This window comes from Cynocephalus volans, chromosome 8, assembly GCF_027409185.1.
Source record: "Cynocephalus volans isolate mCynVol1 chromosome 8, mCynVol1.pri, whole genome shotgun sequence".
In the NCBI taxonomy this organism is placed as follows: Eukaryota; Metazoa; Chordata; class Mammalia; order Dermoptera; family Cynocephalidae; genus Cynocephalus; species Cynocephalus volans.
This window is the reverse complement of record NC_084467.1, coordinates 25358446-25480341: the sequence shown is the minus strand read 5'-3', so window position 1 is coordinate 25480341 and position 121896 is coordinate 25358446. Positions and strand designations below refer to the sequence as shown.

The window sequence follows — 121896 nt, the reverse complement described above, 5'->3', positions numbered from 1 at the left end:
TAGACTTTTCTGTTACAAAAAGCCAATTTATGTTTGATATCTAACAACTGCAACTGAAATAATCTGAAACAATATACACTTCTATCCCAGTATCTACCAGAAACATCTAGGGTTTTGGTCATTTCACATCTACAAGATCCCTGGAGAAAATAAGATTGCAGGATGTTGGTGAGACTCTTGTCCTTCAGACCTGTAGCTACACTCCTCTGCTGATTTGTAACCTTGAAGCCCTCACTTCCCCTCTCAGGGTCTTCATTTCCTGATTAACTTGCTCTCTATTCATTCTTCCAGGAATTTTTTTTTTTTTTTTTAAAGATGACCTGTACGGGGATCTTAACCCTTGACTTGGCGTTGTCAGCACCACGCCCTCCCAAGTGAGCTAACAGGCCATCCCTATATAGGGATCCGAACCTGTGGCCTTAGTGTTATCACCACCACACTCTCCCAAGTGAGCCCCAGGCCGGCCCCAGGAAGGCAGTATTTTCAAAATTAAAATGCAGTTATTGAGAGCACCTTCCCTGGAGCCAGACTTATATGAAATCAAATCCCACCTCTACCACTTACTGGCCACATGACCATGGGAAGTTACTCAACCTCTCTGTGTCAGTTTTTTTTTTTTTTTTAAAAGATGAACGGTAAGGGTATCTTAACCCTTGTCTTGGTGTTGTCAGCACCACGCTCAGCCAGTGAGCGAACCGGCCATCCCTATATGGGATCCGAACCCGTGGCCTTGGTGTTACCAGCACCGCACTCTCCCGAGTGAGCCACGGGCCGGCCCCTCTCTGTGTCAGTTCTAAGTGCAAAGTGGGGATGCCTTAAAGGTTTATGGTGAAGGTCAAATTAGTCTGTGTGAAGAACTTAGAACAGTGCCTGGCGCATAGTGCTATTTAAGTATTAGCTATTATTTTAAAAATATGGATATATTATAAAGTGCAAAGTAAACTAATATGAATTTAAGATCAAGGGCTTTGAAGAAATGTCACCTATAGCTCTATCCCACCTGCCCCCCAGATTTGCTTTCTCATGCCAGCAAATATACTTACATCTGATTTTCACTACAAGGCAATCCAGGTGTCTTCATGTTCTTTTAATTTCCTGGGCCATTCTCACTCTATGTATACATTAGTCTCCCCACGCAGCTTTCCACCTCTCAGGGCCACCCACCCACCTGTTCTCATTGACATTTGTCTTCCCACACCTCATGTTTATTAGGTAATATATGCAAACTATAGAAAGACTGGAAAATACTGTATTTGTTAGTTTAAAAAATTGAATAGGATTTTGATAGGTAATGTACTTGGGGAGTGGGGGCAATGAAAATAGAGGGAACAGCATGAGCAAAGGTCCAGAGGTAGGCTTTGTTCCAGAAGACTGAGTCCATTTTGGCTTGAGAGTAACTGAAGATGAAATTGGAAAAATAGGATCAGTACATGATCACTTGATGGTCCTGAATGTTATACATAGTAAAGATGATGGACTTGACTTCACCTCTCTAAGCCTGTTTCATATGTAAAATTAGGGCAATTCTTGTCATTGTTGTAAGGATTAATGGAGAGAAGCAGATGGGAAAAGAGCCTATATGTGAAATGGAGTGAATGTTGTTAGGAGTTGGAGACAGATTCTTCTCCTTGGTGTAGAGCACACCATCTACCTCAGGGTGGCCTGAAATGTCTCATTTGATCTCTTCCTCTCCTGCAATGCACATCTCAACCACCAGAGGGAGCCTTATACAAAGGAAACAGAGCTCCCTGTGCAACAGGGGCACTGAGTTAGGTATAGTTGGGCAGAGGGAGGATGTGGACTCCTAGACACAATACAGAACTTCTCAATGGTAGGGGTGGGCATGAATCCAGGTGACCCCTCTTTAGTCTTCTTTTCCTTCTTAGATCCATCCCAAGGAGAGAGGCTGGGTCGAGCTACAGCAAACTCGAGTTTAGCAGCTAGCCAGATGTAAAGGGGGTAGGGGAATGACAGCCAGATCTAGATCTGGTATCTCAAGCAAAAAAAGACTTCAACTCTGCTCATAAACCACTAGGCTCAACTCCTGAGGATATTCTGTGCCAGGCCAGGTAACTAGACCTGGGAACCTTAGAAAAATGACCTGGGTCTGCAGCATGAGGAAGGTGGAAGAAAGGAGGGTGTGCCATACCTGAGTCAGAAGGCCGCATCCACATGACATCAGGACTCCAGCCTTTAGGCTTATCGGAAGATACAATGGAGCCAAGATTCTCTAATAATAACTTACTAGTCTAGTGTTTCACAGGATTTTTTTTTTTTTTTTTGTCTTTTTCGTGACCGGTACTCAGCCAGTGCGTGCACCAGCCATTCTATATAGGATCCGAACCCGTGGCGGGAGCGTCGCCGCGCTCCCAGCGCTGCATTCTCCCGAGTGTGCCACGGGGCTCGGCCCATTTCACAGGATTTTTGCCAACACTTCCTTTACCTTCTCTGTATTCTCCAATTACCTGCACTGAATTAGGCAAGAATTTTTCTGATGTCAAAATAAAGGCCCAGAGATGCTTAACAATTTACCTAAAATCAAACAGCACTCATGGGCAGAGCTGGACCTGGATGCAATAGGAGCTTCACAAGGGGTCAGGAAAGGGAAGGCAGGCAGAGCAACAGCCTTCAAGAGCCTCAGCATTGGCTCCTGGCTAGGCTGCCAGCCCCACCTCCACACTTCCACCCGTCCCCTGAGAGCCCATCACCCTGGCAACAGCCTGAGAAAGGCCCAGCTAAAATATTTATGGCTCAAAACAGTCCAGAGGTTTGGGATGGGAGAAGAGGGAAGGCTGATGTCATCCCTTCTCAGCTTGCAGGGGAGATGACTGACACACAGGGCAGCTGGGTGGGTGGGCCAAGCCCACTAGGTCAGGGCTCTCCAAGGAAGATCTCTATGGCCATAAGTGGTAATGGAAGGACAGAGGCTGTGTGTGACAGATGTGACAGGTGACAGGACTGGGTAAGATCCATAAGCCTGGAAAAAAGCAGGAAGGTAACTTAAAGGGTTGAGCACTATTATGTCTAGACCCTATGCTAGGCATTTCAAATGCATTTCATTTGCTTTTCAGATCCCATTCAGCTGGTAGAAACTATTATCCTCCTTTGATGGAGTACAGGCCCTGAAAAATACCCAAGTGATGAGCTGGGATTCAAATCCAGATCTGTTTGGCTTAGCCCTGTGACCTTTCCTGTAAAATTCCATGGCTCTCAAGTAGATATTCTACACCGGGGGCAGGGTGGGTGGTGGTGGGGGGGGTGTAGAGGGTATGTTCACCTAGGAACCTAACACTGGTTCCTCAGACAGGACCCAGGTTCTGTGCCTCCATTTATCTATGATCAGGATGCCATCTGATTCCCTAATTCCCCACCTCAAACTCAGTCTGGTCAACTCAGGCAGGTCCTCAAATGTTTTAGGAACCCTGGTCACAAAGTGAGGCCTAGCAGACCAAGAAGCCAAGGAAAGTGCAACCTCAGTGGCCAGCCCAGGACTGAGAGCCTTCAATGCAAACACAGGGTGACAAACTCATGTAGGTTTCCCTGAGATGTTTTAGTTTTAGTACTGTAAGTCACACATCTCAAAAACTCCGTCTTGGTAAACCTGGATGGTTTATCACCCTAGCCAAACCCCTCACACAAACACAATGCTTTACTATTTAAAAGCACTTGTGGCTGTAAGAGGTACAAAGAGGTCAAAAGCATCAGCTATGAAGTCTAATACCACCTGTTTTCTAATCTTAGGCAAGTTACTTATCCTCCTTGAGCCTTAGTTTCCTCATCTGTAAAATGAGTATAACAGATTAAAGGATTAAGTAAAACTGCACATAAATGCTTGACATAGTGACTAGAACATACTAAGCAATCAATAATTAGCTATTACTTATAGTAACCAACAGTAAAGACAAAAACAAGGCTCAGATGTTGAATAGCTTGCTCAACGTAAATCAACTTTTTTTTTTTTTTTTAAAGATGACCGGTAAGGGGATCTTAACCTTTGACTTGGTGTTGTCAGCAACACGCTCTCCCAAGTGAGCTAACCGGCTATCCCTATATGGGATCCGAACCCGTGGCATTTGTGTTTTCAGCCCCACACTCTCCCGAGTGAGCCATGGGGCAGCCCGAAATCAACTGATTTTAATATCCCTTTCCATTATACTTCTGTTCCTACTAGAGATGAATCTAAGCTCATCAGAATGCCCCAGGTACAGTTAAAATGCATACAGCCTCTTCCCTTGTTCCTTTGTGAGAATAAATAACCAGAAAGCATTAAGGAAGAATGCAGTATTACAGGTCCCTAGTCTCAAAGGAAGCTCAGTATAAATCGGACTAGTCATAGGCCACAGGAAATCAGAAGTTTACCAAAGGCTGACTTCCCAATCCTTCAAGAGAAAATGTTAGGAAAAATAGCTGGCCCAGTTATAGCTGGAAGGAAAGCTGGAGCTAGATAGGGAGGCTTTGGCTCTCTCCCAAAGCTGATAGAAGCTACCAGAGTGGGACCACTCATAAACTTGACCAAACCTTTATTGAGCTCCTCAAGGGCAGATACTTGTTGGGGAAGGAATATAGAACAGAGGTGAACAGGAAAAGCCCTACCCTTCAGGAGCTTTTTGGACTAGGTAATTAATCAACAGTTGAAGGAGAAAACAGGCACAGAGGTTAAATAACCTACCCAATGTAACTGAATCTTCTCACTTGGCTTTTTTTTTTAGCCTGTCACAGAGGGGTGACAACACCTTCTCTCTGGGAGCCCTCTGGAAGTGTTCAAGGGCTCACAGGCTGACACCCACAACACAGTGAAACAGGTGGTGGTGGTAGGGTGTTCCAGCCAGATCTGTGGGGAGGCTAAGGGGAAGCAGGCAGACTAGAAATGGCACAGTAGGAGTGGCTGGTTTATTGCAATGTAGGAGGCTAGGGATACTGTTAGTCCCATTCAACTCCTTAAAGGCTTGAGCAGGTTTAACTGTTAGCATCACTGTCCCCTGAAGCCCTGACTCCATTCTGGGTCTAAGGACTCGTAGGGATCCTGGCTGGCTTTCTGTGGGTAAATCAGATAGCTCAAGAGGTGGAGTAAAACAAAACTGTTGATCTCCTCTCCTGGGTTTCTCTGTGCTCAGCAAATGCCCTCAGGCCAGGCCAGCCTCTTTACACAGCAGGTAGCTCTCCTGGTTTCTGGAATCCTCTGATGGCTGCAAAGACACAAGACGGAAAATTGAGAAACATGAAGCTGCCATATCAGGGGGCTTCCCAGCCTCCCATCTGGCCAGGCTGCCTCCCTTATAATCTCCCCATCCAACAGCACAGCTCTGATTGCTTCATTCAGTACACAGTTCTAGGTACAAAGATGAGTAGAAAACAGAAGTCCACAACCTATGAGCTCTCTTTTTGTTGTCAGTCAGTTAATGAAAATGGAATCTCACACTCCATACCTCCCATCCTTGGCCATGCCTGAACTACATGATCCAGGGAAGAATCAACTAAACCTTTGGTGCTTCAGCTATACAAGCTTTTGGGCCTCCGGTTATACAAAGGGGAAAATGCTTTTGCTCTCCCAGAGATGTGGAAAAGATAACAAAGAGCTTTAAAACCTTTGGAAGGAAGAAAATAAATAAATAAAAACTCTTGGAAGAAAGGGAATGGGGAAATAGGCATCTTCTCATCACTAATATTAGTAACACGATTCTAGGCTTAGGGGTCCATCCCTTCTGGCCTTATGAGGGGTTCATCCCAGCTCCAAACACTCAAAGTTGCCTGCAAGAGAAACACAAGCCTGCAGCAAAGGGCAGGGGATGATCTCATGCTAAAGCCTGTAGCAGAGCTTCCCACATTTTAAATGGCACTATCATCCCCCTAGTTGTTCTAGGCAGCAACCTGGAACCTTAATACATCCCTCTTCTCCCACATCTAATCAATCACCAAATTATGTTCATTCTATCTCCTCAAAGTTCTTGAATCCATTTGCTTTTCTACATTTTCAATGATATTACCTTACTATATATAGCCTTTCCCATTTCTTGTCTGGGCTAACAACATTTCCTAACAGGTTCACATAAACACTCTCCACTCTCAGCAAGTGAAGTTCTAAAATCTTAAAATCAGAAATCTAATAATGTAATCTCCATCCCCACAACCTTCAGTGGTCTTCAAGTGAAGCCCTCAGAATTAGGTCCAGATTCCTACACCTGACCTTGAAACTGCTTCAGTCCTATTGTCTGCCTAGAATATGTTCCATGTCCTTGTCTTCCTTTAGAAGCTTGCACATCATTTCCTCAAGAAAAATCCCAGAGTTAGGTTGTATGCCCTCATAGCACCCCATTCTTTTCTTTTATAGAACTTATCACAATGAAATTACTTATGTTATTTATGAGATTATCTGTTTAGTGTCTGTCTCCCCAAATATACTGTAAGCTCCACAAAGCCAGGGACCATTTCATCTTGTTCACTCATCACTGAAATCTCCAGTGTCTAGCATATACTATGGCATTCCAATTTATAATATAAGAGTACCTCAGAAAGCTCACAGAAAGATTCATATTATCTTTTAGATTTCTCCATGAACTTTTTTTTTTTTTTTAAAGATGACTGGTAAGGGGATCTTAACCCTTGACTTGGTGTTGTCAGCACCACGCTCACCCAGTGAGCCAACCGGCCATCCTTATATGGGATCCAAACCCATGGCCTTGGTGTTATCAGCATCACACTCTCCCAAGTAAGCCATGGGCCAGCCCTTCCATGAACTTTTTGAAGTGCCCTCATAGTGAATGTATAAAAAAAATAAAAGGAATCATTTGTACCAATTTCTGGAGAGAAGCTTATGAAAAATCATATCAGAGCAGAAGGTATTTCTCTTTCTCAAAGGCAGACGCAGAGTTTATTTCCTACATTTCAAGCCCAGAGAGCCTGAGAGATGGGGAACACCCATCTTATACCTAAAACTGGGCCATAAATAGGAAGCACGAAGACTGATGGAGTCAGAAGACCCCAGAGAAGAATTAGCCCTGTATCTGAACCTAAATTCTCCTATCTCAAGTTCTCTCACACACCATGTTGCCTGGAGAAAAGAGACTGGCTACCCTGAGGGTGGGCCAAGGCAGGTTCCAGAGGTTGACAGCTAATTGAGACATCTTAACACAGTATTAAGATCAGAAATAGTACCCAAGTTTCTGGCTATATGGCTATATATTCTATTTAGCTGATTAATTTGGGCTGACAGCCTGACTGTGCCTCACGTTCTGCCTAGAATCATCTCAAGTGAGCTGTCTTTCTTCAGGAATCCCACAACCTCCCAAATTTGCTCTGGAAATGACAAGGTCTCTCCTTGAAGCCAGAAGCTTCCTAGGTCTAGGTGGGAGGAAGCACGGAGCTAGCTCATGTACCTGTCTGAGAACGCTGACCTGCCCACTGCCTGCCTGAGATGCAGCCAGAGACAGTCACCACAGCACAGGTTAGGAATGAGAAGTACACTCACTGCTGAGAGGCTGCCGCACCTATAGTCAAGGAATGCCATGAAGCTAAAGCCTAGCAGCACAGCTATGAAATGCAAGTCCCTTCCAGATACAAGCCTACTTCTTTTTAGGAAAGAAACATGCAATTGGCAGAACACTAGATGAAAATGCATATTCAGCCCCAGGGCCAGAACAGACAATAGAGTAGACCTCCAGCCTGGGGTTGGAAAATTGACTCTAGATGTGAACACTTCTGCTCCCCATTACCTACCAAAAGGGTTTAGTTTGCTTCCTGAGTGCAGCTTCCTTGGGAGCCCAGGGCACCAATCAGGCCACAATAGGACTAGGATATAGTGCCCACCATAGGCCTTTGCTCCCAAGGGGCCTAGAAGGGCCAGGACTATTTTCTAGGCCAGGAAACAAAAGAATAAGTAGTGTAGTACACTTCTTCCCCTCCCCCCAACAGCTGCTGTCTCAGACAGCTGTCTCCAGCCTGTCTCCTCAACTCTTATTAAATATTCATCAGATGCTTGCTAGCTTTAAACATGCAACGACTATTAATCTGGAGAGCAAGAGGTACATGTGGGTCCAGAGACAAGAGAGGGCTCATAAGGATCTAAGTCTTTTAACTTCATAAGTCTGGAAACCAAGCTGAGGCACCAGTTGTATACACTAAAGACAAGAACTACTTTCAATGTAAGGTGATCTGTGGCCACTCTAGGTATAAAAGAGAGGCCAGAAGGCAGCTGAGGAGGAACACAAAGACTTGGTTCTAAACTCCAGCTCTGAAACCCTGTGGTTGTCCTAACCTCTACACATCAGTTTCCTATTCTGTGTACCAGGGATAATCCTTGCTTCACAGGGTTGTGAGAATTGAATGGGATGCTGTATATGACACTTCCAGCAGAATGAACACAGAATTAAGAGCTTAAAACGGAGGCAGAGACTTCATCCATCAGGAGCATTGCTTAACAATCCCTTAAGAACAAAGTCTCTATCAGTGGAGACTCAACAGAGCTTGTCTCCAATTCATAAGATGGGTGAAAGGGACAAGATATGAGCCTCCCTTAACATATATGGCAAACATCCGATCCTCAAATAGCCCAAATACCTGACAGGAGAGATGTTTCTCCTTTCTGGAAAAGGTAGGAACCAAAAGGCCTTCAGGCAAGAGGGAGGGCAGGAAGAAGACAAGGTGAGGTGAGAATATCCCCTGCCTTCCCTGGAAGGAGTGGCGTCACTTTACATAAGGCTTTCCACTTTACATAAGGCTTTCCTCTTTCGCTTCCCTTATTTTCCCTACCTCACCAGCACTATGGCCAACAGGAGTGGTTCAAGTCACTCTCATGCTTAAGGCCTTAAATAGTTCCCTAAATTTTAGAATAAAGTACAAATTTCTTGCCTAATATTTAGCTTTTCAAAATCAGCACTAACTTACTCTTCCAGCCTCTACTTATAGCTAATATTTATTGAGTTCTTACTGCATGTCATGTTGAATGCTTTATACGCATTAGCCCGTTCAATCTTTACAACATTGTGAAGTAAATAATATCACCCCCACTTTACGATGATAAAACTGAGACTGGAAGAGGATAACTCACCTGAGGTTCCAAAGCTAGTTAAACTAGCTTCGGAGGAGGCAGAATTCGAAATTAGTCTGTTTAAAGACATAACAAAATGTTATGCTAAGCTATTTATTTGTCTGCCTAGTAAATTCTTAGTTATCATTTAAGACTTAAATGTCACCCCCTTTCTCTGGTGCTACTACGCCTTTCTCAGACAGCTTCTCCAGGCTCCTTGGTATTCAGAGTTCAGCAATGGAACACAATCACAGACTACTATAACGGTTCAAGACTTACTCTCTCCCATTAGGCTAACTTTGAGGGCAGGGACTATAATTGATACAGACCTGAGACCCAGCACAGCCAGCATAAGGACCTAAGTGGCCTCAGCAAATGTTAGCTATAATAATGATATTCCTCCAGAGGAAGGCTTCCTCCAGGAGACAGAATGGCTGTAAAGGCTCCCTGGGATGGTTTGGGCTAACAGGTAAAAACTTCTAAATTACACTATTCAGTTGAGATTGGTCACAGACTCTGAAGTCAGACTGTCTGAGCTTGAATCCCAGGCTCTGTTATTTAAAAGCTGTGTGATCTTGGATAAGTAATTTAATTTTTCTGGGTCTCAGTTTCATCATGTGTAAATGGGATGATAATTTCTACTCCACTGGTGGAGAAAACAGTGGATGGCAGAGTAAATACTCGAATGTTAGAATTGACAAAATACAGTAGTAACAAAGACATTTTTTTCGGGATGCATCTTACATTTGAGGTGAAAAGAAACAATTGCGTCAATTTAATTGGCAGCATGTTTTCTTTCCTTGCAGTACTTAATGATATGACTTACGATAAATGGTCTATTAGAAGTCAATGAAATATGGTATTATCTTATAGAAGCAGCATGTTTTCAGCATAGCAAATGGACTGATGTGCACCTCCACCCCAACTTGCTATACAACCGTGGAAAATTGCTTCACCCCCCCTAGTATCAGTTGCCTCATTCATGAAAATAGGGATGTATGGCAGGCATTCAAATTAAGTTCTCTTCTCCCTCAGCCAGGCAAAGCTGCCTATCTTCCCTATCTCACTTTCCCATTCTTTTAAATGCAGTCAAGATCAGTGAATGGGGTAGACTGAGAAGTAATAAAATGAGGGGGAAAAATTAAAATGACTATTTACTAGTAGACTGCCAGCAACACCAGCCTCTGTATGCCCATGCAAAGCATAAGAACCTATCAAGAGAGAGGAAGCCCAATTGCTGCCTAATGCATTCTAACTCAGAACTGACCTTTGAGCAAAGCCTCGGGGGGCAGAGAACTTCAAGGATAGAGGCCAGGGAGGCAAGTAATGAAGTTTTAAAAACCTGAGCAAAATATCCACCACCACCTCTATCTCCCTTGTTCACTTGGTTGAGGAGCACACTGCATAAATATAGGCAAGAAGCCTCCCGGGTTCCAACTCACAACCTGCTGCTCCTAAAACAAAAAACAATCTGACTCTGTTTCATCCCTGGTGGCTAGAAAGCCCTAGTAGCTGCTGACACATCTCTAACTTCATTCTGAGCCTGGGGAGGGGATGAGAATCCTTAGGAGAGCACAAAAGCGACAAATCCTAAGCCTATATATCCCTAGGTAAGGAAGGGTGAGAGTGTTCTCTCAGCAATAAGTGTCATAGAAAAGAGTCTCCTGGAGGCTCCAGGAGGGAGGTCGGGGGCTTGATGGTGGGATGATGGAGCTCAGCTTCTAAGTCTCTGAAGAACTACATATGGCCAGGCATGGCAGCTAGAACAGCCTCATTCCCACTTCTGCAGCCTGCAGTATAATGCACAAGATAAAAGACACGCTTTGTAGTCACCTACATCTGGGATCAAACCTCAGCACCACCACTTACAAGTTCTCAGTGATGCCAAAATAATATAATCAGCTACTATATGCCAGAAATCTTCATTAACCACTCTAATACCTACTTCAAAAGGCAGTAGACCTTCATATATCTATGGTCAATTGATTTTTGACAAGGGTGCCAAGAACATTCAATGCGGAAAGAATAGTCTTTTCAACAAATGGTGCTGGGACAGCTGGATATCCACGTGCAAAAGAATGAATTTGCAGCTAAGTCGATAAGAGTTCAGTGTTATAACACCAAGGTAAAAGTTCAGATCCCCATACTGGCCAGCTGCCAAAAAAAAAAAAAAAAAAAAAAAAAAACAATTTGAACCTCTATCTCCCACTTAAATGTTAGTATTAAAACTAAAAAACTCTAGGGCCGAGCCCATGGCGCACTCAGGAGAGTGCGGCGCTGGGAGCGCAGTGACGCTCCCGCCACGGGTTTGGATCCTATATAGGAATGGCTGGTGCACTCACTGGCTGAGTACCGGTCACGAAAAAGACAAAAACAAAACAAACAAACAAAAAAACCTAAAAAACTCTAAGGTGTAAATCTTCCTGACTTGAATGAGACAATGGTTTTCTTACCTATGACACCAAATGTACAAGCAACAAAAGAAAACAACAGATACACTGGACTTCATCAAAATGAAAAACTTTTCTACTTCAAAGAAAGTAAATAGACAACCCACTGAATGAGAGAAAATATTTGCAAATCATATACCTAAAAAGGGTCTAGCACCTAGAACATATAAAGAACTTACAACTCAATAATAAAAGGACAAATAACCTGATTTAAAAGTAGGCAAAAGATTTAAATAGACATTTTTCCAAAGAAGATATATAATTGGCCAACAAGTACATAAGAAAAGATGTTCAACATTAGTCATTAGCAAGAATGTAAATCAAAACCACGAGATACCACTTCACACCCACTTAGATAGCTATATAATAAATTGGAAAATAACAAGTGTTGGTGACAATGTGAAGAAATTGGAACCCTCATACTTTGCTGGTGAGAACAGTACAGCCTCTGTGGAAAACAGTTTGGCAGTTTCTAAAAATGTTAAACAGAGTTACCATATGATCCAGCAATTCCTCTCCTAGGTATATACCTAAGAAACTGAAAACATGTCTACAAAAACTTGTTCATGAATGTTCAAACAAGTATTATTCATAATAACCAACAAGCAGAAACAACTCAAATGTCCATCAATGGATGAATGAATAAATAAAATGTGGTATGTGCATATAATGAAATAGGATGACAGTAAAAAGAAACAAAGTACTGATGTATGCTACAACATGGATGAACCTTGAAAATGTTATGCTAAATGAAACCCAGTCACAAAAGACCACATATTGCATGATTCCATTTATATAAAATGTTCAGAATAGGCAAGTCTATAGAGACAGAAAGTAGATTAGTGGTTCCCTAGGGCTGGAGGGGATAAGCAGATTGAGGAGAGACAAACACAGGGCATGGGGCTTCTTTTTGAGGTGACAAAGATATTCTAAAGTTGTGGTAATCACTGTACAACTCTGTATATATACTAAAAACCACTAAATTGTACACTTTAAATGGGTGAATAGTATGGTACATGAATCATATCTCAGTAAAGCTGTTACCAAAAAACACTCCCAAAACCCCAGACTTCTTTGCTACTAGGACAGTTAAAGTCCACCCAAAGAGACAAGGATCACTTAAAAAGCCTAACATGCTCTTCAATTCGTATTAATAAAGGCTAACCAGGGGCCGGCCTGTGGCTCACTCGGGAGAGTGCGGTGCTGATAACACCAAGGCCCCGGGTTTGGATCCCATATAGGGATGGCCGGTTAGCTCACTGGACAACAGCAAGCCAAGGGTTAAGATCCCCTTACTGGTCATCTTTAAAAAAAAAAAAAAGGCTAACCAGAAGTTGCAAGCCAGTAAGCCAAGGGCCACATTTTGCTTACAGCAGACACAAGTATGTGGGACTAATAAATATTTTTAAACATCTGAGCAAACATTAAATGATTGTATATAAAATCCAAATTTCTAGTTTCTCTTGAAAATCAGATTTTACAAATCTAACAAAAAAAATTTTAGAGCTGGGAAAGCAAGAGGAATGAAAATAATCTTCAAATACTTGAAAGGATATTGTTTGAGGTGACCAAAGCAGAAACAGTGTTAAATTACTGGGGTGTAAGTTTCATTCAAAACGAGAGAAAAGTTCTAATACTTGGAGTTGTCTCAAATGAAACTGGCTGCTTCTACAAGTAATATGTTTCCTATCACTAGCATGAAGTACTGATATATGCTATAGCATGGATGAACATTAAAAACATTAAGCAAAGTGAAAGAAGACAATCACAAAATGCACAGATTATACGATTCCATTTATATGAAATGTCCAGAGTAGGCAAATCCAAGGAAACAGAAAGATTAGTGCTGACAGGGGCTGGGGAGTGGGGGGAGTGACTACTAACAGGTATAGTATCTCTTTTTGGGGTAATGGAAATGGTCTGGAATTAAATATTGGCAATGGTTGCGCAGCGCTGTGGATATACTAAAAACCACTAACTGTACACTTGAAAATGGGGGGTGGGGGGCATGTAAAATGGTAAATTTTATGCTATGTGAATTTTATTTCAATTAAAAAAGAAAAAGTTAAAGAGGGACAAAAGGATAACCTTCATTAACCGCTTAGGATATTGTGATGCACACAGTGATAAATGTTAGCTACTATCAACTTCATATGATGATAAAGAAATGAGGCATGGAGAGGGGTTAAGGATTTTGTTTTTGTCTAAGGTGACAAAGGCTAATAAGATGAGGCAGAGCCAGGACACGTATTCAACCCTGCCAGAATCTAAAGCTTACAGAACTGTAGTAAAAGTTCACAGGTAGCGAATGATAGAAAGCCACAGAAAACATTTGGAACAACTGACTAAACTACACACCCAGAATAGGCAGACCCCCAGCAGGCCCTGGGTCTGTGAACAATGCAACTTGCCTTTCCTTGCACAAATCACAGTCCAAATGATAAAAGAAAATTCCCCAAACTTCTAATCCATTTCTGCCCTGAAGACTACCCTAGGAAGAGTTAAGACTAAATTCTCTGCATTCAGGGATCTCCCCCTAAATTTCCTAGCCATTCATGTGACCAATATCAAATGCAGAACTTCCTGGGTGTCCAGAACCATGTTCAGTACACATGGCCCTCCTTAAAAAGCCTCCAGATCACAGAGAATCCTGTCTGAGAGGCAGGTTTGGAAAAACTGAGCACCAAGAAACCAAATTTCATTGTCAAAAGCTATACAAGTACACGCTTTTGGCTTACCTAGTTAGAGTCTCTCTCCTTGGTGCCATCTTAACCCTAGCAGCTCACTCAGGGGCAGAGGGAGAAATCAGCTAGTTAGTTCCTGGATATGTTCAAGCAACAGGAAGGCTCACTGTTGTCAGAGCCTCTAACTATGCAAACCAGGGAGATAAAGCTTTAGGAAAAGTGTTCTTAGGAAAGAACACTAATATTACTATGTATACATAGTTGGTTGGCCTTATCTATATTAGAAATCCCTTCAATTTACCAGCCATGAGGTATGTGTTATCACCATCTTCCTTCTTCGGATATGGAAATAAGTGATGTTTTAGGTCACTAAATAAAAGGTAGCTCATAGATTCAACTCTAGGTTTGTCAGGTTCCATGTCCTTTCTACTATACCAAAATATTCCTATGAAGGGTTTCCTAAGTGTGAGAAATACCCCTTCCCTAGATTAAAGAAGTATATATAAGGTTAAAATGATGGGTTCTGACAACACATAAACTTGGGCTTGGTTACTAGCCATACTAATTATGTGACCCTGAGAAGTTATTAACCTCATTAAGTCTCAGTTACTTCTGTAAAGTACAGATATTACTGAACAATTGTTTTTTGGCTGCCCAGCATCCATTTCTCTTTCCTAATAACAACTCAACTAACTTTTGAGGAACTAGTTCTTTCTTATTGAATATTGGTAAAGTAAGGGCATGTAATTCAAGCTAATCCACTGATACTCCCTCCCTAGAACTTGAATCCTGAGTAGAGGGAGAAAGAAACCAAACATAGCTAGAGTTTACTTGTTCCAATAAGAGTGCCCAAGCAACCAGTCCCTGCTTCAAGACCATTTCTGTGGTCTATCACTGCTGTCCCAGTTCTCTGCAGCCACTATGGTTCCTAGGCCAGATTTTCTAACCTTCACACTAAATCTGTGAGCCCCTAACATCTTTCTAATAAATTCCCTTCTACTTACACCAGCCACTTTGTTGCTTGCAACCAATGAACTCTAAATGAAACACCACCATATCAAGTTATTAACAGGATAAACAGAGTGAGACTGAACACTATCTGGTCTTATCAATCATTAGAAGTAAATTCAATATGCACTATAAACCAACATATAATCCTGGTCATGTCGTAAAATACAGTACAAATGATTGCAGGAAAGATTAGCCAACTGACCACCTTCTACCAACTGTTTTACAGTTATGATAGAAGGCCCACTGTCCTTAATAGAAAGCCACCTTAACATACCTGACATGGGTCTTCACTACCCATTCTATTCCAGGAAATGCCTTAGGAGTTTTCAAACACCTGAAAGTGGAGAAATAAGAGGTCAGTCTTTTGAAGAGGAAGTTTTAAAGACATACAAAATAAAAGATAAAGAGATCCTGCATGCAGTTTACACATTACAGGAGAGAAACATGCAACTTTAAGAAGTTTTAAGTAACATTTCATTATGAATATCAATATGGGGACCTATAGGGGCTCATCCTCGTATATTTTAAAACAGCTGAGCAGAAAGCTTTACTTTGGGGTGCAGCAGGTCTAATCTACAGTCATTGGTATTTTACAATGTGTCATTTAAGATGTCAGACTTTGTGCCCAGGTTACATTACACTTCATTTGTGATGGGCAGGATTATTAAGAGTTATGGCTAATTTATGTGGCAGCATATGGTTTTTCTTTTTACAGCTATTTTTATTAAACAAGTTTTTCAAAGTTTTAACATTAAAATTAACAGCTAAAGAATTGTTTATGCAAGCTGCTGTCACAGTTTATGTAAAAGAGAAATATGTGCTATTAAAATCAGACATTTAGGTTACCTTTGGTTTTTTGCGATGCATGTTAGCTTTACACATCCTGATTCTCTTGCGATAATTTTCCTTTAAAAAGGGGGGTATAGAGTGATCTCTTTTCATCAAAACAAGACATAATGCCCTGAAAGCTGACTTCAAACCATGGTTGAAAATTCAGTTATTTACACTTTATCACAATCTACAAATACATATTTTTGTTGGTGTGTTTTAAAAAGAAAAAAATGTCCATCATGCACTGCTGCAGGCAGCTCGGCACTTCATACAAGAGAATTTTTCACCCCCGAGCAGTTTAGGTGCCTCTCTTAGGGAAGGCATGAGAACCCTGAAAATTAACATAGAGAAGCAGAAACAGAGCCAACCAATTCCATCATTTTCCCTCTTGGACTCTTAGGAGGGAGTTCAGAGCCAGCCTATCATGCCCCAGCCCAGCTGAGTTATTAACAGCACTTCTGGGATTGGAAGGAAAACCCTTATTAAGGGAACCCAAGGTTTGCTGAATTGTCATGTCCAAAGGCAGGTGCTATCCCTTTCAGAGCACAGAGATTATTTGATGCCACTTGTTAGCGCCACCTAGGAGCTCTACAGAAGGTGCAAACGAAGGTGGCTGGCACTTTAAATACTGAGATGTATGTATGGAATCCAATCCAAGTTTTGGCTCAGTTGGGCTTTTCTCTCCAGAAATTACTTATTTATTTTTTTAGGTGCCAGTACAAGGAATCAAATCCTTGAATTTGGTGTTATGAGGCTACACTCTAACCAACTGAGCTAACTTGCTAGCTCTCAGAAATTAGAACTTTTGATAGGATTAGATAAAACTGCTTTTAACAACTTCCAGGGGGTGAAAAAGCTTTGGTTATTTTTAAACTAAAACTTAGCAACTCAATATTTTTTGGTAAACTTAAAATAAAACCCCCCCCACCACTTTTAAGAATGTCTCCAACTTTTAACAAGCCCATTAACTTTAGAATTAATTTAAGTTTATTTGAAAGAGAAAACTATTTTATTGTCCACCCAAAAAAATGACAATTCATCACATTTACTTTGATTAAAAAAGGACTAAACTTTATTGACAAACTGCTGCAGACATTTTGACATAAGTTTAAGCTACCTATTTAGGCAGACTTACACATGTAGCATTTAATCTTCCAAGAACAAAATGGGAGGACGGTACAAATCCAATTAGGACTTTAACTTATGTACAAAGTGGATTTTGATTCCTTTTTCATTCAGCTGCAGTGTCCCTTTTTATATCATGCTAGTGTTGAGACATACTTGACTAACTACCTTGGGAACAGTTCAATTGACAACCGTCAACTTAAAGAAAATCATTAGCTTTTGGCCCCAGTGTCCAAGTGAGCTTTTCATGGAGTGCAGAACCTCAGATGGACAAAATACTCTGTCTTTTTAAATACTGAAATTTTAATTACTACTACTATTACTGAAAAATTGAGGCTAAAAAGCTCTGCATCAAATTCAATTCAGGTGGCCAGCCCCTCTCCCCCAATCAACCTCTTCAGAACTTACTCCCCCCACTAAGTATCTCTCAACACTGTATGTCTGGGGCTAGATTTCAAAACCCACATGATGAAAAAGTCAGTTTTACAAAGCTAATTTTGTTGTTTTTTAAAGTCAATTAACACTAAAAATTGCATCAACTATTTAACTCATGAGGATCTTTCATATTAAAATTTAACCTTAAGATTCAACCGCCATGTGCTTTTAAAGGAAACATTTTAGAGACGTCTGAGCTCACTTTTACATGGTGGCACTTATTGCCGTTAAAGTTTGTGATTTTAAATCTTAAATAGCCCTGAATTTTGAAATGTAGCCTAGTTTGGGATTCTGCAACTACAACTTTACGGGATGCCTCGAATCAAACCTAAGAGAAAGTTAACAAGCTTTTACTTCAGAACCTTTAAGCAAGCAATGTCACTTTTGAAACTAACAGGCTTGTGGTTTTTTTTTTTTTTTTACTCAACTTCTTTTTATTATAAAAGGTACACTTCTGTTTATATTTAAACAACAAAGAAAAAAAGCATCTACACACTTAAAAAATTAATTCGATATTCCTAAATCTATTTTAACTCATTTAAAAATACTACATACAGAAGCCAGAATGCAGAGTTAAGAATGGAGTAAGGTGGGGAGAAGAAGGGGACCACGAAGAAAAACACTTAGACAATTACTTGTCTGTTGTGGGTAAAGCAACAGGAATCCTGGGAGATACAAGAAATCAGTAATAACTTTGCTCATAACTGATATTTTCCCCTCATGTTTGTTTTTAATAACGTCCATATGGGTGCTCTCTGTATGCTCCTTTCACTGGCCTAGCTGGAGGGGCCTTCAGCGACGGCCTGGTCCCATTCCAGTCGTCTTGGCCTGTGGGGAAAGCAAAGAGTTCATAAACCATGTGCCAATGGCATTCTGGGCAGGGGTAGGTCACGTGGTAAAGATTGCCAAAAACATTGCTTTTCTTCATTGTCTTGATCTTGGTCCCTGGTGGTTGGTTCTTGCTCTGCACTCTGTTTGGCCCTCCTGAACAGTCTGGGCAATCTTTCCAGTTTTGAGTGAAGGATGGAAGGAAAGGCTGGCATTTGCTCTGGAGTAATCTCCAGCAGTGAGGTTCTCCACAGGCAACATGATCTATACTCCAGTCCCCAAACTTGGATAAACCCAACACCCTCCAGTGAGAGTGTCTAATCTCAGTGGGTCTCCAATGGCCTTTCCTTTTCCCAAAGCAATGTGGCAGGCAGCCTCAGGTAAGGTAACAATACTTCTGAAAGTCTCTCAGATTGAAAGCAGGTCACCCCTTTCCCGTGCAATAGGCAAGTCAGATCTCCCTGTGGAGAAGTGTCCTCTGGCTCTCTGATACTCAACTGCTCTGGGGGAGGGAAATATAATCAAATGTTCCATTTACAATACTGTTTAGGAGAATTCCTTAGCTCCTTTCTTATGTTGACAAACCAGAGAAGCCACACAACATGGGTTTCCACAAATGATTTTCCTCTATGACAGGGAATTGCCTGAGCGAGATGATCACTTACCCACAAAGCTGACCTCTTATGAAAATTAGCTGTATTTAAGCTTATTCTTCCCACTCATTCCCATACCTCACCCATGCCAGTTCACTCCTGAAGTATTTCTCCAGCTGCCTGCACTCAAAAATACCTACCCTCATGACTATAGGTGTCTTAAACTCCTGAATCAATCTAAAGTCACATACAACCTTATTTACATCCCTAGTATAATATACATGTCCATCACTTTCCAAGTGGCTTCTGAGTACCAACAAGACAGTTTATTCTTCTAATTCTGCTTATAAAAGGCAGAGATCAGAACAGATTAACCATGGCAACATCATACCAGGAGCACAAGCAGCAGCTTGCCTTTCCGTTCAGTCTTCTATCCGGCAAAACAGAAATGCAATTTAGGCACATAAAGAGGCCCTGTTGTACTGCCTCAATGATGGAGGGAAATGCCCAGGTACACTCATACTGCTCTTCTAAATAGTGACATATGAGCAGAACAGTGCAGTGTTACTGCAACTGTCCAGTGCTATTTAGCTAAACTGGTAAAAACTGTTTCCCTGAGCAAGCAGCTGATTGGCTATTTCATACTGTGCTGAAGAGTTGAGCTCAGCTTGTCCGTCTGTGAGAGGCCCTAAGAGGCCCCTCTTCACCAGCTAGGAGTAAGGGGAGACTGCCAACCAGTGTCTTAAGATGAACTGTCATCTGCTGAGCCCCTTGCCAATGACTCTCTGGTAGTCCCTCAGATATGTTGAAAATATCTCACAAAGGCAACCCTCTCGGCATCCACAGCACTCCTTCTGGGGCCCATTAACATGGGGCCATAATTGGCTAGAGGACATACTTGAGCAATGTGTTTTTAACCAAACCCCAGGGAAGGCAGTTTGGTCCTGCTGCCGTTCTAGTTTCTATAGCTCTCTTGGGATCAAAGACTGTGTTGAGATGTCTCTAAGCTAGTAAGGAGCATGATGCCAGTTCTGCCCTGAATTGGCTCCGGCCCCTACAACCTCTGATTCTTACAGGCACTGTTCTTGCCCCCTAACCTGCTCTGGCTAGCTGCTTGCCACCGAGGTCCCTTTCAGCTGGCATTTCCTCTATATTGAGATTCTTTTCAATGAGATCCAAAAAAAATTTTTTTAAACGAGATGAGGCAGAAGCATAGAATTGGACACGATTAAGTTCTTGTTATCTACCAATGTGGCCTAGCTATCAGCATAAAAGGCCCAGAAATACAACCCAGGTCTAGCTGTCTACCTGCCTAAAATAGAAAATAAGAACATCAGCTTAAAAGTCTGATGCTCCAACCAGGCGAAGTTGGACCTGAGCTCTAGTTTAAGACATGTACTTTAGCCTTCCAAGAGTAATAGTACCCCCAATCTCACTTTAGTAGTCCCTCTTTCTACCACACACCACAAAACTTAAATAAGAGAAGGACTCTTACTGTCACATCTACCAACACCTTGACCGTCTAAAGGCTTCTCCTTAGATGTATGACTGTCTTACTCCCAATAATTCAGCCACCAGCATCCTCCCATGCACTTTACTTGTACATTCTGCCCCACCACAGAAATAAGGACATACCATAAGCTTCATAAGAATCTTGAACCTCCCCATGTCCATAGTCATAATATTCTGAGTCCCTGAAAGTCAAAGACAACGTATTAGTAAGCTATAGAGTAATTATATTTCACCTTTTTCTCAAATTCTTCCATATCTCACTCATTTTATTATGTGTACAATACAGGAAAATACTCATTCTGCACCAGACCTAAACCTCAAAATATTTCCAAAACATGTATACACTATGCACTCATAAAAACATTATAACAACTACAGCAAAGGAAAATGTATACTGCACAATTTAAAGCAAAAAACCACAATCCTAAATTGACCCTCTTAATCACAGTGTACATATACATGTATTTTAGGGCTCACTGGAAGAGAATAAACAAACAGGATAAGAACTGTTCTGGGCTAGCGGGTTAACTCAGCTGGTTACAGCATGCCACTGATTACACCACGGTCTAAGGTTCCATCCCTGTACCAGCCAGTTGTCAGGAAAAAAAAAAAAAAAAAAAAGGAACTGTTCCTTGGGCAGAATTCTGACTTTTTCTATCAATTACAGGTAAGATACATATACACTACACAGACACAAAAAGGTTTTTAAGAGAAATGCAGAAAATAACCTAAGTTATGGAAGTGAAATTCTAGCTTCCTTTAAAACTTTTATGCAACTTTAATGTGGCTGTGATATTTTTAAATAATAAACCAAAATAATTTAAAGGCATTTGCTCTTTGTTTCCAGGTAGTTACTGCTCAGGAATTTCACCTGCTATTCCCAGATTCTAAATCATAATTTAAAATTCACAGATATCCAAATTTGCAGGTTTAAGTGTATGCCTCATCAAAGAAGATATCCTCAGAAGGTGAGCCATTCTGTTCCTCAGGTGCTGCCTAAAACTCTCAGTTCCTCCAATTCCTTCATCCAACCCTAGGATGTAAAATGGCACTTCTGTTGCCTGACTCACCCTTGGCTCTGGCTGTAATAACCTTCGTAGCCTTCATAACTCTGTTCTGCATATGTATCATCATATCCCTAGAATGAATAAAATGAAATAGAAAGTCAGAATAACAAGAGTAGGGAAGGTAATTATATCCAATGGGGGTATGGCAGGCTTCTGCATTAAAAGGACATGAAATTCCCCTCCAAAATGCTAACATCCACTGTGCAGTAGTCTAGAGAGAAACTGTTACTAAACCAACCAACCCCAAACAAACATGATTTGCCACAGGACAAGTATGGGCAGAAAATAAAGTACTTTAGTATTTATCAGGACTTCAGTATTATCAGGAGTAAGAGTGAGAGATCCCTTAGAGTAAAACACTGTACCTTAAGACAGTTTATTTCCTGTTTAATCTACACACATATAGTAAACCATGCCTAAAATGGAAAAATCTCTTCATAGTTAAACATTCACTGCAAGAGAAGACCGTAGATTCCAAATCTTATAGGCAATCCCTGCCATGTGCATAAAGAGCCAAGGCCCTGACATTCAATTTCCTTTGGCAACCTTCCAGATACTGGGAAATGGAACACTATTCAAATTTCTTACATATTCTTCATATGTTTCTGGTGCAGGGGGTGGAGGCAAAGGTATTCTCTGGATGCCTGCTGTCCGTGCTCTTGGTGTTGGAGCGCCCCTCACAGTAGGTGGGGGTGGCACTCCTCGAGTCACAGTGGCACCTCTGGTGATGGCTCCTCTCACTGGTGTACCACGCACCAAAGCCCCCCGAGGTGGTCCAACACCACGGCCCCTACAAAAAGAAAGTTTATTTTAAACGGAGCTTTTTACGTTCAGACTTGTTTGCAAATTCTGGAGCTAGATAGATTTGATGATGCCTTAACTAAACTATTATTAAAGCACAGTGGAATATGATGGTAAGTAAAGGACCCACACTGGAAAACTCCCCAGGTCCCATAGTGGACCAATGTCCACTGCCTTGGGCAGGTCTGGAGAGTCTTAACATTCCAGAAAGATCAGTTGCCAAAGGTAAAATTCTAAAGTCAGGGCTGGCCCGTGGCTCACTTGGGAGAGTGTGGTGCTGATAACACCAAGGCCACAGGTTTGAATCCTATATAGGGATGGCCGGTTGGCTCACTGGCTGAGCGTGGTGCTGACAACACCAAGCCAAAGGTTGAGATCCCCTTACCGGTCATCTTTAAAAATAAATAAATAAATAAATAAAATAAAATTCTAAAGTCAAACTATTAAAAACTGCTAGGACTGTCCAAAATTAAAAGACCAAAAGTTTCAGCAGGACTGAAGCACTTGCCTATAGTCAAAGTGCCCAAGATCTAGAATTCCATTCTTGATACAACACACAAATCCTGACACCCCTCCTAAGCTGGAGATAAGAGCACTACTAAAAGAGAGAAGGTACTAGTAGTCAAATTTACATCCTACTTCTGGCTGCCTCCATTATTTTTACCTGGGAACAGGTGGAGGCGGAGGTGCAGCTCCCCGGCCTCTCACTGGCACCCCACGTCCACGAGAGGGCTCAGGTACTCCATTCAAGTAGGACAGCTCTAGAAATTGCTCCTGGCAGATATCATCCATCATATCCTGGGAATGAAAAATACAAGGAGTACTGAACAACATCACCTTGTACTGAGAAGTCATTTGGCCCACATGAGCCTTGCATGCTAAGAACAGCTTTGACAGCCCCAATGAAGTCTCAAGTTATTCATTCTCTGAAGTCAATGGCACCCTGCCCATCACATCTTTGATGAAAGTCTTGATGGCAGACCCCTTATTATTCAGATGGAGCTCTTCATAATGTGGTCCCTGCCTAGCTCTCCAAATCACTTCCATCCTCTCTCCAAATATAACCTCCTCTCCAGCCAAGCTGAACAACTTATAGTTCAGAGCCTGGCATATTCTCACATATCCATTCTTTGAAAATAGTTTCCTTCTCCTGGAATAATAAAAGCCACTACCATTAATGGAGCTCTATGCACTAGGCACTAGATAAGCTTTTTATAGACTTCTCAATTTAATTTTCAAAATGACCCTGAAGTAAATATGCAGATCTCTTCATTTTACAGATTCAGGGAGTATAAATCAATCAGCCTAAAGACATAGAATTAATAAGAGGCACGTTCAGCGTGAATTCAGAACTACCTGTCTCCAAAGTCTAGGCTTTGGATCAAAAGGCTATACTGTCTTTTTCATTCACTTGAGGGACTCTAACTCACCCTTACAAGACTTCTCTAATACAGAACTTCTTTTGAAAAACTTTCTCTTAATACTGCCCCCACACCTCCCCTTTTCCCAAAGCACCATTTACCATATAATTTTAGAACTGTTTGTCTTTCTCACTAGACTGTGAGCTCTTCTTGGGCCATTATTACACTTTGGAGCCATTTTTTAAATTTCAGACCCAAGCATAGTATTAGGCATCTACCAAATATTTAACAAATGTCTGGAATGAATAAGAAACCTGAGGCTCAGAAAAGTGAAATAACTTGTCCAAGATGATGCACATAGAGCTCCCAGTCCAGTGTTCTTCCTACTGTACCATGAAGCCTCCCTGGTACAGTTAATGGTTCTAAGGGGAAAACTGGGGACTCTGGTCATAGATGCAATAGGCTCACTTTTTTTCTCTTCGGAAGAGGGAAGAATTAAGTCAAATGCCATTTGCAAATCTTTTGACATGTTTCCTGTTGAGAGCTATTCAGTACTAACACTTCACACATTTTTATATGTCCCAGGTGGATACAGTTTCAAGAAAATAAGATTCTAGTCACTACAGAGATATCCTCTCAACTCTGGACCTCCCCCTACCTTACACATCACTGCTGCTCGAGACTCACATTGGAAAATCAAGTAACCAATTCTAGCCCATTGTGCAGATTCTTCCAATGGCCGCACAAATACTGAGGACACCCAGGTCTCCATGGCAGGCAGCTTTTTCAAAGATCACTTACATGGAAGCCTAATAAATCTAACCCTTCTGAAAAATATGCTCAAGACTAAAGATAAAGAGCAGACAGGTAGTCCTCCAGAAACTGGGTAGCCCAAGATGCTTCAACAGAACCCATCAAAAAGAAGAGTATGGGCCGGGCCTGTGGCTCACTCGGGAGAGTGCGGCACTGGTAGCGCCGAGGCCATGGGTTCGGATCCTATACAGGGATGGCCAGTGAGCTCACTGGCTGAGTGTGGTGCAACCCACACCGTGCTGAGGGTTGCGATCCCCTTACCGGTCACAAAAAAAAAAAAAAAAAGAGTAAAAAGAACTTCCTCAAGGAAAACTTATCCAGCTGTGAGTTTTTCTCTAGGATATTTTATTATTATTATTTTTTGTAAAGTAAGCAACGTTTTATTAAAAGAGGAAACAGACTTATGCATAAGGGGGGCAGCGACAGTAAACAGACCCTGAGGGGAACTGTTCAGGGTCTTTTATAGGGAAAGGAGTTAAGGGGTACAGGCCAGTGTCACTGTAGGTGGTCCATTCTGTTCTTCCTGGTTGCGACATGGGTGCATGCTCAGTAGGTCCAAAATGGCAGTGGTGTTCATCATTGTCATCCCAGGAGGGTCACTGTAGCAGTCACCGTGATGCTTTGTGCACAGGGGGAAATTCCTAAAGGGGTCTTAAGGTTAATCTGTAACTTTTACAATTATAGTAAACAAGCCTTATTGGGGGGGGGTTTGCAACTCAGTAAATATGTTTCCTCTCTTATCTCAGTGTATTTTATCAGGGTGGCCATTGGGTGTAATCATTTGCCCTGAGGGTCTTATGACTGAAGAGTGGAAAAGTAACAAAGTGTCCTCTGTAGGGAAAATGGAGTCAGTTTGGCTCACAGACGTAGCTTTACTCTGTTTCATAGTAGCCTAACCTAGTGCAAGAGATCAAGGCAATGAGCTGTTGAATGCTGGCTCCCTAAAAATGCCACCCAGGTAACCTGTGGATAAGGCTTGTCAGGTCAGGGAGGTCATATCATAACGGAGTCTTAGCCGCTTCTTGGAAGAGGAGGGATATTTATGAGGTTTTGGGGATCTGGATTAAAGTGGCTATTCTGAAGCAGAGCTTGATTAGGATTGGGAGTGTGTGAGACATAATAGTTTAGGACTAGTGGATACTGCAAGGCGTGAGTTCCCAAGGGAGTCTTTTGATCCTGGGAAAGTGGTATTTACTTTTTTTTTTTTCCTTAATTTTATTTTGTTGATATACAATGTGGTTGATTATTGTGGCCCATTACCGAAACCCCCCTCCCCCTCCCACCCAACAATGTCCTTTCTGTTTGCTTGTTGTATCAACTTCAAGTAATTGTGGTTGTTATACCTTCTTCTCCGCTCCCCCCGGTTTTGTTTGTTTGTTTGTGTGTGTGTGTGAATTTATATATTAATTTTTAGCTCCCACCAATAAGTGAGAACGTGGTATTTCTCTTTCTGTGCCTGACTCGTTTCACTTAATATAATTCTCTCAAGGTCCATCCATGTTGTTGCAAATGGCAGTATTTCATTCGTTTTTATAGCTGAGTAGTATTCCATTGTGTAGATGTACCACATTTTCCGTATCCACTCATCCGATGATGGACATTTGGGCTGGTTCCAACTCTTGGCTATTGTAAAGAGTGCTGCGATGAACAATGGGGAACAGGTATACCTTCGACTTGATGATTTCCATTCCTCTGGGTATATTTCCAGCAGTGGGATAGCTGGGTCATATGGCAGATCTATCTGCAATTGTTTGAGGAACCTCCATACCATTTTCCATAGAGGCTGCACCATTTTGCAGTCCCACCAACAATGTATGAGAGTTCTTTTTTCTCCGCAACCTCGCCAGCATTTATCGTTCAGAGTCTTTTGGATTTTAGCCATCTCTAGGATATTTTAAATTGGACATTTGATGTTGAACATTCTAGTAAAGACAAGGCACCTGGAAACAAAGCAGCTGCTGACACATTTGAGATAATACTGGAAATCCTTGGAATTCAGCATGACAGGGACACGGTGCCTATAAATTTTTGCTCTACCAAGTCTCACCATCCTCTGACACCACATTTAGTTCCAGCTCGTTTTATGTTCAAGAAAACCAAGGACTATACCTCTGCTTAGTTTTACTGATGTAAACATAACGCTTACTCAATTCTAGTTGAATAGTATTCCAAATCCTTCCTAAAGCTGGAGATTCATCCTTGATATTAAATATTCAACAGTACTATGTCAACTCTGACAACTACCAGGTCTTGCTAAAAGGCAAAAATAGCACCACTTTCTACTTATTCAAAGCAATAATCTGACCATATGGTAATAAGCAAGACAGATAATCTGGACCATCCCAACTTTCTGGCCTCAGTTGCAGTCTGAAAGAAGATGCACACCAATCTGTTTAACATCATCGAACAGCCAAGCCTGTAACAATCATGCCTCTTCCAAATAAAACTCTACTTTGAGTAAACTCCTCCAAGAGAGAAACTCCTAAGTGCACCCAGGTCAGAATTTAAATCCACTAACACGAATGCTACAAGCTTCTTGCTGTCAGCCTCTAGACTCTCTAGACCATGAGTATGGGGTGGGGGAGGGAAGGGCTACAGAGGTAGCTGTCCGCAAGGACCCACTTAGTTCCTGGTTGCATGGTAGCACCAAATCAGTTAGTTCAGTTAAGTTAAATCTTAAATTAAACCTTGTTAAAACAGATATTAGAATGCAGATACATTGTGGATCCTATCATATTGACAACATATGATAGGAAAACCACATTAGACAAGGAGGGGCAGACTGGCCTTGGGGCACAGTGCTTTGAGAACAAGGTACAAATAATGGACCACCTCAGAAAAATGAACATAAATGCAGAATCTGGTATACAATTTCTTAACCAGGTTATGCAAAGACCCTGGTTAAGAACCTCTTTCTCGGGGCCAGCCCGTGGCTCACTTGGGAGAGTGTGGTGCTGATAACACCAAGGCCAAGGGTTCGGATCCTTACATAGGGATGGCTGGTTAGCTCACTTGGGAGAGCGTGGTGCTGACAACACTAAGTCAAGGGTTAAGATCTCCTTACTGTACTCTTAAAAAAAAAAAAAAAAAAAAAAAAAGAACCTCTTTCTTCACAACAGCATAAGATCCCAGTTCTCCCTTGCTCAGAAGATAAAGGATACGGATTTCCTTACTGGTACTAGAAACTTCTTCACTTCCTCCATGGCATGGGCCATAAGAGCATAAGCCTCACATGGGGGTCCAAAGACTTCAATGAAGACATGCAGATCCATATTCAAGTGGGCATATTTGGGATCTCCACCTTTGCGCAGCTCTTCCTCCTGTGGAAAAATGCAGAGAAACATTACAGCACAAGGACGATGGAGAAAACACCACCCTTACCTAAGTAAAGGCCAAAATGACAGCAAAATATGACCTCAACATCTAAGAAAAACAGCAAAGTTTAAGAAAGTAAAATAAGCTCTGGAGAATAGTAATTTATACAACCTGCTAAACCTACACTTGGTCTGCTGCTAACTGTTAACTGTTGTCTTAAATCCTCAGGTATTCATTGGAGGTCTTATTAGAAGCCTAAGAGAAAAAATTTAATTCTAGTCTCTATTCAGATAATAGCTGTTTGCCACGTATGTATGTATTTATGGCAAAGTATTATTAGTTTTTAAATCCCAGGTAGAGCTGCTAATCACTACCAGCTCTGCTTATCTGCTTATAACAGTCTGGGAAGTTCCAGGGGAGGAAAGAAGTCAGTACAGGGAGAAGAAAAGCTCATGGAAATCTCATTACCCAGAATAACATACTTCTGCCCTAACTGCATGCATCTAGTGAGAAATGTAAGTGGACAAAAGAAGAGAGTCTGAATAAACAACATTAATCAACTGGGCTATACAAGAAGAGGCCTGAAAGAGCAAGTTTTCACATTGTAGCAGGTATGTCTCACCTAAAAAGCAGACCCTAAAAGAGCACACAGTATATGGGACTATGGCATAGGAGACCAAAAAAAAAAAAGAGAAGCAACATTAGGTTCTGTTGTGTCAGGATTACTCATGGTTCTTTTTGGAATACATTCTTTTTTTTTTTTTTTTTGTCTTTTTCGTGGCCGGCACTCAGCCAGTGAGTGCACTGGCCAGTCCTATATAGGATCCGAACCTGCGGCAGGAGCGTCGCTGCGCTCCCAGCGCCGCACTCTCCCCAGTGCGCCACGGGCTCGGCCCTGGAATACATTCTTTTAGTAGACCTCACATTCCCACCTGGCTATAAAACAAGCCAACTGATCCTCAAAATCACCTCACTCACTACTGTTCTCACTTTTCCATGTTACTGAAAAGGGAGTGTGCTGTTCACATTTTATTGTCTTTAGTTAATAAAGGGGTAAGTTTTAGTATATATGGCTCCCATTTCAAGTTGTCACAGATGCTACTGCTGTTTCCATTACTATGCAGTCAAAAGTCAGAAAGAAAACAACTACTAGGGCACAGCTAGGCTCTTCCAGGGTAGCCAAGCAACAAATTAACTTAGTTTATAATCTTTTGCATCCAACACAAACTTAAAGGAATCACATTCCATACATATACAAAATGGTTGCTTCCATAAGGCATTCACTCTAGACTGGACAACTAGAAGGCATTAGGGTGTCCTCTTACCTCACTAATGTGAGCTTACCTTGGCTTTATCTCTCATTGAGCCCTTTCCCAACACAGAGATCTTTGCACCAGTCTCTTCCTGCAGTCTTTTGATTGTATTCCCTTGTGGTCCAAGAATCTTCCCCACAAAATTGAACTAACAGAAAAGAACAGATGTCTAAATATACATGCTCCAATAAAACATTTCCACGACTATTACCTTATTTGATCTCCAACAACCCTGTAAAATAGGTAGAGTATTACCATTCCCATTATACTGAAGGATATATTGAGGCTGTACTGACAAAGTGAATAGCTTAAGGTTATATAACTAGAAAGTGGCAGTTCCTAGACTTGAATTTGGGTTTTCTGATATAGTCTGGTGCTCCTTCCATAACACACTGCAACCCTTAGTATTTTAACATACATAAACATTTTTAAGGCAGTGACCTTAGAGTAGACATATTACAGCTTTTGACAGTACATTTGGTAAATTAAATATAATTGCCTTTCTAAAAAAAGAAGGAGAAAGAGAAGGAAAAGTAGAAGAAAAAAGTATTTCCTTAAAAATAAACTTTGTTAGGGCCGGCCCGTGACTCACTTGGGAAAGTGTGGTGCTGATAACACCAAGGCCATGGGTTTGAATCCCTATATAGGGACGGCCAGTTAGCTCACTTGGGAGAGCATGGCGCTGACAACACCAAGTCAAGGGTTAAGATCCCCTTACTGGTCATATTTAAAAAAAAAAAAAAAGTAAACTTTGTTTTCATTTTTTTGGTGTCTGGCCAGTCAGAGATCTTAACCCTTGACCATGGTGTTATAAACACCGTGCTCTAACCAACTGAGCTAACTGGCCAGCCTTTAAAAGAAAACTTTGAGTAAGAAATAAAATTAACTTCATCCAGGGCTGGCCAGTTAGCTGATAACGCCAAGGTCATGGGTTTGTATACCCTTAGAGGCCAGCCACCAAAACAAACAAACAAACAAACAAACAAACAAACAAAAACACTTCATCCAATCAAGGATTTGTGTTACACTCCCTTTTCTTTAGATTTCAGGTCAATCTTTGTACAGAGAATTTCTCTTCAAGGTTCGATGTTTTTCTTTGAACTTCAAGCCTGAACAAACATTTGAAAAACTCTTTAATAAAAAATAAGTACATTTACTTCCTTGGCTACAGCTATATTATTAGTTATGGACTTAAGATATTTCAACGGCCAGAAACAGGTACTGCCAGCATGGAAGAGAAGGTTTACAGGCAAAGTACCTGAAGCATCACAATTCCCAGAAGTCCATGACCAACAAAGATAACTCAAAGAAGTGAGGTACTTTTTGCCTTACCTTGGGATACTGCTTGACAGGTATCAGCACCCGCTCTTTCAGCTTCATGTTTTTATGAGAAAATAAATCCAAATAATTCTCCTCATCGTCTTTTTTTGAATCCCCTTTCTGGATCTTCTCAATTTCTGAATAGAAAAAACAGAATTTTATTTTTGCTCTGGTAAATAAAGGCAATTTCTGTCTGTTTAAAGCAATAACATGGAGCACCACATAATGAAACCAAATAGTTCAGATCAATGTACTAATTTCAGACAGACTGGCTGAAAGCACCAAAGCTTTATGAGCTTGACTAGAAAACCCAAAGCTTGCTGAAGCCTCTACATCAGAGACATTCAGATGTTTCTTTACTCAAGATTAAATGGATTTAACAAAATTAATGTGGTGAGATGGGGGAAAAGATGAAAAAGGAACTAAAAAAATAAAAATAAAAATCTGCATCAGGAAAAAGTAAGGTTTTATCTTAATGAAGAAACAAAAGCAAATAATTTAAATATACGATGAATAATTGCAATAAATTCCACTGTGACAGTAGTGCTTTGGATACTAATCCTTAAAAGACTGAAAGACCCAGTTCTTACTCTGCCACTCACTTGTATGAAACTTAAGACAAGTTATTTAATTGCTCTGAACTTTGGTTTCCTCATTTGTAAAATGAAGTCAGATCTACCTCAAGAGGTTGCTATAAAGGCAATAAAATAACATATGTACACACGCCTATTAAAGCCCATTTCTTAGAAAGTGCTAAATATATAATCATGATCTAGGCCAAATTCAGTCAATGCAGAAGATGCACCGAGTACTTTCTTTTTCTTTCTTTTTATAACCACTTTATTGAGGTATGGCTGGCATGTAAAAAGCTGTACATATTTAATGCATACAATGATGAGCTTGGAAATAAGTATACACCGTCAACGTCATCAAGGCCACAGACACATCCTTCAGCACCAAAGGCATTTTCAATTCACAGGTTAAGACATTTTCATCAGCTAGAACCTTAGCATCCAAAAAGATTTCCTATCATTAAGGAACTTCATTTATTTACTCAATGACTGCAAGTGTTTGAGTGCTTCCTATGAAGAGGCAGATGAAGGGAGAGATACAGGTATGATCATGAAGCACTAAGGGCCATTATCTTACTAAGGGTCAGACACCTATCTTGCAACACACAAGAGATACAACAGAGCAAGTCAGATATGGTCCCCAAATCCACTGTTTATATACTGGAGTTCCCAGTCTACGGGGGTGGCAATGAAGTGCTGTAACAGGAGTTCTAACACAGATGGGGCAGAGTGTCCAAGGAATGAGCCGCATCTGAAAGCTTATGTGGTCCACTGAGAACAGTCAAAAAAAGAAATTTATACAGTACTCCCTAAAATCAGTAGAACATTCTAAATAACACAGAATGTTCTCCTATATAATATTCCCATATCTTGTTTCTATCTCCTATAATTTTAAGGCAAGAGTTCTCAAACCTCAACATGCATTAGAATCACGTGGAGAACTTGTTAAACTACACTGTTGGGCCCCAAACCCAGTCTAGGTTTTGTGTTAGGAATTTGCATTTCCAACAAGTTACCAGATGATGTTGACATTGCTGGTCTAGGGATCACACTCTGAAAGCCCCTGGTTTAAGATATAAAGATACCCTATCTTAAATACATTCTGCACCCTTAACAGTTTTAAAAATAACTGTTTAGACTAAGTATAGCTGTGAAGTACATAGATGAAGGAAAGTTACTTTGACTCTGACAGACTTCACAGAGTTCAGAATTTCAAACTGAGGCTCCTGTTTATTAAAAAGCCTAATTTCAGATGTTAATACTGTGTACAATGAGCTGGCTGAGCACACACTCCCTTGTTTTCTGACAATTAAAACTGCTTGGGGCTGGCCAGTTGGCTCAGTTGGTTAGCACACAGCCTTGTAACTCCAAGGTCATGGGTTTGGATCCCTGTACCGACCAGCCAACAACAACAAAAAAACAAAACAAAAACTGCTAATTGATTGTAAACACTCTTAACTAAATCTTTACGCCTGTGAGAAGAAAACTTTAAATGACAGTGCTCTTCACACTCCTATGTTTCACTGCTTGTAACACAAAGTAAATTTGACCTTACAATTAACAGACAACTCTTAATTCAACACCCTACTTGTTTACTGTTTTACTGGTGGTATATCCTGACCTCCACCCCTTCCTACCTACTGCTAATATTAACTTTTTCTGGTCACTCTTTTTGAGCTTACCATACCTGACTACACCTCTTCTTGAGTTCTCAGACTGGAAAACTAGATACTCAATCTTCAAAACTCATACAGGACAAAGATTCCACAATTCTGACCTGAAAACATCACTGAAGAGCTTGTAAGAATGTGGAACAAATTGGGCCGAGCCCGTGGCGCACTCGGGAGAGTGCAGCGCTGGGAGCGCGGCGACACTCCCGCCGCGGGTATCGGATCCTATATGGGAATGGCCTGTGCGCTCACTGGCTGAGTGCCAGTCACGAAAAAGGACAAAAAAAAAAAAAAAAAAGAATGTGGAACAAATTACATACTTCGTTTTATCTACACCCCCCTGTATTAGGGGAATAGGTTAGGCCTTTCACCTGTATTTGATACTGCTTTCCAGAAACCTTAGTTGGTTAGTGTAAGAAGATGAGACTCAAAGTCTGTTCATCTGCTCTACTCCTACAGACAACAAACAGGACTGCAAAACTGAACACAGTAGGAAAGTGTGTTTATATGTGCTATGTAACGGACCTTATGAATTTAAGGTCTTTCTATAACATGGATCTGTCAGATTCTGAATTAAGTCGGATCTCAGAATCCCTTTGTCTGATTTCTTTCACACTATTTTAAAGAATATGAAAGCATTTTTAGAGAATGCAGAGAACGATCATTTAAATAAAACTGAGTGTTGAAAAGATAAAAGAATCTCAGAAAGCAAAAAACTAAAAAGCAACTTGAACCTTTAAGGGTTAACTTCCAGGTTCGGAAGTGGAGGCCTTTATTCAATGCCTACTATATATCAAATGCTGCACAAACATTACCTCATTTACCCTCAAAAATAACTTAGTGAATTAGCTGGTACTATCCCAATCTTACAACTGAGGAACCTGAAACTCACAGAGGTTAATTAACTATCCCTAGGTCACAAAGCTATTAAAGTACCAGAATAAGGATTAAAATCCAGGCTTTCTTTAACTTCAGACCTCAAGCTTGTCCTCTGCTACTCAATGAGGGGGGAAAGGGTGTGAAAAGGGAGGGCATTTTATTTAAACAAGAAAGAGCTGATTTTATAAAATTTGGGAAACTAAAATTTATACCCTCAGACACTATCATGCAGCCTAAAGGCAACAAGAGGTTTACAGGTACCTAAGATGTACAGTTCCCTGATAATTTTTTTTTCCTTTTCTTTTTCAACTCTGTATTTCTCTCCTGGGCTTCACTTCTCTTGGAGAGCCATAGCAGGCTGTAATAAGGGAAAAAAATCAAGGAGAAGCTTCCTAAAAATGGCTTACCCTCACGCAAAAACTAACTCCTTTAAGAGATCTTTGCCTGAGCCGCTGGAGACGTGGATGTACCAACAGCCAAAGAAAGAAAAGCTGAGGTGTAAACAACACAGAGGGGCGACCCAATTGTTTCGCGGCCAGACACAATAATCATATTATCCAGTGCCTCCTATGTGTCTGGAATTTTGTATTATCTCACTTTGTCTTTATAATCATTATCCCCATTTAACATGTGAAGAAATCTGAGCTCAGAAAAGTTCTGTAACTTGTTGAAGATTACAAAACTAATTAGTGACAGAGCAGATATTTAAATCTAAGCCACTCCTTACATGAGTCACAGTAAATTCAACTAAGCTTGTGGCATTTATAGTTTTACTATAACTAATCTTTCATTTTGGGGGGAGTGGGGGGGTGTTGGTCTTATCATAACCAGACTATGAGTTCCCAAGGATGAGGACTGTTTGATATGTCTCAAACAAAGAGCATGGGTTTTGAAGCTAGACAGACCTGGGTTTGACTCCCAGTTCTGCTACATGTTTGGTGTGTGACCTTACTTTTAAAAAGGGGGAGAATAACAAAACAAAACAAAACAAAAACAAAAAACAAAACAAACAAACAAACAAAAAAAACAAAAGAAAGATTTAATGAACACAAAAATATACTAGAGACATTTGAAAAAATTATATACAAACTTTATCAACCACCCTGGCTTAACTAAAAACAGATTACTACATATATTTCATTAATTGAACATCTACTGAGGGCTGCATAAGAAATAAGACAATGGTGAAGACTTTCTGTCTTCAGCATCCAGAGATATGAAGTGTTTTCAGGAGGGCAAGATTCACAGCATATCTGCTCCAAAAGGTCAGGAGTCATGCCCTCCTCCAGACTCCCAATGCATCTGGTTCATACTTCTAACCACAGCACTCCTCCTCCTGTTATTAACAATTTCTTCACTCTTTACACTACACTACACTGAGCACCTACAATTCTTACTACAATGCCTGATACACAACAGGCATCCTATAAACGTTTCAATGAATGAAAGAAATGTACCACTAACACTCCCACCTTCCCTTAACAATTCAAATAACTTTACCATTCTCGAATCTGTAATTCTCTATCCTATATCTTTTATGTTGGTACCATCTTTTAGAATCTTAAGGTCAGTAAGCTTACCACCTTTGTGTTTCAAAAACTTACATTCCGGGGCCAGCCCGTGGCTCACTTGGGAGAGTGTGGTGCTAACAACACCAAGTCAAGGGTTAAGATCCCCTTACTGGTCATCTTTAAAAAACAAAGAAACAAACAACACCCCCCCCCTCCATTCTTTTTATTTATCAAACTGCTTATTGTTTTCAAGCAAGAGTACTAGAGCAAAAGGTTCTTAATCATTTGTTGTTGTTATTAGATTCTTAAACTTTTTTGGGGTCATGGGCCCCTTTGAGAATTTGATGAAAGCTACAGACTAGATCCCCAGAAAAAGATATGAACTCACAGTATGTCACAAACAATATTGGCTAAGGATGGGGATAGGGTGGGTACTGGTTCAAAAAAAAAAAAATTTCCCAAAAGCCTGAGTTAAGAGCCCTTTTATAGGGATTCAATTCTCACATTCCAGAACAGTGGCAAACCCTGTTGTGATATATTGACTAACGTTCTCCTAGATCTTTCCCTTAGGGAACAATTTCGAGCTTAGCGCTTTAAAAAAAAAAAAAAATCTGAGAAAATTGTAGATTTATAAGCAGTTGTAACAAATAATACAGACAGATCCTGTACACCCTTCACCCAGTTTTGCCCATAACATTTTGCCTATCTATAAAATCACAACCAGAAAATTAACACTAATACAATCCACTGACTTTACTGAGATTTTGCCAGTTTTATGTGTTTTATTTGTTTAGTTTTATGGAGTTTAATCAGATTTGTGTGACCACAACCACAGTCAAAATTACAGAACAGTCCTATCACAAGGATTCCTCATACTATCCTTTTACAGCCAGTTACCTCCTTCCTTCACCGCTGGCAACCACTAATCTGTTCTCCACCTCTATTATTTTTTTCTAAGAATGTTATATTAATGGAATCATATAGTAAATAATCTTGAGGTTGTTTTATTCACTCCGCATAAATCTCTTGAGATCCATCCAAGTTGTTGCATTTATCAGTAATAGTTCATTTCTTTTTATTGCTGAGAGTTCCATGGTATGGATGTACCACAGTTTAACTTATACCCTATTGAGGCATTTGCTTTGTTCCCAGTTTTTGGCTATTACAAATAAAGCTGCTATGAACATTTGTGTACAGGTTTTGTAATTTAATTTCTCACTCAAGAGTGAAATAAATGCCCAAGAATGAAACAGCTGAGTCGTATGGTAAGCACATTTGTTTTCAGAAAAATACCAAACTGCTTTATCACAGATATATGTATGCTTAATAATATTTTGCTTCATCTTGCTAGTATTTGTTCTATAAAAATAGTACTGTACTGTATGTAGTCTTCTGGGACTTACTTTTCACTGTAATGTTGTTGTGTGTAGCTGAATCCCTCCATTTTGGTTGCTGTATAAATATTTAATTTTGTAAATCTGTCACATTATCCAGCAAATGGTGAAACAAGCTGCACCATTTTGTGAACCAGGTGCACCACTTTAAGAATGAGGTGTTCATGTGCAAAAGTTTCTTTTTTTTTAAAAGATGACCGGTAAGGGGATCTTAACCCTTGACTTGGTGTTGTCAGCACCATGCTCAGCCAAGTGAGCGAACCCGCCATCCCTGTATGGGATCCGAACCCGGGGCCTTGGTGTTATCAGCACCACACTCTCCCGAGTGAGCCACAGGCCGGCCAGTCATGTGCAAAAGTTTCTTTGGGCACATTCACAGGAATGGTGTTGCTGAATTTTAAGAAATTTTAATGTTTAGCTTTCAGATGAAACACCAAACTGTTATCAAAAGCAGTTTTACCAATTCACACTACCACCAGCAATGTGTAATAATTCCTTCTAATTCATATCCTATCAATCCCTACTTCTTGTTTGACTTAATTATTGCCAATGTACCATGTTTTCATTATTTTCCTGTCTTTTGAAAAATTTTTTTTTTTTTTTTTTTTTTTTTTTAAAGATGACCGGTAAGGGGATCTTAACCCTTGACTTGGTGTTGTCAGCACCACACTCAGCCAGTGAGCGAACCGGCCATCCATATATGGGATCCGAACCCGGGGCCTTGGTGTTATCAGCACCGCACTCTACCGAGTGAGCCACGGGCCGGCCCCTTGAAAAATTTTTTTACTCACTGATTATCATTTACTCTTTTAGACACTTCATAATTAACTTATTAAGTTGAAAAATAAATCCAGTTGAAATCACCTTGGAAAATGCAAGAAATCAACAGTTTAATTGAGTACCTTCTTCTTTATAACCTTAGTTCCCCCTCTCTGGCCCCAGAACATGGCATGTTTCATTTTATTCAGATCTTCATCACCTTCAGTAAAATTTTACTTACATTGACAAACCATATGATCAAGTATTCTCCATTTGTAATATTGAGATAAAAATTCCTCCTGCCTCATACGATGGCCAGGAGGGTGAAGATAATGACCTCAATGCACTCATTATATGCTCTACAAAGGTTAAATTTTGTTATTTTTTGTTGCATATGATTATGTACATACACTTTGAACTGATTTTTAGTGCTTATCCCAAGGCATTTTATATTATTCTAAGATAATTTTGTCAATTCTTTTCTAATGGGCTATTGTTTATATCTTCTACAGAAACCTATTGATTTGTACATTTTCCTTGTAATCAGCCACATCACTGATCACTTTCCCATGTAAACAACAATGCTTTTGTTGTAAAGAGATAAATTTTGCCTCTTTCTGTTTCCTAACATTTCCTTTTTCTTTTACTTATTTATTTGATTTCCTTTTTCTTTATTTTTTATTTCTTTTCTAACATTTAAATTTTATTTGATTGGTCTATACTTCTTTGCATTTCCACTTTCCAGTTTTAATTGCAGGTTTTGCTAGCCCTGTAGAATGAATTGAGAAGGTCTCAATATATTTCTATAGAATATTGTAAATAAAATAAAGGAACTAACTATTTCAAAGTTTCAAGAGATTCTGTAAAATGTCTCCGCTGTATGCTTTTGGAGCATGGATTTCTGAGTATCCTTTCAAGATCTTCTGGAGACTGTTTATCTATAAAAAATGTTTACTTATACCAACTTATATTTTCCTAATTGTAGAAAGCAGAAAAAGAGCACTGACATATAACAGCATTTTATGTTTATTATAGAACTATATTAACACATGTAATAAGATGAATTATTTTTCTTCCAGAAAATACACATGGGTGGTTGACTGAGTCCCTGCATGTCTGCAAATGCATTTAATTGTCATCATAGTTGAAAATCAATTTGGTTAATATAGACATCTATATTCAAAATTTACATCTCTTAGAATTCTGTCAATATTTTTTCATCACATTATGAAGATGAACTCATGAAACATTTATTGAGGCCACTTTGGGCGGCACTCTTCAAGGCACACAAGATACAGTGCCTTGTATCTCTTGTGAGAACAAAGCAGACAAAAAACCCCTGCCCCAGTGGAGCTGACATTTTAGCCATTAAGGAGAAGGGGTGATCAACACACAAATTCATAATTACAATCTAATGGTGCCCTGGGTTCTAAGTGCAAAATAAAGTAAATCTGGGAAAGGGACAGGGAGAACTATATGGGTGGTATAGGAAGAGTGTTCTGGGTCTCATGGCAGCTTTTGGGAAATGGGCAGATGTGCCAGGAGGAGTCACAGTGCCAAGTTCTAGGCTCTGCTTCCTGGATTTCCTTTTTCTTCTGTATCTTGGCCTCCTTATCTTCACTGCCCTGTTAGCACTCTGAAACTTTCAAATAGATTTTCTTTTAGTATTTTGTCCAAATAGAGCTTATTTTCAAAGTACAATTTTTAGCAGGCACCATACTGGGGATAAGGAGAAGAAGGGTGTTAGATGTGTGGATTCAGACTCAGACTAACTTCAAATCAATCATGGCTATGTTGTTTACTAATTTTATTACTTTAGGGAAATTATTAATCTGTATGCTTTGGTTTCCCCATCTGTAAAAGGGAGGATAAATAAGAGTAACTGAGGTCAGATGTGTCATCATGAAGGTTACATATTTAATGAATTTAATGTAAACGCTCAGACCAGGGCCTGGCACAATAAGTGTGAGCTATATTTTCTTACATGTATTCTATCAGAGCTTAAATACTATTGTTCCATCTTCTCATAGTCTCGATTCCTCACAATCGGTTGTAAAGTCACTGCAATCCCTTCTTCAGATCATCCAAAGATACCTTAACAGCCAGGACCAACATATATCAAGACTTATCCATGCCAAGTGTCCATATTTCCCAATTCTGTTCTCAGTGAGCCCAAAATCCCATTTCTCCAATTAAAAATTCAGTACTATCTGTGCTTTCTGCTCAATTTCTCTGTAAAACTAAAACTGCTATAAAAAGAAAGAAAAAATTTTCAGTTTGGTTAAAAAAAAAAGACATCAAAAAAAGTCCAAGTTAAAAAACATTAAAGAGCACTCTCTTAGTAACAAAAGGTAGGCAGTGAGAGGGCAGTGAAAATTTAAGTAACCTTCAAGGATCAATAGTTTTTGATGGTTATCCTAAGAAACCATCTTTCAGAAGATGAATACCACACTGGGCATTCGATGTGGTCAAAAGAGTCAAAGATATATCTTGTATTTTCATACCTTGTTCAGTAGCATGAATTTACAACCAGAAGAAAACTGGTGACAAGTTTTATTTCATTATTACAGGTCAAGGGAAACTGTGCTAGTGATTTTACACATCATTTAATCTTCACAACTCATCATCCCACCTTACAGATGAGTTTACTGAGGTTCAGAACATTTGCCAATTTCAGGTAACTAGTTAAGGGTTTCAAACCAAAGCCGACACCTTAAAACTCTAAAGTTTATTTTACTCTTATGCATTTAATCTGATTAAAAATTCGAAGAAATAAAAATAAGACTACCAAGTCAACCTTGACCACTTAATCTGACATTACTGAATCTGCACGTACATATCTTCAGGTTCAACCAAACACCTGGTCTTTGCGATCTACAACAGTATAAAAAATATAAACAGCAATCTTTGCCCTCAATGAACTTGTCAGAAAAACACCGAACGGTAACGTTTCAAATATTATGAACGTGTTACAGAACAGCAAAGCACTGATTTGAAAATGTAAGCAGTTATCTAAATGTTCTTATTCTTGATCACCACGTGTTTTGTCTATTATGCTTAAAATTAAAGACCCCTTACCAATGTTGAGAGATAGAGAACCAAGAGAAAAACATTTTCATAATGAACTGCCCATTATACCAACCTTGCCAAAGAGTCCAACTATTCATTCAGTGTTGAGGGCTGTAAATTTTTACTTGCTTAATAAAATTTAGGTATCATAAGAAATACTTATTAAAACAACGTTTCCACTAGAAGCGAGGGTCAGACCAAAGGGCTTTTGAGAGAAATCAGAGACTAGGTGATTGGCCAGAGCTCATCAGGAAAGGAGCGCTCGTCTACAAAGAGAGAGAACAAAGACTACCATTCCGAATCTCCTTCACTGCCTTAGCAAAAACTAAAACAAAAAGATCAAGACTTTCAAGTACAAGCGTTTTGCAACTTCTCTCATTTTTGTCCATCTCGTTGGGGAACGTCACGCAAACTCCCCTGGAGGCCCTTATCTCCCTCTAACGTCCCATTTCACTGTCCCTAGAGTTATTTCCCCCCTTCTTGAATGATGGTGAACACAACACGTTGTAAAATAAAGCAGAACATTCCGACTCTGTAGCAGTTTTCATTTTAACTGCCGAAAATCTGATTCGGAAAACCTCAAGCTCGGATTCTCACAAGTCGCTCCTGCCTCGGAGCAACTTAAGCTCCAGTTACCGCTATTCCGGTCCGACCCAGCAACCGCGGCGCGCTGGACAGGGCACTCCAGCCCTCCCTCCCACGGTCTCTTCCCCGCTCAGACTGTCTTCACCTCCTACACTCTCGGCTGAGGCGCTCACCGCCACCCGCGATCAAAAAGGCTTTCCTTTTGGGGGAAGGGGGAGATAAAGGTTCATTTCTGGAATAATCTGAGCACTCGGAGCTCGAGGCAGCTGCAAGAGGAGGTCGTTGGAAGGGTCGGGAAGGCGGCGGGAAGCTCAGCACTATCCTCAGGATCCTTGCGCCAAGAGATCGCGGAATCGCCCCCTCCCGGCCTCCGCTGCAGCCTAGAAATTTTCCCTTGCACCCCACGCCAGGGTGGGAATGGGGGATCCAAGGTCCGGAGGATGACAAGGGGAGCCCCCTACGGCCTCGGTCTCGAGGAGGCGGGAAGTGAAAGGAACAAAGCCGCGGCCGCCCATGTCCCCGGGTGGCCGGGCGACCCACGGGAGCTGGGGGACCCGCTTACCTGCCGTCAGCAGCTGCATGGCGTGAGTGAAGGACGGGTCGAGCGAGTCCTTCTCGGCCATGAGTTCTGGCAGGTACTTGTTCTCAGGCTCCATCTTGACGGAGGCCGTGGCTGAGGGGGGCAGCAGCGGGGTCGGCGCTGGACCGCCCACCGTCGCGTCGGGACCCGTGGCCGAGGGCGGCAGCAACGGTGGAGGCTGCGTGGCGGGCGAGGCCCGGGCGCCACCCCGGGGCCCCCCTCCGCCTCCACGGGACCGGTGAGGCAGCGGTGGCTGCCGAGACGGTGTCTGACGCATCGAGGGGTGGGCACCTGAGGGGTCCATGGAGCCGCTGCGGCCCGAGGACCGGCTCATGCGAGCGGCGGGGTCGTCTCGGCGCTGCATCGAGGAGGGTGCGCAATCGAGAGATCGAGGAAACGGCGCGGCAGAGACCCGAACGGCGGTTGGCGGGGGTGTAAGAGCGGGAGCGAGAGCGACCGAAGCCGACCCGAGCGACGCAGCGAGAGCGAGCACCGGAAATGAGGCGGCGCGCGTGCGCAGCCGACCCACCGGCACCGCCCTTGAGTTTCTCCGCGGAGAACAAAGTCCCCGGTCGACCCACAGCGCCTGCGCACAGCCCCGGAGCCTGAATAAGTCGCCTCCCGGCTCCCCTTTTCCCTCGGAGCCGGCCAGGCCAGAGCTTGGTGCGCGTGCGCAGGTGGCCGCGGCGTTTGTTCGTTTCCTTTTCCACGTGACTCGGCGCTAGCCGGACACGTGTCTCCTCCCTCTTCGGGCCCGCGCGTAGAGGGGGCGGGGGCTGTGGAATGTCTTTGTCTGAGCGCGGGCCCGCGGAGTGTGGGGCGGGGGACCACTTACTCGCGGGCCACGCCCCCTCCAACGGTTGAGCTCCGGTTGGGAGCTGTGCTCACGGGAGTGGGGGTGGGGAGTGAAGTTAGGGGATCGGTCACCGAAGTAAGGAAATAAAGGCAGAGCGGCGTGGGGAGTGCCGGAGGGGGAAGGGGAGGGTATTGAGGCCGTCTGGGCAGGAAACAAGGATGGAGGGAGACTGCCTGATGAGGGAGGGGGAAGAGACAGGGCTCAGCGCAGGGACAAGAGGGGAAGCCTGAGGTAGATGACGCAGGGGTGAGTGGTGGCGACGGGGAAGGGAGGGCTGGAGGGAGAGGAAGGACGGCTCGGTGGGAAGACGGAAGGCTTCGGATGGTGACCTGAAACGTAGCAAAGAAAAGGGCCCCAGACCAAAGCAGGGAACCAACAATTCGAATCCCAAGATTTCCAATATAGTAGGTTCTAAAACGCCAGCCATTGTTGTTTAGAGAAAAAAAATTTTTTTGTGGCTGGCTGGTACGGGGATCCGAATTCTTGACCTTGGTATTGTCAGCCTAGAGAAGTCTTCTTAAATGAAGCAGCATTTTAGCTCTTTTCACATATTCTACTGCTTTCTGCTGCCTTAAGTGTTTCTTCCGCAAAAAAGTGAGATAGACACTGGGTCCTTAATCGGTGGTGGTTGCATAATGAGGATGGCTCCTTATATTACTGATGCGAATGCTAGTCCTCCTGCCTCCTGGAGAGAAATTACCAAATTACTCACAGAAGTGAGAACGAAACACAAATATCTACATAAATTTTACATAAAAATTATATTTAATATAAACTAATATGTTATTAATATTATTACGTTTATTATGTTATAATATATGGTTTACATATATATAAATGTATAAATGCATATATAAAATCTCCAATGCTGCAGTACTTTACTTTGAGGTCACATTAGAAGTAACCCTTAGGGCCGCCCGTGGCTCACTTGGGAGAGTGTGGTGCTGATAACACCACGGCCACAGGTTCAGATCCCTATATAGGGATGGCTGGTTAGCCCACTTGGGAGAGTGTGGTGCTGACAACACTAAGCCAAGGGTTAAGATCCCCTTACCGGTCATCTTTAAAAAAAAAAAAGAAAAAGAAGTGGCCCTTGTCCACATCTAATAGTCAAGTAGGGAAAAGAATGTTTTTGAATAATTGTAATGAAGAATGTAATGTGACAAGTGCCAAAAGATAAGTGAAAATTAAGTGCTATTGAAATTCAAAGCAGAAGATAGATTTCAGTCAAGGGAGAATGGTTTCCAGGTAAAGGGAAGTTTGAATAAATGAGCAGAGATGAGAATGTGAGAGATGCATTTGGGGAGTGGGAGTAATCCAATTTACGACCATGAAGGGATAGGTAAGTTAAGAGAGCAACTGCATGAGGCAGGGAAAAGGAGCAAGGAGGATTTATAGCTTCCCTTGCAACTCATTTCTGCTGCCATCCTTGAAAATCCTGCTTGGGTGATGGTGTTACAAATGGCTGAAGTGTCCTTGCTCTGTAATGAGATGCCCCGATAGAGGTACCTTGAACGAAGGCTAATAAAACTTTGATAAAGACATGTCTGAGAAGGAGTTGGGTAGTGGTGTCTGTATGTTTTCTAGACTAGAATCAATAGTTACGGCATATGTATATCAAAACATATTGTGCACCTTAAATATGTACTACAATAGCAACAACAACAATAACACTAAAGAAAGAAACAGTCTTTCTAGGTGGCTGCCAGACCTTTACTTGCTTTCTTTGAAAGGGATTGAGAGGGAGGTATGAGCTCTTCTTCCTGCTGAGAATCCAAAAAATAGTCTCTGAGGCCAGGAGTTGTTGAAGCTGTAGTGTACTTACCAAGTAAGAGATGCAGTAGCCTTCCACTGTAGGACCCTTACCTGGGGGCATGGAAGAGTAATTCCTGCCCTGAAAGCCTGGAAGTTGAGTTCATTTTGTGTTGACCACAGTATGCTGCCTTGGGTTCACCTGAAGTATGGGTTCACCTAAAGGTTAACAGCTTTGTGAAAAGACAAACTTAAGAGGCTGGCTGGTTGGCTCATTTGGAAAGAAAAAAGAAAGAAACAATTGCAATAATACAGTGAACTTTTAAAAAGAACAGAACACAGACCTGTGGTTATTAGAGGTGGGAAAGGGAGAGGGGGAGGGAGGTTAGCAAGAAATTAGTTAAGGGTCACAAAGATTGATTACGTTTGAAATGTGAATATACTAATTATCCTGATTTGATCCCTACATTTTGTACACATGTATTGATATTCAAATCTGCACCCTACAAATATATATAATCAATAATGTTTCAGTTAAAAAAAAAAAGAGAGAGAGAACATGGTGGTGTAACACCACAGTCAAGGGTTCGAATCCCCATACCAGCCAGCCACCCCACTGCCCCTGCAAAAAGACTAATTTTGGAGTGAGGCAAATTTAAACCCAGCAATGCTCTGGGTTTCCTCACTTTGTAGGAAAACAACCACCTCTCTGAACCTTCTATAAAGTGGGGATAATGACACTTACCTTACAGGCTTGTTGTGAACAATTACAAAAACCAGTGTAAACCCCCTGACAGTAGGGTTTATTAGCAGAAGTAATTATTATTATGTCCTTTAATATGTGATATATATATATTTTTTTCCTTAATGGAAAGGAAATCTGATTGAGCTAATGAAGATTTTTGGGTGCTTTATGTTGACTGTGGATCTGAAAATCCTGCTCTCTAATGATTTTCACTGGCTATAGTTAGACATGTTTTGGAGAGGAGGAGGCTCTAAAAAGATAAAGTTTCTTCTACTGTATTTCCTCCCTTAATCCGGCTACTATGGTGTAGGATGCAGCAGCAATTAAGGGCATACTGATTTAGACAGAGTTCGGACTTGCCTCTTTCTTGCTAGGTGAATGAGCATATTACTTAACTTTGCTTGGCTTCCACTTCTTTCTCCTTGATATAGCAGCGGTAATAACAATTCTTGCCTCAAGGCTGTTAGGGTTTGCTATGGTTTGAATGTATCTCCCAAAGTTCATGTGTTAGAAACTTAATCCCCAATGCAACAGTGCTTAGAGGTGGAACTTTAAGAGGTCACTAATGCCATTATTGCAGGAGTGGTTTAGTTATCTTGGGAGTGGGTTTCTGATAAAAGGGTGTGGGTTTGCCATAAAAGTTTGACCGCCTTTCCTCTCTCGTGCATGTACTCTTGCCCTTCTGCCTTTTTGCCTGGGAGGACGCAGCAAGAAAGGCACTAGCCAGATGCCAGCACCATTCCCTTGGACTTCCCAGCTTCCAGAACCATGAGCCAAATAAATTTCTTTTCTTCATAAATTACCTATTTGTGGTATTCTGTTATAGCAACACAAAACAGACGAAGACAGGACTAAAAGAGATAGTGTCTCTATAGCCCTTAGTACAGGGGCTGGCAATTGGTAGGTGCTTGGTAAGCCCTAGTGGCCACTGTTATTATTACTACACACATTTATTGAGTGCCTTACTGCAGACTTTCACTTTCACATGAGTCCCTAACGGAGTGGCTGGAAGGATTGAAGTTTGCCTGTAGCTGTCTGACTTGTGTGATCTCCACAGATGGGAAATCCATAGGCCCCATCTACCTCCCTTGCCTCGCAGCCAGTTCCTGGGAGAGAAAGGGCTCCAGCCCTGGGCAGGAGAGTTTGTCTTCCAAGAGTGAAGTTCATCTATCTGTTCAATCTTAAACACATACTTGGTACTAAATATTTGGAGGGAGATGGAAAGAGACAGGGAGACCAAAATTCAACACTGAGTAAGAGAGAGTCCTTGCTCTGAAGGAGCTTACTGTTTAGTAAAGGAGACAAATATATAAACCAAGTTGGCATGTAGCCTAAAAAGTGTTGTAATACAGGACTATACAAAGAGCTGTGGGAATGTACGGGAAGTAGTGACTGACCAATTGCCCAGATGAGTTAAGGTCTTTGGGAAGTGGCCAGGTGCAGTGGGCAGGGCATTTAAATGTTGGGAGTTCAGCAGAGCTTGATCCCCTATATTCCTTCCTCCATGTTCACAGCTCTGGAATTTAGATTTCTAGCTCAAACTTCTGAGTTCCAAATCCAGACAGTCAATTGTATCCCTGACATCCGCATTTGGATGTTTCAGAGGCTCTTCAATCTCAACATGTCCCCAATAGAACTTAAACCACAGGCACTGACAGTGCTGCTCAATGCCCATGTGACATAATGTAGCTCCTCTTTCATAGAGCCTTTCCTCTTTCCAGGCCTGCTGAGCACCTCAGGAACATCAGCAAAACTTAAGGAGGCACTCACTTTCAGGGCCCTGCCCATGCCTTCCTCCCTCATTTTCGTCCCGGTGCTGCCCTTACCATTTCCACAGTAGCCAATTTGGTAAGGGCAGTGGGCAGGGGCAGAGAGGGTCAGAGCACAGCTGATGTGCCCAGTGACTATGGCCCCACTGCTTTGTCTGACAGCCACTTCTGAAAAGTCCCTAGAAGCATCCCAGAAATACTTGAAGGGACCTCTGGAGGGGCAAGAACAGGACTCTTGGATGATTCATATTTATGTTTATGAATCCAAAGGCCATTGAGGCCTGTGTGATAGTTGGATTATAATTATCTTTTTTTCTGCCTGTCCTACTAACCAGAAAGTGAGCTGCTTGTGGTCAGGAGCCATTTCTGTCTTTGTATAGACCAAGGCTGGAACAGAGTAGGCATTCTATAAATGTACGTTGACTCAGTAAGTAGCTGCGAAGTAAACTCCCACTCTGCCCTTTGCCTTCACCACTGACCTGGTCCTCCTCAGTGTCCCATATCTTAGGGAACAGCACAGTTCATTGCACAAGGTGGAAATCTGAGAGTTGTCCTAACTTCTATCCACTGTCTCACTGCTCTACCCCACTATATACAAACCATAAATTCTATTGCTGTTTACCATATAATATTGTAAATCCCATCCACATCTGTCTCCACTGCCTCTGCCTCCACCTGAGGTGCCATAATGCCTCACCTGAACTTCTGTCACCTCTGAACTAGTCCCCCACTTCCACTCCCGCATCCCTTCTCTATTCTGACCCCAGAAGTCAGCATACTGTTTTCAAAATGCAAATCTGGTCATGTCTGTCTGTCCGTCTCCCTTGTTCTCTCTTACACACACACATACACACATATCTCATTTAACCTTTGCAGTGGCTTCCCGTTGCCCTGAGGATAAAAGCCAGAATCCTTAACACATCTGACCCCACCCTGCCTGCATGGCTGTCTTCACCTGGCTTTCTTACCTCATCTCATGCTATTCTTCTCTGCAGTTCCTCAGCAACCCTGGCCTTTTTCAATTCCTCAAATAAGCCAAACTCCTGCCTCCCCGAGACCACACACATTCTGGTTTCTTACCCTAAAATTCCAATCACTGCTTCCCTCCCTCTAATCCACCCCCCGCATTTCCACGGCCTCTTTTCTTTAGCTACTGTATAATTCCTATACATCCTTCAGATATATTCAAATGTCATTTCTTCAGGGAAGTCTTCCCAGATCCCCAGGGTAGGTCAGGTTAGCTCCAGTAGTTATATGCTTTCATGGCGACTTCCTAACACATCACATTCACTTTAAATTTACTTCTTTGCATGATTGTTTGGGTGACCACCATCTCTGCAACTTGAACATAAGCTCTATGAGGGCAGGAACTTTACCTCTGGTGATTAAGGTTACGTCCCCAGCACAAAGCACAGTGCTGGGGTGGTTTGGCTGATCAATAAACATTTGTTGGCTCAATGAATATAAACAGGAACAGCACATGCAGAGACATTAAAGTATTACAAAACTTGGCATGGGTCCCTGGAATGGCAAGTCTTGTGATATGACCTAGATTTGGGTGGGGCAGGCTGGAAAATGGGAGGAGATGAGGCCAAAATGTAGTCTGAGTCTTGATGTTCAAGTAGGGAGATAGAGTGCCAATGCGGAACAAGGAGATGACACGGTCAGAGACCTAGAAGGAGAGAAGGAAATCAGGGGCTCATAGGCCATTTTTGGCTTGTGCATAGCTTGTAATTGGCCTACCTAATTTAAAAAAATTGAATTAGTTTTCAGTACTTAAACTTTGGGAAATCTCACATTTTTAAAAAAAATTCTGGATTTCTAGTTTTTCTTGAAACTTCAGATGTTCTAGGAACCGTGGGCTCATACTCCTCCAAGCAATAATTAGCTTCCACCATTAGATGGCACTGCTTCTAACTCCTCAGGCATTTACCAGCCTGGCTCTTCAGGCATTTGAGTTAGAGAGATCATTCTGGTGCTGAAAAGGGAGAAGAGATCGGAGCAGGGTGGGGGAAGGCAACAGCAGCCAGAGGACCCCAGGGAGAGAAGGGAGTTCACATTCGAGTTGGAGACACCTAGACCCAAGGGACACCACATCTGGACTCAGTCAGTCAGGCCCAGTCTTGGGGTCTAGGAGGGGGATAATCTTCAGAACCTAGGGCCCCTCTTTCACTATCAGAAGCTTTGTTTGGGCTCAGAGAGAAGATAACAACAAAACAAGAAATCCACTGTGATGCTGTCTGATCTGAGAGCAGACTTTGGAATTTTAACAAGATAAATGCTACCTTCTGGGCCCAGGACCACCCCTGCCCTCTTCATGCCTTAGAGAGATAAAAGATTGAGACCATGATCCTCAGGATCATGTAAATTGACAGTCTTGTAGGGGAAGAAGACATTTAAATAACTGAATAACATATTCAAGATAATAGAATAGAGTAGCATTCATTCATTCAACAAATACATTTTGAGCACCTACCATGTGACAGACACTGCTAGGTCCTGGCTATATAGTCATGAAGAAGACAGACATGGCCCCCGCCCTCCTAGAGTTTAGATCTAGATGGTTTGGGAGATCAGAGAATGATGGAATTAATTCTGAAGGAGGTTTACATGGGGTGGCAGTTCTAGAAGGCAAATGCTGGAGCTGGGCCTGGAAGAAAGAATAAAATTTTGCTAGGAAATGGGTTGAAAGATAAAAGGTCTATTCTGTCAGAGGAAAGAACAGGAAGAGGGGCACAACCTAGTGAGGATGTGTGAGATGCTTGAGGAATAGCAAAACATTGGGTTGGAGTGATTTGTAGAAGAGAAGGAAGCAAATTGTTTACATCCTGAGTTGCCCTTTAACCTAATACCATTGAATTTTTTTTTCCAGAAATTGAATTCTCTGAAATGGAACTATTTCAAAAGTAACTAAAATAAGAAACCAATCCAAAGGTGAAAACACTGTTGTCCCAGTATATAAGGTTCTACTGTAATCTTTTAAAATCAATACAATGCTTCAGAACTTACATATCAGAATGAGAAGTTTTTGAATTCTTTTCAAACTCCCTTCAGAGCCTAAAGTCTACCCTTTAGATTATTATCTCAGGTGACAAATATTTATATTTCGAGAATGAATTTAATTTTGGCAAACAAATCAGAGCCAAAGTTAGTGAATAAGGTAGAACTCAAGTTGAAGAGAAAGATTTTGAGTAAAAGATTAGGTGTGACTGCAGAGTAGTGAATCTGATTTTCTCGTGTAACTTTTATTTTATTATTATTATTTTTTAAATTTTATTTTGTCGATATACATTGTGGCTGATTATTGTTGTCTTGTGTAACTTTTAAAGTGATCCTGAAGTCAATTCTAAAAGATGAGGTTCCAAAATACTTTTGAGCGATGATTGCACCGTCAGAACAAGGGTAGACACACCCACCAAAGGCGACTACTTCAAGGCCAGCTCTTGTTCCATTCACATATGCATTCATTCACTCATTCAACAAATATGTATTAAATACCTCCCTAATAGATACCAGGCATTGTACTGGGTGTTGAGGGAGACAGCGAACAAGATATACCTCAGCCCTGATTTTGAGCGCTTTCTATATAGGGGATTCAGAGGAACACCACATAAAACAAAGGTAGAAAATAAGGTTGAAATAAGGTAGGAAAAAACGGTAGAAATAAATCTTAAAAAGATGATAAAACAAGATACTGTGATAGAGTGGGAAGGGGTGGATACCTTAGGCAGGATGGTCCAGGAAGGTCTCTCTAAGGGGATCGTAATGGGGAAGAAGAAGCCAGAATGGAAAATACTAGAGAAAAGTATTCTGGAGAATACTTTGGAGAGAAGGAGCAGCAAGTACAGGGGCTCAGAGACAGGAACTGGTTGAGTGAATTCTAGGAATAGAAGAAAGGGCCACATGGCTGGAGAATATAGTTAGCATGAGCAGGTAGTGATAGAAGTGAGGTGGGTGAGATAGGTAAGGTCAGAATCCTGTATGGCCATGTAGACTGTGATAAGCAGTTTTCTCTGGCTGTTGCCTAGAAATCAAGGGAAGAACAGAAGCACAAAGACCAATTAGGAGGCTGTTACAGTAAATATTCAGCAAATATTTATTGAACATCTACTATGTGCCAGAAACTATGCTAGATGCTAGGGATATAATGGTGAATAAGATGTGGGTTCCTGTCGTTAGGTTGCTGACAATAGTGGGGGACACAGATAATTAAACTGGCAATTGCAGATCAGTATAGTAAATGCTAGAATAAAAGTAAGTACAAGATGTTATGGGAGTACAGATGACAGTTGCCTAACCCAGTCTGGGAGAATAAGGAATGCTTCCTGGAGGAGGTGTCATCTAAGCTGAACTTGAAGGATCTCAGGAGTTAGCCAGGTAAAGAGCTGGAGAAGGGCATCCCAGGCAGGTGAGAAGGCTTAGTGGGGAGAGAGAACTTGGTGAGTTTGAGGGCCCACAATTAGTTTAGCATGATTGGATTTTAGAGATATATATACCCTGTTAAAAAGAAATCAGTTTAAGTTTATTTTAATAAGCTACTTGAGTTTGTACAGGAAAGATATTCAGAGATTTTCCAGTAGCTGAATGACACATTTCAAGGGCCTGCCCAACTCTCAGCTGCTTGTTGCCCTTATCTCCTTGAGCTAGTCTTAAAAAAAAAAAAAAAAAAAAAAAAATTCATTTGTTGAACTGAAACTTGCATCTTTTTTTCATTGTTGTTACTAGTGGGTACGAGGATCCGCACCTGAGACTTTGGTGTTGTAAGGCTGTACTCTGACCAACTGAGCTAACCTGCCAGGCTATCAAGCTGAAGCTTTGAACCTGATACTCTATACTCAGTGTTGGAAAAAAGCGAAGTATGCTGGGCCGACCCCGCGGCGCACTCGGGAGAGTGCGGCGCTGGGAGTGCAGCAGTGCTCCCGCCGTGGGTTCGGATCCTATATAAGGATGGCCGGTGTGCTCACTGGCTGAGTGCGATGCAGCTGGTCACAAAAAAAAAAAAAAAAAAAGACAAAAAAAAAAAAAAACAACAACAACGAAGTATTCTGGTTGAACACGTCTGTTTTCCCTTAATTAGATGAAAAGGAACAAAGGAGGGAAAAATCAAGACCTCCCTGAGAAACTGCCTGAAACTACTTAAATCCTATCATCCATGAGGCCATAGCTCAGCGGTACAATGTGGTAAAGAGACTTGTGGCCTGCTTTCAGCTTTTTTTATAGACTTTTGAAAAATCTAATCTATCAAAGGATGGAACAAGTCAGTTGATTCTATGCCCCAGTAAACTGACTCACTAGGTTTGTCCCTAACCTGTAGGGAAGATGTGCATAAAATGGATACCTTATCTGCATGGTTGGTCTGCATTTCTTGATATAGCAGTTCACTACCTGTGCAATTAGAGATCTCCCTGAGACAAGCTCACTAGGGCACTTATGACTCTGATATACTTCTTTTGATAGGACAGGCTCTTCCTACTTTTCTCCATAAAGTGTTCCTTACTAGAAACTTGGAATCCCAGAAATAATGATGAATGATAGCCAACATCTACATGTTTTTAGTTTACTTAATTCTCACAACAGTTTTATGAGGCTAGTACTGTTATTCCTATCTTACAACTGAGAAGATAAAAGCACAAGGATGTTGAGTCACTTGCTCAAGGTTAACCCAGGTAGTGTGACTCAGAGCCTAAATTTTTAAACCATTACACCATAGGTGTGACTGATTTAGGGATTTAAAGACAAAGATTTAGCCGTAAACCCTTAAAATTATATAGCTGGTAAATTTTGGCCTCTAGTTCTGTAAAATTTGGCATAATTATATTGAATTAAGTGATTATACAATGGTTTCAGTGTCCCACAAAATACACTTACAATCCATAAAAAAAGAATTTCTTTGTACATTAAGTTGACCTAAACAAACCAATTTATTCCAAAACTATTTTAATAATAAGTTGTTATGATAAAGCTCAAATTAAGCAATTGTGCTTGCTTTCTTAAAGTTTATCAAGTCTTTTTTTTTGGGGGGGGAACTTCTAAAACAACAATCTGAAGAAAACTTAAGTTCGAATTTTTCCTCTTGGTAAACTTCCCTATTACAAGCAGCGACTTCTGAAATCTTTCATTCATCTTAGAGCCCATGCTGGCTAGTTAGCTCAGTTGGTTATGAGCCTAGTGTTGTAACACCAAGGTCAAGGATTCGCATCCCAGTTCTGGCCAGCCACCAAAAAAAATTTTTACATCCTAGAGCCCACACCTATAATGCCTAGTGCATAATAACTACTATAAATCACAATTACTAGCATTTTTTAAGGACTTACATGCCAGGCTCTATATAAGCCTTTAAGTATAGGAGAAAGGAGTATAATAATGCCGACTTTACAGAGAAGGAGAAACTAAGGCTCAAAGAGGTTAAATAATCTGCCCAAGTCACATAAGTGGTGAATTAAGGTTTAGAACCCAAAGCTATCTGATTTCGAAGTCCAAGCTCTTAGACTACAAGTCATTGTAGAGATTTGCTCTAAGAAATAGATACTTATTTAAATGCATAGAGATGATTATTCCAATAAGGGTGTTTCTCCTACAATTTCCTTGGTGGGGGCCACCCAGCCAGTATGGGGATCTGAACCCTTGACCTTGGGGCAGCCCAACCAGCTGAGAAATTGGCCAGCCCCAACTCCTATAATTTTGAACATGAAATCAGACTCTTTCTTTTATCCCAAACTGCTCCTCAGTTTAATCCAAGATATAAGATCAAAATATGAAATGGGAAGCATTAGGGGCCGTTATCTTTCTTTTCTTGACTTTAACACAGGACCCAGTTGACACTTTGTTGATATGTTACAGAGCATATCATACTTGATGAATGCTGCAGAAACAATTATCAGGTCCTCATTAGCAACTGTTCTTAATAGCAGATTTAAAACATCTCTGTGAAAACTGCTGAAATAAACATAGTGGACACATTCTCCACCATATGGGGAATAACGAGAGCAGGGAGATTAGTGGTAATTAGACATCAAGTAGCATGGCAAAACCCAACTATCCTAGGTGGGGTCTGCCTGTATAAGCTAAAAAGAAAATTACAGGGTAAGAGTGTTTATGATTTTCTTGGTTTTGTTTGTTTTTGGTGATGAAAATGCAAGGTGTTCTCCAAAAACCAAAATATCCCTTTCACAGAGAAGTGGTAAGCCACCAGCAAAAATTTCCAATGCAGATGTCATGAATTAAGACAAACTCAGGATGGCACAGAAATAGCTTAGTAAATCACAGCCAGCTGATTCCGGGAATGCCTCTAGGAGATGACAATCTGAAAAGTTGAGGTGATGTCAAAAGATGTGGTATATTCCTTAAACAAGTCACCACTATACAGTGCCCTCTTTTCCATGGCCAGAATATAAGGATCTAGGGTGGAAGTGGGAGTGATCCTTCTTAACATTTATTCTCAATAACTTACTTATAGACTTTGGTCTGGCCGGTTAGCTCAGTTGATTAGAGTGTGGTGGTGTTATAACACCAAGGTCAAGGGTTGCAATCCCCATACCACAGGCCAGCTGCCAAAAAAAAAAAAAAAGTTTATAGAATTTTTGCTTTTTTTTCCTGAAACTCTGGGTTCAGTGGGTATGGAGGTCCTATTTCCCAAAGGTGGATACTTCCTCCAGGGAACACAGACATTAAATTGGTTTTATTTATTTGGAAACTGAGACGTCCCACTGGTTATTTTGGGCTCCTCATGCTACTGAGCCAATGGCAGAAGAAGAGTTTGCAATATTAACTAGGGTGATTGGTCCTGATTATTAAGTGGATATTAGGTTGCTGCTACCAACAGGAGCAATGAGAACTATGTTCCCAGCGGATTCACCGGAGTACCTCTTAGTACTCACATACCCAGAAACTGTCAATGTAAAACTACAGCAAAGCAATAAAGACAGGACCACTAGTGGCTTGAATACTGCAGACTTGAAGGTTTGGGTCCATCCCACCAAGTAAAGAATCCCTTCTAGACAATGTGTTGGCAGAGGTAAGGGGAATATGGACTAGCTAGTGGAAGAAGACGGCTATGAGTACTAGCTTAGCCTCATGACCACCTGCTAAGGTAGGTTCTTTAGCTACTGTGGATATCTTATATTAATTGATTATTTCTCTTTCTCCCCAACTTTCATACTTTCTCATATGGAAAACACTGATAGTAGCTAATTTAACGATATATGCTCCAGATGGAAGAATAACTGAACTGACATTACTCAGCTCTGACGTGGTTGGTAATGGATAACTTTGTGCTCCCTGAATTGCCCAGCCCCATTCATTCTCAGACCTTGTTTGCCCCGCGCCCCAGGAAGTTAACCTCCATGGACTGGATCAGCTGGGCTCACTGCTCACTTGGGTTTGGCCAGTGGGATGCACTGGTAGGAGACTGGCATGCAGGAGACGAAAGAGTTTGGGGTTTTTCCCCATTCTGGGCTGCATTTTTTATTTTCTGGCATGGTACTTCCTTCCAAAACAATAGCTCCTGTCGGTGGTCCCTCTTACATGGCTCAGGGTCCTACTGGGTTCAGGAAACTCCATTTTCTCCCCTTGCCTTTTCAAGCAGCTCATTTATTTGTTTATTTTTGGTTGCTGGCCAGTCCTAGGAACCGAATCTTTCACCTTGGTGTCACAAGGCTGTGCTCTAACCAACTGAGCTAACCGGCCAGCCCTAAAGTTTCTTGAATTATTTGAGTTTAGTTCAGTTTCCTGAACTAAATTATTTAAAGGTGAGATGCAAATTTCTCAAAATAAATCTGTTTATTATTAAAAGTAAATTAATAAAGTCATAAAACATATTAAGAAGGATAGAAGATTTTTACTAAACATTTATTGAGTACTTACTATGTGCAGATTAGATACTGGGTATATAAAAATTAATATCATTTGCTGCCTAATGTACAAGCTAGCTGAGAGACAGATGTATTCATAAGTTGCACAATGTAATAAGTATTCTGTAGTAGAGTTATCAAAGTACTATGAAACAGATTTGAAGTTTATTCCTTTATTTCACATCTTGGATTTATTTTGGTCTCTCCCCACCCCTGCCCCAGAAAATGGCCATTTGGGGGCACATAAAATCTAAGAGAGACACAATTATTTTAATAAAATAATTTTTATATTCTGTCTTAGTACAGGATATTAATTCCCAGTGTAACAGAAAAGACCTAACAGAAACCCACCAAAGTGTTCCCAGTTGTTACCTTTGAGAAGTGGGAACAAAAGAAAAAAATTTACTATCACTTTATACATTTCTACATTATTTTAAATTTTTTCAATTTTTAACTTTAAAAAGGTTTGTAAAATCCCTATGTAATTAAATATGTAGTATAAACAAAAGAAAGGACGGAAATAATGCTTATGGCAGACCTCAGAGAGGAGGATATTGATTTGGGCCTTAAAGAATGAGTAGGAAGTAGAGAAAGAGGAGGGGATAAAACATAATCATAGCCTATCTTATCCTTCTTTCAGATTGTTGTCATACCTCTTTCACACCTGCCCCTGCAAATTAATTTGTTGATAGAATCTTTTCAGAAAACAAACATGTATTGAGCCCCTGCTTTATGCTGGTGTAATAGATACCAAGGCAGTATAAATCTGAGTTCCTGCTCTCAAAGCATTCACAGTCCCAGTGGGGAGTTAAGATATTCTCAGAACAGTTAGAGACAGCCCGTGGTTAAGTGCCAACAGGTTTGGCCCATGAACAAGCAGAAAATGCTGAGCACATTGCCAAGGTTTGAGCCTGGGAGCCTTGGAACAGTGGTGCCGTTTGTAAGAATGGAAAGTTGGAAAAAGAGAGCTGTTTTGGAAGCATATATACCTATAGTAAAATATCACAGTCTCTGTAAATTACTATTTGGCTATGCAAATAAGCAGGGCTGCATAAGTAATGATTAGATTGCACGGGGTTCCAGGAACTATAATAATCTCTACCTTTTATTGGCTGTGGGCTGTGTGCCAGGCACTGTGTAACATTGTTTGCATATTTTATAATTTATATAAGTACCGCGCGCTAACCGATTGCGCCACTGGAGCTTCTGCATATTTTATAATTTAATCTTCACAGTTCTATGAGGGCTTTATTATGACCCCAGTTTTTTAGATGAGGAAAGTGAGACTTGAAGAGGCTGGGTCGCTTGCTAAGGGCTTCCAACTAGTGGGAAAGTGACAGATTAGGATTTGAACACAAGTCTGTTCAACTACAAACCACTATACTGTGTCACCCAGGAGGATGGGGGAAATATCATCTCTGCCCTCCAGATCAAGTTGAAGGCACAGATGGGGGGGCAGCAGGCATTAATCAATCCCTCAGCCAGCCAGCTCTTTATCCCCAACCTCCCCACCCCCCAACGTCATCAAAGGGAACTCAGAGAAAGTAATCTCTGTCTACTGGAGTGGTCAGGGAAGGCTTCAGGAAGAAGTTGAGGTTTTGAGCCAGGCCTTGAAGGATGGATCAAATTTGAATAGGAGAGGACATGGAGGAAGGGCACTCCAAGCAGAGGAGGCTACAAATAGAAAAGAGAGGAGATGGACATGGATAAAGCATGTATGGAAGGGAGAGTCTGGGTTGGGGCCTGATGGAAAGTCAAATCTAGAAAATCATACACAGAAGGCCTTGAATGCCCTTGAACCTACTGTAAGAAGGAAAAGGACTTAATAGGGTTTTTAATGGAGAAGAGAGGGTGGTGGAAGGATACTATTTGGCATTCTTAAAGTGATCTTTTTAGGAAGTCTGCAATATGCAGGCTGGATTGGAATGAGCCATTTAAACGAGACCAGACCTGAGTTGATTTTGGTCTAGAGTGGCAAGAGGGAAGATGGAAAAGGAGGTGCATGTGAGAAATGTTTTGAAGGAAAAACCACAGATGTTTGGCAATTGACTGGATTCAGAAAGAGAGGAAAGATAAAAAGATAAGAATCTGGGATTTGATGTTTGTCTGAGTGGCCAGGAGAATAATAATGCCTTTGGGATCAGGAGGAAGGACAGACCGAGTTTGGTTTTGGTGACTTTCTCTGGGGGAGAACAGGTAGAATGTGGGTCAGAGGACACTGGAATAGGCCAGGGAGGATGAAGAGTCTGGAAAGAAGGGAAGGGCAGAGAAAAAGAGAGAGGGAGGGACAAATATCAGGGGATCAAAGAATCAAGAAAACCAGAGGGAAGGAGGGCTCAAAAAAGTCAAAGGTGACGTCCAGGTCAAGTAGAAGAGATGGCAAGAAGAATCAGGACAGCAAAGAGGCCACTGGCTTGAGAAAATCAATAGCTCTCCCAAAGTAAATCACTTTGAGCAAACTTTCTTCTCTCAGTATAAGTACCAAACAAAAAAGGTAAAGGATGCTGGAAAGAGGATGATGATTCTGTATTGATGGCAGCTAATATTTCCTGAGCACCTTCCATGTGCTTGGGCCCAGGACTCTATCCTGTTGACAAGGTAGGTGTTATTGATGTCTTCTTACAGAGGGAGACTGAAACTCAAAGAAATTAATGGACTCTCCCAAGGCGACATAAATAGGAAGCGATGGAACCAGAATTTCAAACCAGGTCTGCATTGTTCTAAAGGCCCTGCCATATTCCACCTCACTACAGTGTCTATGCTGGAGTGTGCACTGATGGCTTCATAACAATAACATGAACAGTGACCATTTAATGAACACTTCCTGGGCACCATACTGTGCTAAATAGTTTATGTATATTAATTTCATTCTTATGACAACCCTGGAAAGTAGGTATTATGCTATTTATCCCATTTCACACATGGGGAAATTGAAGCTTGGAGAGGTTAAATGACATGACAAAAGTCACATAGACAGAAAGTGGTTGAATAGGGCTATGTATGAAGCTATAGGCTTCTATTGCCTCCCCAGAATTTCTTAATGGAAATTTCTAATTGGGATCCAGTAGGGGACCAGCTAGTGCTCTGAAGCTTTACAAGTCATTCATCATATAAAGCCAGTATCACATGCCTCCTGGATAACTTTCAGTGTCTCCAATGCTGAGCTTCTGGTGGTAGACTCCCTGTACAGCATCAATATCACTCCAGAACACTCTATTGAGTCACAGTCCTTCCTCTTTATCATCCAGGTGTTGAGGACAGTGTGTGGCTTTTGAACTTGCTTTTCATTAGGGATGGAGAAAGCATGAGAGTTCATTCATTGCCTTAATTATTAGAAGTGTCTGGGCAGAATCAGGCACATGTGGCTGGCCAGTGTCTCTCCCTGGTAGTTGCAATGGCCAGCATCACTTTTCCTGTCTGAGCTCAGTGGAGAGAGTCTGGCTGGGTCAACAGAGGTATCTGCCTGGCAGTTGGGGGTCTGTGAGCCAGGGCTCTAGTTCTTTTCAGGTGCCTTAGTTGTGACACAGTGTGACTGGTAGGGCAGAGTGAGAATAAGGAGGGCCTGTAGCACCTCTCTTCCCCTGGTTCGCTAGTCAGACAGCCTCAGGGAAGTGTCAGCCATCCTGATCTGATATAATTTTGAACCCCCTGCTGTGTAACTGAGTGATTTTCTCTGCACATGGTCAGCAGCAGATTTTTTCTCAAGGTGAAAGCAATTAGGCCTTCATTCCCTCCTCCCCCAGATGCTAGAAAGGAAGATGGAAGGGAAGCATCTCTACTTCTGCCAACGTCAGCCAGGGTGTCCTGGCCTGTTCCAGTAATTGGCTCTGCCACCTGCTCAAACCTCTCACAGGTTGTTGTGGTCTCAGGCATTTTGGTGTCCCTCAGAGCTCAGGCAGTAAAGAGGGCAGGGGCTGCTGCTTTTACACTTTTCTCCAGAACAAGAAAGAAGGCATCTCATCCTGCGCTGTGTGGGGAATTAGAAAGAACCCTATGAGCCCTGCCTGGGCAGTACACAGGTGGGGCTGAGCTGTTCTCCCTTTCTCTGGGAGATTCAAAGTCAGGCAGGAGAAGACTTGTCGGAAGGTGAAAAAATTCATTCATTGGGTCAATATGCCAAGCACTTTGCTAGGAGTTCCTGGTCTGTTGTCTTGGAGCTGATGGGAGCAGGATGGGTACAGGAGGTGGAGGAGTGAAGGAGTCGGTGGACAGGTATTTACAAAGGTGCATTTTTCTATGTCAATGGAGAGAGGTTTACCTCATTCTTTTTGAAGCCTGTGTGGTTTGAGGAAGTGATTTTCAAAACGTAAAACCTGAAGAATGAGATTAGAAGGGCAAAGTGGTGGTTCTCTAAAGGAGCAATGCTGGGAAAACAAAACCAACAGAGATCTCCCTAACTACACCTTTCAACATCTCCCCTCCTCCCCTCCTCCTGATCTCACGCTTCCTCTCCCTTTCCCCTGGGGACTTCACCATCAAGCTGGACCTCGTAAAACGTCATTATATCACAAACTAAAATATCCATAGTCCCTGGATCTGTTTCTGGTCTTTTTGTCTTTGAGGGGAGGGAATAAGCTTCTTTTCCCCATTTAGGTATAAAATAGGTACAGTAATGTGCACAAATCTTAAATGAACAACTGGATGAATTTTTATACATGTATATACCTTTATAGCCACCACCCAGATCAAGATACAGAACATTTCCAACATCTCGGAAGGTTCTATTGGGCCCCTTTCAGACATCCCCCCTCCCACAATAGAAACTGCTATTTCTGACCTCCATTACCATCAACTAGTTAGAGCCATTTTTGAGTTTTTTTTTTTTTTCTTTTTTTTTAAAGATGACCAGTAAGGGGATCTTCACCCTTGGCTTGGTGTTGTCAGCACCACACTCTCCAAAGTGAGCTAACTCATAGGGATCTGAACCCATGGCCTTAGTGTTATCAGTACCACACTCTCCCAAGTGAGCCATGGGCCGGCCCTCTGTTTTTTGAGTTTTTTATAAATGGAATTACACAGTATGTATCATTTTTGCTCTGGTTTCTTTCACTCAATATTATGCCTGTAACTTTCATCCATGTCAGTACTTAGTTCTTTTTGTATATGTGTGGTGTAGTATTCTATTGAATAAACGTATAAGGGACATTTGGTTTGTTTCCAGCTTTTGGCTATTCTGAATAATGCTGTTATGAGCATTCTTTCACACATCTTTTGGTAGGCTAAACACTTATTTCTCTTGTCTATATATATTCAGGTGGAATTGCTAGGTCAGAGGGGATTCATAACATTTCGCTTTAGTAAATTCTGCCAGTTTTCCACAGCGTTTGTACCAATTTACACTCTTATCACTGTTGTGTGGGAGTTCCAGTTGTTCCATGTCCTTGCTAACACTTGATATCGTCAGTCCTTTTAATTTCACATTTCAGCCATTCTGGTGGATGTGTAGCAGTATCTCATTGTTTTAATATGTCTAGCCGCACAATAATAAGTAATGTTTTCATATGCTTATTTCCCGTGTTTACTGGCCATTTGGATGTACTTTTTGAAGTCTGTTCACCTTTGGTCCTCTCACTCCAGGATGTCCCTCCCACATTCAGTGGCCATCTTTGTGCTGATCACACCCAGATCTCTGCCCAGAGATCCTTCTCCTAAACTGCACACTCACACATCCCCTAATCCATTGTCCTTCCTTTCTGCTCAGGGCCACTTCAAAAGGCACCCAATCTGGCCCATCATCCTCCTTCTCACTGCACCTGAGAACATTCAGGCCACAATCTCACACATTTCGGGACATGTGCATGGCTTGTTCTTTTTCCCACCCCATGCCCCTCATTGCCCTGGATACCTCCTCCTCGGGTCTCAGCTTACACGTCACTTCCTCTGGGCTAGGTGTTCCCTATGCACTCCTCCAGTGCCAGTTCCTTCCTGCCATGTCACTTATCACACTGGGTTGTAATTACCAGTATTGTTGCCTGAATCCCTGGATCAGACATCTGTTATTTTGCCTACTCAGCATTCATTCCCCTCTTCTTAGTGCTCCAATTTTCCCTGGGGACCATTCCTCCATTCTCTTTGTGGTTTGGGTGCGGCTGCACAGAAGGGTGTGCTTATCACCCAAGCCTGGCTAATCAGCATGTTGTGTCCTTTAGTCCCATAACTGGGTCAGTGTTAAGCACAAAACCAAGGCAGTTGATCAGAGCCAATCTTAGGATTTTTGTTGGAATAAATGGGAAAGAAGCCTTTTTTTTTTTTTTTTCCGTGAGAGGATTACTGACAGGCCAAGATGAAAGCCTGGAGCCTGGAGGTGGGTTCCTGGGATGGGGGGTGGTGGCAGGCACCCGGGCCTCACCCACCACACATTCTAGGTGGGAGAGCTCCTCTCCACATTACTGGAGCATATAGATTCTACAAAACAGCACTCCTCCGCAGCCCTTTTGCATTTCTAGTGCTATAATAGATTTTCTAATTAACTTCACTTAGTTTTGTTGTCAAACCACAGAGTAGCAGTTATTAAGAGCCCAGGTTCTGTAGGCAGATTCAAGGGCTTGAGTCCCAACACTACCACTATGTGACTTTGAGCAAGTTACTTAACCTCTCTGTGCCTCAGCTTCCTCGCCTATAAAATGGAGATAACAGTACTTACATTACAGTGTTGTTGGGAGAATTAAATGAATTGATTAATGTAAAAAGACTTGTTTAAATGGGGGTAGGGGGTGGGGGCAGAATATCACATGGGACCTTTCACAAAGGAAGTGAAAATAAAGCCAGGTTTCCAAGTGGCTAAAGATGGCTTTGTTGGTGGTGAGAAATGCAGTAGGCTAATAGCCTGAAAGTCTTACCAGTAACTTCTAGTGAATTCCTTTGTTTTCTCTATTCCTTCTGTCATGTGTTCTTAATCTCATGCTGAAATTGCTCATAAAATCCCTTCCAAGTGTTTGGCATCTCATTGGGGTTTGAGAGCCAGAGTGGTGGCCAAGTGGGTTTAGCTACAAAGGGATGATAGTGCTGTTTGTTGCAAAAACTTCAGAGAGAGCATTGTTTACACTGTACAGAGTATTTATTCTATTTGCATAATAAGTTAAGTTCACTGACTGTGACTCCAGCACATGTGTAGCCATGTTAAAGAGACGATTCAGGGAACTCTTCCAGCCACTGCCTAACTCTGGGACTGCACATACCCAGGATGCAGCAAACATTGCAGTTTTAAGAACATGGGCTTTGGGGTTGGTCACAACTGGCTTTAGGTCTCATTTCTGCCTTTTGCTTGCTTGTGTGAACTTAAGCTAGTAATTTGTCCTTTTGGACCCTCAGTGTTCTCATCTGTAGAAATGGATAAAGTAATCAATCCCACAGTTGCCTCATGGGCCAGTCGAGGGGGTGCTAATCACAACATATCTATGTACTGATAGCACTTACCTTACTAGATTGTTGTGAGCATTAAATAAGTTGGTTCCTGGTAGGCAACTAGCTCAGTGATGGTCAGGTAAAAAGCAGTCAGTAAATATTAGTTGCTATTATTGGGCATTTTATATGCAGAAGTACTTTTGATAATAATCATCATCATAGCAGAAGAGCGTAGAGTTGGGAGAATGAGGAAGGTTTTCTGAGGAGATTATAAGGTTTAAACTGGGGGCCGACCCCGTGGCGCACTCGGGAGAGTGCGGCGCTGGGAGTGCAGCAGCGCTCCTGCCGCGGGTTTGGATCCTATATAGGGATGGCCCATGTGCTCACTGGCTGAGCGCGGTGTGGGCCGGTCACAAAAAAGACAAAAGACAAAAAAAAAAAAAAAAAAGGTTTAAACTGGATTTGAAAGGTGGGGAGGAACCCATTTTGCCAGAGAAGATTAGAGTGAGTGCTTTGGGAAGAAAAAAGAAGGAACAGGTGTCTGTGTGACCAAAGTGAGATACTTGGATACAGCTCAGCCCTGTCCTCAGGGCACTGTTGGGCCTCCTGCCAGTAGCGGGGAATCCCAGAAGCTTCTCTGACTTGGCTGCAGAAGGAAACAGACATCTCCTACAGAGAGAAATGGAAGTCACCATGCTGCTGTCTGGTGGGGCCACACTGGCCAGTAGACAGATTGCTGTGGGGGCAAGAAAATTGGCAGGGTGAGGGCCTGAGGGTCAGCCCAGGGCTCTCTGGCCATATGGGCAACTGGGCTAGAGATGTCTTCCTCCCTGCAAAGTCATTGGGCTGGTTTAGCAGCTTCCCAGGTACTCAGAATCCAGTGGGGTCTTCTCTAGGGAAGGTGGGAGAGCAATATACAGGAAAGACCACAGGGAACTATGAGGGTTTTAAAACTCAGGCCTGAGATTTCAAGAGGTCATCATAGGGCTGTGGGACAGACAGCCAGACTAGGTAGGCTGTGCCACTTTCTACATGGGCCAGCTATCCCCTCTCTGCTCCTTCAGATCCACACTTCACCCTTCTTTGCCCTATTCTGGGTCTGACTTGTCTAGACACATCAGTAGGCTCCTTTGCCTCCTCGTTTCTGGCTGGGCTTAGCCAATGGAGAGGCTGAGGATGACAGAGGTCGTTGTATTTATTCTCTTGCTCCATCCACAGGCTGTCCGTGTGCCTTGACTGACAGTCAGTGCTCTTCTTAAAGAGGTCTCTTTTCCAAAACTCCCTTCCTCTGGGTTCAGGTAACTACCTCCCCTGTCCCTTCAGACCTAAGGGAGGTGATGATTCTGCAGTTGTTACTAGCCCCAGGTCATCCCACTATCCCTTATGGTTCCTCTCCACCCACCCATACCATTTGGAGAGGGTAAATAAACCCTCTTCAAATTATTCTAATTTGAGTGTGCCATCTGTTTTCAGTTGGGATCCTGACTGATACATTTGCCAAATAAGGATTCTTCTGGTTGTCTTAAGGGAGAGACAGAGACAGTAAGAAAGAGAAAGAGTAAGAAAGAGAGAGAGAAAGAAAGAGAGAGAACGAATTATTGCTTTACTATTGCTTCATGTACCTGAAACCTGAGGTGTAGACTTTAGACATGTCTGTTCAAGAGTTTAGGCAAGAGGGCCGAGCCGGTGGCGCACTCGGTAGCGTGCTGCGCTAGCAGCGCGGCGACGCTCCCGCCGCGGGTTCGGATCCTATATAGGAATGGCCGGTGCACTCACTGACTGAGTGCCGGTCACGAAAAAGACAAAAAAAAAAAAAAAAAAAAAAAAGAGTTTAGGCAAGAGCTCAAAGTCTGCAGTCTCCATCTCTTCCTATCCTTCAGCTCTAGCCCCTCTGGGTTTGCTCTGCCATCAGGCACTCTCTCTACCTAGCAACCCCAGCAGCTCCAAGCTGATATCCTCCCAGTGTCAAGTCCAAAGAAAGACTCATCTCTTTCCCAATGGATTCAACAAAAGTCCGGCATTCTGATTGACTCGGCCAGAGTCACAAATTAACACTCAAACCAATCACCAGAGGGATGGAATAAATAATTAGCCAGACCTTAGTCACCTCCGGAACTTGGAACTTGGAACTTAGTGCCTCCGGAACTTGGAAGAGGGGTGTTAACTACCTAAATCAAACGGCCTGAGAGTAAGGGAAGGTGATTCCCAAAAGGTACTCTAACCAGAAGAAGCGGCATGAATGCTCAGTAGGCCAAAACCATTAGTGTATTCAACTTGATTTTGTGAACTTGGATAAATGACCTAACCTCCGGAACTTCTGTGTTCTCTCCTCCAATACTGCTAGGACTAATGATTACTGTATTGAGCAGTTACTGTGTGCCAGGCCCTACACTAAAGGTTTTAGATGAATCTTCGTTTGGTAGTTACCATTATTTCCCCCACTTTATAGATGAGCGAATCAAAACCCAGAAAAGTAAAGTGGCTTTCCAATGTTATAAAAGCCTAGATGTGGCAGAGCTAGAATTTGAACCCAGATTTGTCTGGCACAAGAGCACACACCAAATCAAGGTTCATTCATGCTGTAGTATGTATCAGTACTTCATTCCTTCTTTTTTATAAAAGATGACCGGTAAGGGGATCTTGACCCTTGACTTGGTGTTGTTAAGCACCACGCTCTCCCAAGTGAGCCATGGGCTGGCCCCTCTTGATTCCTTTTTATTGACAAAAAATGCTCATTGTATGGCTGTACAACATTTTGTTTATCCATTCATCTGCTGGTGAAGATTTGAGTTGTTTCTACTTTTTGGTTATTATGAATAATGCTGCTATGAACATTCACGTACAGGTTTTTGTGCAGGGATGTGTTTATTTCACTTGGATATATACCTATGAGTAGAATTGCTGGGTCATATGGTAACCCTATGTTTAACATTTTGAGGAGCTGCCAAACTGTTTTCCAAAGTGGCTACACCATTTTACATTCCCACCAGCAGTGTATTAAGTATGTGAAGGCTCTTCACCAACACTAATTGTCTGTCTTTTTAAATTTTAGCCACCCTAGCAGGTGTGAAGTGGTATCTCATTATGGTTTTGAGTTTGAGCATATTTTCATGTGCTAGGATCAGCTTGTTAATCTCTGCAAAAAAAAAAAAAAAAAAAAAAAGCCAGCTGAAATTTTGATAGGAATTGCATTGAAAGTGTAGACCTGTTTGGGGAGTATTGGTGTCTTACTCCCCAGAATGTCATCTGTTCATTCTAATGCATGAACTTTGGATGCTTTCCCATTCGTTTATGTCTTGTTTAATTTCTTTCAAAAATGTTTTATCATTTTCAGTGTACAAGTCTTGTACTTCTTTTGTTAAATTTACTCATAAGTATATCCTTCTTTTTGATGCTATTGAAAATAAAATTATATTCTCAATTTCATTTACAGATTGTTCATTGCTAGTGTATGGAAATTCAACTGATTTCTGTGTATTGATCTTGTATCCTGCAACTTTTCTGAACTCATTTATTAGTTCTAATAGTTTTTTGTGGATTCCTTAATATTTTCTGTATTTAAGATCATGTCATCTGCAAATAGAGATAGTTTTACTTCTTCCTTTCCAATCTAGATGCCACAATCCCCAACTCTTACCCCATCCTTCAGTTCTCACGCACAGCCTTTAAACTAATATTCCTAGTGTTCTGCTTTCAATTTGAAGTAGGAATCTGGAGGCCTATGTTCCAAGACAAGTTTGGTGCTGAACTATTCCTGTTTCTTGAGGTACAAAATTCCTTGAGGAAATAAATTAAAATGAGATAATATATATATATATATATAAATTATGTCCTTTTTTCCCTGCATCTAAGCCATAGGGACATTGTCATGTTCAACTCCAGAGGGCACCAGTCACATGGAAGACAATATGAATAATGCCCTCTGGAGTTGTGTGACAAGGTTGTTCTTGTACCAAATGCTTATCTTTAATCCTCACAATAATAATGATGTTACTAATCCTATTTCAGGGATGAGAGAATTGGGGATCAAAGTAGTTAAGTTATTTACTTCAGGTCATACAACTGGTAAGTCTCAAATCTAGATTTTTTTTTTCCAAACAATTTTATTGAAATGTGCCAAGAGTACATGGGCAGTACAAATGTGTGAATGGGGGGAAAAAATCGCATGTATAATAATTTTTTTAAAATGGAGGTTAATCTTGGGAGATTTCAGTTCACCCCAGAGTCTAGATTTGAACCCAAGTCTTTCTGATTCTATTATATCCAACTGTCTTTTAAAAAATAATATTTTTCAAATTTTGTGTTGAAAAAGTAATACATGCATACAATAAAGAGTTTAAAAATACAAAAAGATGTACAGTGAAAGTAGTTCTCCTTCCTACAGCCATGCCCTCTGTCCTCTTATGCCCAGAGGCAGTCATTATTTGTTTCTAGTGTTTCCTTCCAATATATTATATACATCTCTAAATATATGTGTCTACAGTTATACAGATCTTTATAATTTAAAACACACACATACATTTACACTTATTGACTGTTACATATCTTGCTTTCTTTTTTTAAATCTTAAGAATGAATCTTGGAGATTGTTCCACAGCAGCACATCCAGATCTACCTCATTCTTTTTAACACCTTTATACTATTCCATTTTAGCAAAATGCTCTCCTACTGAGGGATATTTAAGTTGCTTTCAGTCTTTAGCTGTTATTAACAATTCTGCAGCAAACGTCCTTGTATGGATTTATTTGTACATGCCAAGCTGCCTTGGGAAATTTTTTGAAAAGTGAAAAGAACCATACAAGGGCAAGGGATTTTATGATTAGGATGATTGTGGTTGTCTTCCTGCAGCCCTGCCTCCCAGTGTCTCAAACCCCAAGTCCTGACCATCACTGCTCTCTAGTGGCCAGGAAAGCTCTCCATCACTTGCTCTAGCAGTTGGAAAAGAGCATGGCCAGGGAGCCTCTGGCTTGGAGTAGACAGCATTGTCCAGATGGGTTTGCAGTCATTAGGCTCAGCCCAGCTAAGCTCAGGTCATGGCCTCTTTTGGGATGGAGTGCTGAACTACTAATGCTGGTGTGCAGCACACTGACTGCAGGGGTAGTAGCCAGAAGTCACGCCTCTAAGGACGACCTTGGCTGTCAGGGTGCACTGGGTGAGCTGTGCTTAGCTAGATCAGGCTATGACCTATTCTGACCACGAGAGGGCAGTGGTGAGTTGCCTAACATTTCTGCCAGTCTCATGGAAGACCCTCCTCCTGTTCTGCCTGGAAAAACTCCCCAAAGGACTGGGCAGCCAGGTAAATTCTCCTCTCCCTGAAGAGGAAAGATGTATTAGAGGAAATCCAGCCAAATATGATTTCAAGGCAATATAGAAGAAAGTAAAATCAAGGTGGAATGCCCCCCCGCCCCCCCAATAGCTTTATTATTTTTTTCTCATAAATATAATGCTTGCACATTATAAAAACTTCAAATAATATATCAAAGTACAAAGATGAAAATAAAGATTGCCTGAAATCCCATGGCTGGAGATAACCACTGTTCAAGATTTTGGCAATACTTATGTAACCTGTCTTTTTTTACTTGGAAAATGTTGCGGATATCTATCCTTGTCAATACCTTTAATGCTAGAGGCCTCAGGATTCATACCTACATAAATGCTTCTTAAATTTTTCCACCCAAGTAACCCCAAAGGTAGAGAAGATGAATGCTTTACAGGGCAGGTGGTGTGTGAGACTGTGTGTGCAGGGCTAGAATGTAAGAGAGCAGAAGAAACTTCTTTGAAATATTGAGCTTTTACCTTGAAAATTCAGACTAATTTGGCATTATACCCCACAACATTTTGCATTCTACTCCATGTTTGTTTTTATTTAAAAACATTATACCTTTTCTCCTTCAAATCTTCCTAACATTCTATTGTACATATGTACCATCATATAACAAGCAAAACATAGTGTTGGACATTCAAGTCATTTCAGATTTTTTTCTAATATAAACACTACTGCAATGAGCATCCTTATACATATGTATTTTCTCTTGTCTGATTATATCATTAGAAATAGAGTTCAAGAAAAAAAAAAAAAAAAAAAAAAAAAAAGAAATAGAGTTCAAGAATGGACACTTTTATTTTTTATTTTTTTTTAAAGATGACCGGTAAGGGGATCTCAACCCTTGGCTTGGTGCTGTCAGCACCACGCTCACCCAGTGAGCTAATCAGCCATCCCTATATAGGATCCAAACCCGTGGCCTTGGTGTTAGCAGCACCACACTCTCCCAAGTGAGCCACGGGCCAGCCCTCAGAATGCACACTTTTAAAAATAAAGATATCTCTTTGCTCATCAATATTTTGGTTTTTTTTGAAAAACTTGTACAAATGAGATGAAAAAGGTGCTGATGGGGAGAGAGGTTATTCCTTTAAGCTTCTTTTTCTAGTTCTGGCTGGGACCTACCAGTGGACTGGCTCCAGGCTTATACCCAACCCCTCTTCTGCATTTAGCACACACTGGTTATATGGCTTCTTTGGTCCCAGTGCTGTGCTAAGCTCTTATTTCCACTTTATCTCATTCAGTCTTCTCAACAACCTGGTAAGGTAGGCATTAGTAATCTCATTTTACATAGGAGGAAGACAGTCCAGTGAATCCAGGTGTTGTGGCCAAGGTTACATAGCTGGTAAATTGATGTTTGGGTGTCTTGATTCAGGAATCCAGGGTCTTTGTCAGCCCAGTGAAGCCTAGTACAGCTTAGCTGTAGACTTGTTCCTCGGACAGTTGTCTAAAAACCTTTTGGTTACAAGTAAACCCCCCCCCCCCAAAAAAAAACCAGTAGAGGTATTTTTAAGTTAAAAAAAAAAAGGGAAGATGCCTTTCATTCTTTTATTCAATATACATTTATTGAGGGTTCTGTATGTGCTAAGCTCAGCTTTTTTTTTAAGTTAAAAAAAAAGAAGAGAGAATTACATGAACAGAGAAATCTCATGGAACTCAAGAGAACTAATTAGTCTCATGAGGGATGAGGAAGCAGCTTGCTCCCTCTCTGTTTCTCTCTCTGGGAAACCATGGCCTCCAGCCTCTGCTTCTACCAGTGCATCTGTGTCATTCTTCTTCAGCAGACCAGCTTCTCTGCTGTGCCATGAATGTGACCTTCTCTCAGCTCCCAGTTTTATATCCCTTCAGTTTCAGCATGCAGTCTAGACTGAACTAGGACCTCTTAGCCTTAAACCCAAATCCCAGGGAGACAGAATCTGATCTGATTACTCTGCAATACGTGTCCACTTCTGGACCAACCAGTTGTGGCCTTGTGGGACAGGGTTGGACAGTACAAACAAGGCTGTTAGTCTAGTCTGTGAGTAAGTGGTAGTTCTTAGAGAAAGGAGATCATTGTGGGCTGGCAGATTCCTATAAAGGTGTATGTATGTATCTACTATGACTCGTTGTCTATAAATTCCAAGTATTAATCAGGATTCTTTCAGATGTAAGTGACAGAAACCTAACTCAAGCTGACTGAAACAAAAAAGGGTGGGTTGCTCGTTTGGTTAGAACATGGTGCTGATAACACCAGGGTCAAGAGTTCAGATCCCATACCCACAAGCTGCCAAAAAAAAAAAAGGAAATTTATTGTTTTTAACAGAAAAGACAAGGGCTTGGCTTCAGGCACAGCTAGATCCACTTGCTCAAAAAATACTGGCAGGGTGGGCTGGCCCGTGGCTCACTTGGGAGAGTGTGGTGCTGATAACACCAAGGCCACGGGTTCTGATCCCTATAGGGGGATGGCCAGTTAGCTCACTTGGGAGAGCATGGGGCTGACAACACCAAGTCAAGGGTTAAGATCCCCTTACTGGTCATCTTTAAAAAAATATGTATATACTGGCAGGAACCTATCCATCTCTGTTAGACCTTTTTCTGTATTTGCTTTATTCCTAGGTAGGTTTTTTCCTCATGATGGTAATATAGTCACTAGTGGATCTATCTAGGTGTATGTTCTCATAACTTAGCTTTCTCAGCGGAAAGCAATAGTTTCAGCTCTGATTGTCTTTGATTGAGTCCTAAGCACATCCTAAACTAATCACTATGGCCGGGGAATAGCTGCCTCTGATTGGCTAGCCTTGGGGCACATGACCTTTCCAAGGCTGAGATGGGTCAGCCACATTGGGTAGGGGAGGGATGGTTCCCCAAAGGAAAAATGGGGTGCTATTAACAGAGATTCCAGAACCTATCTGTTTTTGCTTCTTTTCTTTCTTTCTTTTCTTTTTTTTTTTTGGCAACTAACCAGTACAGGGATCCAAACCAGAACCTATCATTTAAAATCAGTGGGTTGAGATTTGTACCAATACCTCCAAGGATATGTTTAAAAAAATCCTGGTGGAGGGTGAGGAGATGCCTTTCATTCTTTTATTCAATATACATTTATTGAGGGTTCTATATGTGCTCAGTCGTGCTAAGCTCAGGGGGTACAATAGTGAATCCAGACAAGGTCCTCGTTCTCATGAAGCTTAAATTCCAAGTAGTGTACCAACAAATAAATGTTTCCTGAGCACCTACCATGTACAAAACACTGTGTTCCAACATTTCCTCCCTTCCCCATATAAAGAGGGATAAAATATGGTATTTCCCTCAAGGAGGTTACAATATACCAAGGCAGATAAAGTAGTGATGAGTAATAACAGCAAATAGTAAATGCCCAGAGAGTTACACAAACAGGAAAGTGCTCTGGAATGAGGAGGAATACTGCCACTAATGGCAATAATAGCAACAGTGGCAAATATTCATTCAGTGCTTACTGGGTGCTAGGCACTGTGCTAAGAGCTTTCTCAGCAGTATCTCATTTAATTCTAATAAAAACCCTATGAGAAAAGTAGCCCATTTTACAGAGGTAGGAACTGAGGCTCAGAGAGGTGAAGTGACTTGCTCGAGAGCACACAACTGGAGAGTCTCAGAGTCAGCACTTGAACCCAGGTCTGTCTGGCTTCAGAGTCCGTAATCTTTAGCTATTACATAGTCCTGGGCCTCGGAAGAAGGGCAGGAGGTGTTGGGCCAGTAAACATGAGCATATGGCATATCTGAGGTGCAAGGAGTCAGTGGGAATAGGCTTTGTCCTTTTCCCTATGCAGAGGGCTTCCTCTGCTTCTCTGTACACATGGCAGAAAGTGGCTGTCTCTAGCTTTGGGTCCAGTGCCCAAACCTGACTGCTTGGCATCAATTGCAAATTGGCAGCCCTGTAGGCCAAATATGATGAAAAAAAAGATGCTTAGCTTGTGGCATTTAAAAGAAGGAATTAGTGCCCAAAATTCAAAAATTGGAAATTTCACATAAAAATCTGAAGGATCAAAATATCTGACAACTCTGGGCCTATATTCCCATGGCAACCATCTGCTAGAGCAGCATAGCAGCTGCTACCTTTAGATGAGGCACACACTCTCCATTTGTCACAATTGCCACCATTCCCCATTGTCTCTCGCTGTTTCATTTTTACTGCTGTCGTGAACCTTGGCGACATTTGAACTAGAGTCACTATGTCCCAGTTTCAGAGTCCCAGGAGATAGAATTCAGCCTAGCTTGACTCAAATGTGCACCTCTGCTTCAAAACACTGTGGGGATAGTAGGGCAGGCTTTGGTGAGGACAACATGGGGCCACGGACGCCTCTTCAGCAAGGCCTGTCAATGGTGGGTTCTCAGGAAAGGGACTGTAGTTGGGTGGATATTCCCCAAGGAGTCTAGTCCAAAGAGGAAAGAAAGTAAGGCTTAGAGCCCACTTATATAATACGTATAATCCAGGCTTCGGGTCACGATGAAAGCCCAAGCTGAAGCAGAAACAATGGGATGGAGGGGAGAAGGGGAAATTTATTTATAAGATGTTAAGAAATTAGTGATTTGTGCACTGGGCCAGGAGGGGGCAAGGGTGACCTTTGAGCCTCTGGCTTAGGTAACAGGGTAAAAGGTGGTGTCATTCATCAAAATTGGTAACACAGGAGGAGGAGCAGGTTTGGGGGGGTTAAAGAGCTCAATTTAGGCCATGTTGAGCTTGCTATGCTTGAGTCATGCAGGTAGAGCTGCTTGGTAAGCAGGTGATATTTGGGGGGAAGCTCTGGGCCTGAGGTATGGTCTGGGAAGTCACCAGCAAAGAGGTCGAAGTTGAAGACACAGGCATAGATTAAATGTGGGAGGGGGCATGAGGAGTGAGAAGGGAAGAGAGTTATGAGCAGAACCATGAGAAGCAGCACTTGAGGGATGGGGAGCAGCCAACAACTAACACCAAGAAGTGCTGGTTGCAGAGGGAGGAGGAGAACCAGGAGACTGTGGCCTCATAGAAGCCCAGGAAGGAGTGGCCAACAGTGCCAAGTTTAGAGAAGGCAAGAAGGAAAGGCCTGGAGACAGTCTTCTGGATTGGTGATGAAGCGATCATTGATGAGTGTGATGAGCGTCAGTGAGTGGTTGGGCAGAAGCCAAATTACAGGGGCTGAGAAATGATCGGTCAGTGAGGATGGGAGTCAGGGTGCCGACCCTCCCCAAGACTGGGGTGTGGAGCGAAGGAGAGAGTGTCCAATGGCAAAGGGTTTGTGTCAAACAAGATTCCAGGAGAAGGCGTGGCAGCTGGCTAGAGACCCAGATGTAGCTAATGCTTTATTCTGGGTACAGGAGGGCCTGAGAAGCACTCAGGTGCCAGGTGCTGTCTTGTTTGTGGAGCCCAAAGAGAAAGCTCATCAGAAGGCCAGCAGAGGGAATTGCCCGGAGAGGAGGCCCCAGCTTTGTGGCTGGGTTTTCCCCTTTCTGCATCTGGTTTCCTTGATTCACTGATTATCTTGGGCCGGTTTTGCTGAATGACTCAGGAGCTTGAGCAAGCTTTGCTACTCAGTTTCGCAGCTCTGGGGGAGGGGAAGCCTGATTCTTTTCTGATAACTGGGAAACAGTCATTAGATATTGAAGGGAAAATGACAGTCGGGACCCAGCTTCAGAAAAAAGGCTCACCAAGACTTTATTCTTAATAAAAATAACAATATCTAACAGTTACTGAGCGCTTTTGCCATTGCCAGGCCATGTTCGTTCTATGGGCCTTCAAGCTTTATCTCTGAGGTTGCGTATTCTTATTATCCTCTTTTGACTGGAGGAAGTTGAGAGGTGGGTGAAATGACTTGCCTGGGGCATCCCGCCAGTAACTAGAAGAGCTGAGAACTGACTGCCAAAAGCCCATGTTCTCAACCACTACCCAACACTGCATTTCTTAGATGTCTCTAGGTGACCCAGCAAGACCTGTGGGATTGATGAGAGGCCTCCCAAAGAAAGATCCTAGGCAAATGGCTGGAAAACAAGGCCCTTAAAAGAAGCTTCTCTCCAGCTAGGATTTCTTCTGGGAAGGAAGAGATGAGATACTCTGAGCTTGTTCTGGGGCTCCTTGTCACCTGAGACCCCCTTCTGTCCCTACCCCAAGCTTAGATAAAGGGTCTATTCATTGGGTCTTCCTGAGCTGGGGCTGGAGTCTGGCCCTGGCATCAGCCAGTGTTTGTCCCCAGTCCTGCCTCTCTCCTTGGGCCTGCCTTCCCTGTCCCTCCCTCTGGGTTCAACACTTGGTATCTCTTTTCTGTGTCCCTGAGCCCAGGGTGAGTGAGGCACAGGTGGGCACAATATCACTTTCCTCTTAAACTGTTCCTGAAGCAGAGACAATTCTGTGTGCTGCCTGCTCCTGTTGTCAGTGCACATTTCCAAGGGTTCCTGTGAAATCAAATGTCCAATAAACAGCCAAAGAGGAGGAAATGGTTCAAGCATGATCCTGTGATTGCATCAGGGCTGACACATTCCCTGCTTCTTCCCCCACCTCAGTCTTGAGGTGAGCCCCATGGGGCCGGGCCATTGGGTCAGGCCCAAGCCCTCTCCCTTTCAGTTGGCCCTGGGGAGAAGCTAAAGGCCGAGGTGAAAAAGGGGTTGCTGGGGAGGAGATGCAGATCTTGAGCAGTACCCTCCTTGGCCCAAAAGAGAAAGAGCCAACATATTTGGAAGCTGGAGAGAGGGCAAAGTGGGGTAGCCTGAGGAAAGGGTCCAAAAAGGCTGGGAAGTAGTGATTTTGGAGTGTCAACCAGGTGCCAGTCTCTCTACATGTGTACCAATAATAACAACAATAATATCTGACTTATGACACATCAGACACTGGATCGGGAGCTCTACTTCTGTAACCACAGATACTATTTTATTGTATGCTGGTGCTATATGGTTTACATGCGTTATCTTATCTAATTTTAGCAATACGCTAATGAGTTGGTATGATTATGATTACCCTTTTACATAAGGAAACTGGGACTCAGAAGGGTTAAAGTTCAGTTGGGCAATGGAGAGTCAGGGTTTGGATCCAGGTCTGTCTGCTCTTTGCTTCTTCATTCTACACTAATTAATGTAATTTTCTCAATGAGAGTAAGGTAGTTATTAGTTTTGGATTACAGATAGGGAAACTGAGGCTCAAGAAAGTGAGCTGACTTGCCTGAGGTCAGAGTGCAAGTCTCAACACTTCTCACTCTTAATTTTGATGGCCTCGTGCTGAACTTTAGTGGGCCCAAAAGTGGAAGGAACCCTTGTTGAAGTGTTCATCAGAGTCCTCAATGCGGTTTGGGTTTCACATGGTTTCCCCACTCCCCGCAAGGTAATAGAAGCAGCACCTGCAGTGAAGCCTCTTATCATACAAGCTTGTGATTGATCATCTGCTGACCCAGCTTTCCCTCTGGACTGCGACTCTCTGAGGGCCAATTCTGGCTATTCAGTCATCTTGTGTATCTGCCAGTACCTGGCCCAGAGGAGGGGTTGTTTGAATGAAAAATGCAGATTCCTTGAGGAACTAGGATTTGAACCTAGGTCTGTTGGACTCTGCCAGAACCATTTCCACTCCCTACCCCTGCTATAGGTCCTCCCTTGCCTAGTGACACCTAGGTACACAAGCTGGAAAGCAAAGAGCCAAGGCAGCAGGCAAGCTGATTTAGAATCCTTCCCCTCTCCTCCCCTTTCCTTTTCCTGAAGCCAAGGAGAAACATGAAAACTCGAATGTGCCCCGAACCAGTCTCAACCCCCAAGTTAAGGAATGCAAAAGGTGAGGAGTCACCATGGTAACAGCAGTGCCAGGTATGTTGATGAATACTTAGTTTCTGCAGCCCAGTGTCCTTCTGAGGGTTTGCATTTTCTGGCTACGGGGGAGCTGCATTTCATTTGTTCCTCTTAATGGGACATTACAAGAGACTTTTCTTTTCACTGCCTCCATTTTCTTATAAGTCGAAGGGGAGGAAAAAATCATTTCCCTTTCCTTCCTACCCACTCAGAGAAACACCAGAAAAACACCAGCATTCCCATCAGAGGCTCTGCCGCTGCTGGTCATGAAACCCCATCATCACTTAAATTGCTCTATTTTAAAGGTTTGTGAAAACTGCACCAAATTGATTTTTCCCGTATCACGTCTATCTGTTATTTCTGTGGTCTCTCTTCTTCAGTGCCTCACTTCCCCGGAGCAGGGGAGCAAATTTATATGGAAACTTGAGGTACTCTTATGTGGTTTGGGAACCAAAAAAATAAGTGTTTTTTAGAGGCTATCAAATTGTTGTTTTTCTGTTACTTACTCACGTACTTATATATTTATTTTTACTCTGGGTCTGTTGAAAAGGATTTGGCTCACAGACTCCTTAATCACTGTTGAACAGAGAATCTAATAATCAAAGGGATAGAAAGAATCTTAGAAATCATCGGCTCACAGGTCCCCAGACTTTCAGATGTCAATAGTTAAAAGTTTAAAAAATGAGGAAGGAGACCTAGATATGGTTGCTGGCTTTTAGTCTGGCCAAACAAGAACATTAAAGAAGCACAATTATCATGTACTAAAACCACCATTTCATTAAAAAACAAAACAAAACAAAACAACCCCAAAAAACCTGTCCCTTAAACTGAATAAATTTAGTGCATAAAAATTCACCTCTTTATCCGTATTTTTCTCCTTTTTCCATGCGCTAGCACCAGTCTGAGGGTGAACATTTAAGAACCACTAATCTGGTTTACTGTTCCTACCAGCATTTCTTGGAGATGGTGTCTTGGCCTCTGCTTGCATGTCTCTGGTAGCTGGGGCACTCACTACCTTTCCTCTGAATAATTCAAGCTTTTACTTCTCTCTCATAGCCTTTCCCTTGCCTGCCCTTCTTCAGGCTGGTGAGATGTCCCTCCTACATGCTTTCTTATCTCCCCTGCAGTTACCACTTTTGTACTCATTTCAGGGTGTTGTAATTGCCAGTTGACATAACTAGACCATCACCTTCTTGAGGAAGGTCTTTATTTGTTCACTGTTGGATCCTCAGGCTCATCACAAAGCAGAAGCTCATCAATAATTGTTGACTAAAGGAATGAACTTCTATCCACAGGACTAATGATATGAAATAATGGTAACAATGGCCTTGAGAATAACTATCATTTGTTTTATGTGTACTATATGCTAAACATTTTATGTGGTTTTCATCAGGAATAGCTTTTTTTTTTTTTTTTTTCAAAAGATGACCGGTAAGAGAATCTTAACCCTTGACATGATGTTGTCAGCATCACGCTCTCCCAAGTGATCTAACAGGCCATCCCTATATGGGATCTGAACCCATGACCTTGGTGTTATCAGCACCACACTCTCCCGAGTGAGCCACGGGCTGGCCCAGGAACAGCTTTTATATCAGGACGTTTGTGATGAGAGGAAAATTGTAATTGATGAACATGTTGTTTTAAAAGGAAGTTCCTCTGGGAATTTATCCTAAATAATTCCCTTTAATTTGCTCCAAAATGTATGTGCAAAAATGTCCATTGCAGTACTGCTTCTCATGGCAAAAAATTGGAAACATCTCAAATATCTACTAATAGGGAACCTGTTAAATAAATTATAGTTCAGCCATATTACAAAGACAGCCTTTAAAAAGAACAAGGTAGGGCTGCTGGTTAGCTTAGTTGGTTAGAGCATGGTTTTACAACACCAAGGCAAAGCGTTCGGATCCTCCGATCCTTGTAAAGGCCAGCTGCCAAAAAATAAATAAATAAGTAAAAAGAACAAGGTAGACCTAAACGTACTGACGTGGAAAACTGCCCAAGACATATTGTTAAGGGACACAATCCTATTTTAAACAAACATGCGCATATGTGGATGCACAGAAAAAAATCTAGAGGGACAACATAACCCAAATTGTTAATAGTGTTTATTTCTCTGGGTAGGATTGCAGGGGACTTTTACTTTATTAAGCATCCATCTCTGTAATTAAAGAAAATGTACAAAAATGCATGTCTTATCTTTTAACAGCTTTATTAAATTTACATACCATTGAATGCATGTATTATTGTTTAAGGCAGGAGGGGGGATATTTTAAAAAACACAAATAGAAGGAAAGTTTTCTGACCTTGAGGCCAATCTAATCTTTTAACTCTTTGCCTGTCCTTCTGTTCCCTTTCCCACAATGGCTCTCCCCCCCCCCCAACCTCCTTCTCAGGCCCTCAGTATCTCCGAGTGGCCTCAGAAATTCTTCTTTACCTGGGCCTATAAAAGGAGGGTTGCTGAGATGACTTCTGAAGTTCTTTCAAGACATTAATTTAGGTGAGTTGATAGTCTTGGTCTCTCCCCTACCAAAACTTGTTTTTAGGGAGGAAGGATCTGGTAGTCTCATTCTCATTACATGAAAAGGGCTGATGAGGTCCAGTTTATTTTTCTCTCATGTGATGTTTGCATTTTAACAAAAGATGAACTATCATTTTGGCTTTAAATCAAGAGAGAAAACTCCAGCTGTGCAGTTACCATGCATATAGGGGTAGGGGATATGTTTTTTGGGGGGGGGAGGGGAAGACAACCTTTTCACCATCCTTGAAAACAGCAGTAGTCATTAGGATTGTTTTTTTTTTTTTTTTTTTCGTGACCGGCGCTCAGCCAGGGAGTGCACCGGTCATTCCTATATAGGATCCGAACCCGCGGCGGGAGCGTCGCCGCGCTGCTAGCGCAGCACGCTACGGAGTGCACCACGGGCTCAGCCCGTCATTAGGATTGTTGATGTAAAGACAGGTACTGGAGGTTGCCATTAAGTAAAGTAGGACCCTGTGTTTGGAGGAAAGTCAAGATTCTGGCCATAGCACCCAAGAGAATTAAGAAAGCTGTGCACCAATGGGGAAGGAGTCCTCTCAATTTCACAATGTGACCTTGATTGCCCCGTTTAACCTGCTGCTTCGAGGTCTCAATGTGTAGAAATATTTTCACTGGTCAGAGAGCATATATTAAACATTTATACAGGCACAGATCATTTAAGTCACTCTGAAAGAGGCTGCTGTGATAAAAAGAATTTACACTGTTCCAGCAACATCTAGTATGTAGGTAGGTTGTAATTGCATTCTCATTAGAAACAGACACACAGTGGTTGAAGGTGTCAGGCCCTGGAAAATTACCTGCTGGGTTCAAATCCTCCTGGCTCTGTCATATACTAGCTGGGTGACCTTGGCCAAGTGGCTTCTCTGTTATTCAATTCGGTTTTGCCATAAAATGGAAATAGTAATCTAAAATGCGGATAATAATTCCCACTTCCCAGGATGGTGGAAAGTAAATTAGCTTATACATATAAAGTGCTTAGAACAACAATGCCTGGTACCTAGTAAGTGCTCAATACACGTTAGCTGTGAACATCATTACCTTCTAATCCTTTTGTTGTGTAGGCAGATTTGCTGCTTCACTTCCAACAGCTCTAGCTTCAGTTAGTAATAAATTCTTCAATATTTTCCAACTACCAAACGGGGAAACTGAGTCACAAGGTATTAGGGAATACTGAACTCAGGAATAAGGGCAGAGCCAGAGGTTAAAGTATTGGCCCTGAGTCCACCGCTGATTCTCAGGCCCGCCTTGTGCAGACCTCCGTCTTCTAAGGACCTCAGTTGCCCCATCTGTAAGGTAAAATGAGATTGGGCCACGTTTCTCAATTTTTCCCTCTCTTTCATTGCCAGTTCCCGTAGTCGTTCTCTCTGGCCGAAATCCAGTTACACCTGAATGCGTGGAGATGGGGATCCTGATTGCCCACTGGCTCCAGGAAGTATCTCGAAGGAGGCCGCGGCCTTCCAGTCCACTCAGGCCCGAGCCGTGATTTAGCCGACGCTTTCCAGCTCCCACCCGCACGAGGAGACCGAGCTCTCCGTCCGCGGACCCACCCCCGGAGCGAGCTTTGGCATCTCCCCGAATTCACAGCTGCTCTCCCTCCCTGCTGGGCCCCTAACCACGCAGGGGCACTGCACGCAGGGGAAGCTCTCGTGTCGCGGGCGACTGCAGCGCGAACTGCCGCGGGCCTGCGTACGGCCCCCCCTCCCCACGGCTTCCTGCAGAAGCTGATCGGCATGGGGTGGGGTCCTCGGTCGGCTGGAACCGGCGCCCTGCCACCCCCGCCCCCGTCAAAGAGGGCTGTAAAATTCCGGAAGAGAGATTAGAGGCAGGGATGGGTGGGGCGGTGAATCAGTACATTCCTTGCTCCCCCTGCCTCCTCTCCGGGTATCACTCAGGGAGGGTTGTGGTCCTCTCATGACTTTCCCCTGACCGGTCCACTGACAGGGTCCAGACATGGGGTCCAAAACCAAACGCGATCATGAGCTGAAATTTGTAGAGCCTGGATCGCTTATTTTGCAGCCGGGGAATTTTGACTGTTATTGCAATTGGGTCCTTTCCGTAAGAGTGCTTTGTTAGGCCTCTCTGTGCATTCGTTAGGAGCTCCTATTTACTGAGCAAGCCTCTCCTATGAGGCAGGTACAGTTGCTCTTCTTTTCCTAAAAACTGCCATATAGGCATACTTCAATGTTAGAGGCAAGGAATCTGAAGGCTCACAGAGATTAGGTTACTTCACCAAGGTCATACAGTGGCAGAGCCAAGAATAATCCCAGCTCTATTGGTTCCATACATTTCCCACCACACCCTGCTGCTTCTTTTACTTTAGTTCATTGAAAGACAAGACTTATTTGTTAGAGAGTAGGGAAGTAACATTTATGGACCACCTCCCACTGTGCCAGCTACTTTAAGTATATTGGCTTTAATCATTTAATTTTTCACAACACAGTGAGATAGATGTGATCATCATGCCTATATTACATATGAGGAAACTTCAGAGGACAGGAATTTAAGGGGCAGTGCTAGGATTCCTGTAAATTCATATTACAAAGCCTATGTTCTTTCTAAAACCACAATTAATGTCTGTATAGTGCTTGAAAGTTTACAAAGCATTTTCAAGCTCTTCATTACAGTTATCATCCCATTTCATAGATGAGGATAGAGGTTCATTCATGAAGTTAAGACATCTGTCCAAGGTTACAAGGCTAGTAGTAAGTGCCAGAGCCTGTTAATTTTGAAATAAACTCTACAGAGCTGGTAGTACCAACCCTCATTCCATTTATTCATTCCACAGTGCCGAGTACCATTCCAATAATTACAATACTAGCAAACATTTACTGAACACTTAACATGCATTCATTATGTGAGTTATGCATATTAACTCCTTTAGTGCTCAAAAAACCTTATGAGGTAAATAGTGTTACTTTTTCTATTTTACAGATGGGGAAATTGAGATTCAGAGATAAAGTAACTTCCTAAAGTTACAAAACAACTAAATGGCAATGCAAGGATGCCAGATCAGATGTTGTGTCCCAGGGTGGGGACGAGGTGCCTGGGTTATTTCCCTGTCTCTGTTTAAAACTACTTCTCCAAGGGCCTCTGTTTCTTTGTCACAGCACCTGTGACTTCTTTCTCTAACTCCTGCTCTCAAGGAGCTAATGCTCTGTAAAATCAGCCAAGAACACCACCAGCTTTGTCTCACAGGGGTGCTGGGAGGATTAATAAGCTAATGGCACTTGGAATGTTTCAGCAAAGGCACTGGATAAACTCAGGCCACTTATTATGTGTGAAATACACTGCCAAGGGTGTTTTATGCTGTAATAAGGCACCTGCAGCCCAGTTCCTGATCTGTTTGAGATGTAGAGGAAGTAAAACCATGTTATAGCTTTCCTTGGGAAACCACTTAGATGTTAGGAAATAGAGCATCTCTCTGCTGTCCTGGGGGTGCCATACTGGTGTCAGGCCTTTCCTTCTCAGAGGCAGGTGTTTTTCCATCTCAGAAAGGTTTTCAGCTTATTCTGAAGGACACCAATTATTGACTGAAGTCAGAAACAAATGATTATTTGGGCTTCAGAGGCAGACAAAGCTGGGCCGAATCCTGCTTCTGTCATTCCATCTCTGAGAGTCTCCGTTCCCTTTTAAAATAGTGTTATAATACCTTCCTCACAGGATCATTTTGAAGCACAAACTTGATAAAATATTTAAAAACACCTCACTCAGGGCTTGGAATAGAGTTGATGCTTAATAAAAGGTAACCATTATCATAGCCATTACTGTTATCCTTCTGTTGTTGTTACATTACTTACTGATACTTTAGGGCCAGACTGAGAGCTAGGTATAGGGAAGATTTATTCATTTGTTTAACAGTCTACTAGATTACCCCAAGTAGATCAGTCTAAGCAGTGGAAAATCATGAAAATAAGCATTTACAACATAATGTAATAAGTGCTATTGTAGGGGATTGCATAAAGTGTTTTGAGACTTTAGCAGAAGAATCAATAACCAGCAGATGCAGGAAAAGTTTTCCAGAGGAGGTAGTTTTTTTTCCAAGTCTGTGCTTTGGGCAAGTGGAAAATGCTGCCTGCTGGAAGCAGGCAGAATGCAAGCGGCAGCTGAGCCTGTGCCCCTCACCCAAAGGCCTTGATTCTGATCTGTTGCCACTCTTGTCCTCAGCAGCCCTGCCAGCCAGCCTTGCCCTAGAATACCCCCTCCTGGGCCACCTGCTGGTGGTGAACATCCAGGGTTCTGTGATGTGGCTAGATGTGGCTGAGTCATAAAACCTTTCTTTTTACTGCTAAGCCCTAATGGAAGCCTTCTGGTCAGGAGCAATGCCCAGGTCTACCGTGTGGGGAAGGCCTAATAGTGACTGACCACTGCTTCTTCCCACAGGGCCAGATGAACATGTGTGTGGTGGTGAGGTGGGGGAAAGGTAGCCCAATGGGCGTGTTCATTTCCTTCTAGATAGGTGCCAGTTACAGACAGGTGAGATTTCCCAGGGTGCATCAGGAGGACAGACCCTCCCTTCCATCCCCAGTTCTCATGGGGGAGCCTCTCCCCTTCCTCAGAAGCCAGCCTCCAGTGCCTCTTTCTGGCTGCCATCTGTCAGTGGCCCACAACAGTCTCACTGGTGACCACATTTTCCGAACCAAAACTCAGGACGCATGATCTGGCAAAAAATTTCTGGCCAGCTTTCAAATACAAGAGGCAAAAACCTTTAGACAATCTATCTCTAGAACAATCCATGTCATTAATGGGAACTTGAGGTTGGAAACTTTAAAATTGAGGGTCTCCTCTTTATCAAGCATTTCTCATATATTATATTATTGATACGTGAGAAAAGCCTCATGAGGTAGCTGACTATTATTTCCATTTAATAGTTGAGAATACTTACAGAGAGGAAACCACTTGCCCAAGATTCTATATCCTGGTAGTCTGAATTTTGTTCTGTCATGGAGAGTTCTTTGGTTTGACTGATTGATTGATTGATTGGTTGTGTGTATCGCTGACGGAGCAGGGGCGCGGGGGTGGGGGTGGGGAAGCGCAGAAATATCCTTTGCGAGGATGCACACGCCATGTACTTGAGGCCTCCAGGAAGGGCAACCAAGAACTGAGCTGCCCGGTTCCCACTTGTGAGTTGGAAATCCCCGAGCACAGGACTCCGTCGCCGCCCCGTCCCATCAGGATCTGGCCCCAAGTCGCAGGGCCCGGGAGCAGGAAAAAGCTCTACGACCTTGTGGATCACGCGGCGGCCGCGCGCCCTTGCCCCAGCCCAGGTGCGGATGGGCGGGGCGCAGCGTGGGCGAGCGACTCCCCGGGCCACGTTCTACCCCCCCCACCCCGTCACATGGACGCGCCTTCCTTAGCCGGGAGTGCTGAGCGGAACGAACCACGCGGAGGAGGAGCAGGGGAGGCGCCGAGGGCAGTGGGTCAGCGCCCCGCGGGGCAGGTGGGCGGGCCACACCGCCCCGCGAGCCGGCCGTCAGCCAGTCAGCGGGCGCGAAGGGCGGGCCGGCGGCCGAGCGCCGCGCCCCGCAGCGCCCCCTGAGGGGCGGTGGTGGGAGCTGGATCCGGCTGCGCGCGCAGCGGTGGTGGCGGCGGCGCGATCGGCGGGGCTGTAACCGTCGTCCGTCCGGGAGCGGCTGGAGCGGCAGCGGCGGCCGGGTACGGCGCGAGGCGACGCCACAGGCCAGCGGCGGCAGCGGGGGCAGCGGCGGTAGCAGGAGACGCAGCGGCGGCGGTAACAGCAGCAGCAGCAAGACGGACTCGTGGAAACGCGTCGCCGCCGCCGCCAGGCCGGGCCGGGTGTCGCGCGCCGAGGCTGGGGGGGAGTCGTCGCCGCCGCCGCCACCGCTACCGCCGCCGCCGCCGCCGCCGAGGTGACTGAGGAGAGAGGCGCCTCCTCGCTCCCGCCGCCGCCGGACTTCAATGCCCAGTCCCCAGCTCGCCAGCGTGAGTGCGCCCCTCCTGGGCGGCCCCCGCGCCGGCGCCCGGGGCCTCGGGGAAGGGGAGGGCGGGAGGCGCCGCAGCCATTAGTGCAGGCCCGAGACACGTCCCCGGAAGGAGGGCCGGGCCGGGAGCGGGGGGAGCGAGGGTGGGTGAGCTCGGGGGATCGTGTGTGTGGAAGGGGGAAGGATTGTGAGTGTGTGGAAGAATGTCGAGTGTGTGTGCGCGCGTGGGGGGCATGTGCGTGCGTGAGAGCGTGAGTTTGAGAAAGGAGGAGAGTGTGAGTTTGTGAAAGGAGTGCGAGTGGGGAGAGGGCCGAGTGTCCATGGGGGGGTGAGGAGAGAGGATGGGAGGGGGGACAGAGTGGGGGGACAGTATCTTTGGAGGGTGTGGGGAAAGTGCGTGTGTGTGAGTGTGGAGGGAGCGTAGAGAGTGAATGGGGGAGAGTGGGAGTGTGGAGGGAGTGCGTGTGGGGGGTGTGTAGTCTCTGGGGATGTGTGGGGGGGCGAGTGTAGGGCAGAGTGAGTATGAGGGGAGCGTGTGGGAATGAGTGGGGAGAGCATGCGTGTGAGGGTAGAGTGTGAGTAAGTGGGGGAGGGGAGTGTAGAGTGTATGGGAGGGAGTGGGGCGGGGGAGGTGGTGAGTGGCAGATGAGTGTGTGTGTGGAAGGGTGTGCCTGCGTTTGTCCGCTGTGTGAGCGCGCATCCTGGAGGCCCTTCCCCTTGATCTTTGTGTGTGGCGATAGTGAACTCTGGTGTCTGGGTTAGGGAGTTCTTGCCAGGAGCATCTGGTCCCTGGGTCCTTGGGTTCAAGTATGAAGAAAGAGTATAAGACTCTATTCCAGTGGCACTATGATTTTTTGGCTCTGGGATTATTATTATTATTATTATTTTTAGAAAGATTTTTTTTCTATAAAGTTTTCCCCTAGGTTTCATGACATCGACATAAATTTCTGTTTGTCAAGGACAGGGTTGTCATCCCATCTTTGTCTGGAGGCTCTGAGAGCTAACTAAAACAAGCTTATCTGTTGCCCAAGATCCTACCCTCTTGCCTGCAGAGTATTCAGAAGCATAAACTTTTTTGTAAAGTGCTACTAGTTTTTCAGGTGAAAGGTCTTTTATTGTTAGGTGAGTTGAAGTAATATCTTTTAGGTTGTTTTTTCTACCCTTCTGGAAAAAAGCTCCTAAGAAATAGTATTGTAACATATTTATGGTAAAGAATAACCATAGGCTAATTTATTATTTCCTGGAATTTGTCAATGGAAATCATGTAAAGTGACTAGCAGTTCTAGTGTCACTGTAGGCATTCAGCAAATGCTTATTTGGAAACTCCAGATTATAGCCACTGCTGTATTAGAATATGGTACTTATTTGCTGCAATGCTCTGTATTACAGAGTAGTTTCAGACAGGAAGTGAGTGAAGTAATGCATTGTTAAGTGTGCAAGAGAAAATTAAGGATACAGAATGACACGTTATGGGAGCCTTAGGATCACTTGCTGGAATACCATTGTATTGGTGAAGATGGTGAGGAGTTGTTTGCTACTACTCTGATCCTGACATTTTTAGTTTCATATTGAATGGACCAATGATTGTCATAGACTTTTCCCATTTGTGTGTTGTAGAAGTAGGTAGGGATTCTTGAAGAGTACCTTGATAGGGATTTTACACCTTAGTGACATAATCTTAGGAGATAATGATGTCTGTTAGAAGTTGAGGGTCTTTCAATATGATAACCAGAGTAAGGTGGGCCTTTTGATAGTGGACCTAATAGAATTACAGGCAAAATCATTGATGTGTAATTAGAAAGGCAGAAATTGTATTTTTGTTAGTGTTACTTTTTTTTTTTTTTTTTGTCTTTTTCGTGACTGGCACTCAGCCAGTGAGTGCACCGGCCATTCCTATATAGGATCCGAACCCGCGGCGGCCCGTGCTCCCAGCGCTGCACTCTCCCGAGTGCGCCACGGGCTCGGCCCCACTTAGTGTTACTTTTATCTATCATTAGCATGCTCTGCTTTCAGAAATAGTAAATAGTACTGGTACATTCAGAAGGGGAAGAGATTAATTAGTGTTAAGTGTCTACTATGCCACAGGTGTTTTTTTTTAATTCTCATTTAATTCTCACAGCTATAATAAAGGTGGTAGGTATCCTCCTTTGCATTCATTTGGCTCATTTTGAGTCACTTTTATTTGCCAGGCTCTGGGAAAACAGTGATGAGTCCCCATGGACTCAAAGCGATGAGATGAAGAGATACAGAGACTCAGAAGGTTAAGTAACTTGTCTCAGGTCACACAGATAGTAAAAATACAGGTTGTCTGACTCCAAAGCTCTTGATTTTTTCACTCTACCATTCTACCCTCTCAGTAGGTTTTCTCACTTTGAGGTTGCTCATCTCCACAGTGACCTAGCAGCTTGTACAGATGACAGCTGTTGAAGTTAATGCAGAAGACTTGAGTGGTTGGAGGCGAGGGGATCATTTAGGAGATGCTGACTTGAGGCTCTTTTGGGCCTAAGCTAGACTTTTATGTGGGAGGAGATTTTGCCTTGAAACTCTCTTGGGGCCCCAGGGTGTGTGCTTTGAGACAGAGTTTTTATGAGGCACCTGGGATATGTCTGGGGAGGGGAAGTCTGATTAAAGAAATGCAGCAGCCTTTTATGCTTTTTTTATTCTGGGGGAAAGGGGAACAGTCTATTTTGGGGGGCTAAGATTCAACTAGAAATTGTCACTTTGTGAAAGTTTCTGTTGAGATGTGTAGGATGCTTAAACCAGGAGATTGTGAAGAGCATTGAGAAAATACATGTGAAAGCACTTTGTTAATTATAAATTGAACAGATTCAAAGTAGTATTTCCTCTAAGACTTTTCTACTAAAGCAACTGTTTGTTATATTTAGTAGCTGGAAAAGAACACCTTTACAGATGAAAAATAGTTTAGAACTGCTGAACCGGGTATTTTCTGACTCAACAGCAAAAGTCAGACCGGTCACTCCCTCCATGAGTCAGTCAAGTAATATTTAATTTGAACCAACCAAATTTGTAGGCAGAAACCATTTACAACACCATTAAACTTTGCTGGCTCTAGGGAAGAGTAAATGTTTGAATGCTTTCGCATACAACTTCTTTTAAAAGTCTGAGAGCCCCATAGTTTACTTGCAAAAAAATTGCAAACTAGGTAAATTAGATTTATTTTTGTTAAGAATTAACTTTTTATTCATTTGTCATTTAAAGGTAGCTTTTCTTTATGCAGTAATTATAGAACACTGCAATTTTGAGACAGTTGAAATTTAGTAGGGATTTATTGTACTGGGTTTCATTGTACTCATTCCTTTTTGTTGGAATGTGGGGTTGGTAATCAGTGATGCCTCTAGAAAAAGCTTTTGCAGATAAGGTGTAGAGAAGCAGTACATAAATTTTTAGCTGTTGCTCTTGGAAGAGTGAAACTTAGGTTGATTTCTTCAGACACTATTCCATAAGCTATACTACTTGTTGAATAGAAGTTGGGGATCTTTAAAAACTTTGAGTAACTGAAAATCAGGATCCATTGTTTTAACATGGTAGACTTATTTTTCAGTAGGGTAATGGTATAGATCTTGTGGTCTTGGCATACTTGTTTTTATTATTTCATTTTGATTTATTTTTTTCACTATACATGTTTGTGGAATACAGTTGGCATACTTGCAAAGTCCAACATTATACTGCAGGGCTTTAGGTTTCAACATTCCCTTCTTAAGAGTCTTCTTTGTGCCAAATTACAAATCATCTAAAATTTAATAATCCTGTAAGTGGTATTCCTTTAACTTTACTCATAAGGAAATTGATGTATATATAGATCGATTGTTGAATCTCAGGTTTTGTAATCCAAGTTAAAGAATATCAGTAAATAGATGGCAATGGATAAAATTTTTTTTTTAACTTTTGGGGCTTGAAGTACTTAAATCTCTGTAGAGAACAGTGGATGCCACCAATTATAATTACTGTGGGAAATGGTGATTTGAATCTGTTAATCTGTGGAATATTAGAAGAGTCTTTTCTCCATTTTCAACTTCAGAACTATTATATGTATAGAGGTGTCTGGTAGCTTTCTCCAGTTCTCCTTTGTTTTATTTACTGAACCACATTCTCTAGCTTTGTTGACTTCCCGGCCGTTCTCTTGGGACTTGAAGCCTAATAGGATTGTTTGGCTTTCGTATGTAAATCTTTTGCTCCTTGGAGTTGTAGAGGTCTAGGCTAAACCAGAAACTGTCACTACCCTATCAGCGCCAGGAAAGAAGCTGCACAGCATTGCAGGCTCTGTCCATTTTCCACAGTTCCCCATTGTGGAGTTACCAGGACCAGGTGAGAAAATGACCCTTCTGCAGGTCTTAAGGTGGTTTTTCCTGCACTGTTTGTTCAGTCAGTGTAGATTTACAGGACACCAAAATCGTTCCCAGAAAATGACTGAGAAAGTGACAGTTTTTACCAATATATATATATATTTTTTGAAGATGATTGGTGAGGGGATCTTAACCCTTGACTTGGTGTTGTCAGTACCACGCTCACCCGTTGAGCTAACCGGCCATCCCTATATGGGATCCGAACCCGTGGCCTTGGCGTTAACAGCACCACACTATCCCGAGTGAGCCACAGGCTGGCCCCCTTACCAATATTTTTTATGTGACATGAATACTATGTTTTTTGTTTGCTTGCACTGATTTCCTTGCACATAGATTCTATTAATATGGCATCCACTCCAGTTTAAGTGGCCTAGAAACTAAATTTCATCATTCAAATATAAATTTACATTGTACAATGTTGGGTTTTTAAACTGTACTGAACTTTAAGATTAGGCTTTTCTGTGACCCTTACTTTGCTAGTTGAGCCTGGTTTGAAAAAATATTTTGAACATTAGAATAGTCTTTACCTTTAGAGAAATGGTGTATTTGATTCCTTTCATAGTATTTTTGGGTTGAAATTTCATTCTTCTCAGAAAATGTTAATTCTTTTGGCATAAAACTCACACATGATATGTTTGTTTTAGCAGATCAGATAAATAATTTTATATTTTTATTTCTGCAGTGGTCAAAAATGTTGGCTCTTAACTAATGTATCATTTGACAAGAATTCAAATTCATAATCAGGTCTGTTTTCTTGCAGTTATCCTTTAGTTTTACTTAAGATTTGAGCATCTTTTTTTTCCCTCCTACTGCTTTACAGGAAACGTTCACTAGGTTGTACCATCACAGTATTTGGAAATTGGATTTATATACATATGTTTAATATTTATTGCTTTTAGGAGCAAAACAGATTGGTGTGTTTTCTACTTGCCATTATTGGTAAAAAAAAAAAAAAAGCCTATTATGAGGGAACAGACTGACTGGTTAGTGCAGAAGGATATGAGTCATCAGCAGGATTTGTCAGCAAATTGAGAAGGATATGATGGAGAAACAATAGATTCTGGTGACATGATTCTTCATTCAACATGTGTGTAAACAAGTTTCCTTTTGGTGATTAGTTTAAATTATGCAAATAATTTGGATCTTTTTGGGTGAAAACCACTCAAATACAACTCATAGACTGTACTGGCAATTGTTTTTCTGGTGAGATAGGATCTTCATTTGCAGGTCATTGAATCCATGTTGAACTAAACTAGTAAGTAAAGAATAATAACCCCTTGACATGGCATTATAGAGGTATTTCACTTTTTTTACTTTATATTCATAGGTAACATGAAACATTTATTTTCACTGTATGGTTTTTAAAGATTATGACTATTACTGTGTTTTGTGAAAATAAACATCATGTCGTTATTGGAAAATTATTGGGTAGATAGTATATTTGCAAAGGCTACCAGCAGCTCCAAATAGAATGATTTGGGTTCTTGTCTATCTTGTATTATACTCAGTATAAAGAGAAATGGCTGTGATAAGTACAGTGTGATTTATAAAAAGCAAGTTTAGGAGAGGAAGTGAAGTGTAACTTACCCAATTTTAGGGGAAACTTGGAGCAAAATGCCCTAACAGCAGAAAAATTTCTGGGGCTTAAACAAAAGAATTTATGCTGACAAGTTGTTATTTTGGAATGTTTTTATTCTGTGTCCTGTACATAGAGAGCTCCCCCTGACCCCCTCTTGGAGGTGGATGCTGGAACAGGATATTTAAATGTGCTCATTACATTTGACAAAATGGGGAAATGAAAGGGTTAAGCTGACCCATAAACTGCTAAGTTCTGAAACATAGTGTATTTTAAATAATGCCAACAATAGCCTGGAAGTTTTTGCTTTGCATGCTGCTCCTGAGCTGTAGGTTATTTTGAAAGGTGATTCAAATAACCTTTCCCAAGTATCTATTTTGCAACCTTAGGGAACTTGCAGCTGTTAGAGTCATTCTAACTGTCCTGATATAGCTCAGAAAACATTTCGAAGTGGTGTTGACAGGCTGAATCCAGGTGTCCTTTTGGATTTTTACTACTAATTTGCTTTATTACAATTGAAGTTCAGAATCTCAAATACATTTCTTCTTAATAAGATTATTGATTCAGTGATTTTTGGGTTAATGTACGTATAGTGATGTTAGAAACAAATTTCTTAGCCTTTTGAGATTAAACAAAGAAGGATAGAAGGAAGAAAGAAAACTAATGTTATGATTTAATTTTATGGGAAAGCAACTTAATTGGAGATAGTTCTTATCATATAAGAAGGTTACCTACCACAGTTATTTAGGAAAAGAATGTGCTTAAACTTTATAATAAAGAGGCTTAGGACTCTTAAAATGCACATAAAGTCTTTAAACACAGTCTATAGAGAGGATAGCTGTGTACCTTTGCCTGGAAATGAAAGTATGGATAAATAGAATCAATTTAATAGAGCTATTTAATGTAATTTTTAAAAGATTAACAGAAAACAGTTAGATTAATGCCCAGTATTAGGATTGTGCCATTAGGATTTTTAATGTTATTGCCAGTATTATTCAAAACTTTTTTTTTTTTTGAGAAAAAGTGAAAATTGGCCATAGTGCTGTTAACTGTAAAGTTTATTTATGAAAGGAGAAATAACATGTTTAGACAAGAAATTCATCTGGAGAATTGCTCATCTTTAGAGGAAAAATGGAGTACAAAACTGAAAATAAATATTTCCAAGTGTGGCATGAAAATATTTTGTGTAATTTTTTTCTTACAGTTACTTGTAGAGGTGGAAATTACTGGAAAGGGACAACTGCTGATTCACCAGGGTACACTCAAATTTGAAAACCACTCTCTTTTCATTTGGGTGGGAACAGGCCCCACAGGACTTCAGTAAATAACTGTCACTGTTCTCAGAAGCAGGTGTGGTTGTTGGTTAGTTGCTTTCCTTTCCTTTCTGAGTGGCAGGCCATGTATTTTCTGCTGGTTCTGAAATGTTAAAGACATTTTCCCACCGTCAAGGTCATAATTTCTTTTTATAGAACTGATTATTGATTTCTGTACTGGAACTTAATTCTGAAGTTTCCTCCTTAAATGAGGAAGTAGAAAAGTGGGAATAACCAAGAGTGTAACTGTGAAACTTTTTTTTTTGTAGTGGTAAAACATCTTGCTGTTTTTAGCTTACCAATATTTTGGATCCTAATTTGTGTAGAATTTAATGGATAACTCTTTATCAATCCCCTAGGACTGTGGTCAGTGGTGAGAGGGAAACATTAAATCTTCTAAGTTTCAGGGAGCCAGATTATTCAGTTTAAGTTTGATAAATGCAACAGCAGAGGGATGAACAAAGATAGGTAGCACAGATGATAGGTTTAGTTGTTGTTTCTGCAGGGATTTGTTGAGCTGGGAGTAAGTCATGAAAGATGAGTAAAATTCACTTTGAGAACAGTTAACCAGAAGTCGAGTGTTTAATTAGAAAAGATGAGTTCTCTTTAGTTCATGAATCTTCAGATACTTTTTCTCTCAAATGGTCAAAATGAAGTAGATACAGTAGTACTTTACAGAGGAATTTCCCTATTTTTCTTCTTTGATGGTTGAGAAGATTTTATGGTCTATTGTCTGAAGAGTTTCTGAATATTGTTAGGCTTCTTTGAATTCTCACAGTTACTGAGGGCTTTGATTCTTTTTCACAAACCCCATATCCTGTCTGTGGACAAATCCTTTTGGGTTCTGTCTCAAAGTATACCTTGAAACTGATGCCTTCTTATCCCCTCTAGAGCTGCAACACTAGTCCAAGCTACCATTATCTCTCTCCTGGGTTATATAGCAACAGGCCCCTAACTGATTTCCTTGCTTCCACCCTTACTACTCTTATAATGTCTCCACATAGCAGTTAGAATGATCCTTTTAAAACATGAGTTGTCACTCTTCAATGACACCTCCTTTGGCTTCATTTGGAGTCATTGTTCTCCAAATAAAAGCCAAATCCTTATAGTTGGTTTATAAGGCTCTCTTTTATTTCTCTGACTTTACTCATTCCTTTTTCCTCTCTGTTCCAGTAGCACTTGCTCCCTTGTTGATAGAATACTCCAAGCATGTCCCCACCGTAAAACCTTTGCTGTAGCTAATCCCTCTGCCTAAAATGTTCCCCAAATACCTATTTGGCTCAAACCCCCAGGTCTTGGATAAAATGTCACTTTTTTCAGTGAGGACTTTCTGATAGCCTTATTTAAAGTTGGAATCCTCCTTCCTTTCTGGCACAGTGATTCCCCTACTTTGCATTTTTCTCCCTACAGTGTGACATTTTGTCTTTTTCTGCCCACTAAAAAGTTAAGATCCATCCTGACAGGAATTTTTAATTGTTTACTGCTCTTGCTGCACCTGTGAGAGTATGTGGTACATAGTATAAGTCCAATAAATATTTGAATTAATAAATTCTTAACTAGACCTTTGCAAGGAAAATGTCTAGCTCTTCATGGGATAAATTCTTTATTATTGACAGATTACATTATTTGTACTTATTTTAAGGGGAAGTGCGGGTGTTCTTTATTGATGTGAAATGAATTTGTTTAAGAAAAAAATTGTTGCAAGGTTTTAGTCTTATATATAGTATTATACTTTCATGTTGCCTGGGTGTAGAAACCAAGCTGACTCAAATTTGCATGACTTCCTGTAGAATTTCTGGTAAGAAAAGTAACACGGTAAATATATGCTTGCTTGTTCTTCAGACCTTTACTTTTAGATTTTATTATATCTAGAATTCTTTTATTGTGCATTTATATTATAATGTGCTATTTTAATTCGGTGAATACTGGCATAGCTCATCAAATTAGAAGGTTTATTGTATCATTTAATTTGGAAGTATAAAGAGGTGATTTCTCAGTGGAAAAGTTGAAGGGAGTGGATTGATATGATTTTTAAAAGGATGATCAGCAAGACTGGGTTAAATTAAATGGGGGCTACTGTTGGGAATATACCCAGAGGAATGGAAATCATCAAGTCGAAGGTATACCTGTTCCCCAGTGTTCATCGCAGCACTCTTTACAATAGCCAAGAGTTGGAACCAGCCCAAATGTCCATCATCGGATGAGTGGATACGGAAAATGTGGTACATCTACACAATGGAATACTACTCAGCTGTAAAAACGAATGAAATACTGCCATTTGCAACATGGATGGACCTTGAGAGAATTATATTAAGTGAAACAAGTCAGGCACAGAAAGAGAAATACCACATGTTCTCACTTATTGGTGGGAGCTAAAAATTAATATATAATTCACACACACACACACACACACACACAAAAAAAAAAAAAAAAAACGGGGGGGGGAAGAAGATATAACAACCACAATTACTTGAAGTTGATACGACGAGCAAACAGAAAGGACATTGTTGGGGGGGAGGGTGGGGAGGGAGGAGGGAGGGAGGTTTCGGTGATGGGCCACAATAATCAATCACATTGTATATCGACAAAATAAAAATTCAAAAATAAATAAATAAATAAATAAATAAAATGGGGGCTGCTTTTATAAAATTCCCTCATACCTTTGAATTTGCTGTATTTGTATTTGAATTTAGAATTACAGTTGCCAAGGTAGGACATAGATTTTTCTCAGTTATTTTGTATCTTTAACAAAAGAAAACTTTCTGAATTGTGTAGGTACAGGCCTGCCTGGGACAGAGGGACTAGCCCTTTGGAAGCTCTTTCTAATCCTATGATTATAGCACTGTCAAGAACATAGTTAAATTGTAAATCATTATAGGGTTCTTTATCACCCTAGTTTTTTTATAAAAGGGTAATATGTATACACGGAAGAAATTAAAACAGTTCAGAAGGTATATGTTATGATAAAGAAAATCATGCTCCCTGACCTCCAGCCTCCAATCCTGTTTCCCCCACCCCGCCCCCAGTAAACCACTATTACCTCTTATTTTTGTAACCTTTCAGGTAGTCCATGGATATGATAGCATATACAATACTCACAAATATTTCTAAATGTACTGTTCATACTGTTATGTACCTTGCTATTTTTTCTTATTAGTGCTGTCTTTTAGCTGTTTTTCTGTATCAGTTCATATAGATGTTTTGTTATTATTTTTTTTAATTTTTAAATTTTTTGGTGGCTGGGCTGGTACAGGGATTGAACCCTGGATTTTGGTGTTATCAGCACCATGCTGTTTTATTCTTTTTAACCTCTGTGTAGTTTTCTATTTTAAGAATGTGCCATGATTAAATGACGGATTGTTTTATGCATTTCAGTTTTAGATTCTCATCTAGGTAGATATTAGGCAGTGGAGTGTTGATACTAAACATTTAAATTCTTTCTAACATACCCTTCTTCAAAGTTTTAAGTAGTTTTTGTTGTGTCATTGATTTAGTCTTGTTGTCAGTGCACTATCTCAGCTTGCTAGGACTCTACTTACTCTTCTTCTAGATTCCTCCTCTTTTTTTTTTTTTTTTTCTTTTTTCTCTTTATCCCTTCCCTCCCTCTTTCACCTTCTTAGTTTAAAAGAGGGTTGGCTAGGGCTGGCCCGTGGCTCACTTGGGAGAGTGTGGTGCTGATAACACCAAGTCAAGGGTTAAGATCCCCTTACTGGTCATCTTTAAAAAAAAAAAGAGGTCTGGCTGGTTAGCTCAGTTGATTAGAGTGTGGTGTTCATAACACCAAGGTCAAAGGTTCAGACCCCCGTACCCCCACCACCAAATAATAATAATTTGAAAGGATTTCTCTGTCACAGATCTTTTTTTTCTAATTTTTCGGTGAAGTTATATTCTTTTGTTTAAAATGGAAATGTTGCCTAGGAAATGGATATGTCCCAAGTTCAACATTTTTTAAAAAGTTAGGTTCTGTAAAAGATAAAAGGTGGAGAGAATATTTAGGTGTATGTTTGAATTTGCTATTATGTGTCAGGTAAACTAGCTTCTTCCGTCACCTAGTAAATTAAAACAATAATCAATTTTTACTTAAGTAGGTAGAGTAGAATTAATGCCAGAGAAACAATGTTAGAAGAAAGTTTTCCTGTATGGTGTATGTGTGCCGAATTTATGCTAAAATGTAGGGCTCTGCAACTTTTGAGTACTTTCCAGCCATAATAGGTTGTTTATGATTTTGTACAGGTTGTTTTCTTTGCATTCTTAAGTGTGTTAGAGAAATTAACATTAGTTTATCTGGATTGACAGGTGCAAGAATTTAACTGCTGATGTGTAGTTGAACTCATGGGGGAGGGGCGGAATAGAAGCTTGCTTTTATCATGTATCTGTTAACTGTGATAGAACATACTGTTTCTTTTTGCAGAAATTCCTTTGCTGGGGTTCTTAGTATTAAGAATTGACAAATCTAATAATTAATTATCTTTATCCCTGGAAATGGTCATTCCAAAATGGGGTTGGAGGAATAAGATGGGATAAAGCTGTTCTGTTTGCTGAACAAACAGTGAAGGCTAGGTAGAAAACTTAATGCTAGAGCTGTAACCTTTGAAGCCTGGCCATCACTACAATGCCAGTCTTTCAGTGCCCTTACTCAGCTGATACACATTTGCTGTGATAACATCATTGAACCAAAGGGATTCAAACAGGTTAGAATTTCCTTGTGTTTTGCTCAGCCCCACATGCAGAACCATTGTTCTTTGAGTAGTTACTTTAATAATCATTTTCCCCCCTTATTATAAGGTCACAGAGTTGCAAATGAACAGCCAAACAGATATTTTAAGAAAAGTTACACTTATATGAAAAAGATTATGACTAGAAAAATATGTGGGAACCTCCAAAATTGAAGGAAAAATAAGTAGGGAGTTAGGAGACCTGGGTTTTTGTCCTTGATCTGCTACTAATTAGCAGCGTGGTCTTAGTTAAGTCATTCAACTTCTCTGGACCCAAACATCTTTGTTTTGTTTTATTTTGAAAAAATTTTTAAGTTTTTAAAATTTATTTTTATTATTTTTTAAAGGTCAGAGAAGTTGATTGCTACGTTTCTCTAAGCTCTAAAATTCCTTGACTGTACAAAAAATACTCTATGAAATGTTTTCTTGTGTAATCTAAGGTGGCTATATTTGGGGGTTACAGTTAGAATTATGAGGAAGAGTGGTAATGTGAATTTTGTTTTTGTTAGTTTTCATTGTAGAAATTTTGTGTTTTTACTGTAGTGGGTAATTCATTCTGCTAATACCATTGAAATTCTTAGACTGCCATTTTGAATTTCATATGTGTCTTTTGTATTTTAGGAATGTTTTAGTTTTGTGTTCATGCCCATGGTAATATAACCACAAGTATGCAGCTTACAAAATAAAATGACATTTAGAGTGTCACAAAAAAAGAGGGTAAAAGAATAAAACCTATTCTTCTGTAAGCCCAGATTCTCATCTATATTTCGGTTTGTTCCTGAAAATGATTCTATAGTTATTATCTTTCATGTCTTTTTCTATCTGGTCACAATCATCTTTTTTTAGAGACTTCAAAATAAGCATTTATTGGTGGCTTAGGGAAGAGGCAGGTGAAAGAATTTAGACCTTGTGCCTGTTCCCAGAGGAATTTATGATAATGTTGACATTCTCTGGCTGAGCCAGCCTGAAAGATTACTGTTTCAAAGCAGAAGACCTAAAATAATATAAAATTCTGTCACTTCACTTTCTTGCCTTGTTTTTTGGTAGGGTTAATAGTTGGGGAGGAGAATGCTGTGTTAATCAGTGACCTTCAGATGATTTTGTACTGTTGAGGTAGTGATATGAGAAATAGTGAAAAGGTAAACTGGACTAGAAATGAGAGGATGGGATTTATATATTAGTTGAGTCAGCAGACATTGTGGTACATGGGAAAAAACATGGGACCAACAAAATACTTGGGTTTGAAGATGGGCTCAACTAATTCATTGTGTGACCTTAGACAAGTCACTTCACTTCTCTGATCCTCTTTCTTCATTCCTCATATGTGGTAACAACTACTCAGTTGTGAAGAAAAGGAATACTTTTTAAAAAGTGCTTTATGAGCTAGTATCACAATTAGGGTCAGTGCATATACTTTGGATAGGAAGAATTCCTCAATGTAGAATTCTGGTAAATATCCTCCACCCATTGACAGACATTAAGCAAAGAATATATGTAAAGGACTTAACTATCAAAGCAGAAAAATAAGCAGATCTTTGTGAACTTTATGAAGAGTCTGTGGAGGGAAGGTTTCTTTAAATACCTGTTAATAATCTGAAAATGATTTAAATGAATTTAAAATTCAGCCATTTAGTAATGATTTGTTGGGCCGGCCCGTGGCTCACTCAGGAGAGTGCGGCCGCTGGTAGCCCTGAGGCCGCGGGTTTGGATCCTATATAGGGATGGCCGGTGCGCTCACAGGCTGAGCATGGTGCAGACCACACCGTGCTGAGGGTTGCAATCCCCTTACTGGTCCGAAAAAAAAAAAAATGATTTGCTAGAAATAATCTTACTCGTACAGAAACTTTGTTGAACCCAGTTTCGAAAAAAGAAAGACATAATTTTGAGTCTTTGACTTTTAAAACTCTTGGTATATCCAATTCTTTTATTCTATTCTTCATAGATGACAATAATTTAGAATTGCTGACATCTCACATGTCTTTGGGCTTGTAAATTATGTATTCTTGACTTCAAACATTGTGTTTATTATACTGTCAACTCCAGTTCATTTTACTTATGCTTTTCTCCCCTAGGTTTTTCGTTGGAATATACGTTGCACATTTATGGCGATTCTGAGCGTGAGGGCAGACTTCTGCCAGGCTCAGCACAGCGTTTTTGCTGACAAGTGAGCTTGGGGGTTCTATGTGCCATAATTAACATTGCCTTGAAGACTCTGGACACCGAGACTGGCCTCAGAAATAGTTGGCTTTTTTTTTTTTTTTAAATTGCAAGTATATTTCTTTTAATGACTCCAGTAAAATTAAGCATCAAGTAAACAAAAGTGGAACGCGACCTACACTTTTAACTTTTCTCACTAGTGCCTAAATGTAGTAAAGGCTGCTTAAGTTTTGTATGTAGTTGGATTTTTTTTTTGGAGTCCGAAGGTATCCATCTGCAGACACTGAGGCCCAAGTTGAATTTGGATTTGAGTGGATTCTAAATACTGCATATTTTGAAGAGAGAAGCTTCATAAGGAATAAACAAGTTGAATAGAGAAAACACTGATCGATAATAGGCATTTTAGTGGTCTTTTTAATGTTTTCTGCTGTGAAACATTTCAAGATTTATTGATTTTTTTTTTCCTTCATTTTCCCCATCACACACACGCACGCACGCTCACTTTTTTAATTTGCCATAATGAACCGTCCAGCCCCTGTGGAGATCTCCTATGAGAACATGCGTTTTCTGATAACTCACAACCCTACCAATGCTACTCTCAACAAGTTCACAGAGGTAAGATTGTAGCGTGGTCTGCTTTTTGGATTAATAGGTAAAATCCCATTGAGAATTAATACTATGATTAAAAATTCTCTTATCACAAAGCTGTTTATTTCTGTGATTGGAGTATGGATGGTCATCCTTCCTACCAATCCTGGTTTGAGGTGCGTTGAATTAGTTACAACAGATTTTTAAAAGAGCGTTTATGGAATTTGGGGAAACTGTAGAGATTATCTAGTACTATGTTTTTTTCTTGTGTCCTTTCTACATTTATTAAGAGTTCTTTTGTTGTACTTTCAATAATAAAAATAATTAACATTTATTGAATGCTGTGTATACCCAGCATTACAATAAGCAGTGTTTGTGCTTAAGGTCACTAATACAAAAACCCTATGAGGTATAAGTGCCATTATTATTTCCCTCTTACAAATGAGAGAACTGAGGTTCAGAGCCATTTAGTAATTTGCCTAATGGCACATAGTATGTGGTAGTAGAAGTGGTACACAAACCTAGGTCTCTGACACTAAGACCCATGTTATACCTCAAATGTTCTTACCACCTTGATGAAAAGCCACCCCAAAACTACATAGCGACCATAATCATCATATACAAGGGTCCAGAAACTTGGGGGAAGAAAAGGTGTTATAGGTAGCATTTTTGTCAGATTCTTAATTTTTTTTTCTATTGATAATAGAAAAATTCTGTATACATTATTCAGCAAACATTTGCATGTAAATTTTTTAATCATTTCCAGGTTGTTCAATCTAAGCGTGGTTTCTGTTGATGTATTTATGGAGGAGACTTAGAGAGCCTGATGTGCTCCTAGGGATTCTCATTTTATAGATGGCAAAGCCAACACCAAAAGACGTTTTGCCTTGCTTAAGGTCACAAATACCATAAAAAATTCTATTGCTACCTTTTAATGAATGGCTACTATGGAATTCATCTTAATGGGATTTTATTTGTAATTTGAAATTTATTTTTAAAATTCCTGACTCAATATAATATGTCAGCTTTCCTGAGTCTGTATTATAAGAAGGCTTTTCTGTGAAAAATGAAGTCCTTTAGCAATTAAAATAACTTTACTCCTTAGGTAACTGAATGATGGACACTTCTTGTAGGATATCACTGTTCCTGCTTATTTATACTTATACTTCCCTGAGTGTGCACAGTGTACAAGTTGATCCAGGACTCTGTGCCCTCAGATTGTTCAGTCACCTTTAAGCCTGGCTGAATTACATAATACTATTTTCAGCCTGTGGATTCCTTGGCCACAGACTCCAAAATGGCAGAGGCTGCTGTTCTCCTGCAACTATAAAAAGATGTTGGTGGCCCCTTGAAGATAGTCACTGGGTTAAGCAGTCAATGTAGGAAGGGTTTTAAAGGATCAAGGCTTCTGGCTATAATTGTGCATTAGCTGGCCTTTAATATAATATAACTTTTTCTCTTTTAAAATTACTTTTATTGTTTCTTTAAAAAAAGCAATAAGTGCTTATTACATAAAAACCAGAAGATATGGATGAGCAAAAAGACAATTTAAAAACACTTAATTTTAATACCTGGCTTCTAGACATTTTTCTCTGCATATATGCATTTATAAATATACATATAGATAGGATCACACTATATATTTAACCAAATCTTCCTCCAACCTTAGTATTATTTTCATAGCTGTCATAGCATTCACTAAATGGATGTGCCTTACTTCCTTTACTCTTTAATTATTTCCTTTTTATAAATTCCCAGAAGTAGAATTTCTAGGTCAAAGTGTATGTGAACTTTTAAAGTGTTTGTGTTATACTACCAAGTTGCCCTTTAGAAGAGTCTTGTTTATACTACCACCGAGAGTGCATGAGTGTTATATATGTTACCACAGTGAGAATGATTTTGGTCTTTGTCTAAGAATGATACCTCATTGTTTCAATTTATAGCAGTACATTTCTAAAATTTTTGGTTTTAAAACATGCAGCAAAGGTAAGTTCCCTTATAATTGTTTTTCTTTAAAGGAACTTAAGAAGTATGGAGTGACAACTTTGGTTCGAGTTTGTGATGCTACATATGATAAAGCTCCAGTTGAAAAAGAAGGAATCCATGTTCTAGTGAGTGTGTAGTGTTTTAATATTTTACTACAAACAAGTTCTACCGTTCAAACATAGATATTTATAAAACTTGGCACTCAGTAGTTTTGCTTTTGAGCTTATGATAGAAGATACAGTATCGATAGCAGCTTTTTGAAATTCCTTTCAATTAATACCGTGGCAGTTTTGTTAAATTTTGCCCTTAAAGTCTACAAATAGAAAGCAAAATTCAGGGCACACTTATTTCAAGAAAATGGGAATTTGTGTTTTGTGTTCTTTAAAAAATTAATGCAATATTGGGGCTGGATCGTGGCTCACTTGGGAGAGTGCGGTGCTGATAACACCAAGGCCACAGGTTCAGATCGCTATATAGGGTTGGCTGGTTAGCTCACTTGGAGAGTGTGGTGCTGACAACACCAAGACAAAGGTTAAGATCCCCTTACCGGTCATCTTAAAAAAAAAAAAAAACGAAAAAACCCAGTATTTAGCTTTTGTTTCTAGACTACTAGTTTGAAGATAACTGAAAGTAATTTCCATTAGGCATTCTTAAGTCACATATGGGAATATACTCTGCCACTTTGTGAGTACAAGATTAGTTAGTTAATATTTTGTGGATAACTTGTAGGAGATAATGTGGGAGAAGATATAGAGGAAAGGGAGAAGGTAATCAGCATAGTTTTCTGGCACTTTCTGGTTTTTGGTAGGCTTCGAGAAACTTTTGTGTGATTAGATTTCTTTTCGTAGTTCAATTTGAACACAAGCTTATTGTTATTCTTTTAAGTTAAATTCCTCTTTAGTACCGAATATACTGTTTCGTTATAGAAAACAGGAGCCTCAGATTCATTAAAATTTTATACTTTCTTATGTAAATGGTCGTCTAAATGGCAGGAGCAGCTTTTAGGAACACGTAATGAATGAATTGACCTTGTAGTCTTGGGTGTCTTAGAACTATTTGATTTGATTGTGGGAAGGCAATATAGTAGGTAGGGAACTGGAGATTTCTGTGAGTAGTTGGGTAGGAAGAAAAGTAATAAGGAAGATATTGGTTCAAGGTTATGCTTCTACTACCCGCACCCCCCCTTCCCCAGCTGGCTGGTATGAGAATCTGAACCCTTGATCTTGGTGTTTAACACCGTGCTCTAAAGTTGCTACTTGTTGAGAGGTAGTTCTTTAGTCTTTATTACATGGGTCAGTGGTTGGGAAGGCAGTTCGTGCAAAGAGAATAAATGTCTTGTTGGTAAGGCAGTCATCTCATACCTGATGATACGCAAAGTTTACTCACCTTCATTTTTGTGAAAACACAAAAATTACGGTTTTTTGGGGGGCAGCTGGTTTAAGGGGATCAGAACCTTGACCTTGGTGTTATCAACACTGCGCTCTAACCAGCTGAGCCAACGGCCAGCCCCATTATGTTTTTAAAAAATGTGTTTTAATAGTTTGGCATGGTAATAATTTGCTTGCATTCCCGTTTCTAAATGGCTTTATGGTCCACCGGCTGGAAATCGCTGGGGATAAATGTAAACGTGCAAAATGCAGCCCTGTGTTTAAAAAACAAAAAACCCAAAACTTAAGCTTCTGAAATTAAGCTGAATACAAGTCTGTTTCCCTGTGTTGTTAGTATGTAGTGGGTAGATGAGAAATCAACTTGTTTTGACAGATGGCAGGGTGGGAAAATGACTTTGGATTGACCATAGCCTTCGAATTAGTAATGTTGGTAAACACCTTTGTGAAATAGAAATGAACTAAAGACCTTGAACTAGTTTGTTGAAGATGATGATAGGTCTGGGATTTATTCCAGGTCTTTAAATTTAGGTTTTTGTTTTGTTTTAAATAGCTGTGATCAGATAAAATTAAAGGTCTAACTTATGCTTAAAAAAACAAGGACATTTAGCATTAAGCTTGGAATTTCTCTCTTTTTCTCAGACAGAGATTTTAAAATGGAGTTAATTTACTTTTGCAAGGTGAAGAGGGTTTGGAACATTTCACTGCAAGGAAATATACCCCAAATAAGACCTTTCAGTCCTTTGAATGCTCTTGCAAATCAGAGGCACCTTGGAATAGACTAATATTGGTTTCAGCTGTGTCAGTTTAAGGTTCAGAGGTTTCTAAGTTATTAATGATTTTTTTAATAGAAACTATTTATATGAATAAGTGAACATGTTTTATATCATTGCTTCTTAACTACGTGCATTTTAGAGGAGGTAGGCTCTCTAATAAGGTGCTTACTGGTTTTACTGCTCTCAACTAAGGTGCTTTACTAGTTTTACTGCTATTTACACTTAAACTCTGTAGTGACATTTATAGTAATATTGACAGCCCTTTAATTACAGGGTGTAGCTGACAACTTGAACATAATGTGCTATCATGGCTAATGGACTACATGAGGTGTTCTAGTGATGCCAGTAATGAGTGTAGAAACAATTTAGTGTTCTCTCACTTTTCTCTTTTTCCTTCTCTAGTATCTTAAAGTGTCCTTATCTAATCCTGTTAGAGTAGCCTTATGTTTAAAAAAAAAAAATCCTACAATGTTTTTGCATTTCTATCCTTGAAGCTTTGATGGGAGGAGAAAAGGTGGGTAAAATGAGGAACCCACCCTCTCACCTCCATTTGTATTGTTTTTTTTAGGACCTCTGGCTAGTTAGTAAGGAAGATAAACACCTGCTTGTACTGTGAGGTGGGGTTGTTCTTAATTGAAAGATAACCCAAATTGATGAATACAAAAAGAGAAACAGATACTTGAGAAAATGGTCTCCATTTGCTTAGGACCCTATCATGTATCACTTTCCTTGTTAAATAGGATATGTATAATTTATACAGAGCTTTAAAAAATATTTTCTACTTAAAAAAAAAGTAAGCACAGAGATGATAGTATGTATCTGTTATGATTTATTAACAGTTGGAGATTTCTTATCAGAGAACCTTTCTTTAAAAAAGTAGATGTCATAACTTAGAGTCATCTGGGGTATAATCCATAAAAATATTTGTAGAGACCAGCGAGACACCAGTTGGTACACTTTGTTAGAGCTGACTTTTAAATCATGTTGACATGTGTTGTGTCCTCTCTTACTTTGTTTTGGCTTTAATTATAGTTTTCTCTATTATGTCTAACTACTACTCTCTTCAGATATAATACTTGGGAGAATACTAGCTCTTATGACTCTGATAAAGAGATTTCCATATGATAAATTTAAGTGTGTACTACACTGACTGCACTTCATTGAGACTCATTTATTTGACATAATTTAAATTCTGTCTTGTATAATTTTTCAGCAATGATCAGAATTGTGTTAAGTATAGCTAGAGTACAGTTAGTTCAATTAAGCCTGCCCTGTGTACTGAGTGTAGCCATCTTACATTAGGGTATTAATCCTGGAGAAAATATCAATATAATGTAATGGGTCATTTCTTTCCAGGATTGGCCATTTGATGATGGAGCTCCACCCCCTAATCAGATAGTAGATGATTGGCTAAACCTGTTAAAAACCAAATTTCGTGAAGAGCCAGGTTGCTGTGTTGCAGTGCATTGTGTTGCAGGATTGGGAAGGTAAGCCCTTACCCTTTCGTCTATGAATTCATTATCATGCCTAAGTAAGCCAGTTGAAAATTTCACTGGGAGAAATTTGCATGTACTGCACTAAATAATATTAAATTACCTGAAAGGAAAGGATCTGATTTCTCAGAATAGTCTTTGGTGTTTCATCTGGTTATCAGATTTGGATGCCACACTGGATTTAGTGGGTGTTTTATTTTTTTCTCCTTTTGAAGTAATCAAAGGTTTAAGGTCATCGAACTGGGCAACAAAATTAAAGTCATTTCAGAGTTTGAAGAATTTATACATGGTTAATTTTGGATTGAAATTAATGGAAAGTTAATAGGTAGAGAGCAGATGGCTGAACTTTAAATTCTTTAAATGAGATGTATGGACAATGAGAAAGGACTTTTGATTTTAAAAACTTTTCTCCCGAGCATTGCTTGGAATGGTGTTGCAACACTTTCATCAGCATGTTAAATGCCACTTTATGATGTGCACTTTGACTCATAACATTAGTACAGGCTGCCATTGCCTCGAGGTTGTGGTGACTCAGGCTGTTAGCCCTGCTTATCACTTTTGTTTGCTATTTTCCTTTTTTGTATGTTAGTGTATTACAGTTTCTTCATAAGGTCAGAAGTTTCAGTCATTATCCTGAAGGCTGAAGATAGTGTTGTAACTTGACTTGGGGCAATATTACTAGTAGCTAGCCTAGTTAGGTAGTCCAAAGTTGGTGCCCTGTAATGGACTTTTTTAAAACATCTTTTCCTTTGTTAGATTTTTTAAAAATATGGACAAACTATTCTTAATGACCAGTTCTTTGGCACTTTCCTAGCTCCTCAAAAGAATTTTGTTGGCAAAGTCTACTACTTTTTTTTAGCATTTGATAAGGAAATATTAAAATCTATTTGTAATGAAAATTCTGAGACACTTGAGATTCATAATATGTTTGGCCGTTTATTTTACTGTGATAATGGCTAATGACCAGTGAAGAATTTTTGATGGTATATAGTGATGAGAAAATTTGAAGTATTATGTGGTGGTGTTTTAAAGAGTAAAGGTCTTTTTCATAGGTTTAGAATTTAGTGCTTTACTATAAATAGATAATATCATAGGAACTATGATAGAGATATTTTTACTGAATAGGAAAATATATTTTACTGTATAGGAAAATGGAAAGCTCAGGCTTTGCTTTGTTTGGTAATATGTAATTCTGGGTTTTTAAAAATCTTTTAATTCCAAAAATTTGTGGATATTAACAAATGGGTTTCTCTGCAGGGCACCTGTGCTGGTTGCACTTGCTTTGATCGAATGTGGAATGAAGTACGAAGATGCAGTTCAGTTTATAAGACAGTGAGTATGAAGTTTTATGTTAAGAAACACATAAAACCAGATCATGCATGAGGAAGGAATTATGGAAAGTATTCATTTGCTGTCTTTGGCTTAAAATGTTGTTGAAGATGCAAAAAATTTAGAGCAAGTGATAAAGAGGTGATACTACTGGTTCTCAGATTTAAAGATTTTCTAATTTGGGTGGCCAATTTGGATGTTGTAGAATATGTCCAGTATATAATTTGAGTATCCAGAAATCTTGAAAATAGCTAGATAGAGTCTCATTGATCTAGTGCCCCTTTTGATAGATTCCAAAATACCTTCCAAATGCATCTCTCTGTGACCAAGAGGCAAGAATGTATAGGGGAGCACTTAATCATCTGGGACTATTAAGTGACCTGCTCAGGCACAAAATCAAGATGTTAGTGCCCAGACAGAATCTTGGCATCGGTTTGGAATAACAGGCCATGCTATTTTGTTGTCTAAAGTTCTTTGGCAATTATTGTCTTGCCCTTTCCCTTTCAACCCTTTCTCTAAAAGAAGAAAGAAAAGGAAAGGAAAAAGAGTACTTATGACAGAGGGCATGAAATGATAGCAGCTCTAGGAAGGTAACATTTTTAGGAATGCCATCTGTGTGTCTTGAGGCTGCTTACTCATTTTTGTGTGTTTTTTGGAACATCCTAAATACTTGCTACCAATTCTAATCTGAAGAATATATTAATCGGGAAGAGTGTAGTCAGATGTCTCTTGACAAACTAGCTTATCTAGACTGTAATGACAGTGAAGAAAATCTGTCTATTCCTTCTTCTAGGAAGGCTCAGAAAGTTCATGTTGCAACTTAGCTCTTTTAAGACGTGGTGTTATGGGAAATATGCTGGTTCTCATCTGTATGTAGTTAGTTTGAAAGGTCTTAGGCCTTAAAATAATGCATTTCAGTGAATCAGAGAGCTCTTATTTTTTTACATGATAAAGTTTGCCATTCTTGTATTTTCAGAAAAAGAAGGGGAGCATTCAATTCCAAACAGCTGCTTTATTTGGAGAAATACCGACCTAAGATGCGATTACGCTTCAGAGATACCAATGGGCATTGCTGTGTTCAGTAGAAAAAAATGTAAACGAAGGCTGACTTGATTGTGGCATTTAGAGGGAACTCTTGGTACCTGGAAATGTGAATCTGGAATCTTAACCTGTGTCATCAAAGTAGTGATGGATTCAGTACTCCTCAACCACTCTCCTAATGATTGGAAAAAAGCAAACAAAAAAGAAATCTCTCTATAACATAAATAAAATGTTAAGAAAAGAAAAAGAGAAAGAAAAAAGGGATTAATTCAGTGAAGGATGATTTTGCTCCTAGTTTTGGAATTTGAATTTCTGCCAGGATTGAATTATTTCAAAATCTCCTGTCTTTTTTAACGTTTTCAAAGTAGATCTCTAAGGAAAACCAGTAGAACATTAGCCTGTGCAGAACCATCTGTTTGGGGAGCACACTCTTTCATTGTGCTTGGCATATAGATCTCCCTGTGGTGGGATTTTCTTTTCTTCTTTTTTGGGGGGAGAAGGGTATATTTTCCCCCTCTTTTCTCCTTTCTCCTACTACCCGCCTCATGGCCTTCCCCCTCCCCGCCGATTTCCCCTGATAAACAAATTGTAGATGGAATAGGATTGAAGCCCTATTGCTGTAGATTTGTGTGCAGTCTGGCAGCCTTAAGCCCACCTGGACACTTTTAGGAAAAAAAAAAACCCACCAAAAAAAAAAAAAAAAAAGCAGTGGCATATATACATATATCATATGGTCCAGGTGATTTTTAGTCTTTACTGATGATGGGGTGTTCATGTTAATTTCTTTTCCTCACAATCCTATCTAATATTAGGCAAAGTAGCCAAGAGCCTTTTGTTTTTGGTTAATTAGTGGGGACGTGGCATTTTAAGAGGAGTCTCTCTTCTCAGAAACTTAGCTGAGAGTAGAATACTTCTCTTTCCCAACCAATGAAGCTAAGTGGGTATCCCAGAAATTTGTTTTCTGAAGGGGAGGGCTCCAGGCCATCACTAAGGATGTGTCCGGGCAGAGAGTTAGCACACTTTCTACACCAGTAGAATTGTGGGCTGTAGCATTACTCTGATTTTCTGTCTACTGATGTCAGAGAAATGCTAGTAGTTTAAAATTTTTTGTTTTAGGACTTATTTGTACTATGAATTTTCAGGAATGGTCGAGGGAGTAACAGCAAATTCACAAAATTTTGGACTTGAAAAATGCCTTTGGTGGGTATTTTCCAAACTGTTCCTTATGTACAGTTCAGTTTAACCACTGATTGCCTTGTTATTTTCTTACTAGGTTCTTTTTGAGAGTTTAAAAAAAGAAAAAATCGCTTGGTCAAAACCAACAATGCCTAGTGAGTATGTGTCCACAGGCCATAACAGGGTAGAAAGACATTGTGCAACCCAGTGAGTAGCAAAGGGACTGTGTTGCTTGTGAAGTGGTATAGTACCATTTGTGCAGACTTTTTGCTGGGTTCAGTGTGCTGATTTAGAAAAGCTGTTTTTCTACTCCTTTGCAGAAGACAGTTGTGACCCAGCTGTATTGACAGAGCAAGTGGAGGGGCACCATCAGGGGCTCTTGTACTCTTTTCTCCTAAATATTACGTACTAATAGTGCCCTGCTTCTAAGGCTCTGAATACATGCTTAGAGTCATCTTGTCCAGCTGGAATTTGCTGTGCAGAGCCATAAGCTTCTCATTTTGTTAGCATCAGCTAGGCCAGTGGGAATAGACCAGGACCTGTCTCACACTGATGATACCTCAGACGTTGGCCGGCCATGTGAACTGCCTATTTCCTATTGCCGGAGTTGTTTTGATTTTTAACTAAATGCAAATCTGTAGATTCTCTCCTCCCCCATTCCACAAAACAAAATAATGCTTTTTGAACTTGTTTCTGGAGTTTTAAAGTAAAAAATTATGGTACTATCCAAAATTCTTTATTTCAGAACATGACAGTAGACTTATTTAACATAGACTCAAGATCAAAACAGCATACCCTCTAAGATCAGATTGACTGACTGTTCACTCCAAGGGTTTTGATCAATACAGTAACAAACCTTTTCCCTTTGGCGTGCTCTGAATTTTGTTGTATGGGGAGAGAGTGTGTGTGTGTTTGTCTGTGTGTGCGTCTGTGTGTCTGTGCACAAGCAGTGTCCGTCAGTATCAGTGCCTGCCTGAGTTAGGAAAATTACATTCCTTGTTCTGTATGAGGAGAAGGGTGTATAAAGCAACATGGAACATTAGCCCTCATTTTGTTTTAAATTACAGACTAATGTTAATTGTTCTCAGAACTGGATTTTTTTCCTCAAAAGTAAGACCGTTTTTTTTTTTTTTTTTTTTTTTTGGATTTAATGAAGTATTGCTAGCTGAAGCCAGTTTGACATGGTGAGAGAGATGTCAGACTGATGAGAGGTGTGCAGCCTGATTTAAAACCAAACCCTGAACCCTTTTAAAGAACAATAAAACATATTTTACACGCTCTTTGTCTGTGCATTTTTTTCCTCCATCCCCAAATTGAGTTTGATTTATGTCTGCTTAGAAAGTAGAGTTTCATTTGTGTTTGCTCTCCTTTCTTGCTCCCCTTTCTTTGCTTACTGTTCTCAAGGCTTGTTTTGGGTCCTGCTAATTTACTGCAAGGAGGTGAAATAATTAGAGGTTGAGAAGTTCAAATATTTCCTGCCACCCAGGTGTTCAGTAAGAGCAAATTTAACCATAGTTGGGATACATCTGATACATTTTCTGGTTCAGTTCTTGGACACAACACTGGGAATTTAGCATCTTGTTTCACTGCAAAGGATTTGTTTATACCATAGGTTTTGATGAAGCATTGCAACTTTTTAAACTCTTAAAAGAGCATTGAGGGAGCTGGCTGGTTAGCTCAGTTAGTTAGAGCTTGGGGTTTTAACAACAAGGTCAAGGCTTAGGATTCCTGTACTGGCCAGCTGCCAAAAACCCCAGAAAGTAGCAACTTCATATATCACAGGATTTGGGGATGGGGAATTTCCATTTAGCCATGGCACCATCCATCCAGGTAACAAACTTAGATGTTGAGGTACTAAGAATTAAAAGATAAGACACTGATCCCACTTTGGAGGACCTCATTCTAGAGGTGGGAGTCGTGTAGACATACAAACAATTATAGTGGGTGGTTTTAGTACTGTATTACAACTCATTGATCCTGTCACCTGTTTTTAATGTTCAACCCCTCATGTTCTTTGTTACGCAGCTTAGATTCTGTGGTCCATTGTGATAATCACTCTCTTGGCTCTATGGTAAGTTGCTTTCATTGTACTTGCCTGGCTAAACTCTTCATCTTTGGTTAAGTTCAGTACTCCACCTTCTCTGCACTTAAGCACTTGTAGAACTGAACGTGCTGCTTCAGTCTGTTTAAAGTTGTGACCTCATGTAGACTAGTGTCATCTCACAGTCTTACATCTCCATCCCATTTACTCTTTCTCGTTGAAGACTCAGAATGTTAAAGCTGTTCCCATCCTCACTTAGCTTATGACCTTTTTTTTAAACTTAGAAAATAAAAAGTTTCTGCAGGCTCCTGCCATCACATCTACTCACCCACCTGTGTTTGCGCTACTGTCTCCTAGTTATTACAGATTGTCCTTGCCTATTTAAGGCCAGCTCTCCCACTTATATACTAGATTCCATCCCTTACCTGTTAAAAGGGCCCAGGTAAAGCCATTCTTCCTTCTCTGTCCTGTTCATTAACTTTATACTAGATCATTCCTATCAGCCTACAAATGTGCTATTATTTACTCCAAAAAAAATCCTTGTTTGACCCCACATCTGCCCCTTCAGCTACCATCCTCGTTCTCTGCTCCTCTTTATAGAACAACTTGAGAGTTATCTACCTATACTTCACTTCTTTTGAGCCCACTCCAATGAGGATTTACTCCATGGGAACTGCCCATATAATATCACCAGAACCTCTGTGTTCAATTCTTATAACTTTCTTGACATGTCAACATATGGCACAATTGATCACTCCCTCCTCTGAAATGTTTTTTGTTCATTTGCTGTGTAGGTAGAATAATGTCCGCTGCCAAAGATGTCCATGTCCTAAATCCCTAGAAAATACAGATGTTACCTTAAATGGTGAAAAGGACTTTGTGGATGTCATTAAGGATCTTGAGATGGGAAGAATATTGTGAATCATCTGGGTGGGCCCGATCTAATAGCATGGGCCCTTAAAAGCAGAGAACGTTTCCTGGCTGAGGTCACAGAATTGTGACGAAGGAGGAAGGGTCCAAAAGATGTAATGTTGCTGGCTTTGAAGGTGGAGAAAGGAGGCCATGAGCGAAGGAATGAGGACAGCCTCTGGAACCTTAGAAAAGGCAAAGAAACATTTTCCCATAGAGCCTCCAAGGAGGAACTCAGCTGGCCAACACTTCTCTAGAGGGTATGGGTTTGCACCAGGGAGGTTTTGTTGACTCTAGAAGGTGTTGACACCCCTACTTTGTGTTTCCTCCTCCATCCGCAAGGCCATAACTGACGCATCTAAAATAGACAGTTCTCCCAATGCTAGCCAGTGGCCAGTAGATTCTCAATTTCAACTGAGGGAGACTCTTGGATGTGAGGGGCCAGTAGAGCCAGTGCATATGTTGGGTCATATGTGAGATGAGTAAACAGAGGACACGGAGGAGGATCGAGTCAGCCCAGGGGAGCAGAGAAGAGACTGGCCTAGGAGTAAGGGAGAAATGCCTTGTGTCCAACCGAGTTTGGAGTTCTCTTTCCCATGAGGACCAACTGTTTGTCTTCGCATGAAGTCTTTTCAGTCCCTTGAAGTCTTTTCAGTGGTTTCATCCCCTTGCATTACTTCTTGTTTGAAGTAGTTTGAGTCAGTTTCTTAATAACCAACAGAGCCTTGACTTGGGATTATACACATAGCATGTTAAGTACTGTGACTGAAGCTCCTATAGGAAGAGTGATAATACATTTGGCATTTAAGCACCTGCTATATGCTACACACTGTTTTAGGCACTGAGGATATAGTGGGAAACAAGACCTCCATAGAGCTTAAATTCTAGTGGAGAAGACAAAATAAGCAGGTACATCAATAAATTACGTGTTCAGATCAGTGTTATGAAAATAGGAAGAAAATAAAGCAGGTAAGGGGATGGTGACGGGTTGTATATGGAGTTAGATGGAGTGGCCAGAGAAAGTCTCTGAGGAAGGTGGAGGAGCCTGCTGTGTGTAAATGCTGTTTGGAGATGATGGAAGCACTTTCCGAGCAGTGTGTGTAGCAGTATGTGTAAACTTGAAAGAATAAGCTTGGTATGTTCAGCGAACAGCAGTGTGGGTATTATGGTTGGAGTATAGTAAGAAGTGAAGAAAAAATTAGGCAGGGGCCAAATTGTGTTGATTTGATGAGGCTGGGAAGGTGGTTGGAGTCATATTGAGAAGAGTTATATATCATAGTAAGAAACTTGAAAGTTTATTTACTTTTTATCAATCTGGAGGAAACATCAGACTTGACTGTGTGGTTTATTCAAAATGTCCATGTCCAGGTACCACCCAAGTCATTCTCAATCAGAGTTTCTAGTTGTGAATCTCTGATTTGGGCAATGGGAGTCACTGCAGGTTGGTAAGTGCAGCAGTTACGTGGACGAATTTATGCTTTAAAAGGTTATCTGAGAAGCTCCTTAAATTGGAGACCTTACATGTTATGTAAACTGAGTGCCTGATTTGTACAATTTATACAATAAATATCAGTTGAATGAATAGGAATTGGAGAGAATCATTTATGTGATGGTGGGTTGATGATGGTTTGCAGTAGTCTAGGACAGAGGTGTTGGGGCCTCACCTAAGGGAGCAGCAGAAGAATAGGGTGGAGACTCTTTTCCTTTCAGTCACCAGAGCCCAGACCTACACGAAAAGGTGACCAATATATCTACATTCACATTTTGAGGGATTAATTGCTATCAACTGGGAATATCTGGCAGTGGGAAATATTTGTAAACCACCCCAACCTCTGATTTTCTCCATAGATCGCACATGCAAATGAGAGGAATTAGAATACTTCACTGCTTGCAACCTTGGCATCCACCCTGGAAATGTTCACTGGCAAGTGTGACTACAATATGCTACTAGTTATGTCATTTCTAATAGCACATTGTACTCATGTCTGTTTTGAGGTCAGGGCAGTCAGGAAGATGGTGGAACAAAGGTGTAATATTAACCAACATCTGTTGAGTACTACCATGCTCAGAATTTCACATGCGTTACATTATCTCTAATTTCCATAGGCTACCACATTGGCCTCATTGCTAATAACCCCATTTTATAGGTGAGGAGACTGAGAAGTGAAGTAATAGCAAGCAGGTGGCAAGGCCAGTATTCTAATCTGTACTAATCTATTCTAATCCAAAATCAGTACTGCACAGTAATACTGCTGTAGGAGAATGGGAAAGTGTGTGTTGGAGATCTCTTATGTTCAGGATGTTTCTGTGGGTTTTTGCACTCAATAGTTCCTGTTAATTGAGCTGCATCTTTATGTTAAGTGCAGGAGTAGAGGCGTACTCGTGTGTGCATGTGTATAGCAGTTTTCATCAGTACATTTAACTTGTGCAAACTGTGTAATGGGCCCTACCAGTAAAAAACCAGGACATTTGAGCAGAGTGGTTTATAGTTTATAATTGGCTTCCTATTACCATCGGCTGGTTCTCCTGCACATAGAGTATTATTCCAGGATTGGTATTTGATTTAAGAAATTTTCAAATTGATTTTATCTTCAGTGCATTAATGCGTGGCCTAAATTCCTGCAGAGGCATTAGATAACCAGCCTGGACATGCATTAGCACTCGTAACTAGATCTGAGCTGCCACTGCTACAGCTTTTATTCAGCATAGATAAGTCACTCTTCTGAAAACACTTTTCTAACTAAGCCCTGTGACTTATTTTTTCGGGCACCTCAAGTTTAGGCCCCTTGAAATTGGAATATGTTCCCCAAATCATGCTAAAACACACACGGAAATTTGCTAACACAAGTAGATTTAATGACTATCTTTTTGGGATCAAACAGAAATTCAAGGAATGGTGTGAAAATCAGCCTAATTTTCAAGGGTACACAATTGCGATGCCTTTTAAAATCAGTTCATATGAAATATGACCCCAGTAATAAACATGCCATAAATGTGGCTGAGTACATGGAAAACTGGAGGATGTTCTGCAATTTCATGAGGATTAGCATAAGTAAATGTTTTTAGTAAAATTTTTTTCAGCTTTAGGAGTGCAGAATAGATAACAGCTGCATGAAAATACCTATTAATCATCTTCTAATGCTTTTATGCAAATAATTATATTTGACTTTCATTTAGAGTTGCCATTAACACCTGGAACTCTAAGATTGACAACAGGTAAAATTTTAAAGATTTGAATCATGTTTAGGTTAATTTATAACACCTTTATTCGTTACTATAAGTCCTCTTGAAACCTAGAAATTATGGGGTGAGACAGAAAATAGAGGAGACAGCATTTAAACTTACCAATTTTTTAGGGGCAAAAAAGGATGACTTGGAAGAGCCAAATTCTGCAACTATTTTTTCTATATTTTGCAATAATTTGCCCAGCTGTTAGGCCTGTGTGTATTACAGAAGACTTTTTAATGGTCTCAACGGTGTGTGTGTGTGTGTGTGTGTGTGTGTGTGTGTGTGTGTGTGTGTGTGTAATTTTTTTTTAATGAATATTTTCCCTCTGATGTACTCTTTTTTTTTTTTTTTTTAAAAGATGACCGGTAAGACTTGGTGTTGTGAGCACCACGCTCAGCCAGTGAGCGAACTGGCCATCCGTATATGGGATCCAAACCCGGGGCCTTGGTGTTCTCAGCACCACACTCTCCCGAGTGAGCCACGGGCCGGCCCCTGATGTACTCTCTTTGCTTTAAAGACATTTCTTTCAGAATGAAAATTAAAATAGACTTATTGTAGAGTTTTGGAAAATACAGAGGAAGTGAAGAAAAAACTTCACTGTCTTGCCATCCAGAGATGATTGTTATTCATATACAAGTAACGATATATTCCTTTCAAACACATCCATATGTATAATAACTATATAAAAATGTATCTTGTTTTTTCAGTTACATAGACACAATAATATTTACAATCTTATTGAAAGATTACCAGGTGCCAGGCCCTGTGCTCAGTGTTTTAAGTATATCATTGTTTGAGTAGTAGGTGATATTTTTTCCATTTTACACATTAGGACACGAAAGCTCAGAGGGGTGAAGTAGCTTTCCCAGTATCACAGACCTAGTAAGTCTAGTTAAGTAATACAGAGCCAGAATTCTAACATGAAAGGTCTAACTCAGAAACCCTGATCACACCACTGCCTTACTCTCCTTGTATTCAATAAGTGGAAACAATTAACTGAAACCAGGTTGTCCCCAAGGACATTTCTTTCTCTATGACCACAAAAAGGGAGGCTACTCATTGTCCCATGACCCATGTACTACAGGCAAGTGGGAACTGAGGGGTCAGCTCCCTGTGGCCACATCCAGGCCAGTGCTCTTCTGCCCTTGGGTAATAATAGCTTGAGACCATTGTTGTCAGGCTGTTACAACCATTACCCCTCACGGCTGCTGTCCTCTGCCACTCTCCCTATCACTCAATGCATGGAGTTCCTTGGGCCTTGAAGACCCACCCTTAAGTCATTCTTTTCATCCTGTGTGAATTTAGTGCCTCTTCCAGCCTACTCAGCATTGAAGGCCTTTACTTAGTTTAATTCCAGTGACCCATTCCCATGGGAGTGGGAGTGCTCTGCCTCTTGTGTAGTCAGGAGTGTTAACAATGTCTGGGGGGAAAAACAATTGTGTGTGTGTATGCATGTGTACATTTATACATATATACTCACTCATTTATATACATACATGCATATTAGTTTACTATAAATTTTACTGATACAAAGGATGTGCAACACAATTAAAAAATAAGATATATAGTACTCTATTGTAAATTCCATATGGACAATTGATTCTCATAGAATGCTTTTGTTGATTTTTGCCAAAATCTTATGTCCTAGCCAACCTGTGGTTGCAATGACAAACTCAATGTAAATGTTTGTTGATACTTTCCTTTATGTTAAAGATGTGAAAGTAAAACAATGAAGACCTTTGGAAGAACTCCACTCATTCATCAGTGATGTGAGTGATTTCTTTGTGGAACTGGATAATAGTTTTTGAATGTTGGTAGACTTTCCTCAATTTTTTTGGTGCTGTTTACAGTATAACAGCTATAGACATGATGCCCTTTTATGTTTAATGTGTATAATATTTTCTCCATTACTTTCTTAAGTCTAGACAATCAACAAAACAATCAAGCTCTGATTTTCAGCTTTTGCCAATTTCCATGGTATAAATTCATCCTCCATGGCCAATTTCAAGCTACCAACTGATGTCACTAACATAGAGTTGGGAAATAATGTGCAGTGGCACATCATTATAGTATTTCTGCCATACAGATACGATTAGTGTCAGAGCATAGATGATAGTAAAATGTAGTAAAACAATTAGAAAGTGATGAGTTTTAAGAATTTATGACATTTGTTATTAATTTATTTAATCATGAGTTTCTACAACTTAATTTTTAATAATGGCTGTATTTAACAGCCAGCTTGCAAAATTCCTGAAATTTAACAATCAGTTCTCACTTGGTGCAAGCTGGCTTTAACACACCACAGTGGATAGTCATATCTGCACCTACTCTCTGATCACAGCCCATCAGTCTTCTCTCACTTTCTCATTGGTAGCACACACACTTACCCTTTGATTGACTTTTTGTTTGCTGTTCAACCCACCACAACCTGACTTTTGTCCTTTCCATGACAGAACCTGTGTTAGGAAGTAAAAGATCCTTTCCCCCCACTTTACTTGCCCCCTGAATTCCAGTTTACTCTAGGGTTCTGTCTTGGGTGGTCTGCTTTTCTCTTCCTACACACTTTGCTTTGGTGATCTTATCCAAACCTCTGACATTAAGTATACTGATGACTCCCAACCAAATCTGTAACACTAGCCCTTATCTCTCTGGACCCGCAGACCCATTTGACCAACTGTCTTGTGGCAATTCAAACTCAGCATTTCAAGAACGTCTTCATTGTTTCCCCAGTCTCCAACCCCCAAACCCCAAATCTGACTTTGCCCCTCTTTTTCCAACCTCAATAAATGGAGATACTATTTACTAAGTCATCTAAGCCAGACACCTTGGGTCATCCTTGATTTCTCTCTTTTCTTCATCACCCTCACTTTTTACCCTGGTACCAAATGCAGATTGACCCGTTCATTTATTTATCTGTTCATCAAGCTTTCCAGCAAATGTTTATTAGAACAGCTGGATAGTATATTGAATAAGAACACTAGAGCTTGGAGTCAGCCTGCCAAACATCAAATTCTGGCTCTGCCATTTAACTAGCTTTGTAACCCTGGGAAATTTGCTTGACCACTCTGTGTTTTGGTTTTCTTAAATGTAATGTGGGAATGGCAATAGAATCTTCCTTACAGGGAATTGCAAGGATGGATGGGTTGTTCTGAGAAGAGCACTTAAAACACAGTCTGACACAGAGTAAGCACTCAAGAAATGTTAGCTGTTGGTATTTATTGAGCTAAATATTTATGGCGGGAGTATCATACATAGCAGTGTATTAGTTTCTTTCCTAGGGCTGCTGTAACAAAATGCCACAAACTAGGTGACTTTAAACAATAGAAATGTATTGTCTCACAGGTCTGGAGGCTAGAAGTCTGAAATCAAGGTGTCAGCAGGGCCATGCTCCCTCTGAAACCTGTAGGGAATTCTTCCTTGCTTCTGATGGTTTGCTGGCAATCTTTGGCGTTACTTGGCTTGCAGCTGTGTGACTGCCTTCATTGTCACATTGCCATTCTCCCTGTGTGTCTCTGTTTTCACATGACTGTCTTATTATAAGGACAACAGTAATAGTGGATAAGGGGTCCACCTTACTCCAGTATGATCTCATCTTAACTAATTATATCTGCAACGAACCTATTGCCAAATAAGGTCACATTTCGAGTTATGGGGTGGGGATGGGTTTAGGACTTCAACATATCCGTTTTTGGGGGACACAGTTTGCTATGGTCTGAAAGTTTGTTTCCCCCCAAAATTCATATGTTGAAGTCCTGACTCCTAAGGGGATAGTATTAGGAGGTGGGACCTTGGGGGGTGACTGGATCATGAAGGTGGAGCCCTCATGATTGGAATTAGTGCCATCGTAAAAAAGACCCGAGAGAGCTAACTTGGCCCTTCTACTATGTGAGGACGCAGTGAAAAGCCACCGTCTGTGAACCAGAAAATGGGCCCTCACCGGACACTGAATCTTTCAGCACCTTCCCAGCCTCCAGAACTACGAGCAATAAATTTCTGTTGTTTATGAATCACCTGGTTTATGATATTTTGTTATAGCAGCCTGGATGGACTAAGACACTATCCAACCCATACCAGGTGGGATCTATGATATAGGGATCATAGCTGATACCTGACCTTATGTGGCTTCCAGTCTAATGGTACTACAGTTCTTAATATCTTAATATCTGCTGTCCCCCTGTGGCCACTGTCTTAGTTTATTTTGTCTTGCAACAGCCTTCTGACTAAATCCAAGCCTGGGCCCACCATAGTTCATCCTCTATGTGGCTGTCAGAGTGATTTTTCCAAATTATAGAGTTGATCATGGCCCCTCCTTCTGAAGCTCCCTGGCTTTTAGGTAAAGATTTAGCACAAAAGGTCCTTCTTGCTCCAGCTCCTTCCTGCCTCTCTGCATTGAACCTTATAGCCCAAAAAACTTTTTAGTTCCTCGAGCATATCTTTCTCTTTCATAGCTCTTGACAAATGCCGTTCACTCTGCACACACACACTTACCCTCCCATTTCTTCACCTGTCTGAGAAAGCCCCAACACCTTTTGACTCCCGAATGCTTTGGCATTCTGTGCGTACCTGGAACATGGGATTTACTGGATTTACTGTTTTTCTTCTGCCTTGCACATAAGACAGAGTGTCCCATTAGGGCTGGGATTGTCTTTGTATGCCCTATTGTTAGACATTAGTGTCATTTCCAATCTTTTCATTGTTGTAATAATATTGTGATGAATACCTTTGTGTTTAAATATTTTTTCAAATTAAAAATAATTTCCTTAGGCACAACCAAGCAATGAAAAGACAAACAACCCAACTTAAAAACGGGTAAAAGGCTTGAATAGAAATTTCTCCAAAGAAGATATGTAAATGGTCAATAAGCACTTCAAAAGATGCTCAGCGTCATTAGTCACTGGGGAAATGCTAATAAAACCACAGTGAGATATGACTTTATACCCATTAGGATGGCTATACTAAAAAAAAGAACAAGTGTGGGTGAGGATGTGGAGATGAGAAATTGGAACATTCTGCTGGGAATGTAAAATGGTGCAGCTGCTGTGGAAAACAGTTTGGTGCTTTCTCAGTAAGTTGAATATGGAATTACTGTATGACCCAGCAATTCTACTCCTAGGAATATACCTAAAAAACTTTAAAACTGGTGTTCAAACAAAGGTTTGTACACAAAGGTCCATAGCAGCACTATTCACAATAACCAAAAGGTGGAAATGACCATCCATGGATGGATAAATAAAATTGTTATATCTATACAATGAAATATGACTCAGTTATAAAAAGATACGCAGTACTGATATATACTACAATGTAGATGAACCTCAAAAACCTCACTTTAGGTAAAAGAAGCCAGAGACAAAAGGTCACGTAGCATATAACTTTATTTATATGAAATATCCAGAATAGTTCATAGAGACAAAGCAGATTGGTGGTTGCCAAGGGCTGAATGTAGGGGGAAATAGGCATTAACTGCTTGATGGGCATGGCATTTTATTTGGGGGTGATAAAAATGTTTTGGAGGTAGACAGTGGTGGTTGCAGAACACTGTGAATGTACTAAATGTCATTGAATTGTACACTTTAAAATGTCTAATTTTAAGTTATGTGAATTTTACCTCAATAAAATTTTTTAAAAAAGGAACGAAGTATTGGTACATGCTCCATCATGGGTGAACCTTGAAAACATTATGCTGAGTTGAAAGAAGCCAGACATAGAGGGTCCTATATTATATGATTCCATTTATATAAAATGTCCAGACTAGGAAAACTCATAGAAACAGAAAGCAAATTGGCTGCCAGAGGCTGGGGGTTGGGGAACGTGGAGTGGCTGTTTAATAGATATGGGGTTTCCTTTCGGGGTGATGAAACGTTCTGGAACTAGTGGTGGTGATGTTTTCCAACACTGTGAATGTACTAACCTTGAATTGTACACTTTAAAATGGTTAAAATGGTAAATTTTATGTTATGTGTATTTTACCACAATAAAAATATTTCCTTAAGAAAGATTTTCTGAAGTCAGTTAAAAGATGTGGACATTTTTTAGTTCTTTGGGCATACTGCTGAATTTATGTTGAGAAGGGGTCGCCCATTTCCCTCCCACCAGCACTGTTTGAGGGTGCCACTATTGTGTCTGTGCTAGACTTGGCTATTTTGGTTAAAAACAAAACAAAACAACCTCACTCTTTTGATGTAACACAGTTCCTCTTCAGGAAGTTCTTGAGCTTCCAAGTTAATTCAAATGAGGAGTTGTGCAGGAACACAGCCAGAGTGAAGGGATTTTAGAGTTAGGAGAGCTCTAGAGAGCGTCTAGACCATTGGATCTCATTCTTGTCAGTCCAATATACTGTAACCACCTTACTGACCTGAAATAAAATCCACAGACAATATAAGCTACCTGAAGGCTATATGATATAGCACTTTAGACAATATGAATTTCAGAGTAAACTTTCTGAGTTCATATTCCTGCTCTGCTGCTTACTAGCTGTTTGACCTCTGGCACTACTCTGTGCCTCAGTTTCTTCATCTGTAAAATGGGGCAATGACAGTGTCAACCTCATACGGTTGTACTGAGGATTAAATGATGTGTATGTTTGTGTTTATATATTTATAATATGATTAGGATTACAATCTTCTAACTGCTGGAAAAAAAAGGAGAAATAAAAGGAAAGTAATTTATAATAAAGGGTATTTTAAATTTGTAAATACTGTACTTAGGCATGATTATCCTAGAAAAGACTGAAATAGAAGTTTGCACCCATACATAGAATCACCCTGGATGCCACAGTGATAAATGCAGACTGATTCGGGTGTGTTACACCTCAAAAACCATGAGCATTGCTGTTGGTGGTGTGCTCTCCCCAAATCAATTCTTGGGCAGACTTCCAAACGGATCAAAGCCCTTGACTTTTACTTGAGTTGCATTCCTGGGAAATATTTTTAACAACCATTCTTGTATGTAAAATGGAGGTAGATTTCAGGCTCAGATAATTTTACAGGTTCTTCATCTTCATAAATGTCCAGTAGGACACTTGAGAATGGAACATGATGGGGTGATTCTTTATTGTGCAGGACGTCCTACATATTTCCAACGTGTAGCATCCCTGGACTCGTCCTCTAACCGTCAGTATGTTGTAGCGGGTGGTGCCACCCAAGTGAGAACCAGTGAAGCTGTTCCAACCCTTTCCTTTTCCAGACCACGTGACTGAGGCTCAGAGAGGGAGTTAAAAATAGACACCTATTACTTTCCAAGACACCGGAAATAAAACGCAAATTCCTCCCCCTGCCCTCCAAGGCCCTACATGATCTGACCTCATCTCCTACCGTGCTCCTCATCGTGCTCCAGCCACACTGGCCTCACCAAGTTTCCTACCTCAGGGTCTTCCCACATGCTCTTCCTTCTACCTGGAACTAACTTCTCTTCAGCCGGCTCTTTGGGGAGCTGACCCCTCATCCTTATCATGTCTA

General features: G+C 41.0%; 2 protein-coding genes across 6 annotated transcripts; one reads left to right on the top strand and one right to left on the bottom strand.

The window, feature by feature from the left end:
* Nucleotides 1-4531: 4531 nt before the first annotated feature.
* KHDRBS1 (KH RNA binding domain containing, signal transduction associated 1) lies at nt 4532-42007 on the bottom strand. 2 transcript variants are annotated; one of them, XR_010024182.1, is made up of 11 exons: nt 41483-42007; nt 30494-30618; nt 29193-29309; nt 27707-27853; nt 23024-23157; nt 22147-22348; nt 21562-21629; nt 20615-20673; nt 18194-18386; nt 15442-15501; nt 4532-5186 (listed from the first exon to the last, which is right to left on the bottom strand). XR_010024182.1 is itself a non-coding variant. In XM_063104495.1 (9 exons), exons 1-9 carry the CDS (start codon nt 41862-41864, stop codon nt 18289-18291), a joined length of 1332 nt encoding a protein of 443 aa, XP_062960565.1. In that variant the 5' UTR covers nt 41865-42007; the 3' UTR covers nt 17049-18288. The 2 variants fall into 2 exon arrangements, 1 of the variants encoding a protein (XP_062960565.1); XM_063104495.1 differs by lacking the exons at nt 4532-5186; nt 15442-15501 and having other exon boundaries at nt 17049-18386.
* A 41975-nt stretch (nt 42008-83982) lies between these two features.
* On the top strand, nt 83983-109541 carry PTP4A2 (protein tyrosine phosphatase 4A2). 4 transcript variants are annotated; one of them, XM_063105998.1, is made up of 6 exons: nt 83983-84363; nt 98403-99102; nt 101094-101186; nt 104579-104709; nt 105973-106047; nt 107021-109541. In XM_063105998.1, the coding sequence occupies exons 2-6, from the start codon at nt 99007-99009 to the stop codon at nt 107127-107129; spliced, it is 504 nt and encodes a 167-aa protein (XP_062962068.1). In that variant the 5' UTR covers nt 83983-84363; nt 98403-99006; the 3' UTR covers nt 107130-109541. The 4 variants fall into 4 exon arrangements, with proteins under 4 accessions (XP_062962068.1, XP_062962070.1, XP_062962069.1 ...); XM_063106000.1 differs by lacking the exon at nt 83983-84363 and adding an exon at nt 85314-85484; XM_063105999.1 differs by lacking the exon at nt 83983-84363 and adding an exon at nt 88597-88688.
* Nucleotides 109542-121896: the final 12355 nt, after the last annotated feature.

Bases quoted from the DNA above. Each gene is read 5' to 3' on its own strand.
- KHDRBS1 (XM_063104495.1), bottom strand. From the start codon at position 41,864: ATGCAGCGCCGAGACGACCCCGCCGCTCGCATGAGCCGGTCCTCGGGC. The intron at 27,854-29,192 runs GTAAGCTCACAT...ATTTTTCCACAG, and splicing joins CAATGAGAGATAAAGCCAAG to GAGGAAGAGCTGCGCAAAGG. The intron at 22,349-23,023 runs GTAAAAATAATG...TTCTTTTTGTAG, and splicing joins CCGCCTCCACCTGTTCCCAG to GGGCCGTGGTGTTGGACCAC.
- PTP4A2 (XM_063105998.1), top strand. From the start codon at position 99,007: ATGAACCGTCCAGCCCCTGTGGAGATCTCCTATGAGAACATGCGTTTT. The intron at 101,187-104,578 runs GTGAGTGTGTAG...ATTTCTTTCCAG, and splicing joins AAGAAGGAATCCATGTTCTA to GATTGGCCATTTGATGATGG. The intron at 104,710-105,972 runs GTAAGCCCTTAC...GTTTCTCTGCAG, and splicing joins TGTGTTGCAGGATTGGGAAG to GGCACCTGTGCTGGTTGCAC.